The following is a 144,179-nucleotide window of genomic DNA, read 5'->3' on the forward strand; positions in this document are numbered from 1 at the left end:
CCCCTCCATCTCGTAAGAGTCCAATCTGCACCTCAGCCACCACAACCCCTGGACCTACAAGGACCATAGTACAGGGATATTGGAGTCCACCACCTTCAAGGGCAGCTACATCGGCCAGCAGTAAAGGGACAGCCAGCCCACCCCCTGGGAAAAAAAACAAGAAAGGCAAGGCCCGGCGCGAGAGGCCAGAGACGGCAGCCTCCAAAGGCACTACCCTGGCACCGTCAGGAAGTGGGGTGCCACCTGGCACATCTACAAAGGGAGGCAAGGGCCACAGAGAATCACGGAAGGATGGCAAGGGCAGCACAGCCGACAAGTCCGGCAGCAGGCGAGCTGCCCAGGAGGACCCCACCAGCCCCATTCCGGGTGTGAAGGAGGACACCCACGGGCCCGGGACTCCAGCACAGGAGGGCCCCGCAAGCGAGAAGTCGGATGGCGAGTGAACTCCATATATTGGCCGGATATGGTGCCCTGGAGACACATGTCAAGAACCGCTGAACAGGGCCCTTCAAGACAAGCACCGCTGAACAGGGCCCTCAAGACAAGCACCGCTGAACAGGGCACCGCCGTCTCAAGAACCGCTGAACAGGGCCCTTCAAGACAAGCACCGCTGAACAGGGCCCTTCAAGACAAGCACCGCTGAACAGGGCCCTTCAAGACAAGCACCGCTGAACAGGGCACCACCGTCTCAAGAACCGCTGAACAGGGCCCTTCAAGACAAGCACCGCTGAACAGGGCACCGCCGTCTCAAGAACCGCTGAACAGGGCACCGCCGTCTCAAGAACCGCTGAACAGGGCACCGCCGTCTCAAGAACCGCTCCGCTGGGCCCTTCATCTCAAGCACCGCTCCGCTGGGCCCTTCATCTCAAGCACCGCTCCGCTGGGCACCGCCGTCTCAAGCACTGCTCCGCTGGGCCCTTCATCTCAAGCACCGCTCCGCTGGGCACCGCCGTCTCAAGCACCGCTCCGCTGGGCACCGCCGTCTCAAGCACCGCTCCGCTGGGCCCTTCATCTCAAGCACCGCTCCGCTGGGCCCTTCATCTCAAGCACCGCTCCGCTGGGCACCGCCGTCTCAAGCACCGCTCCGCTGGGCACCGCCGTCTCAGGCACCGCTCCGCTGGGCCCTTCATCTCAAGCACCGCTCCGCTGGGCCCTTCATCTCAAGCACCGCTCGGCTGGGCCCTTCAAGTCAAGCACCGCTGGCCCATTGGCAGAAGGGGCAGGCCCGGATCTGTGTCGGGCAGGGCTGCACGATGCACTCTGGGCACCATGCCTCCTCCAGTACCAGTGGAGTCTGTAATCCACTTGAGAGACTGTGGCTATGCACTCCCCAGGATGGCACAGTGGGCAAGCCACCCACTGTAGAGACTTGTGAGACTGTGGCTTTGCACTCCCCAGGATGTAACAGTGGGCAAGCCACCCACTGTAGAGACTTGTGAGACTGTGGCTTTGCACTCCCCAGGATGGCACAGTGGGCAAGCCACCCACTGTAGAGACTTGTGAGACTGTGGCTTTGCACTCCCCAGGATGTAACAGTGGGCAAGCCACCCACTGTAGAGACTTGTGAGACTGTGGCTTTGCACTCCCCAGGATGGCACAGTGGGCAAGCCACCCACTGTAGAGACTTGTGAGACTGTGGCTTTGCACTCCCCAGGATGGGACAGTGGCCATGGAGGCCCCTCGTGGATCTGGCGTCGTGGACTCATGTGGCTGAGGTGCCTCCCCTTCCCTTCCCCCTGAGGTGCCTGTAGTTTTTCTCTCTGATGCCCCTGCAGTGTTCTCTCCAATGGATTCGGGTCTCCTGTGTGGGCTTTGCCCATGTGTTGAGGCCCATTGGCCCACGTACAATGACTGAAACCCAATTTGGACAGGACAATTTACATATGTGTATATAGTTATAGATGTGGGAAATGATTTTTTACTTAGCCTTACAATATATTTGAATTTCATGATCATTTTATTTTGTCTTGGCATTCTTCCGGGGGGTTTGGGGGGAGTCACTCTGAGTTGTTGCCCTGCATTGATGTGTAGGTAGTTGTGGGTGAGGGTGAGTGTGTCGCGTATGTGTGTGCCGTAATCTTTTCTCCTCCCCCCTCCCCTGTGTCGTAGGTGCAGTACTCACCGTTGTCTTCTGCGCCGGCGTTTGTGCTCCTGGTAGAGGAGCAGGTAGACAATAGCTGGTAGGATGTGTAGTTCTGGTTCCATGCTGTCCAGATTCCTCGTGGAGTGTGTAGAGGTGAGCGTTTTCCCGTTCGTAGTCTGTTTCTGCCGTGTTTTTATCGGCGGGGCTCCCGCCCCGGAAAAGGTGGCGGATTGGTGAGTTGTGATAGGGTGGGCGGTACATTGTCTCCCGCCTGTCTGTTGGCGGTGACCGCTGCGCTGTTTGTTTATCCCGCCGTGGCGGTCGGAGTGTTAAAGTGGCGGTCTGTGTTGGCGGTTTCAGCCAGGGTCAGAATTCCATTTTTTTGACCGCCTGCCTGATGGTGGGTTGGCCGCCGCTTTAACACCGACCGCCAGGGTTGGAATGACCCCCTATATTTTTTATTATCAAATAGGAGACTAAGCTTATCCTGTTAGACCTGGCATCCTTGGCAAGGTTTCCACTAGCTTGTTGTTTCTGCTTCCTGCATTTTTGTCTGTGTGCTGGATTTTGTTTTTTGCTGGTTTTGATACTCTGGGCACTTTCCCACTGCTGACCAGTGCTAAAATGCAAGTGCACCCTGTGTAAATTGCGATTATAATTGGAGATCCCTGATTGGCATATGTGATTTACTGGTAAGTCCCTCATAAAGTGCTCTAGAGGTGCTCAGGGCCTATAAATCAAATACTACCAGTGGGCATGCAGCACTGATTGCACCACCCACATGAGTAGCCCTGTAAATATGACTCAGGCCTGCCATAGCACTGCCAAATTGACCTGGCAAGTATACTCACTTGCCAGGCCCGAACCTTCCCTTTTACTACATGTGAGGCACCCATAAAGTAGGCCCTCCATAGCCCCATGGGCAGGGTGCAGTGTATTTTAAAGGAAGGGCATTTACACAATAATACTGCCAAATTTGGTTTTCACTAATGCAAGGCCTATCTCTCCCATAGGTTAACATGGGAATTGCCTTTAAATGCCTTGTAAGTGCAGTTTCCCATTGGGGGCGGATAGAAATGGGGAGTATGGGGTCTCTGAAATCACAATTTAAAAATACATCTTTTGGTAACATTGTTTTTTAGATTGTCTGTTTGAAAATGCCACTTTTAGAAAGTGAGCATTTTCTTGCTTAACCATTCAGTGCCACTGCTTGGCTGCTGAATCCTTGTCTGAGTGAGACTGACAGTTGGGCTGTTTGTGAATTCACTCTAGACAGTAACATGAAGGGAGCTGAGGTGTGTCCTGCATATCCTGATGAGTCTTCCTGGAGTAGAGTGTAAGGGAGGAGCTGTCACCTGCACTTGAAAGGGCTGTGTCTGTCCCCTCACAATAAAGACTCCAAACCCCTTCATTACTGGAACCAAGGGACCCCCAGTGAATCATTATTGTGATCCAGGCCCCCCACCCCCAACTGAGTCATTACTGAAAGCTGGGGACCTAATCGGTTGATATTATTTAATTTTCTAAGCTGTCGCGGACCCCCCTGAAGAGGCTACGTGGACCCCCAGAGGTCCCCGGACCACAGGTTGGGAACCACTGCCCTACAGTGTGGCTGGGGCAGGGCAAGGAAGAGGGAGGAAAAGAAAATCCTAAAAAAATAAAATTTAAAAAATATTTAAAAAACAAGAACCTGCAGCAAAAAACTTTTTTTTAAAAATCGATGCAGCACCAATGAAATCGACACAGCGCCAGCTCAGCGTGGATTCATCGCTGCTGTACATCTGAATTTTACACACATTGTCAGTGTGCGTCAACATCACCGGATGGACCAGAGGCTTCTTGCCCAGAAACCGACGCATCCCTTCCCTGGGAGGCAAAAATCAATGCATTGCTTACCCGGAGAAGAAACAATTGACACACGGCCTCACTTGCGAGTAAGGAATCAACGCATTGCTTGCTTTTCTGACGCACAGTTGCCTCTGCGGCTTTTATTTTTCATGCATACCAGGTACTTTGTGCTCAAACAACGCATCCATTGAGTCTTATGCATTAAGACTCTTTTTAATTTAAAAATGTATATCTTTTCTTGTGTATGTTGGATTTTTGTCATTTTGGTCTTGTTTGATTTAGACAAATATTGGCTATTTCTCTAAAGTGGCGTGGAGTCTTTTTGTGATGTTTTCACTGTGTTACTGTATGTGTTTGTGCAAATGGCTTGTGCCAACCTACAAAGGGGGTGAGCACGGGTTATCTGAGCTGTGTATCTCCCTTACCCTGACTACAAAGAGGGTCCCTACTTGGACAAGGTGTAAACTGACTGCCAACTAGAGACTCTATTTGTAACACTAACCAACCATGGTTGTTAGCACCGCTGGGGAATCCAACAACGCCAGGGGATGTCTGCTTCAATGAAGCATATAGAAGAACACGGAAGGACAGTGGAGCGGGCTTTTGGGCTCCTGAAGGCCAGATTCTGCTGTCTGGATAATACCGGTGAAGCCCTCCTCCACTGATCCGATAAGGTTTGCAAAATTACCATGGCCTGCTGCATGTTGCACAACATAGCCCTGTGGCAGAAAATCCTATACATTGTAGAGGATGGAGACTATGAAGAGCCACCGCGTAAGGATGCTGAAATGCAAAATTAAGATAATAGTGGCAAACAGGAAGGAATTGACGAACCTCAATATGTTATTGACAACTTCTTCACTGAGTGCGAGTTTACCTTTACATATTGTTAAATTGGGTGTAATTGTTTACTGAATTTTTTACAAACAATTCTTTCTTACAGATGTATGTAATCAATACATTAAGATTTGCATTTCTTTGCTTTTTTGGAAATGGGAGAAACATTACATAATTGTAACATCTTATATTGGAATACATTTTATTAATTCTTCGCTTTTTTAAAATAATGATGGAAGGAAGAAATAAAAAAAGGAAATACCATGAGAAATATAACACCAGTCTTTGACTTTCTGGTTTTTCAATTTATTTAACAAACAGAAATAAACTTAAACATGACAAAAACCAAAAAACAAATGAAAAACCCAAACAAAACAGTCAATCATGGTGGGCGAAACTATTTTTGTAGAGGCTTAGGGCTTGATTAAGAGTTTGGAATGCCGTGGAATGCCATGATGTATGCAGCGGACCAACCGCCATTGGATTGGCAGTTAGACCACTGTATTACGATGAATGCGGTTCCATAGATGAAAGATTGCCATGGTCCCGCCAGCACCGCCAGGTAGCTCAAACCGCTGCGGCCGTGAGATAGGCTGTTGGAGGACGGACCACTAGTGTTTCTGGCGGACATATTATGATGTTTGATTTCCACTGATGTCACTGTGGTGGTCCAAACACCCTGTGTCAGCTGGCAGAAATAGAGGCATATAAGGCAGGAGCCCATCTGTAGGCAGGTTCACACATCCTGTGCTGCCATGGAGCTGATCGTTCATGCCATGTCACTGCTGATTCAAGGAACCCAAAGTCAACACCGCTGTGGACACAACCAACAGTAAGACCACACACCTACCTATGTCTCCAAACTAAACAAAAAAACGACCTGCCGTTATTGACCTGGTATGGGGGTTGTGCTTCATGGACCAAGTATAATTTTGTGAGCCCCAGGTCGGAGTTGTACACAACGTTTGACACAATCACAGCCTCATGACCCCCCCTTTTGAACAGGTAACTGACACTGCACCACCACACTCCACAAAACCAAACATCTCTGCACATCCCAGTTTTATGGACAGTGAAGTATACATAACATTGTGTCACACAACAACAACAGTACATCAATATCACATCTACTATTTCAACTGACTCCCTCACATTGCTCACATTGCCATGGGCTGTTGTGACATTGAAAACACATATGTATGGATGTGTAATTTAACCCAAACACCATGCAGCATCCCTGTGATGGACCCACACAGCAAGAGATTATGAGGTAAATGCACAATATTTTGTGAGAAAAATATCAAACACTCACAATGTAAACAATACCTGCATAAGAGAGATGGCAGCATTAGGGGAACCCTAGGAAGGATGCTGTCCTCTGACACATTTCACTATGCATGTGCATCTGAAACACTATTTGCACAGGAACGGGTCTTCATGTATCTCAGGGACAACCAATAGCCTAACAAAGTGCCATGCCTATGCAATAAGTGCAAGTCAAGAAAGCAAATAGAACAGCAACAGCATGGGTCGCACATATAGATGAAGTAGCTGGAAGGTACACACATTAAAATGGACACATGTTCAGTCAAATGTATAGGAATGTAGCACAACTGAACACCCTCCATGTGTGGACAAACAAAACCCTAGTTTGCACACATGATATGAATGTCCAATCTACATCAGGGGGACAAATATAACCCAATAGATGTTGACATTGGCCAATCCAAGATTAAATACTTACCATATCAAACAATACACAATGCAATGATGCCCCAATTGGATTACCACCCTTATGTCCATCAATTGAACATCTCCTCTTGTCCTGGTTGACACCAGCACTGGTCCCAAAGTCAGATCTTGCCAACCACAGGAAATGGCTCAGCAATCAGGGCGAATCAAACACAGCTCTAGGCATACATCATAAATTACTCAGGAACAGCAAAAGGTAGAAAAGTAATGACAGAACAAATGTGTACCCCAAAAAAGCTATTAAAGAACTCCAAACATGAGTTAAGACCAATAGCCAGTCCAAAATTATTGTCAAAGCACACTGCTATGCACCAGAACTTGACTCTATGATTAGTGCGATAGGAACATCCACAGGAATGGGTATCAAGTGGGCATGCCAGGCACCTCAAGGATCCCCCTTGGGTGGAGTGGGGTCCAATTTTGCATGGGTGGATTTGGTTTTTGGGAGGGGTAGGCTTCTTCTTGGAGGGGGGGGAGGGGTATGGCTGGTTTCAGGGGTGAAAGGGGCAGGTATTACAGGGGAGGACTTGGATGTGGAAGGAATGAGTCAGGATGTTGGCAGGGTCCTTTTGGTTTTGGTGGGCAGTTTTCACAGGGGTAAGGGCAAGGTCAAACAGGAAATGTTCTTTGGGAAAACAGGTAGGGTCTACAGAATGGATTAGGGGTTGGAAGGTTGAGGAAGTACATGTGTCAGCTGAGGGTGTTGTTGGTGCTGGTGTGTGCGTGTGAGATATGCTTAAGTTTGGGTGGTGTCTGTTGCATGTGTGAGTGTGGGTGCTTGTGTCTCTTGGGGGCCTGTCAGGTGAAGGGGATGACTAAGGTGGAAATGGTGGCTGTGTCAGTGGGTGTTGCGGGGGTGTCTGGGGTATGGTATGTGTGCTTCCGTGGATGCTGGGGTGGTGTCTGGGGTATGGTGTGTGGGTCTGTGGGTAATGGGGTGTTTCTGGGGTATGTTGTGTGTGGATCTGTGGGGTGGGGCTGGTGTCAGGGGGTATGGTGTGTGTGATGGCTATGTCTGTGGGTGCTGGGGTGGTGTCTGGAGGTATGGTGTGTGTGTGTGTGTGGTGGATGTCTGTGGGTGTTGAGGTGGTGTCTAGGTTATGGTGTGTTCTATGTGGGTATGTGGGGTGGTGTCTGGGGGAGTGGTGTGTGTGAGTGACTGTTGAGTACTTGCGTGCCAGTGTGTCTTGTGGTACTTGTGCTTATGTGTGCTGCTTTTGAGTGTTGAGGTGGGTGTGCTCGGGACAGGTATGGGAAGAGGGAAATTGGATGGGGAAGAGGTAACTCGTTGGGGTGGGTAGGACTGTGGAGGGTAGAAGGCTGCAGTGAGTGAGGAGGCCGGAACATAAAGAGAAATCTGTAGGCCAGACATAGCACTATGAATGTCTTCCATGTTCGCAACCACTTGCTGAAGCTGGCTACCCTGCACCTGGATGGCATTCAGAATAGCAGTCTGACCCACAGATATACTCCTCAGGAGGTCAATAGCCTCTTCACACTCATGGCAGCAGAGGTAACAGGGGCTGGGGATGAGGTGTCTGGTGCAAGGAGACACCCTCTTGGGTGAGTGGGCACAACTAGGCGCGGGGGCAACAGGGAGGGTGGAGATGAAACTGGGGTGGTGGACAAGGATGGAACAGGTACAGGTCCTGATGGGTTCACCACCACTAGGGAGTGGCCGCTGGAGTAAGAATCCAAAGATGATCATGTTGATCCTGTGTCCTCCATGGCACTCCCCCCACCCTCCAGGCCACTGGGTCTCTCAGTGTCTGATGTCTCATGACTGGAAGTACTGTGGCCAGCTGCTTCCCCACTGATATCAGCCCTGTCTCTTCCGCTTGCCTGTGCTGATGCTGAAATTACAAACACGAAATAGGGTCACTACATGTGCCTGATCACACTTGAACAACAGCTCTGATTACCAAACATTACCATAATGTACAGTAGTCCCCAGCCACAAGCTTCAGCAAAGTGTATACAACATTTGCTACACCATATGCATGCATGCTACATGAACTGTGTACAGTTGCCCACAGGAAATTCCGAATCCCATACAACTCCAATTGCCTGGGTGAAGTTTTGCCATAGAGCAAGTAGGAGACCTTATCACCTTGACGGGTTTGGTTTATGTAGCATCCCTTAGTAACCTGTTGTCACAAAATATTATGGCAATGCCAAGTACAATCTCACAGATCCCACACAAGGTCATGCATCCAGCTAATCTTCATATACCCAATACTGTGGTTCTAAAAATTCTGGACCCATGTAATTTACTTTGCCACAGCAGTACGATTTTAGTATCAAAAGACCGATAATGACTAGTACACTAAGCATGAGCATTTTCGCTCAATTCCAGCAGCGTTTTCACCTCGAAATCGCCATTTTCGTCCTGCACTCGTGGCTCCCATTTTATACACGGCAGCCATTTTTAAAAGTTGCCCTCACATAGGCTTATAATACAGTCAGATTTGATTCCAAGGACACGTACACCTTGATTGACTTTTCTCTGACCTGGGCAAGCTGGAACCATTGCCTCAGGCCAAACCTGTTTGGTCAGTCCCTCTCCCAGTGGCCGAATCAGATAGCATCAAGGCACACCAGGCCATAAAACCCTTATTATCGCTCACACACCCTGCCTAACTTGCTCACACGTGCACCTGCTCTTTTCTTCTTCTTACTTTACGAGGGGGAGGTGCCCGTTTTTATTGGGGGTCCACACTTATCTGATGTGAAATTCTAGGCCTTGCCGGGTAATTTATTATGGGCTGGATGACATGAAATATGAGGTTTCATCATGACACTGGTTTTTCCTTTGTAGTGAAAACATGTGAATGACCAACCAAAATGTCAAGAATGTTTGCCTGAAGCTTAAAAAACTGTATATAAGGAAACCTGATTTTGCATTGACACACAGTCTCCTGAGAACATACAAATCGTGCTGTTGTACTTCTAGGACACTTGTCAATTGGTTGCAGCCAATAAATTCGATCTTTGACTTCACCTAGAAGACTCTGAGTTTCTGTAGTCTGAATCAGGAAAGTACCCGAGGTCTTTGGGTGTACCCTGGCACCGCTGGGTTACCGGATCAGTACCGGTTCTGAAAAACCCAGTACCTCAGTTGGCGCCCAAACGTGGGGCGATACCAGCGGTACCGGTCCAAGCCTGAGGTCCGTGGGGAGCTTCGTGTGAAAATTCTGGAGGAAGGCCGCCACTTCATCGACCCCTGCATGTCGACGTGGTCCGAAAGTCTTTGTTGCGAGGTTCCCCGCTTCCCGACGGCTATGAAGGACTGCTGCCCTGGCTGTCGCCCTGATTTGGACCCTTGATTTTTGGTAGAGCGAAACGATAAGACGAGTCTTCTGGTGACGTCATTGATATTTTCAGTTAAGTATAAGTGGAGCGTCTCCCAGTCCTTAGTTGGACACTTGGTTTGGTCCTTAGTTGGACACTTGGTTTGGTCCTTAGTTGGACACTTGGTTTGGTCCTTAGTTGGACATTTGGTTTGGTATCCCTTTGGGATCACTTTGATTTGGAACTTGCAAGTACCAAAGCCGAAGGACTCGTGTATTCACGAGACTATCGTAAACGATAATCCTTTGAAGTTTGAAGCTAGACTAGTGAGCGAAGATGCCTGGTCTTAGCAGACTTGGAAATTTGTTTTGTCTTGGTTGTAAAAGGGACTCCCGGTTGGAGGACTCATGTCCAGTTCCTCCGATTGGAACTCCAACCTATGAACTATATGTGAAGCACGGAGTGGGCCCCATCACGTTTAATAAAGTATGGGTCCGCTATTCTTGGAAATAATTGAGAAAAGTTTTCTTTTTTTTCTTGTAAATATGACTTACAACTAGGATCTGCAAACGGTTCTGTAAGTAAATTGCGACGGCGCTATTTATGAAAAATGGCTAAAGCGCGCGGTATTATGTGTACTGAATGTTTTCTATTTATATCTGAAATGAGCTCAATGTGTGTTTGTGGGTCTTCTTGATGTTTACAGTTTGTTAAGTAAAATGTTGGTTAATTAATATTAAGTAGAAACTTAGAAAAAATCCAGAAATGAACCATGTGATGTGCTAACATAGCTATATGTTGCTCTTTAATTTATAGAATGAGCAATTGTGCACATACACAAAACTGCCGTTAAATGCTTAATAAATTAGAAAACACATTCAATAGATATAAATAGGGCCCCCCCCCCCCAAAAAAAACGAAATTATCTATTTTCAATTCAGCCAGCACTTTCCCAGTTAAACATGGGTGGAATTTTGCATAACCTTCCTTTTAAATGAAAGTGGCGCAAAAATGTGACGCATTTCAAGTTAGGCTTATGCGCTTAGGCTTGTGAGTTAATGTATCCCAAATAATAGGCAAGGGATGCAGCTTGCTTTTATATGTGGAATTATCACCAAAAAAAAAAAATGGGTTTTTATTTTTTTTTAAAGAAAATTATTAATTATGGAAAAATTATTAAAAAAAATAAGTGCCTTTCAAAATCGTTTTTTAATATTTATAAAGCTTAATACCTATACTATGACCTCCTAACATTAAAATTTAATTCAAGTTATGTTGCACCACTAAAATGACATTTGTATGTGCAATTTTCCCTTGGCGCAGGAGCAAACAAGCTCATTTCTATAAAGTATAAGTTAATATTTTCAATGGCTGACTCATGGATTGTGTAATAGACATTCTGGTAATGCATATTATGCAAGAAAATTGTAGGATATTGATTTTTTAATGCCTAAAATATCAAAGTCGATTTTGGGCAAAAGCACTGTTTAAACTGCATTTTCTTTCATTCAGAGTACTTTTTAAAGTGTCTCAGGCTTCAGTAAATGCATACAGTTAGGTTTGATATATATTTGCAGGTTGTGCCTTCTTATGATTCAATGAGTCAATGTGCCAGTACAAAGGCTTGTTTTAATATCAAGGTTGAAGGTTCTAACTTCAGCTGGGCCTACTGAGACGTTCATTCATTCGAAGTTGATGAAATATGTACCATTGCATGGGATTGCAACAAGCATTTATTCTAACAACTGGTATGTGTGTTATTAAGGTGTGTGAATTATTCACAGTAAATGTAGTTTAATAATCTGGAAATAGAGATGATTTTTTTTTACAGTGGAAATTGTAGGTGCCAAATTAATATGGAGTGTCAGTGTAACAATTTTTACTTTTAGAAAGGTAAAACTAAGGTGGCTTGATGTTGCGAAGTAACTGACAAGAGGGTAACAGTTAAGTAATGGAAATTTATTTTCATGTATTTGGTCCTATCATGAATTGTTCTTGCTGGTCCTGCATGTTAGACGAGAAACAGTAAAGTTATATTTGACAGCAGATTTCCATTGCCTGGTGATCTACTGTCAAAAGGAGGGTAAGGATTTTAAACCTGACAAATTAAACAGGCCCAAATATTGGGTTTTGGGCTGCAGGTTTACAGTGCATAAAGTACATGACATGGTGTTGTGTGCCACCGCTTATTCACACATGCTATTGTTTTGTCTATGCTTTTTGTGCTTGATACACAGCAAGTATATCTGATGGCTTGACGTTTTGTGCGTTTTTATTATTTTTTATTTGTTTTTTTGCATGTTTGTTGCTGCTTTTGATACTATTACAAGCTCCCATGTGTTGTGAGGGGATGGTCATGACGATGCCCATCGCTACGCAACAGTTGGTTGAACTTGTTCTGGTTACTAAATTCCACAGATAATGATATTTCATGCTGTGAACATAAAAGACAACACTTCACCAGTGAATGTCTATTTGGCTATAATGGTATTGAAGGAAAACAAAAAGAGATATACAGGATCAAAGTGTGTCACCTGCAGTTAGTCACGTTACTGCCCCTTCCCTTAAAGGAACAGGCAGCCCTACATTTATGTATCCTTGATTGGACCTAAGGATGAAATTATAGATCTGTGACTCAAGGTGGCCTAATTTCTATATTACATTAGTGAACGATGTTGTGTTTCCTAAGTAGCATATGGCTTTCGTTCCTTAAAAGAAAACCAGGTTTTCATTTTTTCCTGAAGAAGGAACTGAAACATTAGCTAGGAGTACCGTATATGTTGTAGTCACCAACGGTAGAGTTAAAATGTGTGTAACTTTGGCCTTTGTGTATCACCCGTACTCTCGATGTTGTGTCACATGCCTGACTATCACCCAAATAATTTTTTTTGTTCTTCCTATAGATTTTTTTTCTTTTGTTACTTCCCCTGACCAATGTCGCATCATGCTTAGTTATTGAGATTTTAGCTATGTCCTAGTCCCATTTCTCTTTTTCGAATTCCTTTCACCAGTCAGCCCTTTTATTATTATTGATGTATTGTTCAGGTTCACATTTCCAGACTGCAGTGATGTACCAGGGACCCCCATGTTATGTATAATTCCCTTTGGTATGACCAGACTGGTTTTCAAGAATTTGCCTTAGGCCTGCTTCAATGTTTTCCAGCCTGACTGTCAGGGTAGCGATAGACTGGTTAACTGACTCAATATTATAGTAAGACAAGTTTTCCATCTCAATAGGAGATATCTTATGTTTACCTTTTTGAACATGACGAATTTTCAATGTCTATTTTAATTTGGTTTTCGGTTCCCTTCTGTTCCTGCTACTTTAATTTTTGGTGGGATCAGATGTGTCCTAATCATGCAAATATCAGGACCCTCTAGTTCTTGTCTTTTTGTTTGCACATTTGACTATTAGCCTGTGTATTGCATAGTGCACCTGATGCACAGTTTTTAAAGGAAGGTTTCTACATGTCCCTGATAATCGGTATCATGTGATTTCTCTATTGAGATGTTCTAAGGTAAGGAGGAACACCTAGACTTAATCATTGAGGCAAATATGTGTTTACCCCATTAGACAATGCCACTGTGTGAGGAAATCCATTCAGATAGAATTCTCATGTAGCTATAGATGGCAGAGAATAATGGAGAGAACCCAATTAAAGATGCTAGAGACCCTGTTTTGCCCTTCTGCCTTTGTCTTTGTATTTTATGCCCATGGTGTATGGCTACTCCTTTGAAGATTGCAGACCACCTGCTTGCAGTCCCCTTGTTAAAAACCATGAACTGTTTTTGTACTAAATTGAAGGAAACTAACAGCTGTGGCACACTTCCTACGTCACTAGATTCTGCAGGTATCAAGTCATAATAACCTGCAGGACATTGATTTAAGCCTAATTCCCATCAGTGACAGCTACAGATGAAAGACGGACGTCTTGGCCCTACAGTCTCAGCACCCAGAAAGTAGCAAAGCTGGACAGCGATCGCCAGCGCATGGTATCATACTTGCTCCATCAGACGGCGTTGGACATCACAAAACCAAAGTTTCAGTGTAAAAGAGAAGGATTCCTGTTGTTGATGGCAGAGCTGTTTTGAGGTTTCATTTCTCTACCTGTCATGTGCTGGTAACCTCTGACAGTGTGCAATCCCTTGAGCCCCTTGGCCTGAGTTTTGGCCACACACACCCTTTTCTTTGCTCCAACGGAAGAAGGGCAGTGCACCGGAGATTTCAAGTTTGGAAAAAGGCACTATATTTTGGTGCCCATGAAAGAGCAGCTTGAGCATCCTCTGACACTAAATAATGAGTGTTGGAGTCTGAAAGTGCTGCTGAGCTTGAGCTATTTCCCAATTAATGGTGCTTGGGTCTGCACGAGATGATTTGTGCCCTTGATCAATGAAGAGCACATTGTTTGTAGTATCTGCCACAGAGGAGAGACACTGGTGCATTGCTTTAAGACATTGAGACTTTCGAGTGAGCTGTGGGTGTTTGCCAGGAGGGCACTCCAACTAAGCAGTACTTTTCTCACGAAGAGGCCTGAATTGAGAGGCCCATACGAAAGAAAACAACAAAACAGAATTTGATGGACAATAGAAGCCTGCCAGAGAGGCTTTTTGAACGGACTCTGGGCATAGTTGGTTTCACAAGAGGTTTCCGTGTGATTGTATAGACTAGGTGTTAGGAGACTGATTGTTTTGCTGGCATTGTTTTAAAGTACTATTCTGTTTAGTAAAAGCAGAATAAAGTCCATTTTCTGTGGAAAGAGTACCCCCTTTTCACCTTAGAGCATTGATGAGAGTCACCACTGTTGCACCTGAACATACAAAAATTACTGAAATGCAGAGGAGCCCTAAAAATGTTACTAGATAATTTTAGGATTTGCTTTTTGGTTAGGGTTGTGAAAAATTATTATTTCATAGTGGTCACTACTTTCTCCCGTTGTCTATATGTTCTTAATAACGTGTTTTCTAGTGTCTTTTAAACATGACGTTGTCATTTATGGGTAGGATTGTTTTTCTCTACTCAATTGACTTCTGCACCCACTTCCCAACCTATGTCTTTTCCTACTATTGTTTCTTTGCACTCTTTTCACCCTTTTCCTGAACATGAGCAGGTTAGAAGATCAGAATTCGTAAGCAATTCTTTTGTACAGCTTCTGCATCAACACTAGTTAGTAGTGAACATCACTAATTGTTGGGTGTGTGATCTTATGCCACCTACTGCAGATAGAGGTATTCCTTATTTTGTCCTGCCATATGTGGCCTTTTGTGCTACTTCATGTTCAAGGAGACCTGTCCAGAGAGAGTTACCAAGTACTAGAATTTTGCTCCAGCAACATCTCCATGGCCTTATAAACATAGACCTGGACTCAGATTAGCATGAGAATAGGTTTATTGCCTATGTAAGGGCAAAAGGAGGGTTTGTGGTTCTAAAAATTCTGGACCCATGTAATTTACTTTGCCACAGCAGTACGATTTTAGTATCAAAAGACCGATAATGACTAGTACACTAAGCATGAGCATTTTCGCTCAATTCCAGCAGCGTTTTCACCTCAAAATCGCCATTTTCGTCCTGCACTCGTGGCTCCCATTTTATACACGGCAGCCATTTTTAAAAGTTGCCCTCACATAGGCTTATAATACAGTCAGATTTGATTCCAGGGACACGTACACCTTGATTGACTTTTCTCTGACCTGGGCAAGCTGGAACCATTGCCTCAGGCCAAACCTGTTTGGTCAGTCCCTCTCCCAGTGGCCGAATCAGATAGCATCAAGGCACACCAGGCCATAAAACCCTTATTATCGCTCACACACCCTGCCTAACTTGCTCACACCTGCACCTGCTCTTTTCTTCTTCTTACTTTACGAGGGGGAGGTGCCCGTTTTTATTGGGGGTCCACACTTATCTGATGTGAAATTCTAGGCCTTGCCGGGTAATTTATTATGGGCTGGATGACATGAAATATGAGGTTTCATCATGACACTGGTTTTTCCTTTGTAGTGAAAATATGTGAATGACCAACCAAAATGTCAAGAATGTTTGCCTGAAGCTTAAAAAACTGTATATAAGGAAACCTGATTTTGCATTGACACACAGTCTCCTGAGAACATACAAATCGTGCTGTTGTACTTCTAGGACACTTGTCAATTGGTTGCAGCCAATAAATTCGATCTTTGACTTCACCTAGAAGACTCTGAGTTTCTGTAGTCTGAATCAGGAAAGTACCTGAGGTCTTTGGGTGTACCCTGGCACCGCTGGGTTACCGGATCAGTACCGGTTCTGAAAAACCCAGTACCTCACTTCATATACCCAATACCACATCATGATGACATGATGGCCAAATAACACAGTCATGTTGCAGCAAGACGTACAGTAGCCGGAAGAAGGTGACATGGAAACAACCATGTCACACTGTAAAAAATCCCCAATGGAAACTTCACAATGTATCCATTGTCTAAATTGACTCATGGAAGTTGTACTAATGTTACTCCGATAAATAGCACATCTTGTGCAGAAAAGTCTTGGACATTTGGCTACAAATATTCACACCACAATGAATGAGCTAGCCCCAGGGAAATCACCGGTTTTGATTGTTACTGCTGTGAATACCCTACTCAGATTGCTTAGGTAAAAACCAAAAGTCATTGAATGTTGTTGTGGCTCAGGGAATTACAAGTACCTGTAGAAGGCCCTTAACATGTTGCTCAATGGGAAGGCACATCACTGTCCCTTTTTGTCATGTGGACATAGATTCCCTTGGTTGAATAAGTTTACACAACCATATATGATTCCCACATTCCTGCAAGTCACTCTTTGATGCATGTCAACAGTTAGGTGATGAACCTTCACCATTTAACATGTGTTAAGCATTTCACTAAATGACTTCATCTCAATGGCATGGAAATGCACATTGTGAGTGAAACTGTATTCCCACCTCTAATGTCCTTCATTGCTTTTGCAATCGTACATGCTGAATTACATGGAGTGACGGGAGAGGGTATGTGTGTGCCACCAATCAATGGTGACACACCCCTATCTGTGGCACCACAAGAACTGTAGCCCCATCACATATGTCCAATTCCAAACACATGTTGGCATGCACATACATGCGAGGTAATCAGACATCATCCCTTGAAGGCAGGTAGAGGATGCATGAAACTGCAGTGAAACTGATCGGGCAAAAGTGAAAGGTACACATGCTAACATGTAGGCATAAGGAATGGTGGCAACAGTAATGTTACCAAAATCATGTCCCTGGACATTGACTACTTACAAAGAGAAAGTGTTACTCTTTGACTGCACCCAAAGGTCAATGTATGCTCTGTCACATGTATGATGGCCACCTTCACATGAGAGACAGTAGTGTGGCACCAGTACACGTGACACACTGAAGACAAGTGGCCTGTGTGGGACAGATGCCAATATGCTCACTTGAGCAGACATGGCTGAGTATAGTGATCTATTACCTCATGTAGTTTGTTGTTGGGGCTGACACACTGAGGATGAGTGGACTGTTGGGTACAAATGACACCCACAACAACTAACAACAGGACCTGATTAATCACTGTACTCAGCCATGTGTTGGCTCTGGAGAGAATATTGGTAGTGGACTGTACTCGGTTGTGTCATAGGTTACTGGGTCAATGGGCAAGACATGTCAGCTTGCACCAACTTTCATACCTACACAAAAAATAACTCATCTTGTGTGTCACATATGACACATCTCCAATCTTTAGGAGGAGATGGCAGACTCTAACACATCATCTTGGGAATGTAACAGGCCGTAATATGGCCAGGACCAACCCCTTTGTAACTACCATGCTCCCCTCAAACGCCCATTAAGCTCGGGGTAGGCCACCATCAGAATGCGGGCCATCAGGGGGGTCAGGCTCTTGGTTGGGAGGACAGCCCCTGCTGGACCTCTGTGATCTTCTGAGCCCAGCTTCTCAGGTCAGTGGGACCACCTCTTGCGACAGTGGGCCCTCCACTGGCTAAGGACCCCCAGGGAACTCACCTTCTGGGTGATGGCTCGCCATATCCCTGTCTTCTGATGGGTGCTGCCCTGTATGGATACAATAGACAAATGAAGAAGTTACAATTCCGTGTTTCTGGCCAACTGGGTGTGCCACACATATTTCAGTAACACAAAGCACAACAATTATGTAATTGTCAATACACCACAAGTAAAGCACACATGCTGATAAGTACATGGACATAAATACACACTTTTGGAGTTGTCTGCAGACTAACCCACTACTCTACTCTTAGCCTCTACTGACTATGCAAGCCCACTGACATCAAGTAGCCCAGGCTCAAACAACACATACTGTGATGTGAGCCACAATGAAACACAACACACTATTGTGACCTTCTGAAGGATAAACTCCTTGGGCCTGACTAGACAGACACATTACATCCATTCACATTGACTTAATGGATACAGTCCCTACAAGCAACTACTGTAGTACAGACTACACCCTACGACTTAAGTGACAATGAAAGAGATGTCACGGATGGCATAGGAAATCTCGTCACGTTTGTCACGTGTGCAATATACTTGTACTGTACAAATATGACTTATGTAAAGGTGACAACAGAGCTGTGGAAGTAAGGGACCTGTCATAAGTCAATGACATACATTGCCAATGAGGGTCAACAAAAACATGTCCTAGGACAAGGGGTTACCGCAGTACCCATTCCTAATGTAGCCAATGTACAAAGGCCTTCTGGCCAAGTCTTGCAACTGAAGACTCATTTTCGTCACATCCAAGCATCTGCAGGTCTACATGGAGCGGTCTTGGTGCCACAGTTACACAGCCACAATGACTCTACCACAGCCTGGTCTATGTCCTATACTTGGAGAATCATTTGACAGGCCTTGGTCTCTGCAGGCTGAGCATATAGAACCTACATGACTCTCACATTTCCATCACTTCCATGCATGACAGTACATCATGTGCCCATCCTCTATGTGGGTTCTGGCTTAAGTGGCACTCTAGAGGGCATAGTGAGTTTTACATGGTTCTCATATGACAGTTTGGCAAGGCCAGCCATTGGCTGAGTGATCTGTGAGACTCCACACATTGCTAACGAGGTCCTCACATTACTCAAACAGTATACATAAACAGCTTGTGCTGTAATGCACATATATGCTGTTTTACATTTACAAACAACATATCCAAAGATACATCATTTCTATGGCCATAAAGGCTTCTTACATAGATACATGAATGCAATAGTAGGAGGATCTAGGGCTCATCACACAACACATTTGTAAAGTGAAATACATAGAGTACTTGTCTCCACTACCAGTATCATGTACATCCTATGTACGGAACACAAAATGTGACAAAAGGTACCTGAAAAGTCTCTCTGGCACTCAGAGACACATTGTAGCATATAAGGAAGGAAAGGATGGTGTCAAACAGAGTCAAATATGCCTATGAGTTTTTAACTGCTCCTCTGGTGAGCCATAGAGCTGACCACACAGGGGAAGGACCTCCTCAACAAGCCTCTCCAGCTCTACAGGAAAGAAGGCTCAGTATTTTTGGCTATCAGAACAGACTTTTACATTTCGAGGGGCACACGAGGAGCAGATAATTGGATAATGCCCAAGTCCATGTTACAGAAACATGTGTGGACAACCATGGGGCTCACTTTTGGCTCTTGAGAAGTAGACAGCTTTGATGTGTAATCGGCACAATATGTTCCTAGTAAGTAATGTGTTATCACATGATGTTGGCCCTATTCATCATGTATGTTGGTGTGAACACAGTGACTAATGCTTAACTAATTTACTTCACAGTGTACCATCTATTGCCAGACCTTCATACAATGGAAGAATATCACATCATCAAACAGTTCTGTCTGCATAGGCAAATTATTGTGAATTTATGTCGTCTGTTGTAGCCAGATCTGATGCCTGAAAACACAAATCCAACATGCATACCACCCATTGTTAAACTCATGACAGTATTACACTTCCTGGCCATAGGGTCCTTCCAATATACAGTGGCCATATCTGGTGGTATGTCCTAAACCATTTTCAGTGGTGTGTTAAGAGATGTGTTATCAGCAATGGTGAAACACATTGGCAGCTATTTCATGCTCCCCATATGTAAGGATTTAGCCAATGCAAAATCTGACTTCTATGGTTTTGGCCACCTCCCATATGTGGTGGGAGCCACTGATGGCACACAAATTGCCTTGGTGCCACAGCAGGCCAGAGAACAAGGCTATCGCAACAGGAAGCACTTCCATTCTATCAACGTGCAAGTTGCTTGTCAAACCTCTACATCTCAAACATCGGTGCACGGTTTCCGGGTTCAGCCCATGATTCCTTTGTAACGCGGAACAGCACCATACCCCAGCTGAGTATAGCCTGTCTGGTTCATAAGTCACATCTGTCCAGATTTTTTGTGTGCAATGTCAGGTACTACAATCATGAAATGACTGACTCATTGTGGCACTTATGTATCATTCCAAAACAGGAGACTAAGCATATCCAAACCGTCCTTGGTTGTTGACACCGCTGAGGAATCCAACTACGCCAGGGGAAGCCCACTTCAATGAGGCCCATGGAAGAACAGAATGGGCAGTGGAGCGGAATTGTGGGCCCCTGAAGGCCAGATTTTGCTGTCTAGACAAGACAGGGGGAGCCCTTCTCTACTCACCCGGGAAGATGTGTCAGATCACCGTGGCATGCTGCATGCTCCATAACATTGCCCTGCAGAGGAATATACATTTCATCCCAGAAGAGGGAGAGCCTGCAGTGCCACCGGGTGAGAATTCTGAAATGCCAAATGAAGATGATAGTGAGGAACTAGAAGGAGCTGACTTGCGACAAGATCTCATTGACAGCATCTTCTCAAGAGTGTTGGTAATGAGATGTCATGACTTTGGCTGTACAATGAACTGTAGTTCAGTTAATGAGTGGAGTATATATTTAGACATCGTTTGGGAGCTGATGCTCAGGCACAATCTTCCAAAGGGTGTTTGATGAGGAAGCTTTTGACACATTCACATTCTGATGATGTTGCTTTGTTTGTGTCAGCTTTTTATAATGGACTTTATTGTCCAGACAGTTGGTACATGGCTTATATCATAAATATGGTTTCATAACTATACTCCTTGTTTTGTTCTTTGTTCAGATGTCTTCACCATGAGATCTTCATTTGGGCATTTCAGAGTTGTGACATTGGCAGGTATATTGTGCTGTTGGGACATACAAAGTAGACAGACTGTTCTTGGGAATATATTTCACAGACTTTGGGTATAGAAGGCCTGTGTCAAGACAGTTTGTACAGTGATACGATGGAAGTAAAAAAGACTCAGTTGGACTTATTCGTTGCTGTGTGGTGGCCATGATGCACCAAGCGTGTTATTATGCGGTCAGTAAAAATGCTGTAGGCCAAATTCATGTCAGTTCCCCTTCAAATTTGCTAAATACTCTTTTTGTCTGAACTGTTTGTAGCTGTTAATGTGTTTCATCATTGTAGGCCAAAGTGCCTGTGGCAAATCACTGGCATTTGTATGTGTCATTCCACCAGAAGCAGTAGCACTGGATTATAATCACCCTGTCAGCAGGGAATGTTGTACTGCCATCTGTCTAGGTGTTGCATTATATGAGATGGGCTTCCTTTTGAGAGCTAGGGGATTTGACTCCAGCTGATGACATTAACCATATCCATGTTTACCTGTTTAACAGGACAATGTCTGATATATCCATTCCTACAATGTTCAGAAGGTCTGTACCAGTGCATTTAGTGGCCTACACAGTCTGTATGGTCATCTTTGAATGTCCATGTTTATGATATCTTGACAGCCTATGTGCTGAACAATGTAATCAAATCTCTTCTGAAACAAGACACTTGTATGTATGTGTTGGTGTGTAATGGTTGTAATCCTGAGCTTGACACTATGTACATGCAACATATCCCTGCTTGCACAAGTAGATTTTATCTTCATTGTATGGTTCACATGGGCTTGCAAACCTATATCGCTAAATGTGAATTTTAAGACAGCAGACAATGAGGTTGTGACAGGTGAACTTATTACAATGCTAATACAGATAATTCAATTTGGAACAGAAAGAAACAAAAATGTTAAGGGAATGGGCAGTCATGGTGAATAAAATCTTTGAAGTTGATGCCACACCATTGGAAGGCTAAAGTCCAGAGTACTCCGCTCATTGGAAATGGAATACGGTTCAGGATTAGTCCACAGAGTATATGTGTAACACACAAAGGAGGACATTAGGGAAGAGGTCTCTTGCTGGCAGTGGTGGGTGTCTTGCCATCTGTACCTCCTGGAGTCTTGGGCAGTCATGGTGAATAAAATCTTTGAAGTTGATGCCACAGCATTGGAAGGCTAAAGTCCAGAGTACTCCGCCCATTGGAAATGGAATACGGTTCAGGATTAGTCCACAGAGTATATGTGTAACACACAAAGGAGGACATTAGGGAAGAGGTCTCTTGCTGGCAGTGGTGGGTGTCTTGCCATCTGTACCTCCTGGAGTCTTGCATGGATGTCCCAGCTTGTGAGGGGAGACAGATCAGCCACAGCAGAGGCAGGGGTGTCTGAGGGTGGTTGTGGCTCTGGCAGGGCCTCCCTTCCTGTAGCTGCTGCAGATGTACTTGGGCTTGAGTTAGTTGGCTCACAGGAAGGGGTGTATGGTGGTGGAAAAGCACTGCTCAGGGTTCTGTGGATATCCCTCAGCACCCCCGTTAGGGGCCCATGTTGGAATTGTGGTCATCCAATTTTTGGATCAAGTACCGCGGCAGCTGCTTCATTATCCCAGAGTTCAGATAAGACTTGGCCCATCATGCCTTGGGACTCCTGATAGAACCCCACCCCAAGACGTGACTGATGGTATTGTGGTCGACAGCAGCCTGAGGGGTCTCACTCCGTTGGCCCACAGCATCCTTCCCACACACCCTACCCCCACGAGCCTGTGCCCTTGGCACAGTGTGCCCTGTCCAACTGGGCCTGGACCCTCAGTGTCAGGAGTGTTGGGTTGCACCTTAGGATCCAGGACTGGGGGTACAAGATGGTTGAAACTATGGTGGGTACACAGGTTGGGGGGCGTCTTGTTGCCTGTGATGTTGACGCAACAGGGCTGGGAGGTGTTGTTGTGGGCACAGTGAGAATCACAGTTGCCATCTGACCAGGTTGCCCAGATGTGCCAGAACAATCCTCCACGTCCACAAATCCAGGAGCGTCATCATCACTAAGGGCTTCATCGGGGTGGAGTGTGAGTCTGGTCAGTGGACAAGGTCTGCCCAGGGGCTGTTCCAGCTCAACCTGTTGAGAAAGAGAGTACATTGTTATTGGTTGAAGTGTGACATCTATCTCCAAAGGTTTTGTGTTACAGTAAGTAGAGACATAGGACATACTTAAGTGGTTGGTTAACCAACTATGCCATGTTGCCATGGTATTGCAGTATTTGACATGACATAAACTATTAGACTCAAGCAGCTCATCAGATGTGCTGATCAGTTGTACTTTGGATGAGTGTAGAAATGGGGTCTTTGGTTGGCAGTCAGATTACCCCCTGTCTAAGCAAGGACTCTCACTCTAGTAAGGGTAAAGGAGAATCATCCTCATTTAGCCCTCGCTCACCCCTTTGGTAGCTTGGCATGAGCAAGCAGGCTTAACTTCAGAAACAATGTGTAAAGTATTTGTACCAACACACACAGTAACGCAGTGAACCACTACAAAATGACAACACAGGTTTAGAAAAATAGGTAATATTTATCTAAACAAAACATGACCAAAATGACAAAAATCCAACATACACAAGTCAAGATATGAATTTTTAAAAAGATAAGAGTCTTAGGCCCCCAATATGACATTGGTGGTAAGTCCCACTTACTGCCATGCGGACTGCCGCCAACATACCGCCGCCACAGAGGTTTACTGCTACCCATATTATGACCCACACATAGAAATCTGTCACTATAGAGACACACACACAAGTCCGCCAGACCAAAGGTCAGTGATAAACTGGTGGTAGCAAAACCCACACCGTTATGCCAAAAGAACTACGCCCACAGCATTATGACCCACGAATCACCGCAGTGGACAACAAAACAACACTACATTGGACAATTCAAACTACACACACCTGACACACATACACACACCACACCCACACCACTATAAAGCACACACCCATACTACCCACAACCCTTTATGACTCAAAAATATTGCCAACTGAGAGACAGACCAACAGCACCCACAGAACAAGAGCCACAATACACCATCACAAACACACCATTCACGTACCTTACAGCACACACCCCAACATATCACCCCACACACCCTCACACACACCACACACACTACACCAATGGCACCACAAAGACACCCCAGGTTCTCAGATAAGGAGCTAAGGGTCATGGTGGAGGAAATCATCATAGTAGAGCCACAGCTATTCAGATCACAGGTGCAGCAGACATCCATTGCCAGGAAGAGGGAGCTATGGCTGAGGACCGTGGACAGGGTCAACGCCTCGGGACAGCACCCAAGAATAAGGGACGACATCAGGAAGAGGTGGAACGACCTACGGGGGAAGGTACGCACTGTGGTAGCAAGACACCAGATAGCAGTACAGAGGACTGGCGATGGATCCCTACCTCCTCCCCCACAACTAGCAACATGGAAGGAGCAAGTCTTGGCAATACTGCATCCTCAGGGCCTGGCAGGAGGAGCAGGAGGACTGGACTCTGGTACGTCAAATCTTTGCTACTTTCACCCCCCCTACCTGCATGCCATCACATACCCTCACCCTCACTCCCATCACTCCACCACCTCCCACACACCCCATCACAACCAAGCCCTGCATGCAACACCAATGCATGAACATCTATCACAGACCTGCATGGACACCCATCACCACAGCATGCACATGTGAGACAATCACCTATCCCACCAAATCACCACTCAGACAAGCCTAAGCTGCCAGGGCAATAACAACCATATAGGGCAACACACCCATGCACAAGATGGCACACGCAGAAACAATAACACTGCATTTATATCCCACAGGTCCTCCACACAACGTCACCGGAGAGGAGGTGCCAGCAGCATCCAATCCCCCCCCAGAAGAGGCCCACAGTGATGACAGCAGCTCTGCACGCCTGGATCAGGATTACCAACCTGGCACCAGGGACCTCCAGATAGTCGGTTACCCAGGCACAGTCCCATACCACCACAGAGCCTCCCCACTCAGGAAACGCCAGCACAGCACCCACCCAGAGGGCCCATACCACTGTCCCCAGGACACGTCAATCAGCAGTGTGTCCACATCTGCAGGGACCCCAGGCCACACCACAAACTCAGGACGATCAGAGACCTGGGGTTAGTGGCAGTGGGCACACGGTCCAGGGGACAGAGGCACAGAACAACAGGGAAGCTGGGAGGACTGCTGTGCGACAGGGGGAGGACAGGCCCAGGGAACCACAAGGTACTCACCAACATCCTGGGAGCATACCACCATTCCCAGGAGACAATGGGCCAGATCCCCAAGCGGCTGCAGGAGGGACAGTACCTGGGGAACAGGGAGGACCTGAGGGACATCCATACCACCCTGATCACCATTGCAGGGGTGCTGGCAGACATGGCCAACACCATGAGGGAGGCAGTGGCACACCAACGGGCCCCTGACACTAGCCAAAATGATGGACAGCCTTCCACCTCCGCTGACGCTAGTGGACGGGGGGCACCGCCACAGGAACAACAGGCCATCAACACCCCCCCCTACAGAAGGAGAACCACCCCGCAAACGGTCCCTGTGATCCAGGCAGAAGCCAGAGAATATTGCCAAGACTCCCACCAGGAAATAAGACTCTCCTGAATGTCACCCTTGTGTCCCACTCTGTCACCCTGTCCACCTTGAACTGCAATTGCTTCCCTTCCTATGCCCCCTTGGACAGTGCACCTGTGATACAAATAGACTGGAACTTTACCCTGGACTCTCCTCCACTACCACCCCAGCCCATTGCAATACCCCTTCCACTTATTAGCACATAAATAAAGACTCTTGTAAAAAATACAAGTATGGAGTCTGTCAATTGATTGAACTATGTATGTGTTTAACAAGCTGTAAACATTGCAATTCAACTGCACAGTAATGTATACATAGATATGACCTGTAGTTGGCTGCAGTCAACACACCAGGAGCCAGAGTGGGGCACAAATATCTGAAAATAGACATGCCAAAGGGTACAGTAAGTGGCCATAGTAGTGAGAAAATCAGCCTGCCAGTGACAATATCCAACACATAACTGTCAATGGAAGGTGAAGTTACAGTGTCTTACCTGTGTGTCACTGGAAGTACTGTCGTATGATTGATGTTCTGTTGTCCTCATCCTCATCCTCATCCTCTGCCTCCTCTTCGTTACTGTCCACAAGGTCCACTGCTGCCACACGCCCATCTCCAGCCTCATCCTCCTGCAGAAAAGGCACCTGCCGACATAAGGCAAGGTTGTGCAACATACAACATGCCACTATGATCTGGCAGACCTTCTTACACAGGGAACCACCAGTTAGATGGAGGCACCGAAACCTGGCCTTCAGGAGGCCGAATGTCCTCTCTATAATCCTTCCTGTTCACCCATATGCCTCATTTTAACGTTCCTCTGCCCTTTTCCTGGGATTCCTCACTGGGGTCAGTAGCCATGAGAGGTTGGGGTAACCAGAGTCACCTGCAAATATTGAGTGATGCCTGTTAGACACACACTAACCCTTAGGGCCAACCCCATACCCATACACCAACACATACTGGGTGGGAACCATGGGCTCAACTATAAGCCACTCCTGGTGCCTCTGGAGTTGTGGAGTTCAGCCATCACATATGGGATGCTGCTATTCCTCAGGATATAGGCACCATGCACAGAGCCAGGATACTTTGCATTGACATGGGAGATGTACTGGTCCACCAGGCACACTATCTGAACATCAAAATTAGTAATACACTGTTCCAACCATGTAAACCATCAACACTTTAATCACCTTTGGGGTCACGGCACCACCACATAAAAAGATCTCCGGCAAAGAGCCCCCCCATCATGGGTGGTGCCCGTCAGACATTGCAGCGCCGGTCTGACGAGGAGCAGTGCCTATGATGAAGCATGACACCCTATGGGTGTGTGAGGCCACTTGCTCCTAGAAGTTAGCACCCCGGTCACTATTTTCTGGTTTACATGGTTGGAACAGTGTATTACTAATTTTTGATGTTTCTATTTGGAGGATATACACTGGACCATAACTCCTCCTGATCCCTCCCTTATTTTGAACACTATCTGAACATTCATAGAGTGAAAGCTCTTTCGATTTATGAACACCTGTTCCTTTTTTCTGATGGGGGGAGGACAAAGGCAATATGTGTACCATCAATTGCCCCAATCATGTTGGTGATAAGTCCCATTGCATAGAAGTCAGCTTTCACTTCGGCCAAATCCTCCACCTGGGGGAAAACAATGTAGCTGCGCATGCGTTTCATCAGGGCAGACAACACTCTTGTTATCACTATTGAGAACATTGGCTGTGACATTCCTGCAGCCAAGCCCACTGTCACTTGGAAAGAACCAGTTGCCAAGAAATGGAGCACAGATAGCACCTGCACAAGAGGGGGGATCCCAGTGGGGTGACGGATACCAGATATCAGGTCTGGCTCCAATTGGGCACACAGCTCTTGGATCGTGGCCCTGTGAAGTCTGTAGGTGAGGATAATGTGCCTGTCCTCCATTGTTGCCAAGTCCACCAGGGGTCCGTACACGGGGGGATGTCTCCATCTCATATTCATCCGCAGCGGTTGCAGTCTAGGGGGCAAAACGATGAGCATCTGGTCAGTATTCCACATTTCCACACTGTACACTGCATTGCATGTTGTGACTGAAATAGTATGTTGTTGGATAGGCCCAAATGGTGCCTCTGTGTACTGTGATGCAGTTATGTGCTATGGCCTGCCCCCCCCCCCCAAATGGCGTCCACCTGTCCTGTGTGGTTGGACAGGTGGAAATGAGGTAATGCCGCTGATGTTGTGTGCCGTTGCGGGAGGCAGTCGAGTACCGCCGTGCAACTCCTCATTGGTTGCCTATGGCCCCTATGGGTTACAGTGGCCAATGGATATGTACACAGGCGATGACGGTACGCACCGCCGCGGACGTGACCACTATTTTCTATGTGTTCTCTCACTTGCAACCTGACCTTCAACAGGAGAGGACCTACACTGCAAGTACTGCTGTGACCTGTGTCTGGAACCAACCATGGCTGGTGCCACCGGGGAAAGGACCCCTGCCTTCACCGCTGCAGAGTTGGAGAGACTGGTGGGTGGGGTCCTACCCCAGTACCGAATGCTGTATGGGCCACCAGACCAACAGGTGAGTACACTGTGAGCATGATACATGGGGCATGAATGCATGGAGTGCTGTGTGCAAGGGCCTCTTGTAAGGGGGGTGAAAGGGTCCGGGGCAGCGTGCTCCATGTATGGTGGGCAATGTCTGTGCGTAAGGGGATGTGAGGGATATGGTGGGTCATGAGTGTAAGAGGCCGGACGGTATAGCTGATACCTTTTTCTATGTTTATTTGTCTGCAGGTCAGCACCCATCAGAAAAAGGGTATATGGCGTGCCATCGCCAAGGACGTGCGGACCCTGGGGGTCTACGGCAGGCGGAGCACCCACTGTAGGAAATGGTGGGAGGACCTGAAACGCTGGGCAGGAAAGACAGTGGAGGCCCAGCTGGGGATGGCCTCCCAACGAGGAAGGGGTGCCCTTCGAACCCTAACCCCCCCTGATGTTCCGCATACTGGCGGTGGCCTATCCGTAGCTAAATGGGCGCTTGGGGCCATCACAGCAGCCACAAGGGGGTGAGTACAGTTTCCAAATCTGCAAATTGCACGTGGTGGGGTGGTCTCTGGGTGGGGAATGTGGGCCTGTGGGTGCCCCTAGGCCAGGCAGGACATTGCATGGTAGGTCCCATGTTGGGCAGGGTTCTGATGTGAGTGTCCTCCAACCAAGCTAGTAGGCCTCCACTACTGAGCAGGGGTCTGTGGGTTTCAGGTATGCTGTTATTGGCCTTAGGTATGCCTGTCCTAGGGCTGGTGACTAGCATTGTGACTTGTAGTGCAGTGCATAGTGCGTAAGTCTGTTCCCTGTATGAGTGTGCTGTGTACGCCAACTGTGGTGTTGGGGCAGCCATTGACCAAGTGTATCCTTTGTTGCACCCCCCTTTTTGTTTTGTCTCCCTGTCCTTGTGTGCATTAGCATCATCTGGCGGAAGAGCAGAGGCACCAGTGACTGAGGGAGCTGCATCCCACATGGCCCAGGAGGCCGAATCCACCGACGGTGAGGGCACCAATGGGAAGGAGGGTGAAGGGAGCACCACGGCAGAGACAAGTGGGGACAGTTCTGACAGTGATACCTCTTTCGATGGAAGCTCCCTGATGGTGGCCGACACCTCTGTGTCCACCTCAACTACAGGTACAGCCGCCACCCCCTGTACCAGCACCGTCCTCCCAGCAGCCCCTCAGCGAGTTTCCCGTGCCCGCTCACCCAGGAGGGTGGGCATCTCCTTCACCCCAGGCACCTCAGGCCCTGCCCCAGTTAGCCCTGCTGCCCTGAATGAGGAAGATATTGACCTCCTGCGATCCATCTCTGTTGGGCAGTCAACCATAGTGAGTGCCATTCAGGGGCTGGCAGGCCATTTGCAACAAACAAATGCATTCCTGGAGGACATTCACTCTGGTATGGCGGCCCAACAGACATCAATCCAGGCTCTGGCCTCCTCCCTGATGGCAGCCATTGTCCCTGTCTTTAGCCTCCCCCCTCCAACTTCCTCTACCCAGTCCCATTCCCCTGACCCCCAACCTATCCCAAGCACACATTCAGACCAGCATGCACCCAAGGCAACACGCAGGAGTGGCTCAGGCAAACACAAGCACCACACATCATCCCACAGGCACTCACACAAACACCATCCAGAGACACCAACATCCACTGCCTCCACATTGTACCTCTCCTCCTCGTCGTCCACCACCCTCCCAGTAGTGTCTCCACTCACACCTGCATGTACTACATCCTCATCCACTACCTCCATCACCATCACGCCTATCACGACACCCCTCACTGGCAGTCACCACTCCCACATCCATGCACACGTCCCCTGTGTCCTCTCCCACTGTGTCTGTGCCCCCTCCTCAAAAAGTACATAAACGAAAGCACTCAGACACCCAACAGCCATCCACCTCACAACAGCATCCAGCCCATGCACCTGCACCCAAACACAGCAGACTGACACTTCCTCCAACCACTCCCTCTTCCTCCACTCCCAGACCTTCACCCTTTTCCCGCCCTAGTGTCCCTAAGAAGCTTTTTCTCTCCGTCGTTGACCTCTTCCCTACCATTCCCCCCCGTCCTTCACATTGGGCCAGGGTGGTCAGAACCCAGGCTAGCACCTCAGCCACCCAGTCCACAACCACAGTTGTGTTGGCAGCTACTGCAGGTGGGAGAGGCTCCAGGGAACCAGCCATAACCACTGACAGTGTGCCTGCACCAGCTGCCAAAGGGAAGGACAAGGAGGGACCACCAGCTATGAAGGGCAAGAGCAAGGAGGCACCACTGGCTGCTAAGGTGAAGGACAAAGAAGCACCACAAGCTGGGAAGGGCAAGGGCAAAGGGCCTGCCCCGGCAAGCAGGAAGGTCAGGAGGCCTGGTGCAGGGACTGAATCTGAGTCCTCACCACCAACCATGATGGATCAGCCATCCGAGGCTGCAGGGGAAGGGCTGGAGCCTCCCCCCACCACGGGCATTCCTGCCACCAGCCCCACCACCAGCATCACTGCCTGCAGCAGTGCCAACAGCAGCAGCCTGAGTGGGCAGCCGTCCGAGGCTGCAGAGGACAGGCTTGAGCCTTACCCTACCATGGGCATTCCCGACACCAGCACCAGCATCACTGCCTGCAGCAGTACCAGCAGCAGCAGCCCGAGTGGGCAGCCATCTGAGGCTGCAGGGGACGGGCTGGAGCCTCCCCTCACCACGGGCATTCCCGACACCAGCACCGCCACCAGCATCACTGCCTGCAGCAGTGCCAGCAGCAGCAGCCCGAGTGGGCAGCCGTCAGAGGCTGCAGGGGACAGGCTGGAGCCTCCCCTCACCACGGGCATTCCCGACACCAGCACTGCCACCAGCATCACTGCCTGCAGCAGTGCCAGCAGCAGCAACCCGAGTGGGCAGCCGTCAGAGGCTGCAGGGGATGGTCAGGAGCCTCTCCCCACCACTTGCATCCCCAATATCAGTCCCGCCACTGCCACCACTGAGCAGCCGTCACCGGTGGCGGGCAGTGTGTAGTCCTGCCTCCATGGACTGTAGTGCGTCCTGGCCCATGCAAATCCTGTGGGTGTGACACCCAGGTGAGAGACTGTGACTTTGCACTCCCCATGTGCTGCATCAGAGGGCACACAGCCCCCTCCAGAACCAGCGGAAGAAGGCATCCACTGACCCCCTCCATGCCAGGATGAAGCACAGTGGGCACAAAGCCCCCTCCTGAACCAGTGGAAGAAGGCATCCACTCACCCCCTCCTTGCCAGGATGAAGCACGCTAGGCACAAAGCCCCCTCCAGAACCAGTGGAGAAGCCATCCACTTGAGAGACTGTGGCTTTGCACTCCCCAGGACCAAGCAGTGGGCAAACCACCGACTTGAGAGACTACTGTGGCTTTGCACTCCCCAGGACCAAGCAGTAGGCAAACCACCCAATAGAGAGACTGTGGCTTTGCACTCCCCAGGACCAAGCAGTTGGCAGACCACCCACTTGAGAGACTGTGGCCTTGCACTCCCCAGGACCACCAGTGGGCAGACCACCCACTTGAGAGCCTGTGGCTTTGCACTCCCCAGGACCAATCAGTGGGCAGATCACTGACTTGAGAGGCTATGGCTTTGCACTCCCCAGGACCAAGCAGTGGCCAGACCACCCACTTGAGAGACTGTGGCTTTGCCCTCCCCAAGACAGTGTGATAGGCATGTAGCCCCATCCAGGACCAGTGGTGTTGCTCCATCTTCCGGTTGAGGTGCCCCCATTCCCCGTGATGTGCCTCTGTGTTTTCAACCTGATGCCCCTGCAGTGTTCTCTCCGTGTTGTTGCAGGAGTCAAGTGGGGCCTTGGCCTATGTGATGTGGCCCTGTGGCCTACGGACATTGTGGACTGGGCAGTGTCCCTCCCTTTGTATATATGTATGTACTGTTTTGATTTTGAATGACGTATTTCTGATATTTTATCCTATTACACTCACTTTAATCAATTCATTTTGTCCTTGCATTATTCCTGAGGGGTATGGGTTGGATATGTAATGGTACTGCATCTGTTTGTGTGTATGGTGTTGGGTGTGGGGGTGTTGCATGTTGCATGTGTGTGTGTCATTCTCTTTTTCCTCCCCCCTCGTGTGCTAGGCGGCAGTACTCACCATGGTCGTCTTCGTCCGCGTTGGTGTTAGAAATGGGGTCTTTGGTTGGCAGTCAGGTTACCCCCTGTTCAAGCAAGGACCCTCACTCTAGCACTGCTAGTGTGAAATTGTACCTGGTGTGCGTCAAAAATAACCCCGCACAGGCGGGTGTGAGTCGGAAATCTAGCCGCACGATGATCCGAAAACCCCGCAGCGCAGGTTGTGATCTCCCAGCCTCCGTCAGCGATGCTGCGCGTCGTTTCTCCTGCTCAGTGTGTCGATTCTTCGGTCGCATTTCCTCCGAGCGTCGCTTCTCAGCTGTGGAGCCGGTGGCGCGTCGTTTTTTTAGCCGCAGATCGGAGTTGTGTCAATCTTTTCCCCGCACGGCGCTCTGTGCGTGAATTTCCTTATCTTTAGGCTGCCAGCTTCTCCTTTCAGGGTCCCAGGAACTGGATGGGCACCACAGGGCAGAGTAGGAGTCTCTCCAGAGACTCCAGGTGCTGGCAGAGAGAAGTCTTTGCTGTCCCTGAGACTTCAAACAACAGGAGGCAAGCTCTAGATCAAGCCCTTGGAGCTTTCTTCTCAAGATGGAAGGCACACAAAGTCCAGTCTTTGCCCTCTTACTCTGACAGAAGCAGCAACTGCAGGATAGCTCTACAAAGCACAGTCACAGGCTGGACAGCTCTTCTTCCTCAGCTATTCAGCTCTTCTCCAGGCAGAGGTTCCTCTTGGTTCCAGAAGTGTTTGTAAAGTCTGTGGTTTTTGGCGCCCTTTTTATACCCAATTTCCCCTTTGAAGTAGGCCTACTTCAAAGTAAAGTCTCTTTTGAATGTGAAATCCTGCCTTGCCCAAGCCAGGCCCCAGACACTCACCAGGGGGTTGGAGACTGCATTGTGTGAGGGCAGGCACAGCCCTTTCAGGTGTAAGTGACCACTCCTCGCCTCCCTCCTAGCACAGATGTCTCATCAGGAAATGCAGACTACGCCCCAGCTCCTTTTGTGTCACTGTCAAGTGTAAGGTGCAACTAGCCGAACTGTCAAACTGGCCCAGACAGGGAATCCACAAACAGGCAGAGTCACAGAAATGGTATACGCAAGAAAATGCTCACTTTCTAAAAGTGGCATTTTCAAACACACAATCTTAAAATCAACTTTACTAAAAGATGTATTTTTAAATTGTGAGCTCAGAGACCCCAAACTCCACATGTCCATCCGCTCCCAAAGGGAATCTATACTTTAATCAGATTTAAAGGTAGCCCCATGTTAACCTATGAGAGGGACAGGCCTTGCAACAGTGAAAAACAAATTTAACAGTATTTCACTGTCAGGACATATAAACCACATTACTAGATGTCCTACCTTAACCATACACTGCACCCTGCCCTTGGGGCTACCTAGGGCCTACCTTAGGGGTGTCTGACATGTAAGAAAAGGGAAGGTTTAGGCCTGGCAAGTGGGTATACTTGCCAAGTCGAATTTACAGTTTAAAACTGCACACACAGACAGTGCAGTGGCAGGTCTGAGCCATGTTTACTTATGTGGGTGGCACAACCAGTGCTGCAGGCCCACTAATAGCATTTGATTTCCAGGCCCTGGCACCTCTAGTGCACTTTACTAGGGACTTACTAATAAATCAAATATGCCAATCATGGATAAACCAATCAACAATACAATTTACACAGAGAGCATATGCACTTTAGCACTGGTTAGCAGTGGTAAAGTGCTCAGAGTTCAAAAACCAACAGCAACAGATCAGAACAAATAGGAGGCAAGAGGCAAAAATATTGGGGATGACCCTGCATAAACTAAAAAGTCCAACAGTTGGTATTCATGGTGAAGAAGGAGATAGACGAGCATGGAGAACACCTGCAACTCGGGCTCCATGGCGAGTGGTTCTTCCTTAAGTCTCCAGGAGTGAGTCGTTTCCCTTCTGTGCACTGTTTCTGTCATGCTTTTGATGTTGTTGGTACCTCCCAGGAAAAGGTATCAGATAGGTCTGTTGTAATAGTGTGGGAGGTACATTGTCTTCTGCCTGGCTGATGGTGGTTACCGCCGTGGTGCTTGTTGCTACCGCCGTGCCGGTCAGTGTGTTAAAGTGGCTGTCTGTGTGAACGGTTTCCGCCGTGGTCATAATTAAAAATTTTTACAGCCGGCCTGTTGGTGGTATTACAGCCACTTTATCACCAACCACCAGGGTTGTAATGAGGGCCTCAGTCCTTAGGAAACAGTGAGAAAGCTGTTAGTGCACAAAAGTACCTATGTAGCGTCAAATTAAAGCCACACGGGCGAGTGAGCGTCAAAATAGGCCAGCAATGCATCAATTTCTCACCCGCAAGCGAGAACGTACATTGTTCCTCCTTCAATCGAGACGGCGTGCATTGTTTCTTCTCTCCCGCAAGAGAGCGGTGCGTCGATCGGATGAGCACCTCAGGTCCGGGCAGACTTTGCATTGATTTTCCCCAACCAGCAATGTTGCGTTGAACTCTGGTCGCAGTATGTCAAGAAACCGCGCTGCGTGGGGGATTGCGTTCTTAACAGCAGCCGCTGTTGGTGTTGCGTGTCATTTTTCCAGCCGTGTTGCGTTGATATTTGAGCCACGATGCAGGTGGAGCGTAGATTTTTACCGCAAGGCCGGCGGCGTGCCGTTTATCAGCCGCGAGGTGGGTGGTGGGTCAAAAGTTTCCACACACGCCGGTCTTTGCATGGATTTTCAGTTCTTAGCTGCCAACTTCACCTCTCATGGGCTCAGGGATTGGGCACCGCTTGGCAGGGCAGGAATCTCAGCAGAGAGTCCAGGTGCTGGCAGGGAAAGTCTTCATTGTCCAGGAGACTTCAACAACAGGAGGCAAGCTCAGTTCAAGCCCTTGGAGATTCTTCTCATGCACGAATGCACAACAAAGCCCAGTCTTTGTCCCCTTTCACAGGCCGAAGCAGCAACTGCAGGATAGCCCAACAAAGCACAGTCACAGGCAGTGGCAGTGGCAGCACTTCTACTCAGCTCTTCTCCTTGGCAGAGGTCCCTCTTGATTACATAAGTGATCTAATTTTCAGGGGTTTTGGCAGTATTTCACTGTCAGGACATGTAATACACATAAGTACATGTCCCACCTTTAACACACACTGTACTCTGCCCATGAGGCTACCCAGGGCTTACCTTAGGGGTGCCTTACATGTATAAAAAGGGAAGGTTTAGGCCTGGCAAGTGGGTACACTTGGCAAGTCGAATTGACATTTGAAAACTGCACACACAGACAGTGCAGTGGCAGGTCTGAGCCATGTTTACTTATGTAGGTGGCACAAACAGTGCTGCAGGCCCACTAATAGCATTTGATTTACAGACCCTAGGCACCTCTAGTGCACTTTACTAGGGACATAGTAGTAAATCAAATATGCCAATCATGGAAAAACCAATCAACAATACAATTTACACAGGGAGCATATGCACTTTAGCACTGGTTAGCAGTGATAAAGTGCCCAGAGCCCTAAAGCTAACAAAAACAGGCCACAAACATTAGTAGGAAGGTGGCAAAAAGATTGGGGATGTCCCTGCAAAAAGGGCCAAGTCCAAAAATGAGGGAATGAAAATGACATCTTACCAACAGGGAAACCTACACAGTGGAGAGGCGTCTAGTTGAGTGTGATACAGGGAAGCACAAAACTTTGTTGTATCTGCAGTCTTCATGTGTGCAGTGTTTTATCAATGTGTTTGCTGCTGCAACCACTCTGCTGATAAAGCTTAAGGCCTAAGTTAAGGAATAATTGTTGTACACACTTGGTAAAGTGGCATTCCTTTCCTCAATGGATGAATCTTGTGATACCAGGTCAAGATGGAGCAAGGCAGACAAACATGTCTCTGAGTTGAGCATGATTTGTACGTTGCTCACTCTCAGGTGAGTAAACTTCATTTGAGATAAAACAAACAGATGTATTTGGGAAAGTGAACACTGGGCTGGTGGTTGGAGTCACAGAAACAGGGCCTCGTGGGAGCTACAGTCAAGTCACTCCCTCTACTTCACAAGCTAGACCAGTGGTCTTCAAACTTTTTAATGCTGTGCCCACCACCCCCAAATGAAAAAAGAAAAACAAAATAATTGGAGCTCCTTTAAATTATTCATAATTATTCTATTAAATTGGCAATGTTTACATATGTCTAGACATATTTAAACAGCGCAGTTAAGTTGTGATAGTGTTTTAAAAATGCAATAAAATACATGATGTCAAGCATACCATTCTGGACAGGCAGGGCTCACTAACGTTTACAAATATTCACAGTGTGACTAATAGAGGTGGGGGTTTTGAAGAGTGCTTGGAGTCCCTTCCCTTTGGACACATACTCCCAGCTTGGATATAAATGATAGAACATGTCAGTGATGGCCATTTACATGGTGGTTTACTGCTGCTCATTTTTTCAGCTTAAAACAGAGCCTTGTTATCAGCGCTTCTTTTGGCCAGAGTCTGGCACCCCCCTTTTGGATCACTTGAGGCCTGCCGTAGGGGAGCCCACCCCCAGTTTGCAGACCCCTGCACAAGACAAATGGTATACTCCCAGATGAGTACACTTCATTTGAGAGATAACAAACAGAAGCATTTGGGCAAGTGAACACTGGGCTGGTGGTTGAAGTTACAGAAACAGGGCCACCTAAGAGTAGCAGTCAGGTTACTCCTACTTCCAACACTTGACAAATGGTATACTCCGAGGTGAGTGAAGAGCATTTGAGGGGACACAAACAGGTTTATGGATACAGGACCTCCTGGGAGTTGCAGTCAGGTCACTCACTTTACTTCCCACACTTGACAAATGTTGGGTATTACATATCTGTTGCAAGACTACATTTAGGTTGGGCCATAACTTTACATGTTGAGATATACCATGTGTCCTGGGGTGAATTTTTGATATTGAAACACTTATAGGCACCACTCCAACTTATGCATGTGATAGGCCTTGGTAACTGTGATATTAGGTCCAACAATACACATTGACAGTCTTCCATCTCAGATACTCTGGTTATTGAATGTTGGTAAAGTCAATGAACGGCTCAGTGGCAAAAGCTGAGCTGTGAGCATGCAGGACATTGCTGTTTTGCAAATATTTGTGTTTTAACTTACCAGACTCCACTCCCCCAGGTATTCCTGTCAAGGCATCCGGATGCAGAATGGCCAATACCTTCTCCTCCCAGGAAAAGTGTTGTAAGAGGGCACTGGGAAGACCACCACCACTAGTCTTGTTGACCTCCAGCCGTTGCCTGGAAGCCAGAGAATGCATCTTGCCTCTCGGGTCATTCCACCTCTTCTTAATGTCCTCCTTTGTGCGCAGGGTGGTGCCTTCAGCATTCACTCTGTCGACGATCCTTTGCCACAGTTCCATTTTCCTACTGAGAGGAGTGTGCTGGACTTGGGTTCCAAACAGTTGTAGTTCTACTCTTATGAATTCATCCACCAGGACTCTCAACTCACCCTCTGAGAAACGGAGATTTTTGAGACGTGATTTGGGGGGAATTAAAGTGGATGACAGGGACTTACTTACAAAAGAAAAGTGATGCGGGGAGTAAATGGAGAAAAGTCTGTGAAAGGGGTTTTAGGGATAGTGAAACAAATCTTGGTTGCAGTGGAGATGCAAAGGATCATGGGCTGTGAAGGGTTGTGTTTTATAGTTTGTTTTGCAGATGTATCCACTGAGCCCAAGATTGTCAGCTGTGTAGTTTTTTAATTAATCCGATGGACACTTGTTTGTTGCTTTGCTGAACATGTATCGTGGTGGTCGATTGCCATTAGCTATCCGCCGCAAGGGGTCTGCCACATTGACTGTTTGTTTGTAATTGGCTCGGTGGTTGGCTGAGGCACTGACAGCACCAGATGATGGACCACCAAGATAACAGACTGCTGCGCCACACTTTGGCTTGGAGGATGGCAGATTTCCCTGTCTACATCATAATACGACATTGTGGGGACCGCCACCGCAGCAGTCTTTTCGGAACCACCACCTTGGCAGTCTGGCAGTCCAAATGCCATACTCGTAATCGAGCCCTAACTTGTTCGAAATCCTCAAAAAAGGTAAATGTGTCCATACAATAGTCCACAGAGTGAGTGGTAGTCACACACAGGAGGAAATTAGGTTATGTGTCTCTTGCTTGTGGTGGAGGAGGTCTTGCCACCCTCTCCTGGTGTTCCAGATAAACATCCCCTCGGGGTGGGGCAGGTAGGGAATCCACATTTGCAGGAACTGGGTGGGTGGAGTTGTTTCCAGTTGTGGCAGGGCCTCACTGTCTGTGGCTGAGACTGATGTATTTTATCCAGAGGTTGAAGGACCACATAAGGAGATGGTAAAGGAAAGTCCTGCACATATGGTAATAAATGTCAAACATCACCCCAGTCAGGGAGCTCACATTTGAGATGAGATGAGATGAGATTCTGCATCTCTAAAATTTTCTCCCTCTGCACCTGCTCCATGTCCCAGAGGTCTGTTAGGACCCTGCCCATCACGTCTTGGGACTCATGTAGGGCTCCCAATACAAAAAGCTTTACGACTTATGGATAACGAAAACGTGCAGTGTGCAATGAATACATCTTTACAAGACAAGGATTTGATAACTTAAAGATGGCGTCCATGCTTCTTGTAAACTTTAGAGCATCAGAAAGTTTTTGCAATAAGAGTAGAGTATAGACAAAGAACTATACAAAAGAAATAACTAAGGGACTTCTTGTTTCTTACTGGCAAGCCGATATGCTGCCGGACGTTAACCTGTATGTCGAGCACTTTCCTATGGCAATAGAGGTAAGACAGTGCACATAAATGTACTCATGTGGCAATAAGAGATTATCTCTGTGTTTGGGATTATATTTCCCATTACGAAAACATTATGCTTTGGGGATTAAGGTTCTTAGTCAGTATTATGTGCCGACAGCCCCACACAATTGATTTCGGCATGTAAGATTTGTGAACACTAATATGACTTATGATAGTGGCAATCTCTAACTTTTGCTAATACTAGCGAAATGTGAAATATCAGATTTCTGGTTGCAATAGCTATTACAACAAGTGATGGACGGAATGCTGAACATTGTCAAACATTCACCCCCAGTACAGTGATCTGGGCCTAAATCCATCGTTTTTTTGCTGCCCATGCCATTCCAGTTTGGACCCAGCCATATGCAAATCAGTCTTGACCCTGTTACCCATGGGAACAGTCCAGCCCGAACTGCTAGGCCAGGTCTTCCCTGGACTGGAAACAAGCATCCTGGGACCGGTTTCGGGGTTTCACCCCTCATCAGCCAGGCTAGCTTGAATCCAGTGGCATGGGAACCACGGGACCCACGTCTGGGCATACCCTTCCCACTTAGGGCGACAAAGCAAAAACAACAAGTGATGGACGGAATGCTGAACATTGTCAAACATTCACCCCCAGTACAGTGATCTGGGCCTAAATCCATCGTTTTTTTGCTGCCCATGCCATTCCAGTTTGGACCCAGCCATATGCAAATCAGTCTTGACCCTGTTCCCCATTGGAACAGTCCAGCCCAAACTGCTAGGCCAGGTCTTCCCTGGACTGGAAACAAGCAGCTAAAGGTAAACTTACATTTAGCCTGTAAGGGAATGATGGCAGAGAAAGATTCCTAATACCCTGAAGAGTCGGTAAAATTGTTTACTGTGAGATGGTAAAATACCCTTAAAATATGTAGAATATTGAGTGTGTTTCATATGAGGATTACTATCTACCAAATGTAGGAAGCCGCCCTGATGTGTGGTGAGCACCTATGGTGTTATCACCTTATACTAGGTCAAAGGATCCCCTATTAGTGAAGTGTAGGCAGTGTCTTGGAAGCCAGCGCTCTATAGAGGTAGCTGTGGATGAGTAGCCAAGATTTATCTAGGAGGCATCTAAAGCGTATGGAATACCACTGTAGCCACACAGCAACTTAACACAAATTAAAGAACCCCACACAATGTTACAAAAATAAAGGTACTTTATTATAGTAACACAACACTAGAATACTTATAGGCAGTTCCCCCAACTGGAGGTAAGTGCACACTAATTATATACACAATAGCAAACAGTAAATAGCATAGAACCAACAAGCACTGGCAAAAAACAGCAAGGGCCCCAGGGGAGGGCCAAACCATATACTAAGAAAGTGGAATGTGAGATAAAGTCTCCCACCCAAGGTTGTGAAGTTGTTTGAGGGGAGCTGGAGGCACTAGGAACCCCAAAAGGTGAGTACCAGAGTGACCCCCAGCGACAAGGAGAGCAGAGGTAAGTACCTGGTTTTCCCAAAGAGTAACAGGAGGACTTAGAAAAAAGATTGTACGATAACAGGAACAGACAGGAAGAAGCCAAAGGTGGATTCCGGTAGAGGAGAACATGCAAAAGAAGGGGACTGAGTCCAGTCCACGATGGAGTGTCCAGTGGGGCAGGAGCCACTACTCGCCCTTCTGTGAATGCAGAACCAGGTCGACGAGGGGAGAAAAAGACCAGCTGTGGAGCCCAGGAGCTGAAGAGGAGACCCTGGAGTGGTGCAAATCGTGTCCCACATCGGTTGTCGGGCCGCAGATGGTCAGTGGTGCAGGGGAACCACCAACAACCATTGGCAAATGCAGGAGAAGCAAAAGAAGAGTTGCAAGGCTAAAGAAGACCAGCAAGGCCAGGGGGACTGAACCCAGGGAGGGGAGTCTGAATTGACCCTCAGCAGCCGGGAGAGCCAACAGAAGCCACCGCGGACCCCACAGGCAAACCACTGGCAGCAGGCACAGTAAGTCGCAGTGATGCCCAGTCAGCACACCTGAAAGGGAGTCCCACGTCGTTGAAGCTGCAGAGAGCAGACTGTGGTTGGCAGGAAGAAGTGCTGGGGGCCGGGGCTACTCAGAGCATGAAGATCCCTTGGAGCAGGAGCAAACAAACCTTGGTAGCTGCAAGAGTCGGGGTGCTTAGGGGTACCGTCTTGCAAGGAGAGGCAAGGGTTTACCGTCTCCAAGTTGGACAGCTGGCAGAGAGGACAAAGGGGACCACCACAGATCACCACCTGTGATGCAGGATCCACGCAGTTCCAGGTGGGAGTAGATCCACGCAGCTAGTCGTAATTGCAGTTGGTGCCTGCAGATGCAGGGCAGTGACTCCTTCACCCCAAAGGAGATTCCTTGTTGCTTCTTGGTACAGGCTAAAATATCACTGACCTAAGAGGACGCACTGCTGGGAAAATGTTGCAATTGCTGGAAGGAACCGGAGAACCCAATTGAAAAGCTGAGTCATTGCTGAAATTGCAGATTCTCGGTTCCTGAAGAGTCCAGTAGCAGTTCCAGTGGCCAGAAGATGAAGTAAACGATGCAGAGGAGTCTTGGTGGAATCTTGCATATTGCATCTGGGGACCCACACTCCAGAGAGTCCTGAAATAGTCCTGCCTGACCTGACCACTCAGATGCTCCCAGGGACCTCTGCACATCTTGGTATTAGGATGGCAGAATGAAGTGGCCACCTGGAGGAGCTCTGGGCACTCCCCTGGGAGTGGTGATGGACAAGGGAGGGGTCATTCCCCTTTGTCCAGTTTCACACCTGAGCAGGGACTGGAGGTCCCTGGACTGGTGCAAACCAGCTTATGCAAAGAGGGCACCAAATGTGCCCTTCAAAGCAAACCGGTGGCTTGGGGAGGCTATCCCTCCCAAGTCCTGTAAAACCTATTTCCTAGGGAGAGGGTGTTACCTCCCTCTCCCACAGGAAAGCCTTTGTTCTGCCTTCCCCTGCCTGAGCTGGGCAAGCAGCAGGAGGTCAGAAACCTGTCTGAGGGGTGGCAAAAGCTCGGGCTGCCCAGAAAACCCCAGAAGACTCACAGGAGCAATACTGAGTGTCCTCTGAAGAGACCCCAAAGTGCAGGGAATCATACAACCAATACCGGCATTAGTATTTGGGTATGATTCTGACATGTTTGATACCAAACATGCCCAGGTGCGAAGTTACCAGCTGGACATAGGTAGTGACCTGTGTCCAGTACACAGGTAAAATGGCTTACCCGCAGTTACGAAGTCTAGTGCAATGGAACTGGAGTTCGTAGGAGTACCTCTGCTCATGCAGGGGTGCCCTCACACACAGGGACCTGCACCCTGCCCTCTGGGCTAGGAGGGCTTACCATGGAGGTGACATACAGTGACCTGGTGCAGTGAACTGTGGTGAAAGGGTGCATGCAATTTTTCACGCAGGCTTCAATGATAGGCCTGCAGACACCTTTTGCATGGGCTCCGATTGGTGGCACAATACATGCTGCAGCCCATGGGGACCTCCTGGTGCCCCAATGCCCTCGGTACCTAAGTATCATTTACTAGGGACTTACATGGGGCACCAGTATGCCAACTGTGGGGTGTGTAAAGTCCTCAACAACCAAATGTAGATGGAAAGAGCACTATAACTGGGGTTGTGGTTAGCAGGATCCTAGTGAAAACAGTCTAAGCATACTGATAGCCGGCAAAAAGTGGGGGTAACCATGCCAAAAGGAGGGTACTTCTCTATACCAACCATAGTTCAAAACATGGGTTCTGCTTTTATGGATAAGTTCAATTCTTTTAAAGCATCGGTAACATAAGAGCCCTACGTAAGCCCTTAACTTACTTAGTACTAAATGTCACCAATGCCATGCTCTGGGGATAAAGTTTTTGTCTATTACTATGTTTTGAGAACAGCAGGTAGTTGTTCTCTGTGCATTAGATTTGTGAACTCCATTTTGACTCAGAAATCTGAGTTGTTGGCTTAATTTATTTTTGAAATACTTACGTTTTATATGCCATAGGCTGTGGAACAAATGAGTCTGAATTTGGCAGGACATGTGAATTTATCCAATGATATGAGAGATGTCAACTATCAGTACTGATGCAATATTTTTGAAAGAATATTAATGCACCTTTAGCACGATAGTGTTACTTCAAAAGTTAAATACATATTGCCTGTTATTTGATTTGTGTTTTGAAACAGAACAGGGTATCTGAATTATGTTTCTGTTTGACTGGTACTATATATAAGATTAGTGAATTTGCACCTTTTTGAATATGAAAGAACACAGTATAACGTACGTTATTTGAAAATGCTTCTACATCAAAATTTTAGGAGCTACTATACTAAGGAATTGAATAGATTTTATATCAACATGAAGGAGCTCATAGAAAAGCTACATGAATTGTAATTTTGTTTGGTACATATTATGGCATAAGGACGCATGGTAGAACGAGTGGAGTTGTGAATTTCAATTACTATTGCTCAACAAGTCGTGGTTAGTGTTGATTACAATATATATCTTTCTTTTTATTCTTTCTTTGTCATTTTTTTTATACTTTTTATGTTGGTTTTGTTGACTTTTTTATGTATTTTATAGGCCCTGATGAAGTTCATTGGTAGGAACGAAACACGTTGGATGGGTCTGCTTCAAATGAAATTTCAATAAAGGAGAATATTAAGACAATTACAGAAGTTTGGATTGAAAATTATTTCCAATGAATCAGCATCCTTAAATGCAGTGATGATACACCATTTCTACAGAGTGTGGAATTTGATTAATAAGTGATTTATGATAAGTGACGTGCTCTCCTTCTTTGATTGGTTCTTTGAGTGCATGGTTGGTAGACGTCACAACCAAAGGACTGGGCATGCTTGTGAATTTGGAAATGGGATACTGAACTGACCGGTGTGGCCCATTTTTACTCACAACTGCTTCTTTGGAGTTGTTTATAATTACTATTTATATTCAGCATACAACAGAACATGATTGAAAACCTACTATGATTTGTGAAACTAATTAGATCATTTCAATCAAATGACAAGGGGACAATATACTAGATTAGCTCAAAAAATGACATTTTCATAGATAGCATAAAATGGTGACTATCAGATGCATCCACTCTTAGCAGATGGAATACTCAATCACAAACATGGCAGATTTTCCGTTCACTGTATTACGGTCTCCAACTCATCGGATATAATGGGATCGTAGTACAGCAGATGGGATAACCGTCACATTGTGACACAGTAACACCGTCTACTATGATTGTAATCAGGTCCTTTGACATATGTGCATATATGGAAGAAAAGAGAGAATGACCAACATCACTTTGCAAAATCCTTTTCCAGAGACAAGAACAGGGCATTGTGGTAGTTGTAGTCATTTCTATTCACCATTAACAACAAAATATGAGTTAAACATACGTAGTCAAATATATGCAGTGAAAATGGACACACATTTACAATATGTACACCCACGTATGTGAATGATTTAAATAGGTGAAAAGATCAGTTAGAAGCACCATTCCTTCATGTTCAATAGAGCGCATTTGGAACCTGTTTGCTTGAGTACAACAACATACATTGAAACAAACCAACACACTAAGCAAATGCAAGGGATGATCCATGGAGAAGAACATATATTATGACAACATATATTAATCATTGTTAAAAACAGAGATACAATCATAATGCTACAAATTCGATGATAACCATATATTTTTACGTCTGGTATCAGTCATGATTTATCTGTAGAGTAGCACAAAAAACATAACAAGCAGTGCATTTCGGCAATTCTATAAGGGAACAATCTCAGAGACGTGAGCACGAGCAAGGGCAATACATAGAATCTTGATCACATTTCCACCGGAGCTGGGCCGCCTGCATGTCATGGCACATTGATGCCAAGGTGACCCATTGAACACACACAGGAGAACCACCTAGCAACATTATGAGTTATCAAACGTCAAACACTTCAACAGTGTCCACACATCACTCCCCCTCACTAGAGCTATCCATAGAGTCATGCTCATTCTCCTCTGTAAAGTTGTGCAGTAGGGACCATCACAGCGTGACGGCCTCCGAGGCCCCCCTGTCCATGCGGGTATTACACATATGCACCTCCACCTCTACTCCCGAGTCAAGGAGATCCCTCTGCCACAATGCTTCCCGGGGAACTCGAGCACTAATCCAGCACATGGCCACTCGTCTCTTGGCTAGCACCAATGCCAGTTGGGCCATTTTATGATGTATCTGTCGTCCCTTGGGTCTAGGTACCACTCCCAGAAGGGAGGCCTTCGGGGACAAGGGTATCGCTATACCAGTCCCCTCTGTTATCTTAGGAACTACCTTCTCCCCGTATCCCGAACTTCCCCAATGTCCAGACTGGATGCAAAAAACTGGTGCTTAGCTCCACACATCTTGTGCACCTCGTATCCCTGTCAGGAGTTATTCTATTAAGGCGCCCTGAGGTCCATATGTATGGTGCAGAAAGTTAAAATGGAGCAATTTAAATCTGTGATTGCAGGGCACTTTCTTCAACAGCATACATGCTTGTGCCCAATCAGCATCTGTTACCGGCTCCTCCAACTCCCTCGTCCACGCAGCATGCGCCACACACTGAGGTAACACCTGATCACTTCTAACAGCTTTATAGAATAATGAGATGTGGTGTCCCCCCACTGCCCAACACTCGGGATGGCTGCGGGGCAGCCGGGAATCCAATTCAAACCTCCAGCGCCACACTTTCCAGCTTGGCGTACTGCAGAAACTGTCCCAGCCCCATCTCAAACGTTTCCTGAGCCACTGCAAACTCAATGAATACATCCCGGGGTAAAGATCTCCATCAGTCTGGCAGCCCCCAGCCCTCCAACAATCCATAGACATATCAGCGTAGATGGCCCTGAATGGGGCAAGATCCCAAATGCACAGCTCCCTGTTGAATGGCGCCTTACCCAGCACTTTACACACAAATGCCTCCCAGATTGCCACGGTCTGCCTCACCAGATAGGGAATTCCCTCCGTCAATCTCCCTCCCCTCATCAATAATTGCACTAAGGTATCACCACCCAACATACCCAGGAACAACCTCTTCTCCCAGTTGTCTGATACTGTCAGCCATCACGCAGCATGTTGTAAATGGGCCACATAATAGTAATGATGAATATCAGGCAGGGCGAGACCACCATCCTCCATATCCCATTTAAGAACCGACAATGCCACCCTACTACGACGTCCGGCCCAGTCCAGCCCAGTCCAAAGAGATAAGCAAACTGTCTAACCTCCGGAAAAAGGAGGAACAGATCGGGAATACAACATTCTGCATCAGGTAAAAGCAATGCAGGAGGAAAACCATCTTCACCACAGCCACCCTACCCGTCACAGACAGGGGCAGTCAACTCCAAAATGCTACTGACCCCTCTAGATTAGACGCCTTGTTGAGGTGTCGATATGTTTCCTCAGTATGTGTCACCCTTATACCCTTGTATCTAAAGCCTTCTAATTCCCAGCGGAGGCCCAGCTCAGGCAATCAATCAGCAGGAACCCCCACTAAGCTGCCCATTGGAAACAAGAGCGACTTTCCAACATTAACTCGGAGGCCCGAGACCATGTGAAAGGTCTCAAGGAGCCACATCAAGACCGCTACTGCCCAGGCGGATGTATGTACATAAATCAATGCATCATTCGCTTATAAGGAGAGAACATGGGTAGAGTCACCAATCTTAATTCCCCATCACTCCATCTCCCCACACAGCAGAATCACCAACGGTTCAATGGCAAGGACGAATAGTAGTGGCGAGAGGGGGCAGCCCTGCCTTGTACCCCTTCCCACCTCCCACTCCCCCATAAGTCTCTCCCGATTCGATCACAAACCGAAGGGCTGGTATGCAAAAGGCGCATCCAACTACAAAAGGCAGGACCAAATTCCATTCCCCGCAGCACAGCCATAAGTTATGGCCACTCCACAGTATCAAATGCCTTTTCCACGTCAAGTGATACTAAGGCCAAGTTGGAAGCACAGTCCATCTATTCGTGCAATACATGAATGAGCCTACGAATGTTAAGAGTGGTACTACGTGCAGGCATAAAGCCACACTGATCTTCAGGGACTAGTGTGTAGACCACCTTAGACAGCCATGCTGCCAATTCTTTGCACAATATTTTAACATCAGTAATAAGCATCGTGATGGGCCTGTATGAAGATGGGTCAGCCGCATCCCTCCCAGGCTTGGGCAACAGACATATAACACCCTCCCTCATCATACGTGGTAGTATCCCACTGTCATGAGCCTCACAAAAAACCTCTAACAACTTTCCTTTCAGAGTGGCAGAATAAGCTTGGTAAAAGGCAGGAAATTCATCCCTGCCTGGGGCTCTGGATCTGCTGTGGGCCTGACTAGCCACTCCCAGCTCCTCCACATCTATCTTACTCTCCAATTCCTGCACAAGCTCAGGGGCCAGCTGGGGCAACTCCACTCCATCAAGATAATCCCCAATCAATCCAGGCGGACCTGCCACCCCAGCAATGTACACTTCACGAAGGTGCTCCACAAATACCTTCAGGACATCATGACGATTAGTTACAAGGTCCCCATTTGGTGTGCGGACCTGCAGAATAGGGGGAGTTCCTGTTCCTGTCTCAATATCCATGCAAGGAGCTTCCCTGATTTGTCCCCCTTTCTATGGAGTCGCAGATGATACACCCTAAGCGTGCACCTGTCCAATGAGTCCCATGCCAACTGCACTTCCTGCTGCACCTGTAGCATCTCCTTTCGCACCTCCTGTGATGTCTCTCCAGAGCCCTGCAGAACTGCCAGTCTGCGTTCCCACGCCCCCAAGGTCACCTCTAGCTGGTGCCGCACTCCATATGTCACACCTATAGAGGGCCCATGTTTGACAGCCTTAAAGGCCTCCCAGCCCAATGTTTTGTTCGTCGCAGGATGCCAACTCCAGATTGTCTGCCAGCGCACCCGCACCTAAGCGTGCTGGGTCCACTAAAAGATCCGGAGGCATGCGCTCGCCGCGCACATGCTGCCTAGGCGGACCCCACTGCAACACCAGTAACACCGGCGCATGGTCAGTTAGGAACCAACCCAAATGTGTCACCTCCACCAAGAACTGCAGATCTATGTCAATCATTAATATATGATCCAAACGACTATAAGTGTTATGCATCAATAAATGAAATGTAAATTCGTGACCCTCTGGATTTAGATCCCGCCAGCTATCCCTAAACCCCAAATCGCTCATAACTGTTGTGAGCGAGGTCGACATCAGTGGTTTAGTGTCCAGTCTGGCCCATTTGGCCATCCAGGAAATAATTGTAGTCCCCTGCCCATACCATCGATGTCCCTATACAGCCCTCCAATAACTCATATAACCATGAAGAATAATTTATCATCAATATTGGGTGCATAAGTGTTGAGCAGTATGACCTCTCTAGCATCTAGAATCCCCTGGACCAACACGTAGCATCCCTCCACATCTGCTTCGCTATACGTGTGTCTTAAGGATACCCCAGGTGCTATCCAGTTGGAAACCCCTCTTGCATATGAGGAGTAAGTAGCGGAGTACAGCTGCCGTCTCTATTTCTTCCCCAACCACTGAACCTCCTCTCCCACTAAGTGGGTCTCCTGTAGATAAGCTATTTGTATCTTATTACTGCGGAGGAACGAATGTACCCTAAAATGTTTAGAATAGTCCTTTAAGCCCCGGACGTTCCAGGTTAAGATGTTTATAAGTTCCACCATAATGATTTGTGATCTTCACTCAGCCCTGATAAACTGTCCTACCTCCCTGACCAACCACCCTCCCATGCCTCTCCAGATATTTGATATGTGCATGAATTCATGCATGCACTATATAAACACAGCCCCTTCTTAAACCTAGGAGCAGTATTAAACAAGTCAAAACACTCAACACCTCCCTCCCCGGACAGGCAGTATCACAATTGAAACAACAACCACTGCACATCCATAAGGTACCATGCTGTCAGGACCCACAGCCTAATCCCACCCCTCTAAACATGGCCTACCACTTATAGTGGAGAGAGACATTTCCTCCCCCAAATCATATAACGTCCCAACTGGTGACCAATTATTTCAATTCAAAGCATCCATGTCACCACCAGCCCCCCCTCCGATGGAATCTGCGCCCCCCCCCATAACGCCTGAGCAGGCCACAGAGAATGGACAGAAGAAAAGATAAAAGGGGAGAACAAATCAGAAACATGGTGTGCACAGTACATCTAACAGTTATACAATCAAGTGCCAATGACAACAACTTCCCCTCCTCTGCATCAACCATCTCCATAGATTCAGTTGTCACATCCTGATGTGTCAGTGCCATCTTCCTGAATTTTGACCCTGGTCTGACCTGCCCCCTCTCCTGGCAACAACGCCAACTGTCCGACTGCCTCGCGAGACCTCCATTTCGATCTACCGGCCTCCGTGCAGGTCCGTCTTCCTTCCTCCGGGGTCTTGCTCCCCCACGAGGTACCTTGCCCCATGTCTACAGCCATTGCCACACATCTTCTGGCATTTCAAAGAAGTGTTAAATGCCGCCATGAAGGACCTTTAGCCGGGCAGGAAACAGCAGCATATAGCGTGTGTTCAGTGAGCATAGCTTGGCCTTGAGCTCCAAGGATTCCTTCCTGGATCCCTGTACTTTGTTGGTGTAATCCAGATATATTGAAATCTTGTGATTGTCAAAGTGAACTGACTCCATTTCGCAACTGGCCTGAAGGATGCAATCTCTGTCCTTATAGTTGAGTATGCGGGCTATAATGGCCCTCGGGAGTGCCCCAGGCAGAGGGGGAGCAACTAATGCATGGTGTGCCCTTTCAATCGCAAATAATGGGGACAGTCTAACATGCTTGAGTACCTCTCTAATCCAACGCTCCACAAAGGCCTCCGCAGCCAACCCCTCAGCCCACTCAGGGAAGGGCTGTAAGGCCTGCTAGAGGGGTGACTTATCTATACTGCATAGGCAGTGTGAGGTTGGCATGGCACCCTGAGGGGAGTGCCATGTCGACTTACTCGTTTTGTCCTCACCAGCACACACCAGCTGGCAAGCAGTGTGTCTGTGCTGAGTGAGGGGTCCCCAGGGTGGCACAAGATATGCTGCAGCCCTTAGAGACCTTCCCTGGCATCAGGGCCCTTGGTACCAGGGGTACCAGTTACAAGGGACTTACCTGGATGCCAGGGTGTGCCAATTGTGAAACAAAAGTACAGGTTAGGGAAAGAACACTGCTGCTGGGGCCTGTATAGCAGGCCTCAGCACACTTTCAATTCAAAACATAGCATCAGCAAAGGCAAAAAGTCAGGGGGTAACCATGCCAAGGAGGCATTTCCTTACACCTTTCAATCGCAAATAATGGGTACAGTCTAACATGCTTGAGTACCTCTCGAATCCAACGCTCCACAAAGGCCTCCGCAGCCAACCCCTCAGCCCACTCTGGGAACCCAATAGGCTGGATATTATTGCGGCGGACCTGCCCTCCGCTTCCTCCACCCTGTCCTCGAGGGTCCCAGCTCTGGATGTAACCTCCACCATTTGTTTCCGTAGTAAGTCAACCTCTTTCCTGAGCTCGGAGATCAAGCCCTCCATGATTTGCACTCTGTCGGATACCTTCCAGAGGTCCGTCCGGAGGAGATTGACCTTGAATGCCACTGATTCGATCTTCCCCTCCAGGGCCTCCCTAGATCCCTGAATCACTGCAAAGAGTTCAGGCGCATCTCCTGCTGCCAAACAGGGGAGGGGTGGTGTATAACTTCATAGTATTGCCCTTCAGTGGGGCCGGTCACTTGCTTCTACCCACCAGCGGGGCTCCAATGGGAAGAATTCATATTTTGATACTTTACGTTTTGATTTATATGTTTTAAGGGTCTAAAAACACTATCAACAGATAACTTAAAGGCAAATACAATATTTCTGATTAGTGAGACACTGATAAGCACAACTTACCAGTCTCGGCTCTACCAGGGATCCCTGTCAAGCATTCAGGATGTAGGATCTGCAAGGCCTTCTCCTCCCAGGAAAAGGGTTGTAATGGGGTGCTGGGAGAACCACCACCAATCCTCTGGGCCTCCAGGTGACGCTTGTAGGCCAGGGAACGCACTGTCCCCCACAAGTCATTCCACCTCTTCCTAATTTCCTCCTGTGTGCACAGGTTGTTTGCTACAGCATTCACTCTGTCAATTATTTCATGTCTGGCTCCCACCTGGATTTTTTCACAGGAGCGAAATGGACCACGAAGTAAGTTCCAAACTTCCAGTAGGCAAAAAGACCCAACAAAGTCAAGATTGCCCCCCAGGGAAGAGAGGATGAAAGACCCTGTATTAGTCACTGGGTTGTTGTTTTGGTCATCTGGTCTTCCTTGCACCTTCTCTTTCTGAAAATCTTAGTCAAACAAAAAAAGTAAACAGCTGGAATTAAATAAAGACCCTGCAAATTATTGTATGTATCGATTGTTATTTTAAGGTAAATTATGTCCCCTGCTCCATGTGCCTAGAGTGTGCCAGTATTCAAATAGTGCGGTAACTGAACCCTGTAACTTCTGAAAGTAACATAGAAGATAAAAACACTCTTGGGGAAGAAATTGTAGTGATCTCAGAGACAACAATGTAATCACATCATATACGTATTACATGAAAGGTTTTTTCTTACAGTCATTTAACATCAATACTTAATTTCCCCACAAAATTATATAACGTAAGCAGAATACATAAGTAATGCAAATTTTTCAATTGCTTGTCAGCACTGTTTGCTATTTGCCTTAAATCAGACAGCATAAATTAACCCAGGGAATGTATTTTGCTTTTTAGATACCCAGCAATATGCCTTAAAAATCAAGAAACTAAGAAAAATCAGATAAGAAACAACATTTTTTCAGCGTTCGCACGTTTCCTAACATACTCAGTTGCGATCTAAGGGCCAGCTGTATCATCAAGGCCATTTGCGATTCGGAAATAGCGATTTTTAAGAAATCGCTATTTCCGACTCGCAAAGTGCCATGTATCACATTTGCGAATCAGTAATAGCGATTTCTTAAAAATTGCAAATGCTATTACCGAATCGCAAATTGCGATACCGGCCCCATTCGCAGCTATGGGCCTGTTGGCCCATATCTGCAAATTTTTAGCATTTCCAAAATTGCGATTTCTGAACCAGAAATCGCACTTTTGGAAATGCAAAACCCCAGGGTGCTGGGGGCCTAAGGCCCCCTCTGCTGCACGCCAAAAACTTTTTGGGGGACATGTAAGGTGCACACATGCCAAAAGGGCATATGTGGTTTACATGTACAATTTAAAAATGCATTTTAAATGCATTTTTGAATTTTGCACATGGTTACCACCAAGTTCAACTTGGTGGTAATTAGCGATTCCTAAATGCCAAAATCACATTTATGAATTGCTTCATACATGTGCTAAGGAATCGCAAATAAGGAATCCTTATTTGCGATTTCTAATTTATAGAGTTGCAATTTGCGACTCTCTAAACAGGGTCGCAATTTTTAAGGAATCGCTATTTTAGCGATTCCTTAAAATTGCGTTCAGAATGTATTTCATACATTCTGAAATGGCATTTTGCATTCGCAAACGGGCATTCGCATCGTTTGCGAATGCAAAATGCTTTCATACATCTGTCTAATCTCCAGTCTTAGAATGAGGAACCTGAAAATATCAGTTCAGAAAAGGACAGAGTTGTTTAGCGCGTTACTAGTCAGATCATTGTTGCTGTTACAAGCGAGTTGTTCTTTTCTTTTCATTGCAGGGCACTAGGGAATAATCATCTCAAAAGATGCCGGAGAGAATCCAAAGCCTGACGTGACCCAATGCCAACAGCAGATGAGTGCGACAGCAGGAGTTCAGGAATCCAAAGACGCAATGCCAGAAGTCAGGTAAGTGTCAAGCAGAAAGGCTAACAACGAGCAATTTCCCATGGTGCAGCATGTAATCTTTAAGGCTACACGCTTCACCGTTTAAAGGGGCCCAAGTTTGCGGTCAAAATCCGACAGACCTGACATTCTGGCCCACGCTTGCCTATTCAGAGATACGGTTGTATTTTGCACTTGTAGTCCAAACAACTGTGGCTAAACTCTAATTAATTAATCTACAATAACTGACAATTCTCCCTCTGTTAAATGTGGATTCCTTCTCCCTGCTATAGTAAGTACAAATAAATGAAATAGTGGCCCACAAGTTAATGAAAAAAAATAACAAGCATTTACAATGCAACAGGTCTCGCGTTTGCTCATGTTAGAGCTGATCGCGTTGTAAACTCCTAACCCGACTTTTCACGTATCGGGCAAAAGTGCATTTATGTACATAACGCGAAAAAGTGAAATCAAGTATGTAAAGCGCTTGACTTCTGCCACGCGAGATCGGGCTCGTAAATTAGAAAAAAAAAAGTCCACGAGACCGATGGAAAACAGCGAGCCTCGCATGTTTTCTGTACTTGGTCGCTGCGCTCGAGGAGGGCTAGCCACCGGAAAAGGCATGACATATGCGTGCCTTTGACTAATGAAAGAAGCAGATTTAATTAGGGAAGCCCACGAACCAAGAAAAAACACTGACTTGAAGTTGACAGGGCTCCGAGCCCTTTTCTAAATACAAAAGAGTCTCGCTGCGATAGGCATGCGCGAGCGCATGCAACCCAGGCTCGACCCTAAAAAGTAGACAAGTAAATAATGAACAGAGGGAGTTAAAAACAATACCTTGACTTCTAAGTGTCAAAATCAGCAGCAAAGTGGTGTTTTGCAGCGAGATGGCAAAAGATAATGGACTGAAATGAAGTGTGTTTTATAGCGTGGCATGCAGGTTTTCACAATTAGTGAATATACATCAGGGTGTGGTGCTGGCATCCATCCTATAGCCAAAACCATTGTACAGTGTTGAGGGGTTCCCGCAACAGACTCTCGCTGTCAGGAATCTGCCACCAAAACAATACCAGCAAAACTGTGAAACCTAAATATGCACTGGGCAATTCCACCACCCTAGCGGTGACGGAGTACTGTTAGCCAGCATTGGAGTCCACAGCGTCTGCAGCTGCCACCCCTTACATGGCAGACTCCACTCTGACAGACTGCACCCTGTAGATGCGGACAGAGGTTGAGCTGCCGTACATCTAAATAGGGTGGTCGGAACTCTGTCAGCTTGACGGAGTACTTGAAACCGCTGTCACGGTGGGATGACAGAACACCCGTCAAGATCTAAATCAGGCCCTCAGGCAAGAAAATGTCAACTTTCTACAATTTGCATTTTCAGAACTTCCGAACTGCACTTTAAAATCCAATTTCACCTCGAGTGAGGATTTCAAATTGTGATTCCAGACTCACCAAACTTGAAGGAGTTATCTGTTCCCATATGGAAATTACACTTATAAAATGTAATAAGGCAACTTCAATGTTATCCTATGGGAGAGATAGGCCTTGTAGTAGTGTAAAATTAATTTAAGAGTTTTTCAATACTAGGACATGTAAAACTTAAAAGTACATGTTCTACTTTTTACATACATTGCACCCTGACCTTGGGGCTGTCCAGGACCTACCCTAGGGGTGACTTATATGCATTAAAAAAGAAGGTTTGTTCCTGGCAAAAGGTTTTTTTTTCCAGGTCGGAATGGCAGTTTAAAACTGCACACACACGCTGCAATGGCAAGCCTGAGACATGTTTAAAGGGCTACTTAAGTGAGTGACACAATACGTGCTGCAGGTTCACACACAGCATTTAATAAAGCAGCCCTTGGCACACATAGCATCACTTTATTACAGACTTATAAATTAATGAAATATGCCCTTTTGGAATAAGCCAATGTAACCATGTTTTAAGGAGTGTCCACATGTACTTTAGCACTGGTCAGCCAGCCCAAACAAGATCAGCAAAAAATGGAGGATGAAGGCAAAATGCTTGGGGGAAGGCCACCTTAAGGCTGACTGGTCTAACAGTGCACAGTGAAAATCCAAGTTTTTATTCTTGTTAAATAAATGTACTTAGCATGATTAACAGGTTGTTTAAGATTGTGGTTTGGTTATTGGATTAGTTGAAAATCCAAGATTTTGAGATATGAACTTGTTGTTTAAACTCTTCTGCTAAATTAGAAGTATTATACCACTTTCCAGGATGAACAGGATCAATAGCCCAGTACCAATTTTTCACCTCATGCATCAAACCCCAATGATGCCTTCAAAAGTTCATAGAATCATACAGAAGGCCAGGCAGAAATCAGATTTGATATGAAATCAACAGTATACCATAATCACTTATAACAGTAATGTTAACATTTTGACTTCTGCGGACCCCCACTTAATCATTGCTGGAACCCAGGGACCTCTACTGAATAAATATTGGAATCTGAAGATGCCCACTGAGTCACAATTGGATGGTGACCCTGGTGGAGCATTTTTGATGACTTGAACTGCAAAACAATACACAAAAATACAGAAACAAGCATTTCGTTCATCAAATACACAATTAATTAAATATTTTATTTAATTCTCATACAAGGATGAACAGTTTAATTTTAAATGGGAAGGTTTCTAAATCCAACTGAGACCACTCATTATCCACAGTATGTTCTTTTTGATGCATTTGCACTGCTCCCACAAATCAATCTGTGGATACTAACTTCATTGTTCCCCTCTGATTTCAAATTCCTTCACATCTACAGAATGTTTTAAAAATGTTCATTTTGTTTCTTCATTTACATACTCATTATTAATCTGTTAATATTATCTAATTTTCTAACTAGTTGCAGATCCGCTAAGAATGTTCGCTGGACCCCCAAGGGTCTCCAGACCACAGGTTATGTACCACCGACTTATAGTGTTCTAAAAATGGCCTTTATTTAAAGTTTGGTTACATTCCTTCATTTCTTCAGCTGCTGAATTAAGAGAACAGAAACCTTGTCCTTCCGTTACGATCAGCTTCTGAATCTAAAAGGAAGAACAACGTTTCTATACTCCTGACAACATTTATATGTGGGAAAATTATATTTCTGGTTTTGATTTACCATTTTAAGATTGAGCCTCCATAATATATTGAAATTTAACGCACAATTAATTTAGTCTGCCTTGACAAAGAGGATGTGCCATGAAACACATGTTGGTTGGCTTTTTGTGTGCTGTTTCTTTGGATATTGTCTTTCATGATGGGAGCATACCACCACTCCCAAGAGACAATGGCGACGGTCCTGGCCAAGTTTCAGGAGACCCAGCACCTGCAGGACGAACAGTATTTGGGGTTCAGGGAGGAGCTTAGAACCATCAGCTCCGCCCTGGGCACCATCGTAGGGGTGCTGAAGGACATACAAAAGACCATGAGGGACACTGTGGCACTACAAGGGGCCCCTGACACTAGCATGGACGATGAACTGACCACCACCTCCGCCGGCACTAGTGGACAGGACGCCCCGCCACAGGACCACCACACCAGCACCCCACCCCCTGCAGACAGGGAACCACCCCGCAAGCGGTCCCTGAGATTCAGGAACAGGACAGAGCAAGATGGCAAGACACCCGCCAGGAAATGAGACCACCCTGATTGTCCTCCTACTGTCCCACTTTGTTACCCTGCCCAGATTTGAACTGCCCCAGCTCCACTTCCCATGCCCATGTGGGCAATGCACCTGTGTGACTAATAGACTGGACTCTGCCATGGACATTCCTCCACCATCACCCATCAACATTTTGCCACCCCCTCCAATAATTAGCACTTCAATAAACACCCTTGAACCACAAAACAATCTGGAGTCAGTCTGTGATTATGAAAATGTGTATTAACTATGACAATGGCAAAATCCGTTCGAAAATGTAATGTCAACATACCTATGTCACACATCACAAGTCCATGAAGGATGCAAGCAGATGACACACATTGGTAACCACACCTGTGAAACCGTAATGGAAATATACAACTCAGTTACCATATACTGCTACTAATTGACAGACAGGATAGAGGTAGAAGTGTGAAAGTGAATGTGATAGTTGAAAACTTGTTCTCACCTGTGTGTCACTGGAAATATTGCTGTATGACTGACTCCCTGTTGTCTATGTCTTCATCCTCAGCTTCATCCTCATCACTGTCCACAGGCTCCACAGCTGCCACAACACCGTCATCTGGACCATCCTCCTGCAGAAAAGGCACCTGGCGTCGCAAAGTAAGATTGTGGAGCATCGAGCAGGCGATGATGATCTGGCACACCTTCCTTGGTGAGTAGAATAGGGAACCACCTGTCATATGGAGGCACCTGAACCTGGCCTTCAGGAGGCTGAAGGTGTGTTCGATCACCCTCCTAGTCCGCCCATGGGCCTCATTGTAGCGTTCCTCTGCCCTGGTCCTGGGATTCCACACTGGGGTCAATAGCCAGGACAGGTTGGGGTAACCAGAGTCCCCTAATAGCCACACACGGTGCCTCTGGAGTTGACCCATCAAATACGGGATGCTGCTATTCCGCAGGATGTAGGCGTCATGCACTGAGCCAGGGAACATAGCATTCACCTGGGAGATGTACTGGTCTGCCAAACATACCATCTGTACATTCATCGAATGATAACTCTTCCAGTTCCTGTACACCTGTTCACTCCTGCGTGGGGGGACCATCAATAGCACCTATGATGGGGATATGTCCCAGGGCATAGAAGTCACCCTTCACTGTAGCCAAATCCTCCACCTGAGGGAAAACAATGTAGCTCCTTACGTGTTTCAGCAGGGCAGACAACACTCTGGACAGCACGTTGGAAAACATAGGCTGGGACATCCCTGATGCCATGGCCACTGTTGTTTGAAATGATCCACTTCCAAGGAAATGGAGCACTGATAGCACCTGCACGTCAGGGGGTATTCCTGTGGGATGGCGGATTGGTGAGATCCAACTGGGTACACAGTTCCTGGATTGTGGCACGGTCAAACCTGTAGGTGATGATGAAATGTCACTCCTCCATTGTTAAAAGGTCCACCAGCAGTCGGTACACCGGAGGATTCCGCCATCTCCTCAAATGTCCCAGCTGACGGTGCCTTAGAAGGACAACAGCGACCACAGAGTCAACAAAATCCCAGGTATGTACCCACAGCTACACAGAACACGACACCAAATACAAAACTCATCCTGTATGTGTGTTGAGTGTAGGCCTAGGTATGTGTGACGCAGTAGTAAATTAAACCATGTGGGCCCCTGAAATGGCGGCTGCCTGACCTCTAAAGTGGGACAATGGGGTGGAAGGTATCTGCGCTGGCGTTGTACACCATCGCAGCAGGCGTAGACCGCGGCGCAATGATGCATTGGTTAACATTGGACCCTATGGGTCCCAGGAGCCAATGACGAAGTGCGCCGGTGGTGATGATACGCACCGCCGCGGACGTCATCTCCGCGGACGTGACCGCCATTTTCTATCTGTTCAATCACTCGATACCTGATCTTCGACAGGAGAGGACCTATACTGCAAGTGCTGCTGTGACCTCGGTCTGGAAGAGACAATGGCTGCTGCGTCTGGGGAAAGGGCCCCTGCCTTCACTGCTCAGGAGTTGGAGAAGCTAGTCACCGGGGTCCTCCCCCAGTACACGCTACTCTACGGTCCTCCAGACCAACAGGTAAGTACACAGGGAGCACGTTGTATGGGCTATGCTGGGTGGAGAGGGCCTGATGTCAGTAGCAAGGGGGGAGAGTTAAGCGACCATGAAGGACTGTGTATGCATGTGCCACATGGCAAGGGTAGTGATGGGGGCCACTCACTTTGACGGTGCACTTGTTAATGACTTCTCTTCTTCCCCTGTACATGTCATGTAGATCAGCGCCCACCAGAAGAAGGACATTTGGCATGTCATCGCCAAGGACGTCCGGACCCTAGGGGTCCACCAGAGATGGGGCACCCACTGCCGTAAAAGATGGGAGGACAGTCGCCGCTGGAGCAAGAAGACGGCGGAGGCTCAGCTGGGGATGGCCTCCCAACGTGGGAGGGGTGCCCGTCGCACCATGCCCCCCCTGATGTTCTGGATCCTGGCGGTGGCCTACCCTGAGTTGGATGGGCGCTTGAGGGCATCACAGCAGACACAAGGGGGTGAGTACAACATCATTCTGCGGACTTTGCGCACAGTGGAGGGGTCTGGGTGGGGAGGAGGGCTGTGGGTTCCCCTAGGCCAGGGCGAGTTAGGTAGGCTAGGCCCCTCCGTAATGCATGCCATGTGGCACTCCACCCCACCTCTGTAGAGTGCCAAGTACAGGTATACATGCCCCTGTGTCATCTATGTGTGCAGAAGTCCACTATAGCCATGTAGGCCAGATCCCAGGAATTGCATCTATAGAGGCCAAGAGCACGGCGTAGTGCAGGGGGCTGCTGTGTCTGTATTGTCCGCCAACGGTAGCGGTAAGCCATGCACTCAACCTGTCTTTCTTCTGTCTTCCCCCCCCTTTTTGTGCTCTCCCTGTTCTTTTGTGCATCAGCATCATCAGGCGGAGGTACAGTGGCACAGGAGCACGAGGGAGCTGCATTCCACATGGCCATGGAGGGCCACACCACAGACTCTGAATACACCAGTGGGACGGAGGGCGAGGGGAGCTTCACGTCGGTCACCGGATCACCAAACAGCGACACGGACTCGTCCGCCGATGGGAGCTCCCTTGTGGTGGCGGCACCATCTGTGCCCCCCACTTCTACAGGTACAGCCGCCAACCCCCCACCAGCAACGCCCTCCCAGCAGCCCCTCAGCCTTCGCTCCGTGCCCGTTCACCCAGGAGGATGGGCATCACCTTCGCCCCAGGCACCTCAGGCCCTGCCCCAGTCACCCCTGTGCTGCCCTCAGTGAGGAGGCCATTGACCTCCTCAGGTCACTCACTGTTGGGCAGTCTACCATTGTGAATGCCATCCAGGGTGTAGAAAGGGAGTTGCAACACGGTAATGCATTCCTGGAGGGCATTCATTCTGGTCAGGCTGCCCTTCATCGAACCCTGCAATCTCTGGCCTCAGCACTGATGGCAGCCATTGTCCCTGTGTCTAGCCTCCCCCCTCCAACTTCCTCCACCCAGACCCAATCCCCTGTACCCTAGCCTATCCCAAGCACACCATCAGACAAGCATGCACACACCCCAACACACAAAAGTAGCTCAGGCAAACATAAGCACCACACATCCCACAGGCACTCACACAAGCATCACCCACATACAGACACAGCAACATCCACTGCCTCCACTGTGTCCCCCTCCTTGTCGTCTCCCTCCTCCCTCCAAGTCTCGTCTACACTCTCACCTGCATGCACTACATCTACAGGCACTAGGACTCGCACCAGAACACCCAGCACCACACCCCGCTCACCTGCACTCACCACCCCCACTACCATTTACACGTCCCCTGTGTCCACTCCCAGTGTGTCTGTGACGCCACCTCCCAAAGTACACAAACGCGGGCACCCACACACCCAACATCCATCCACCTCACAACAGCCTCCGGTACCTGCACCTGCACCCAAATCACCTAAAGTGACACCTCCTACAACCACCTCCTCTTCCTCCACTCCCAGACCCCCTCCAGCTACCCATCCCAGTGTTCGTCAGAAACTCTTCCTCAGCGACGTTGACCTCTTTCACCCACCCCCACCCCTCCAATTCATAGGTCCTGTAGTAGCACCTCAGCCAAGAAAAGTCTGGTACCAGTGGTGCGTGTTAAAGGTGTGTGGAGTGCACCGGCCACCAGGGCAGCCAGTGTGACATGGAGCCAAAGCACGGCCAGTCCACCCCCTGTAAAGCACCTTAAGTTGGAAAGTGGCCGACGGGAGAGGGTGAAGACTCCTGGCAGAAAAACAGCTCACAAGGGTCCCGGGGGAGTGCTGAGTCTGCTGTGACTCCTCCCAAGGTTTTGAAGGGGCAGAAGAAGTCTCCAAAGTCTGGGAAGAGCAGCACGGCGGAGAAGGCCGCCATCCTCCCCGCCAGCCGGGACGCCACCGCCAGCAGTATCGTCACAAGTCAGGAGACCACCGCCGGAGTCAGTGCTCTGGAGGGCACCAGTATCGTCACAGGTCAGGAGACCACCGCCGGAGTCAGTGCCCTGGAGGGCACCAGTATCGTCACAGGTCAGGAGACAACCGCCTGAGTCTGTGCTCTGGAGGGCACCAGTATCGTCACAGGTCAGGAGACCACCGCCGGAGTCAGTGACCTGGAGGGCACCAGTATCGTCACAGGTCAGGAGACCACCGCCGGAGTCAGTGCCCTGGAGGGCACCAGTATCGTCACAGGTCAGGAGACCACTGCCGGAGTCAGTGCCCTGGAGGCACCAGTACCGTCACACCGGAGTCAGTGCCCTGGAGGGCACCAGTACCGTCACAGGTCATGAGACCACCGCCGGAGTCAGTGCCCTGGAGGGCACCAGTATCGTCACAGGTCAGGAGACCACCGCCAAAGTCAGTGACCTGGAGGGCACCAGTATCGTCACAGGTCAGGAGACCACCGCCAGAGTCAGTGACCTGGAGGGCCCCGGCAGCCACAGCCCTGCTGGGCACTGAGGGACCGTAATGTCACACACTGCTGCACAGGTCAGAGACAGCAAAGGCAAGCACCGCTGAACAGGCCAAAGACGGACATGGTGAAGACCGCTGAACAGGGCAAAGACCGCCATGGTGAAGACCGCTGAACAGGGCAAAGCACCGCCATGGCAAAGCACCGCTGAACAGGCCAAAGACCGACATGGTGAAGACCGCTGAACAGGGCAAAGACCGCCATGGTGAAGACCGCTGAACAGGGCAAAGCAGCGCCATGGCAAAGCACCGCTGAACAGGCCAAAGACCGCCATGGTGAAGACTGCTGAACAGGGCAAAGACCGCAATGGTGAAGACCGCTGAACAGGGCAAAGACCGCCATGGTGAAGACCGCTGAACAGGGCAAAGACCACCATGGTGAAGACCGCTGAACAGGGCAAAGCCCTGCCATGGCAAAGCACCGCTGAACAGGCCAAAGACCGACATGGTGAAGACCGCTGAACAGGGCAAAGACCGCCATGGTGTAGACCGCTGAACAGGGCAAAGCACCGCCATGGCAAAGCACCGCTGAACAGGCCAAAGACCGACATGGTGAAGACCGCTGAACAGGGCAAAGACCGCCATGGTGAAGACCGCTGAACAGGGCAAAGCACCGCTGAACAGGCCAAAGACCGACATGGTGAAGACCGCTGAACAGGGCAAAGACCGCAATGGTGAAGACCGCTGAACAGGCCAAAGACCGACATGGTGAAGACCGCTGAACAGGGCAAAGACCGCCATGGTGAAGACCGCTGAACAGGGCAAAGCATCGCCATGGCAAAGCACCGCTGAACAGGCGAAACACCGAAATGGTGAAGACCGCTGAACAGGGCAAAGACCGCCATGGTGAAGACCGCTGAACAGGGCAAAGACCGCCATGGTGAAGACCGCTGAACAGGGCAAAGCACCGCCAAATCAAGCATCGTTAGCCCATGTGCAGGTGGGACAGTGACGGAACAGGGCCCGTCACGGGGAGCGTGATGCAGTCCGGGCACCAGTCCCCCTCCAGAACCAGTGGAGACCTGCATCCACTCTGTCTGTCCTTCACAGGATGAAGCACTCTGGGCACCAGTCCCCCTCCAGAACCAGTGGAGACTGTTATCCACTTGAGAGACTGCGGCTTTGCACTCCCCAGGATGGTACACTGGGCAACCAACCCACTGTTATCGAGTTGAGAGACTGTGGCTTTGCACTCCCCAGGATGGTACAGTGGGCAACCCACCCACTGTTATCGAGTTGAGAGACTGTGGCTTTGCACTCCCCAGGATGGTACAGTGGGCAAGCCACCCACTTGTGAGACTTGAGAGACTGTGGCTTTGCACTCCCCAGGATGGTACAGTGGGCAAGCCACCCACTGTAGAGACTTGAGAGACTGTGGCTTTGCACTCCCCAGGATACATGAATGGGCATGGAGCCCCGTTGTGGATCTGGAGTGGTGCTGTAATCCGGCTGAGGTGTCCCCCCTTCCGTTCCCCCTGAGGTGCCTGTTGTATTTCTATCTGATGCCCCTGCAGTGTTCTCTCCGTTTGTGGACAGGTATCTAGTGTGGGCCTCGCCCATGCATTTTGGTCCCAGTGGTCCACGGACATTGAAATGTGCATACCTGCACTACTAATTGTGATGTATATATTTGGAAAGTGTATATCTATCTGTATATAGTGGGTTACTGTATTTTGATACATTACAATGTTTGAACTGATTTTGTTTTGTCTTTGCATTCTTCCGGGGGGGTTGTGGGTTGTTACTGTGCTGTTTGGAACTGCATTGGTGTGTGTGTTGTAGTGTGCAAGGGTCGGGTTGGGGATGGGGGTGTTGCGTGTGTGTCCCCCTCACTTTTGCCTCCCCCCTACCCTATGTCGTAGGTGCAGTACTCACCGTTGTCTTCAGGCGCCTACGTTGCTGGTGATCGTACAGGAGCAGGAAGACAAGCGCAGGGAGTATTTGTAGTTCGGGCTCCATGGTAGCCTCCTTCCGTCGTGGAGAGTGTTCAGGTGAGCGTTTTCCCATTGCAAAAGCTGTTTCCGCCGTGTTTTTATCCACGGTAAATCCGCCCCGGAAAATGTGGCGGATTGGCGGGTTCTGATACTGTGGGCGGTACTTTGTCTTCCGCCTGTCTGTTGGAGGTGACCGCCGCGCTGCTTGTCTGTACCGCCGTGGCGGTCGGAGTGTTAAAGTGGCTGTCTATGTTGGCGGTTTCCGCCATGTTCATAATTCCCATTTTTTGTCCGCCGGCCTGTTTGCGGTATTACCGCAGCTTTAACACCGTCCGCCAGGGTTGTAATGACCCCCTCTGTTTGTAATTGGTTGGATACAGGATGAAATTCCAAACAGCAAGATTGGCGCAACAGTATGATTGAAAGTGTAGGTTTTTATCCTGCAGTCATGAGAGGGAGACAGAAGACATGAGAGTCAGATTAAAGATCAGCAGAGATAGAGATAAACAGGGGCGGATGAGGATGAAGAAGAGGGGTTCTTGAATGATTTCTGAAATTCAAGACTCGCTCCATATCATGTTGCACACCTCTGTAAGGCCAGCATCCTATGAGTCAGGGAAAAGTAAGAACTGGTTAACTGAGAATGCAAGTGTACTCATCGTACCGAGTGCAGCAGAAGTAGAAGTACTTCCTGTTACATCAGGAGCATTTACTGACACAACTGAGGCACCTCATGTTACCTTTGTTGCAGTCACAGAATTTCAGCCTCTCCACAGAGAAACAGTGGCCAAAGAGATTAACGTATTGCAATCAAAGACAGAAGTTGAAGAGATGCTGAGGAGTATGATTGGCATGGTGAAACCAAATACATATCATGAGGCTGAGTTGGGATATTTAAGCGGAGAAGCTGCTAGGAAGGGATGTGAGATGCATAAAAAATTACAAAGTCTGGCTAAAAAGTATGGGATTGATTTAAATAAAAATACAAACTTGTGACAGAATTTCAGAATGGTAATGAGTGATGAAGAGTTAAAAGAATTAGATAACAAAGTCTGATAGTGCATATAAAAGAATTAGTAAATTGCACAAAGAAATGGGGGAGAATTATAGTAGTTCAATTATCGATCAGCAGTAAAAGAAGGGGTAAGGTGAAAAAGAAAAGGTCAACAACAGAAGCTGGGAAGGAGAATAGGGCAGGTGAGTGATTATTGATTTGACTTTGACAGAAGTGCATGGAGGAGCACACTTGGATTTGCATTGATATTGGTCTGATCTTCTTTCATTCACAAAGAATTTACTAAAACTTAGGAAAGAGCCCGATAAGTGGTACATAGAAGGAGAAATACTTGTATCATTTCAAAGGTGTGGGAAGATTTGAATTAGTTTCTTAAGATTTTGGTTACCAAAGACCTGTGGATTGAATGTAAAGGGGTTGTGATTTGGTAAAAAGGAGAGCTAGTAAGGTTTGTCCCAAATATTAGTCCAACTCCGGAAGTAATGAACAAACACAGACCAGTATTTAAGCATTTGAAATTGTAGGTTCTTAAGAGAGATGTGAATTGGTCTAGAATTATTATTTAGTACATGCCCATTATGAGACTTTAATGCAGATCTATAGACAGTACACCGGAGTTGAAGGCCCGGCTTGCGAAAGCCTTAGTGGATTAGTTACAGTGTTTGTGCTTCATCTGCACCCGGAACTTAGATCTCAGATACAGCAGAATGTAATGTGCTGGCAGACAAAATCCCTTGACTAAATACTTAAGTATGGCAAATACTGTAGTGACACTAAAGACGCAAAGCAAGGAAGGCTTATGGAAATCTGTATGGAGGGACAATGTTGGCTCCAAGAAATAGGCAGAGATGTTCATCAGTGGCAGATTTGGGTTCTGATTCTGTTTCGGATATGAATATGGGTGTGCAAGGAGTTGGTGTTTAAGCTGCCGTTCAGTAAATGCAAACAAGAAATATTGTTTTTCAAGGAGGAAGAGGATTTATTGACAATTCTCATGTGAATGTGAGCATTAGCACCCTAAAAAAAGCACACAATCCTAATATTGTAACAAGATTGAACATTGGAAATTAGACTGTGGACTGAACCCTAACAGATTACTGAATGATGCTCAAGTGAATTCTCAGTTTAAGAATATCAATGAGATATCTCAGAAAGAGGCGATGCAGTCAGCAGCTCATCCTGACTGACCCCCTGGCCAGAACGTGCAGAATCACGGACTGTATAATGCACAAAAATGCTACAAGCCCAGAGGCAGCAAAACATGCAAAACAAAGGATTTAATTTTAGGCAAAATCCCAGAGTTCAGCTGAACCCTTTAATAACTCATGACAGCTTTCCCAAGTTTTTTTGCCGCTTCTGAAATTCCTATTGAACATGTCCTTACCATTCACAATGACACTATCAGAGTGGGGAAGAGTATTGCGTGCTTTGTGCAATCTCATATGTAGACCAATGCCGCTTATGTACAAAGTGAAGTGAATGGAAATCCAGTATTCTTTTTTAACCCAACAGTTACTACCTGCTCCACAGTTTGCACGATGGAGGTACCAAACCTTCCCCTCTTGGGGGAAGAACCTAAGTGTACAGTAAAGTAGAAGTTTGGAATTTTACAGGAATGATATTGGATTGATAAAATATGTTGAGCCAGTGCAAAGAAAGATGAAACCAGAGGCAATTTATGTTTGCATGCCCCACTATAATCTGGATAGACACCATGTCAGGATAGACACCGGTGATTGACCAATTAATAGACCAGGACATCCTAAACGAAGAATTAAATAGTCCCTGCCATTTCCTGATGATGGGACTTTAAGATTTAACAGGCAAATAAAAAATGGAGAATAGTACAGGACCTTAGAAACATTAGCCAAACTGTAATCCCATACTGACCTGTTGTACAAAATCCTGCCGCAATCCTTTTCCCAATTCCATCATACGTAGAACGGTTCACAGTCATAGACCAGTACAAAGACTTCTTTATTCCCCAACATGAGGACAATCAATTTCTTTTTGTATTTAAATTTTTGAACAATATTTAGCAGTTTGGTGGCGATTCCAGCATTTCTGTGATCCAGCCCGCTGGTGACAATCGCTTAGGTGATGATTTTCCTGGTGCTGACGGGGATCCTTCTGAAGATCTATTGGAGCATGCAGAGGGTGTGGAAGCAGATGGATTAGGCAGTGTTGATCTGGTGTTTCATGGTGAGTTTGCTGTCCAGGATGATGCCAAAGTTGCATGCATGGTCTGTCAGTGAGGTTGTGGGTCAGAGTTTGGCAGACCATTAGGTGTTGTCCAATGGGGAGGTGTTGTTTCCAAAAATGAGCATTTCTGTCTTATCCATGCTGAGCTTCAGGAAATTGGTCTTCATCCAGTCAGCGACATTCGTCATGACGTTGTGGAAGTTGGTTCTAGTGGTGGGGTTGTGTTCTGTGAGGAAGAGAATGAGCTGTGCGTCGTCTTTGTAGGATATGATGTTGAGGCCACGGGTTCTAAAAATATCAGCCAGGGGTGTCATGTAGGTGTTGAACAGGGTTGGGCTGAGACATGAACTTTTGGGACACCGCAGATGAGGCTCTTGGGCTCTGAGAGGAAGGATGTGATCCATTTGAGGGTGACTCCCTGGATCCCACTGTGGTGGAGCCTCTTGATGCAGGTGTGGAGGGATATGTTCCTGAACACTGCTGAGAGCTCAAGGAAGATCAAGGCTGCTGTTTTCCCTCAGTTGAGGAGGGTTCTGAGGTCGACAGAGGCAGCGATCAAGGCGGTCTTGGTGATGTGGTTGGAGCTGAAGCCAAACTGGGAGGCGTCCGGATGTTGAGTGAGCTGGTGTTTTGCTGCCTTCTTTAGGACTTTGGCAGGAAAAGGAAGCAGCGAGATGGGGTGGTAGTTCTTGAAATCAATAGGGCCGATGGAGGGTTTCTTGGTGAGGGGCATGACTTCTGCGTGTTTCCATCCATCGGGGAAAGCAGCTGTGGTGATGGATACATTGAAGAGGTAGGTGCCTGCCAAGCTGATTTCTTTGCTCCGGAAGTTGAAGAGGTAGTGTGGGGAGGGGTCAGTCAGTGCTCCAGAGTAGATGGAGGTCGGTGTGGTGAGCTGTTTCATGAGGTGAGCGGGTGAGGGGCGTTCAATGGTGTGAAGAGGTTATAAAGGTAAGTGGGTTGGGGTTTGAAGTTACTGTAGATGGTGGATGTCTTGTTGTGTAAATAGTTCACCAGTGTGTCACAGAGTTTCTGGGAAGGGGGTGGGTTTGTTCTTGATGGCTAGACAGGAGAACTCTGACGATGTTGAAAAATTCCTTGCTGCGGTTGGTGCTTGCCTCAAAGCAGTCTGCTATGGTGTGTCGTTTCGTATCATTGAGGCATTGGTGGTATTTGTTGAGGGCTGACTTGAAGGTGGCTCGGTCTGTGGGGTCTTTGCTGGTGCGCCAGTTGATGGCAGTCGCATTTAAGGGTCCTGAGGTCTGGTGTATACCAGCTTGCTTGCTTGGTGGTTCCACTGGCCTTGACTGGCTTAATCAGGGAGACTGTCAGTGCAGTTGGTGTTCAAGGCAGAAAAACTCTGGATGGCTTATTCCAGGTTGGTTGCAGCATTGGGCTCTGGGCGTTGAGGGCATCAGTCCATTGGGTCTCAGTCATTATGTTCCAGCTTTGGTGGGCGGAGCAGGAGGGCTTGGTGGTGGTGCCCGGTGATCCTGAGATGGTTAAGTGGACAATGGCGTGGTCGGTCCAGGTGAGTTCATTGACATTACTGTCCTTGACTCTTTAGCTGACAATGAAGGTTGGGTCCAGCATGTGTCCTTCGCTGTGTGTGGGGTTGGTGGCCAGCTGGGCAAAGCCGATGTTGCTGCTGCAGCATTGCGGCAACCGGGGTCCAGTGTCAGGAGCTCTGTAGTGAAGTATCAGTGGATGGCGGGAGGGCCATAGTTCCTGATGTCGGCATCGGTCCAGGCACCGATGGGCAAGGAAGGACTTGCCAGTGGCGCACCCGCTGTATGCATCCCCTGTACAGATGCTCTGGGGCCTCTGTTAACTAGGTCCTGGGGAGGGAGGGGTGCACGGTGGCAGGATGTGAGAGGCGGGAGGTTAGAAACGGTGGGAAAGTAGGTGGCGAGGATAGCGATGGAAAGCAGAAAAAACAAGTAACACAACAACAGTAATTCTCGGTATGGAGGCTAAATAAACAGGAAAGAAAGGACTAGTTCAGCAGAGGAACAAAGCAAAAGGTTATGCTGGCAACAGAGAAACAACGCAAAAGTTTGTGCTGGTAACAGTATAATAAAGCAGTTCACACAGAAATGAGGTGCAGGAGTGGCAGGCGGAAGCAAGCAGGAAGAGGGAAGTCAGAGACACACAGTGCCAGCGTTGGGAGACCTGATTGACTGTAGCAAAGTGGGAGCTGGCACGAGGACCTGCTTTCAGGTTACCTGAAATAGGTTGTACCAGTCTGTATGGGGATCCGGCAGTGTGAGGGAATTGTGATGGGTCTGACTGTGGTTGTGATGGTTCTTCACTCACTTGAAGTATTGCTGACTAGTAGTTGAACTTAGCATCTGACAAACAGCCATTTGACGAAATATGAACAAATAATCTTGCTGGTTGAAAAGGTTTTCAATTAGAAACTGTAACATTATAAATCCTACAACACGTTTGCCAATCCCAGATCACGATAATGAGGAGGGACATTTTGATCATGACTTGTGTGGAGGCCACAGGAGTATGCACTTAGACTACCTTACTGGATTTACCACTTGGACCAGCTGATTTGTCATGATTTGTCATGATTTGTTATGATTTGTAGATGGCTCTTGTTTGAAAGACTCATACAGCTTATGCAGTTTGCACTACATCTGGTATAATGGAAGCATCCTACTTAAGTAATGTAACCTCAACACAAGTAGCTGAACTGAACTTAACAAGAAGGCCCTCTGTGGCCAATGATTTCAGTGTTGCAATATACACTAACAGTCATTGTGGATTTGGTTGGGTCTGTGATTTTGGCTAGTTATGGTTGCAAAGGGATTTCAAGACTTGCTTTGGTTCTCCTACACCAATGGGAAATGCACTCTAAATCTTCTTGAAACACTGCAGTTATCTAGAGATATTTATGTTGTGAAGTGTGCGGCACACAGTAGAGGCAATGACTTGGTCACAGTGGGCAATCAATATGCTGATTAAGTGGCAAAATATTGCACTCAAGACTGGCTCTTTCAATGTAACCAGTATGTTGTTGGCAACAGTTCAGATATTCAATGAGCTCAGAGAACGCCAACATTAAGCACCGAGAATGAGAAAGAAAAGAGGGTAAGATCAGGATGCATCAAAGTCGCAAGTAATTCATGGGGTTTGAAAGATGATGGAACAGTGTTACCAGATTCGCTGTTGTCTGAAGTAGACTGACACCTCCATGGTCCTACACACATTAAAAGGGATGGAAGTTTCTCACATTTTAAATGTGCGAAACCCCCACTTTAGATCCATAGCTGAGAATTTGTTTCAAGGATGCATCACATGCCAGCAGTTAAATGTCGGCAAAAGAAATGTTGTGACCATGAGTAAACATTAGAAAGTCTGATGGCCCATTCAATCATATGCAGTTAGAATTTTTTGAGATGCCTGTCTATAATAGGTTAAAGTATACACAGTGTGTCTTTTCTCCAAATGGGTCAAGTCATTTCTGACTAGATGTGACAGTCTCACTGTAGATGAACTATTTTTGAGGGAATAGATATGTAGATTCGGTCTTTTCTTTAGAATCAGACTGCGGCACACAAACCAACAATGAAGTGACAAAACTACTATATATAGCCCTAGGAATTGACCAAGGATTCCATAATAGTTATAGACCAAATTACCAAAATCACCTCCATATACAGCAACTTTGACCCTCAACTGGACCCTACCATTGTCACACACCAACTTCCCATTACAGCCGACTAACATACTCTGACCTTCTGGCCTGTCATCACTACCAAAATTGCTGCTATCATGAAGACCACCCACTCAGTGGCCCCCATCTGGCCCTTGCACCCACCATGCCTTCCGCAAGTGCTTCTACAATCTGTGAAGCACTAACTCCCATCCTTCACACCTACATCGACTCAGTCACATTCCTAGACACCTGGAAATACGTTTTTGTCATGCCCCTGCTCAAGACACTATCCTCTGACCCAGCCACACTTTCCAACTAAAGACTCAACCCTTTCTTACCATACCCTGCAAAGGTTTTAAAGACACTAATCAACCGATGCCTCACCGACTACCGCATCAACCACCAGCTACTTGATGCTATGGAGTTGAGATTCAGGCCCAACCACAGTAAAGAATCAGCACTCATTGCTGCTATAGCCAGCATTCACATGATCCTTGACAGAAGAGGCATGGCAGCCCTCATGCTCCTGGAACTCTCTGCAGCATTTGTAGCTCACACCCCAACCTCAACAGGCACCTGCATGAGACTGACATGCAAGGAAATGCTTTCTGCTGGATCTGCTACTTCTCAACAGAGGGAACACAAGCTGTCAACCTGGTGCCTTACTCTTCAGAAGCCCGCAAACTCATCTGGGGAGTATCTCACGGTCCATTGTTCAGCCCCAACCTCTTCAGCACATACATGACCCCTCTGGCCAATGTCATCCACGCACATAACATCAACATCATCTCCTATGCTCACGACATGCAAGTCATACTATCCCTTTTGGATAAGACCCCCAACACAAGAAACAATTTCCCACTGTGCATGACCGTTGTCGCAAACTGAATGACAGTCAGCTGTCTAAAGCTTAACAATGACAGAACTAGTGATCTTCGGCAAGAATACCACACCATGTGACTCCATATGTCAAAGCTATCACAGCATCCTGATTCCACAGCCTGACGATACTGATGAAGATTTTCACATAGCTACCAATCAACACTAGAAAACCTTTCACTCACACCCTAGTCACCAGGAAGTTGGACAATGGGAACACCCTCTCTGCTGGTATCACCAAGCAACTTACTAGAAGACTACAAACCATCCAGAACTCTGCTGCTAGACTCATCTTCAACCTCCCACACGTCACACCACACCTCAGGCATCTCCACTGGCTCCCAATACACAAATGTGCTCAATTCAAGCTCCTCACACACATATTCAAGGCACTACACTACTCAGTCCCCACCCACTTGAACAACCACACCTCCTTTCGCTAACCACCAATACACTTCTGCTCCTTAGAACTCCTACTCACATACATCCCATCCATATACAGCCCCAGATCAGGAGGACTGGCATTCTCTTACGCCTCTCAATGCACGTAATGGCCTTCCACTCTATTTCATTGCCTCTATTCCTCACGGGTGACAGTGTGCTTTACAAATACACATTACATAACTAGATGCCTCAGGAATTGTTGAACAATTCAATAGTACATTAAAGTACTGGACTGGCAAGATGTGCACCCCCACCTTCCTCAACTGGTCTGATTCCTTCCCACTTTTCTTGATGAGCCTCAGAAGTACATCACATAGAAGAACAGGACTCTCCCCATAAAGTACTGATGATGAGGGTCATGAGAATTACTTCTCTCCCTGAAGCTGCACTTGTGAACATCATAGTTGGCATTGTTCTTGCAAATGACTGGCTGATTTGGTATGTTTTATCTTTCATCAGGTCGACTTGGCAACATCACCAACAGGGCAGAAGCAGTGCCATGATCTCAACCCTAAAGACTGGGTTCTGGTGAAAAAGCATTTTCGCAAGACCTGTTGTGAGCCTTGCTGTATGGGGCCACACCAGGTGGTTCTTGTGACAAACACTAATTTGAAATGTGCCAGATTGCCACAGTGGATTCAGCCATTGCACCAGAAAAGGCTGAGACAAGCTGATAAAGAGGTGGTGACAAAAGCCACTGATTCACCAAGACAGACTCCAGCCGGATATGTGGATTCGGAAGGAGAAGAAGTGCAAGCAAGTTGAGTCTCTGCCAGACGAGTGTCAGCAGGTCTTGTCTGTTCATGCTGTAGAACTATGGGGGCACGATCAAGGTGATAATACTCAAAAATTTCAAAATTCAGAGAAAGAAACAGGGAATGGGAATAAAGATACACATTTCCTGAACATCTGGTGAGTCTTTGTCTATTGCAGGGGTGAAGATGATCAAATCGAAAAGAGTCTATAACCTATGGCAAACGAACAGTTGTAGAAAACAGATCTGAAGACAAAAGCAATCACTGTGAATCAGAGCCAGTCATATATATATCAAATGGAAATGTACATTGTGAAAAAAGGTGGCCCAAAGGTGTTTGAAAAAGGAAAAGAATACAGGAGAAAGCAAAAAGGGCCAGATGCACTAACTAGAAAATAGGTATTCCTAGGGTATGAAACTCTTTTCAGTTTCATTAGTGAATCCTAGTGGGTCGCAAACAGACCTACCTCATGCATATTAATGAGGTAGGTTACAATTTGCGACCCATTAAAAATCACAGCCATCACAGGGGTGGTAGTATACTGGTGTCCGCTGACCACCATCTCCTTCAAGGAAAATGGGATGTGTTTAAAAAGAAAAAATGAAATGTTTCATTTTTATTTTTTAGGAGTGGGCAGCAGGCTATGGGTCCACTGCCTGCTCTTAAAAATGTTTTCTTAAAATTCTCAAAGGGGACCCCTTCTCATTTATGAATGGGTTACCACCATCTTTGTGTCGGTGGTAATGTGCAAATGTTTAGCGACCGTAGTATGGTCGCAAAACATTCAAAGATCCCACTCTGAATAAGTATTTGGAAGGGATGCCCTAAACACGCCCCTTCCAAATATCGAATTGGTATGTATTTGCAACTCCACAACCTGATTCGGTAACTTGTTACCGAATCGTAATCTGGTATTAATACATTCCAAAATGCATTTTTCTGGTTGCAAACAACCTTGTTGCAAAACAGGCAATTTGCAACCAAGAAAATGCTTGATACATCTGGCCCAAGGACCTGAAACAATTGATGGAAGAATATAGCAAGTAGAACAAAGTGTCAGTGATTTGTGAACAACCTGAATGGTCACATCTAGCACTCAGAATAGTCAGATGAAGATACCATCAATTTCAGACTGTCCACTCATTTTCAACCTCTATGAGTACAAACAATAATTTCTGAATAATTTCCTGATGAAATAATGAACTGAGATCTTAAGGCTGTTTTGCTTTTTAACTTAGGTAGCCAGTCTACGATAACAGGGTTCCATTTTTGGAAGACATTGAACATGTGACCTGTGATGTTTTATTGATTTTGCCTCATAAAAATTAGTTCGATTTTTTTTAAAACATTTCGTAGAAAAAACATGGCTAGTGGCAAGAAAAACGTCTGCAAAATTTTACAATTAATTTTAGTGGTTATGATAATAATGCTCATAATTGACTAACTAGTGGGATTTAGCACCTCAAATTCACATGCCTCATCTAAAGTGAATAGTAACCAGACCTTAACAGAGGAAAGACGAAAACTAGGTAACAAGTAGCTGCATTTGCAGATAATTCCATAGGTAGGTTTAGAGGAAAGGCATACTTTAGGTTGCCAGAACAACATTCAAAACTCATGGAAGTATGTACCTGTTACAGTTGCACCTTTTTGTCTGCATCTGCAGCTGAGGTGGTGACATACTATTACCTTCCCCTCACCTACTCCTTGTCATGCCGTATGTTTATAAATCTATTTGAGCTATAGGATTTTCGTTGATTATATCTTTCAAATTATGAAGTTCGTTTGGAGGAGGTGTCTATTGTTAGAGCCTTGCATTCCTATCACAGAAACAAAAGTATGGGGACTATGGTGGTCATTACAACCGTGGCGGACGGTGTTAAAGCGGCGGTAAAAAATTTGCAATCATGACCATGGCGAAAACCGCCAACAAAGACAGCCACTTTAACACTCCAACCGCCACGGCGGTACAGACAAACACTGTAGCGGTCACCGCCAACATACAGGCAGAGGACAATGTACCGCCCACATTATTACAACCCACCAATCTGCCACCTTTTCTGGGGCAGATTCACCGCGGATAAAACGAGGACACCATGGACCCAGAACTCCAAATTCTCCCTGCAATAGTCTTCCTGCTCCTCTACCAGGAGCCAAACGCCGGCGGCGAAGACCATGGTGAGTACTGCACCTACGACACAGGGGAGGGAGGAGGGAAAAAACAGGGACACACACACACAACACGCAACACCCCCACCCACTACAACACACACACTAATGCATATTGATACATCACAGTTACAACCCCCCAAACCCCCCAGAAGAATGCAAAGACAATAGAAAATAAGTGTAACCATTGTAATCTATTAAAATCAAGTAGGCAAATATATATATATATATACACCATGTACAAAATATATACCAAGCATAGTAGTCCAGGTAGTGCTCCAATTAAGTCCGTGGAACACTAGGCCCATACGGTATGGGCGAGGCCCACACAAGATCCCCGACCATGACGGAGAGAGAACACTGCAGGGGCATCAGAGAGCAACAAAACAGGCACCTCAGGGGGAGGGAAAGGGGGGATACCTTAGCCGCTTGAGCGCACAAAGCCAAATCCACGAGGGTGCCATATGCCCACTGTATAATCCTGGGGAGTACAAAGCCATAGTCTCTCAAGTCTATACAGTGGGTGGCTTGCCCACTGTTCCATCCTGGGGAGTGCAAAGCCACAGTCTCTCAAGTCTCTACAGTGGCTGTTTTGCCCACTGTTCAATCCTGGGGAGTGCAAAGCCACAGTCTCTCAAGTCTATACAGTGGGTGGTTTGCCCACTGTTCAATCCTGGGGAGTGCAAAGCCACAGTCTCTCAAGTCTATACAGTGGGTGGCTTGCCCACTGTTCCATCCTGGGGATGGCAAAAGCCACAGTCTCTCAAGTCTATACAGTGGGTGGTTTGCCCACTGTTCAATCCTGGGGAGTGCAAAGCCACAGTCTCTCAAGCCTATACAGTGGGTGGCTTGCCCACTGTTCCATCCTGGGGAGTGCAAAGCCACAGTCTCTCAAGTCTATACAGTGGGTGGCTTGCCCACTGTTCCATCCTGGGGAGTGCAAAGCCACAGTCTCTCAAGTGGATAACAGCCTCCACTGGTTCTGAAGGGGGCATTGTGCCCAGAGTGCTTCATCCTGCTAAGGACAGAGGTAGTAGATGGATCTCTCCACTGGTTCTGGAGGGGGCATGGTGCCCAGAGTGCTTCATCCTGCTAAGGACAGAGGTAGTGGATGATAGTCTCCACTGGTTCTGGAGGGGGCATGGTGCCCAGAGTGCTTCATCCTGCTAAGGACAGAGGTAGTGGATAGATCTCTCCACTGGTTCTGGAGGGGGCCTTGTGCCCAGAGTGCTTCATCCTGCTAAGGACAGAGGTAGTGGATGCATCTCTCCACTGGTTCTGGAAGGGGCATTGTGCCCAGAGTGCTTCATCCTGCTAAGGACAGAGGTAGTGGATGACAGTCTCCACTGGTTCTGGAGGGGGCATGGTGCCCAGAGTGCTTCATCCTGCTAAGGACAGAGGTAGTGGATAGATCTCTCCACTGGTTCTGGAGGGGGCATTGTGCCCAGAGTGCTTCATTCTGCCCGTGACGGACTCAGTAGCCTCAGTGCCCTTGGCGCTCATGGGCCAGCGGTGCCTGAGACGGCGGTGCCCTGTTCAGCCGTGCTTGAGACGGCGTTGCCCTGTTCAGCGGTGCCTGAGACGGCGGTGCCCTGTTCAGCGGTGCTTGAGACGGCGGTCTCCATTGCAGTGACTCAGCTGCTGGCGGACCTTCATGGCCCACCAGTTTCTCTCAGTCTCATATACTATAATGATCCCTCAGTTCCTTTAACAGAGACGTCCGTGGCACTGAGGACTTCCACCACCGCGGTATAGGTAACCCTAATTATAGCGGATGGTTGTTCAAGCTTGAACCTTAAAAGGAAAGACCCCGCCTTGGTGTGCCTTCTCTGAACTCTCGCTGTTTTTCTAATGGCGAATCTCCAGGTAATACAAGTAGCTCTTAATATGAGACAACCACTCACAGCACATTTGCTTGCACATGGTCTTACGATCCAGGGTGGTCCAGTCACATTTGAGGTGGCCGCCCACGTAGCCTGTAGAACAGAACTTTTTGGCTCCTGGGTCACATTTCCAGCAGTTGATGGGAATACAAATACATTTCACACATATACGGTTGCAAACGCGCCTGGCCAGTACAGGGCGTACGCATACCTAGAGATACCTCTATCTTATCAAGAACATAATAATTGGCTTGATGGCGCCCTACCCCATACAATATTACCAGTAAGGTTAGGTCCACTGAGTAATGATGGTCCGACCTGGCCTTTATTGGCCACATATACACCACATCCTGCGGTTGCAAATATGCCGGTGGTTGAAGTTCTTCGTTTATATACAGACTTAACGGCTACATATAGACGTTTAGTACAATTTGTGATGCAGACACTAAATACAAACCCAGCGCGTGCTGCTCCAGCACAACCACATGCAGTAACACCAGGTATAAACCCGGTAACTGTACACTCTATCATGGGTAAAGTTCCAGCAAAACGGGAGGAGACTCCATTTTGGCTGGCACAGAAAATCAATACGCTGGAGGCGGTATATCCCCATACGGGACCTCAGGACAAACATAGAATATTAACTATGTGTTTACCATTTGGCATGGTTCCCACAGTGGAACATTGTAATATATGGGGCACGGTGTTTGCCGCGCTCTATACAACGGCACACGGTACACCGACCTTGGCCAACCTACCGGAACAAACAAATTCAGGATGAATACGGGGCTGCCCCGGCCTTAGATTTAGGAATGCAACTGATGGGCAACTTTGCCACGGTTTCTTCAATAATACTAAGTAATATTAAAGGAGAGGCAGTTGCACTTGCGGTGCGTATGAGTCTTCATGACGTCCCGCAACTAGATCAGGAGCGGGAACTGCCAAAAATAATAGTGGAAACATATTCCAGTATCGGTCGAGATAGCCTAAGGGCTAGACCACAAAAACCTCAGTTTCAAGGAAAAATTAGTAAAGAAAATGCTAAACAGCAACCTGAGGGTAATAAGAAGCGCTGGGAGAAAATACAACAGACACCTAAAAAAGAAAGGGGAGAATCTCCACCTACAGAGACCCCGCAGAATAGGTATAATCTCAGAAATAGGGATAATCTGAAAACGCCTGATAGATATCAATTCACTGATACACGCCAATCTCGTCCCTTTCAGGACTCATCGGAAAAGACAAATGAGAGAGGTGTGCGGTCAGAGCGGAGAACAGAGTACGTGAAACAAAGACAGGAATCACAACGCTCTTCAGAGGTTTCTGTCAAGAAGGAAGAGAAACCGATACAACAAAAACAACAGTTTAAAAAGAAAAAGGTGGCGGCAGTCTCAGTTAGACATGCCACTCAAGAAGAGAGTTCTCTTGAAGAACAAGACATGGGCACTAGCACTGCAAGACAGCGCGGCAGAGGTCACAATAGTTCGCCGGAATCTTCTAGAGCATCTGGAGGTGAAAGCAACTGATGACTTCATACAAGTTGAAACAGCAGATATGCGTGTCTCTGAACCCGATAGGGTGTATACAGTGACTTTACAATTGGAAGGAGACATTGAACGCACTATACACGCAATCTTTTGGGATCGTGTAGTCAAAATATATGACATTTTGCTGGCCGAACAGGATTGGCCGCCTGATGTTGTCCGCACCTGCCCAGCTGGGGAGGAGGTTATTAAACCTTCATTCTCACCACTTGTTCCGGGGGAACTCGCAGAGTCCTATTGCATCAAATGGGCTCTAGTACAAGCACCTGCCTTATATAGAAATCACATAGGGTGGGATAGGGATTCTCCATATCATGTAATTCCGATCAAAGGTGAACCTCAGCCACAACCGCAGTATCCCATAATACATGAAGCAAGGGCACCGGTGAGAGAAATACTTACGCAGTTAGAATATCAGGGGGTGATTGAACCCTGTGTCTCACCGATGAATAATCCCTTATTCCCTGTAGCTAAACCGGACCATTCATATAGAATAGTCTTAGACTACAGACATTTGAACGGACATACACGTACATACGCTATACAAAATTCACATAGCGCTGCACTGATGAATAACATTGTGCGGAAAAAATATAAAACGACTTTAGACATCTCAAATGAATTCTTCTGCCAGAATATAGCACCTGAAAGCAGGGATTTAACAAGCTTTAGCGCATTAGGCTCCCAGAAAAAAATCTGTTGTTTGCCTCAGGGGTATTAGAATAGCCCGGGACTGTTTGCGGCTCTTGTGACTGCAATTTTACACGAGTTGGACCCTGAAGCATTGTCATATGTAGATGATATATATCTTACGGATGACGAGTTACTACAACATTTGAGACGGGTAGCCCACATTGTTGTAGGGTTTGCCAAAATTGGCTACAAATTTAACTTAAAAAAATCTAAAATTGCCTTCCTCAGCATCATATTCCTGGTATATGAGCTGTTGAATGAAGGTAAGAGCCTAGCGCCACAATTTTTAGAAAAGTGTGCACAATTGCAACCACTTAATACGATTAAGAAACTGCAATCATTGTTGGGCTTTCAAAATGTTGGCAGAACATACATTCCTGATTATGCTACACGCATAAAACCTTTATACGAATTAATACGTCCTGATTTTTCAAGCAAATTCTGGACAATTGAACATACACATACTCTTCGGGAGTTACAAGCAGATCTCCTAGCTGCAAAACATTTACATACATGGGACAATAAGACGCATTTGGTCATCAGGGTGATAGCTGGGACCATTGGGTTTACGTATGTCACATTTAATGAAGGTGAGACAGTCTCGATTGGATACAAGTCCCACTTGTATTCGGCTGCTGAACAACGATTTGCACCCCAGAGAAAATTCTCACTGCTATACAGATGGCTGTTATCAAAGAACGACCTCTAGCCCAGGGTAAACGCATTATTGTCGTTTCCCCTATTCCGGCCCTAGAGGCTGTTACGAAAGCTAGCGTTCCTAGCGCAAAAGCACTGCACCCGCGATGGAAACAATGGGCTACGCCTTTAACAGCAACTGATGCAGATTACATTTTTGACCCAAAATTACAAACTCAAGAATTTCTGCAATATGAAGTTGAATACCCTGTTCCCTCTGACACGTTGCCTATTGATCAATATCAAGTAGTCATGTACACTGATGGCTCTGCGCAACCGGCGGTAGGAACAAAACACCAATATTCTGCTGCATGTGCGGTGGTGAGCGGCCGTATGGAGGGGGAGAAATTCTGCCCCCAACATACTTATACACAAACCTTAGGGGATTGTACGGCACAATTGGCAGAGCTGAAAGCTCTATTGATGGCATTAGAACATACAGATCTGACACAGTTCACACTGATTGTTTGTGATTGGTATTATTGTGTCCAGTCTTTTAATGAATACCTACATTACTGGCGCTTGAATGGGTTCAGAGATTCAAAAGGCAACACCATAAAACACAGACTACTGTGGGGGAAGGTAGCAGACCTGAAAGAGATGCTACCCAAAGTCCATGTTGTACATACTCTTGGACACCAGCGCATTGGAATACACGTTGCTGGGAATACTTTGGCTGATGAAGCCGCAAAGTCGTCAGTGGCAGTTGCCACTGTGGCTGCAGTGACTCGTTCGAGTTCCAAACCAGACACAGAGATTCTGGCTGCCATAAAAGCTACGGTTGATGGCACGCCCTATCCTAAAGGATTTCCTAATAAATATCATTACTTCATGGGAAGTATGCTCAACACTGAGGTTAAAATACCTAGTGTAGGCATACGCGAGATCCCCAATAAAGTTGTAAGACCACAATTAATTAATGCAGCGCATGAGGGAATGGCATCTGCACATGCTGGCGTGGCTGCCACAATTTCGCTATTACAGGCCCGTTACTGGTGGCCTGGTCTCTATAAAGAAACTAAGCAGTATTTCCTTTGTTGTGACATCTGTCAGCAGATTAAAGTTTCAACAGCTAAGCGCCCGCCGCAGACACCCCTCTTAATATCCAGCAGACCATTACAATGTGTGTACTTGGATCATTGCAGTCCACTAACACCAGATAGTGCATACAATTATATATTAGTCACTGTTGATTCTTGCTCCAGATTTGTGTGGGTGTGGCCAAACTGTTATTAAAGATTTGCGTGTCTTTGTCGGTACATATGCAGTTGCGGCATTCCATTCGGACCAGGGCCCTGCTTTTGCCTCAAGGGCATTCAGGGACACCATGGCTTCATTGGGGGTTCAGCTCCAGTACTCGTCTCCATTTCATCCCGAGGGAAATTCTGTTGTGGAGCGATTAAACAACGATTTAAAGCAATCCTTAACAGCCAATGTCTTAGATACGGGTCGTAGTTGGCTAACCCACCTGTATGGAGTTCAGAGAGCACTAAATAACCTGCCTAGAAGGTCCCTGGGGGGGTCGTACTTCATATGAGTGCCTGTTCGGAACACGAATGTTTGTTCCGGATCTTGATGGTCCTGGTGTGGAGGCGGCGGAAACGCCTTTTGACATAAATGATCGTGTCACTGTTTTGCAGGAATTACAACAGTTCCGTGAAGATAACTCTTCTAAAAGTGCTGCCTCCACAGAAATAAAGGATGTGCCAGTGACACCTACTGGTTGGATTCCCAGAGTTGGGGATCTTGTGCGTGAAAAGGTCGCAGTGAAAAAATAATTTGGCCCTTCTTATCGAGCACCTGTCCCTGTGTTGGGGATACACGGAACGAGAACTGTTATTTTACCACGGTTGCCAGGTGCCAAAGAAAATCGCTTTGTTTCTATTGACAATGTTAAGTTACAACATGTGGCCGATTCTGCACAGCAGACCAAGAGGAGAGTCCAGTAGTTCCCGAATCCCTCTCACTACTGGGGAAGATGTACCGCTTCAAGTTATCTATACCAACACTGTTGCCTCTCCGAGCTTGGGGAGGGTGGATGATGACCTTGCATTAGTTCCACTGACAACAAATAACTTAGAAACATTTGATCGAGTCACCATGACCACTGACATGACGGGAGGTGCTTTCTACAGTGTACCACCGCGAGAAACACCAACTCCTCCATTGAATACGGCAACACCTTTTGCACGAACTGCCTCTGGGTACTTTGCCAACAACAACGATGGTCTATCGGACTCGTTTGCCTCTTCAACTACTGACCTGTCAGGTACACGTAAGCTGATGTGTTGGATTAAAGATACGTATTTTGTTTTTCCTTGGAGCTATCTGTGGCTCTTATTGACTATGTCAGCATTTTTTCTCTGGATAGGGTTTGTCATTACGTTTTTTCTGTTAATACATGGTCATTTTCTTCCTGAGAGATCAGCGGTTGAACAGGTGGAGGAGGTATTGAAGCCACATTTTTCATCACATAAGTTTCGAAGAGACTTGTCCTTTGTGAACATTTCTGCAGTACCAATTCCGGATGGGATTGTGTGGGATAAAATTATGTTTGATATATACGGTCCCACTGAGATAATTCAAATACCATATGTCCTAAAGTTATCTATGAATGATATAGTAATACAAGGCATTGTATCTGATGATTGGGATGTAAAGACAGTTGATTCCATTATGACTGAATTACAATATTATACTGTCTATGAAAATGAAGATGTTTACCAGTTTAAAGACAATTATGGTGACATGTTTTGCTATAATTATTATGGGCACCATTTTATACACAAAGCAAGTAGTCCAAAAATGATATTTGACTATACGCAATGGGAGCATTGCCCAACTCCCCCACAAGGGAGTTCCAAAACGTATTCTGACAAATGTACGTATTTTTCTGGGCATCATCAAATGAATGCTAAGTCATATTATTTTTAGTCAACTCCGTCTAAAGATAAGTAAATGTTGTTGACTAATACGAAATTCATATACACAGATTCCTTTGTTTCCCGACTGTCGATTGAAGGTTATGAATATTGGTCAAATAATGTTGATTTGAAAAGTGTTTGGGGAACAAAACATTGGCAGACACAGGGTAGAGAAACATTGTTTAGAGCATGTCTCATTCCTGTCCAAATGATTTTTTTAAATGAAACAGTACAACAGACTAGCTGTTTGGGCTTAGCAACGATTAGAGAATTGAACATGCCTAGTGTAAGGAAATGCCTCCTTGGCATGGTTACCTCCTGACTTTTTGCCTTTGCTGATGCTATGTTTTGAATTGAAAGTGTGCTGAGGCCTGCTAACCAGGCCCCAGCACCAGTGTTCTTTCCCTAACCTGTACTTTTGATTCCACAATTGGCACACCCTGGCACCCAGATAAGTCCCTTGTAACTGGTACCTCTGGTACCAAGGGCCCTGATGCCAGGGAAGGTCTCTAAGGGCTGCAGCATGTATTATGCCACCCTAGAGACCCCTCACCCAGCACAGACACACTGCTTACCAGCTTGTGTGTGCTAGTGAGAACAAAATGAGTAAGTCGACATGGCACTCCCCTCAGGGTGCCATGCCAGCCTCTCACTGCCTATGCAGTATAGGTAAGACACCCCTCTAGCAGGCCTTACAGCCCTAAGGCAGGGTGCACTATACCATGGGTGAGGGTACCAGTGCATGAGCACTGTGCCCCTACAGTGTCTAAGCAAAACCTTAGACATTGTAAGTGCAGGGTAGCCATAAGAGTATATGGTCTGGGAGTCTGTTTTACACGAACTCCACAGCACCATAATGGCTACACTGAAAACTGGGAAGTTTGGTATCAAACTTCTCAGCACAATAAATGCACACTGATGCCAGTGTACATTTTATTGTAAAGTACACCACAGAGGGCACCTTAGAGGTGCCCCCTGAAACTTAACCGACTATCTGTGTAGGCTGACTGGTTCCAGCAGCCTGCCACACTAGAGACATGTTGCTGGCCTCATGGGGAGAGTGCCTTTGTCACTCTGAGGCCAGTAACAAAGCCTGCACTGGGTGGAGATGCTAACACCTCCCCCAGGCAGGAGCTGTAACACCTGGCGGTGAGCCTCAAAGGCTCACCCCTTTGTCACAGCACCGCAGGACACTCCAGCTAGTGGAGTTGCCCGCCCCCTCCGGCCCCGGTCCCCACTTTTGGCGGCAAGGCCGGAGAAAATAATGAGAATAACAAGGAGGAGTCACTGGCCAGTCAGGACAGCCCCTAAGGTGTCCTGAGCTGAGGTGACTCTAACTTTTAGAAATCCTCCATCTTGCAGATGGAGGATTCCCCCAATAGGATTAGGGATGTGACCCCCTCCCCTTGGGAGGAGGCACAAAGAGGGTGTACTCACCCTCAGGGCTAGTAGCCATTGGCTACTAACCCTCCAGACCTAAACACGCCCTTAAATTTAGTATTTAAGGGCTTCCCTGAACCTAAGATTTTAGATTCCTGCAACAACAACAAGAAGGACTGCCTAGCTGAAAACCCCTGCAGAGGAAGACCAGAAGACAACAACTGCCTTGGCTCCAGAAACTCACCGGCCTGTCTCCTGCCTTCCAAAGAACTCTGCTCCAGCGACGCCTTCCAAAGGGACCAGCGACCTCTGAATCCTCTGAGGACTGCCCTGCTTCGACGACGACAAGAAACTCCAGAGGACAGCGGACCTGCTCCAAAAAGACTGCAACTTTATCCAAAGGAGCAGCTTTAAAGAACCCTGCAATCTCCCCGCAAGAAGCGTGAGACTTGCAACACTGCACCCGGCGACCCCGACTCGGCTGGTGGAGAACCAATACCTCAGGGAGGACCCCCGGACTACTCTACGACTGTGAGTACCAAAACCTGTCCCCCCTGAGCCACCACAGCGCCGCCTGCAGAGGGAATCCCGAGGCTTCCCCTGACCGCGACTCTCTGAAACCTAAGTCCCGACGCCTGGAAAGGACCCTGCACCCGCAGCCCCCAGGACCTGAAGGACCGGACTTTCACTGCAGAAGTGACCCCCAGGAGTCCCTTTCCCTTGCCCAAGTGGAGGTTTCCCAGAGGAAGCCCCCCCTTGCCTGCCTGCAGCGCTGAAGAGATCCCTTGATCTCTCATTGACTTCCATTGCGAACCCGACGCTTGTTCTAACACTGCACCCGGCCGCCCCCGCGCCACTGAGGGTGAAATTTCTGTGTGGGCTTGTGTCCCCCCCGGTGCCCTACGAAACCCCCCTGGTCTGCCCTCCGAAGACGCGGGTACTTACCTGCTGGCAGACTGGAACCGGGGCACCCCCTTCTCTCCATTGAAGCCTATGCGTTTTGGGCACCACTTTGAACTCTGCACCTGACCGGCCCTGAGCTGCTGGTGTGGTAACTTTGGGGTTGATCTGAACCCCCAAAGGTGGGCTACCTTGGACCAAGAACTGAACCCTGTAAGTGTCGTACTTACCTGGTAAAACTAACAAAAACTTACCTCCCCCAGGAACTGTGAAAATTGCACTGTGTCCACTTTTAAAATAGCTATTTGTGAATAACTTGAAAAGTATACATGCAATTGAACTGATTCAAAGTTCCTAATGTACTTACCTGCAATACCTTTCAAACAAGATATTACATGTTAAATTTGAACCTGTGGTTCTTAAAATAAACTAAGAAAATATATTTTTCTATACAAAACCTATTGGCTGGATTTGTCTCTGAGTGTGTGTACCTCATTTATTGTCTATGTGTATGTACAACAAATGCTTAACACTACTCCTTGGATAAGCCTACTGCTCGACCACACTACCACAAAATAGAGCATTAGTATTATCTCTTTTTACCACTATTTTACCTCTAATGGGAACCCTTGGACTCTGTGCATGCTATTCCTTACTTTGAAATAGCACATACAGAGCCAACTTCCTACACCTAGTATACCTGTCCCTGCAAAAATTAATAACTGGCAGAAATACATAAATGCCACTTTTAGTGAGTTTACAGACTGGGTCCAGAATGGTACATTTAACACTTCATTGACACGTCTGGGTGGGTGGTTATTGTGGCCTATAGACACCAACGGGTGTCATAGATGTTTTGTCACCTCCTCGGGGGGTTTCAGGACGAGTCGGGCCGACCCTTGCTATATATCTCCAGAACATGCTGCAATAATTACTACATATAGTGTGGGAAAATTGTGCCAACACTGGTTAAAATCATCCTCACTAGATGCAGTCAAGACACATCTCACTCTCCTGTCTAATAACACTGACTTGCAAGATTTTTTGTCAGGCCCGAAGACACCACGTAGGAAGCGTTTCTTGTACGAAGTGTACAATGAAATATGGAAACTTTTCCAACATGAGGCTGCAGCCCGGTTAAGGCAGATAGATCAGTAAAATTTGAAAAAGGCATTAGCTGTTGTGGATAATGGAATTCACACCTTGTCCGACCGAATATATACGATTAACAACATTGTTTCTTCTGCTATAGACATTATACGATCTGATATGTCTTCTTTATATCATGGACAAAGTCAGACCCGGTCTATTATGCAGTTGGGTTGGACACTTCAGACATTGAAGTCGGGTCGCGTTCCTTGGCAGCACATCAGTGCCAGGGAGATATTTTTTTCCTTTAATTTAACGCGACAACAACAACTAATGGCTAAAAAGGAGGCGACTTATGTCATGCTCAACATTGAAAAATTAGAAAGATTGCCTTTTATCGTGGCCGAAATCCCATCTGCAGAGTGGTTGATACACAGGGTTATTAATCTGCCTATTTCTACGTTACAATTCACTTCTTGTTTGAAACATGTTCCGGTAGGCAGATATGAGAAGTTGGGGGATAGTTATATCCATGAGGTGTGGGAGCTTCCCTTCTTGTACAGATGTCTCAATGGCATGAAAGAGGTCTTTCTTAGTGGTAGTGAATGCAAGACTTCAGTCAGCCATTCGATGATTTGTAAGCAGTTGTCCTTGCATGGGGCATGTAATGCCTAGGTTGCGAACTTGGCTTGTTATCTGAAGGGAGTTCCGGTCCCCTTGATTAAACACACATTCCAGGTGCTTTCAAACGGCAGCTACGTCCTCCTCAATAGTGAAGACTGTTGAGGCATGCGGGCCGGAATAGTTTACGTTGTTTCGGTCACTAAGGTCGTTACTTGCTAAGGGAGTGTGTTGTTTACCCCCACTAAATTAAGGGAGGTAGCAGATATCTGGCCTCACATTGCTACTTCCAAGGTGAATTTCGACAAGTTAAGTAGACTAAAGGCTTTATTGTTTCAGAAGCATGTGGCCCTTACATCTGCATGCGAGACCTACGCACTTCAGGTGGCAAGGTCATCAGCAGAAATACAGTCCCTGTTAAATACCAACTTTCCGAGCCACTTTGGTGAACTCATGGGACGTATATTTAATGCGTCCAGCACAGATGGATTAGCACATTTTTTCAAAGCCGTTGGTGTTGGTTTCGTTCACACCTTCTCTTCCATATTCGGTTTAATAACTTCGGCTATTCATTCAATTTTAGGAAGCATTTTTGGGGGATTTCCGATAACTTTGGCTTTATTAGCCGGCATTTTGCTGTTGCTGTTATTTTTCCGCAATGGCTGTCCCGCCGCAACAAGGACGAATGTGGGCGCTCCCATCAGCGCACCTGTGTCGTGAACACATGATGCAGCACTTTGGAGCAACACTCCTGGAACATTTGGGGTGTGACTGGTCTCTGTCATTCAGACCAGTTTTGGATTGTGTGCAGCCCGTGTTTCGGTGCCGTTGGTGCGATTTGGAATATGCACTGGACTGGACGTCTATCTCTCACAGCAACGCCCCCCCAGTGGTTGATGCTGAGCTGTTGATGTTCCCGATAAGGGATCATTACCAGACATGCGCACTGCGGCTGCATTTGCTTCGTGAGGCTGATTACGAGATACCCTTCCTCGAGGAAGTTGATATTAACTCGTTCACAGGCTCTGTACGGGATGCCGCCTTGGTTGACACTGGGGCTTTGGAACACACCTGCTCCTTGATAGTCTTTGGTGTGGATTTTCCGGTTTTGTCATCTGCCGAAGTGGAGAACCTCCTGCTTTCCATGACCACTGTTTAAATTGGATCTGGTCTCAATTAACACTATTACATGAATTTAGCTCTTAGCCGCATGCTTATTTTTAAATTGAGGATTAATGTGCTTTGGTGTCCTCTTGACTTGTTCAAATTCTGTAGGGTTTTAATTATATTTTAGCTTAGGGCATTTTTAGCTTCGGCGTAAACCACTTTCTACCGAGAAGGGGAGGGTGTAGTGTAGCCATTTTTAATGTAGTTTTCTGGGCGTTTGCTTAATGTATTAGGCCTCTGTGCACTTTGCCCTAGATGCATTTTATTTAGCCTGGCACTGCTATTTTACAATAACCAGTTTCACGGTCTTGTTTTATTTTCTTCTATCACACTGTTTAGCTTACTTCAGCACTGAAGTTCTCAAACAATACATTCTTGCCCGCTCTGTGCTTCAGTCAAGGATACAGGGGGTCATTCTGACCCTGGCGGTCATGGACCGCCAGGGCCAACGACCGCGGAAGCACCGCCAACAGGCTGATTCTGACCGCGGTGGTAAAGCCGCGGTCAGAAAAGGGAAACCGGCGGTTTCCCGCCGGTTTTCCCCTGGCCATAGGAATCCTCCATGGCGGCGCTGCAAGCAGCGGTGCCATGGGGATTCCGACCCCCTTCCCGCCATCCTGTTCCTGGCGGTTCTTACCGCCAGGAACAGGATGGCGGGAAAGGGTGTTGTGGGGCCCCTCAGGGCCCCATAATGATTTTCAGTGTCTGCTTAGCAGACACTGAAAATCGCGACGGGTGCCACTGCACCCGTCGCACCCCAGCAACTCCGCCGGCTCCATTCGGAGCCGGCTTCATCGTTGCTGGGTCTTTCCCGCTGGGCGGGCGGGCGGCCTTTTGGCGGTCGCCCGCCCAGCGGGAAAGTCAGAATGACCACCGCAGTCATTTGACCGCGGTGTGGTCTTCTGGCGGCGGAACTTTGCCGGGCGGCCTCCGCCGCCCGCCGAAGTTGGAATGACCCCCACAGTCTGGTACATTGCCGATAGACGTGGTAGAAGTTTAGTCTTTAGGGTTCGTAGAAAGTACACATTCTTATGGAGGGACGTTTCTTAGAACATCGGCGTGTTAGTTATAAAAACACTTCCTAGTCCTGGTACACGTAAGAGGGAGATTCCGACCAGGAACCCACAACTAGATTCTGACTGCCCTGTTGCAGATGCTGATCCCGATCACAGGCCTTTGCTCAGGTCGATGTCCTCCCGGGGGAACCTGAAAGGCAGGCTTAGAGCTTAACATGCTGTGCTCAAAATATAACTTAGAGGAGAGAACGTAATCTAGTTGCACTATGATAGCATTATTCTTATGTTTCACTCTCCTCATTACTATTTCAATCCTACTGTGTTGTATGGTTCTGGTTATTGCGGCTCATGCCTTGTTATCTAAAATGCAGTCGTTTTATTAAACCAATCTTTAAAACTCAAACTGCCTTTGTCATTTATATATGAGACCACACTGTGTATGAGAGAACTGGTTGGGACCTGAGTGTCCACGACTTCCCTGGGAAGCGCTAAGATGTCATGCGCTCGGCTGCCCAGTTGTCTCTTCCCTTTGGGAGAGATAAGGCACTGCTAGTTAGCCAGAGCTCAACCCGGATTTGGGGTGACAAGGGTCCTTCGCTGTGGGTCAGAATTAGTCCCCCACACTGTGAACGATCTTGCCACCCCAAAATCCAGTAGTCTCATTAGGATAATGAGAGCCTATGCGACAGCCTCCTGGGCAGCTGGGCTGGTGCTGGCGGTGGCCTCCTGGGCAGCTGGGCCTGTGCTGGTGGTGACCTCCTGGGCAGCTGGGCTTGTGCTGGCGGTGGCATCCTGGGCAGCTAGGATGATGGCGGTCTTCTCCGCTGTGCTGCTCTTCCCAGACTTGCTGACATTCTTGTGGCCCTTGCCCACCTTGGTAGGTGTCGCAGCTGACTCCACACTCCCACCTGTACCCCTGGGAGCGGCTTTGGTGGCTGAATTCTTCCCCCTCTCCCGCCGGGCACTGGCCAACTTCTGATGCTTCACAGGTGGGGGACTGTGTGTGCTGTTGCTCCGTGCCACACTGGCTGCCCTGGTGGCCGGTGCACTCCAGATTCCGGTGTCTACAGGCACCACTGGTCCCGGGGATGTTGTGGCTGAGGTGCTAGTTCGGGACCTATGAGACGGACGGGGTGGGGGAGGTGTGGGAAAGAGGTCAAGGTTGGACAGGAAAAGTTTTTGGGACACACTGGGACGGGTAGCTGGAGGGGGATTGGGAGTGGAGGAAGAGGTTGTGGTTTTAGGAGGTGTTCGTTTGCTGACTTTGGGTGAAGGTGCATGAGCTGGAGGCTGTCGTGAGGTGAATGGCTGTTGGGTGGGTGTGTGCCTGTGTTTGTGTATCTTGGGAGGGGGCGTCACAGACACACTGGGAGAGGACACAGGGGACGTGTGAATGGTAGTGGGGGGGTGACTGCACGTGAGCGGGGTGTGGTAGTGGGTGTGCTGGTGATGGTAGTGGTGGCTGTAGAGGTAGTGCATGCAGGTGTGAGTGTAGACGAGACAGGGAGGGAGGAGAGAGACGAGGAGGAGGGGGACACAGTGGAGGCAGTGGATGTTGCTATGTCTGCATGTGTGTGATGCTTGCGTGAGTGCCTGTGGGATGTGTGGTGCTTATGTTTGCCTGAGCTTCCCTTGTGTGTTGACGTGTGTGCATGCTGGTCTGTAGGTGTGCTTGGGATAGGCTGAGGTACAGGGGATTGGGTCGGGGTGGAGGAAGTTGGAAGGGAGAGGCTAGACACAGGGACAATGGCTGCCATCAGTGCTGAGGCCAGAGTCTGAAAAGCTCGCTGAAGGGCCGCCTGACCAGAATAAATGCCCTCCAGGAATGCATTGGTTTGTTGCAACTGCCTTTATACACCCTGGATGGAATTCAAAATAGTAGACTGCCCAACAGTGAGGGACCTGAGGAGGTCAATGACCTCCTCACTGAGGGCAGCAGGGGCTACAGGGGCAGGGCCTGAGGTGCCTGGGGCGAAGGTGATGCCCACCCTCCCTGGTGAGCGGGCACGGGGCGAAGGCTGAGGGGCTGCTGGGAGGGTGGTCCTGGAATGAGGGGTGGCGGCTGTACCTGTAGATTCGGGGGCACAGATGTTGCCGCCACCACAAGGGAGCTCCCATCAGAGGACGAGTCTGTGTCACTGGTTTCAGCTCCTGTCCCCACAGTGGAACTCCCCTCGCCCTCCGTCCCACTGGTGAAGTCCGATTCCATAGTGTGGCCATCCATGGCCATGTGAGATGCAGCCCCCTCGTGCTCCAGTGCCACTGCTCCTCCACCTGATGATGCTAATGCACACAAGAACAGGGAGACCACAAAAAGAGGGGTGGGACGACAGAAGAAAGACATGTTGAGTGCATGCATTACCGCTACTGTTGGCGGACACGACAGACACAGAAGCCCCCTGCACTACGCCGCGCTCTTGGGCTCCACAGTTCAATTCCTGGGAAATGGCCTACACGGCTATGGACGACATCTGCACACATGGATGACACAGGGGCATGACTAGGTGTACTTGCCACTCTACAGAGGTGGGGTGCTACGCGGCCTGCCTTACGGAGGGACCTTGCCTACTAAACTCGCCATGGCCTAGGGAAACCCACAGCCCACCTCCCACACCCAGACACCTCTACTGCACGCAAAATCAGCAGAATGCGAGTGTACTCACACTCTTGTGGCTGCTGTGATGCCCTCAAGCGCCCATCCAACTCCGGGTACGCCACCACCAGGATCCTGAACATCAGGGGGGGTCATGGTGCGACGGGCACCCCTCCCACGTTGGGATGCCATTCCCAGCTGAGCCTCCGCCGTCTTCTTGCTCCAGCGGCGAATGTCCTCCCATCTTTTCCGGCAGTGGGTGCTCCGTCTGTGGTAGATCCCCAGGGCCCGGACGTCCTTGGCGATGGCACACCAAATATGTTTTTTCTGGTGGGCGCTGACCTGCATGATTTGTACAGGGGGAAGAGAAACTTATTACCAACTGCACCGTCAAAGTGATTGGCCCCCATCCCTACACTTGCCATGTGGCACATGCACTCACCGTTGTTTCATGCACGCCGCACTCTCCCCCCTTCCTTCTTACATCCACCCCTCTCCACACAGGCATAGCCCATACAGCATGCTCCCAGTGTACTTACCTGTTTGCCTGGAGGACTCTAGAGTAGCGTGTACTGAGGGAGGACCCCGTCCACGAGTTCCTCCAACTCCTCCGATGAGAAGGCAGGGGCCCTTTCCCCAAACACTTGAATCATTGTCTCTTCCAGACCGAGGTCACAGCAGCACTTGCAGTGTAGTTCCTCTCCTGTCGAAGATCAGGTATCGAGTGATTGTACAGATAGAAAATGACGGTCACGTCCACGGCGGTGCGTACCGTCATCGCCGGCGTACATCGTCATTGGCTCCTGGTACCCATAGGGTCCAATGTTCAACAATGCAGCATTGCGCCACGGTCTTCGACCGCGGCGGTGTACAACGACAGCGCAGTTACCTCACATCCCATTGTCCCACTTTAGAGGTCAGGCAGCCACCATTTCAGGGGCCCACATGGCTTCATTTTCAACTGCGTCACACATACCTAGGCCTAGACTCAACACACATACAGGCCACTTTTTGATTATGAATGGTGTTCTGTGTAAGCTGTGGGTACGTACCTCTGAGTTGTTTGACTCTGTGCTCGCTGTTGTCCTTCATAGGCACCGTCCGCTGGGACATGTGAGGAGATGGCAGCATCCTCCGGTGTACCGACCATTGGTGGACCTGTCGACAATGGAGGAAAGACATGTGATCATCACATACAGGCTTGACCGTGCCACAATCCAGGAACTGTGTACCCAGTTGGAGCCAGACCTGATGTCAGCTATCCGCCATCCCACAGGAATCCGCCCTCAAGTGCAGGTGCTGTCAGTGCTCCATTTCCTTGCAAGTGGGTCATTTCAAACAACAGTGGCCATAGCATCAGGGATGTCCCAGCCTATGTTCTCCAACGTGTTGTCCAGAGTATTGTCTGCCCTGCTGAAACACATGCGGAGCTACATCGTTTTCCCTCAGGTGGAGGATTTGCCTACAGTGAAAGGTGATTTCTATGCCCTGGGACATATCCCCAACATCATAGGTGCCATTGATGGGACGCATGTGGCTTTGGTACCCCCCCACAGGAGTGAACAGGTGTACAGAAACTGGAAGAGTTATCATTCCATGAATGTACAGATGGTATGTTTGGCAGACCAGTACATCTCCCATGTGAATGCCGTGTTCCCTGGCTCAGTGCATGACGCCTACATCCTGCGGAATAGCAGCATCCCTTATGTGATGGGTCAACTCCAGAGGCACCGTGTGTGGCTATTAGGTGAGCACTTGGAAGCTAGTCAGTGGGAATGGTTGTCTGGGTCTGGGGATATCCCTCCAGGTTAGTGTGTGTCTAACAGTTGTCCCTCGCCATTTGCAGGTGACTCTGGTTACCCCAACCTGTCATGGCTACTGACCCCAGTGAGGAATCCCAGGACAAGGGCAGAGGAACGCTACAATGAGGCCCATGGGCGAACTAGGAGGGTGATTGAGCGGACCTTCGGCCTCCTGAAGGCCAGGTTCAGGTGCCTCCATATGACAGGTGGATCCCTATTCTACTCACCAAAGTAGGTGTGCCAGATCATCGTGGCCTGCTGTATGCTTCACAACTTGGCTTTGGGACGACAGGTGCCTTTTCTGCAGGAGGATGGTCCAGATGGCGGTGTTGTTGCAGCTGTGGAGCCTGTGGACAGTGAAGACGGGGAAGCAGAGGACAAAGACATGGACAACAGGGACTCAGTGATCCAGCAATATTTCCAGTGAGACACAGGTAAGAATACAAACCTGCCTACTACAAGTACTTAAACGCTACTACCTCTCTACTGTCTGTTGTTTTCACCCAGTGTATGGTCACTGAGTTGTCACTTTCCCTTACGATTTCACAGATGTGGGTGCCACTGTGTGACATCTGCTTTGATTCCTCATGGACTAGAGATGTGTGACATAGGTATGTTGACATTACCAATGAAAATGCTTTTTGCCACAGTTATTGCTAATACAGTATTCCAAAATCACAGACAGACTCCAGATTGTTTTGTGCTTTAAGGGTGTTTATTTCAGTGCTCAATATTGGAGGGGGTTGTAAAATGGTGAGGGGTGATGGCGGAGGAATGTCAATGGCAGAGTCCAGTCTATTAGTCTCACAGGTGCATTGCCCATATGGGCATAGGAAGTGGAGCTGGGGCAGTTTAAGGATGGACAGGGTGACAAAGTGGGACAGTAGGATGACAATCAGGGTGGTCTCATTTCTTGGCGGGGGTCTTGGCATCGTTCTCTGTCTTTGTCCTGGATTTCAGGGACCGTTTGCGAGCTGGTTCTCCCTCTGCAGGGGGTGAGGTGCTGGTGTGGTGGTCCTGTGGTGGTGCCTCCTGTCCACTAGCGCCGGCAGAGGTGGTGGGCAGTTCATCGTCCATGCTAGTGTCAGGGGCCCCTTGTAGTGCCACAGTGTCCCTCCTGGTGTTGAGTACCTACGTTGGTGCGTAGGGTGGAATTGATGGTTCTGAGTTCCTCCCTGAAGCCCATATACTGTTCCTCCTGCAGGCGCTGGGTCTCCTAAACCTTCGCCAGTACCGTTGCCATCATCTCCTGGGAGTGGTGGTAGGCTCCCATGATAGAGGAGAGGGCCTCGTGGAGAGTGGGTTCCCTGGGCCTGTCCACCCCCTGTCACACAGCAGCCCTCCCAGTTCCCCTGTGTTCCTGGGCCTCCGTCCCCTGGACCCTGTGCCCACTACCACTGCCCCCAGGTCCTTGTTGTTGTTGGGGTGGTGGGTTAGCCTGGGTTCCCTGTAGTGGTGGACACACAGCTGATTGACGTGTCCTAGGGACGGAGGTATGGGCCCGCTGGGTGGGTGCTGTGCTGGTGTTTCCAGAGGGGGGAAGCTCTGTAGTGGCCTGTGACTCGGTGAGGGGAACCGACTGTCCCGAGGTCCCCGATGGGCCGGGCTGGTCATCTAGATCCAGTTGGACAGAGGTGCTGTCATCACTGTGGGCCTCTTCTGTTGGTGGTGTGGACATGTATGGTCCCTCCTGTCCGGTGACGTTGGGTAGGGGTCCTGCAGGGGTATAAAATCATGATTATTGCATCTGTGTGTGTCATGGTGTGCAATGGGTGGGTGACCGTGTACCCCAGTGCCAGCATTCCTGTGTGGGACCTTGTGTGATGATGGTTTAGGGGGTGTATGCGTATGTGCAGTGGGCATGCTTTAGTGATGGGTGTCCATGCTTTGTTGTTGCATGCAGGGCTTGGTGTTAGGATGTGTGGTTTGTGATGTTGGGACATTTGTGAGGAGTTGGAGTGATGTGGGTGAGGGTGGGGGTATGTGGTGGCATGCAGGTAGGGTGGGGGATGTAATAGTTAGGATTTGACTTACCAGAGTCCATTCCTCCACCTACTCCTGCGAGGCCCTCAGGTTGCAGAATCGCCAAGACCTGCTCCTCCCATGTTGTTAGTTGTGGGGGAGGAGGTGGGGGTCCGCCGCCAGCCCGCTGAACCGCCAGGTGGTGTCTTGAGACCACGGAACGCACCTTCCCCCGTAGGTTGTTCCACCTCTTCCTGATGTCCTCCTGATTTCTTGGGTGCTGTCCCACTGCGTTGACCCTGTCCACCATTCCTCGCCATAGCTCCATCTTCCTTGCAATGGAGGTGTGCTGCACCTGTGATCCGAAGAGCTGTGGCTCTACCCAGACGATTTCCTCCACCATGACACTGAGCTCCTCCTCCGAGAACCTGGGGTGTTTTTTGCCGTGCCATGGGGTGGTGTAAGTGATGTGTGGGTTGGGGTGATAAGTGTGCTGATATGTAGTGGGGTGTAGTGTGAGGTGCGTGGAAGTTATGTTGTTGATGGTGGTGTCTCTCTCTGGCTTTCGTTCGTGATTTGTGGTCTTAAGGGTTTGTGGGTGATGTGGGTGTGTGTTTTATATTGTATTGGGTGTGTGGGAGTGGTGTGTGTATGTGCATCAGGTGTGTGTATTTGGAATTGTCCAATGTGGTTGTGTTTTGTATGTGTGTGTGTATTTTGAGCGCGGCGGTGTGTACCGCCAATAGAATAACGCAGTTGCAAGACCGCCGTATGGATTCATGGGTCGTGATAGTGTGGGCGTATTTCTGTTTGGGTGACGGTGGAGGATTTGTTATCGCCAGTTTATCACTGACCTTTGGTGTGGCGGACTTGTGTGGGTGTCTGAATTTTGGCGGATTTCGAGCTGTGGGTCATAATAGCTGTGGCGGAATTCCGCGGCCGCGGCGGTGTGTTGGTGGTCTTCTGCACGACAGTAAGCAGCTTTTACCACCAATGTTGTAATGACCGCCTATGTCCAAATAAATCACACACATTTAACAAATTAACTGAACTAACCATCTTGTTGACCAAGTTATGTGCAGATCAAATAGAGATGGGAAGGAGTTTATGGAAGAAGGCAAGATTCAGTGGAAAGTTGGAGGAGGTTGAGTTAGAAATGGAAGAAGAGAAGGTCAGAAATGCAAAGGTACACTGAAGACTGAGGGCCTGATTTAGAGTTTGGCAGATGGTATTACTTCATCACAAACATGACAGATATCCTGTCCGCCATATTATGATCCCATTATATCCTATGGGAATCGTAATGCCGCGGACAGGATATACATCACGTTTGTGACGGAGTAACCTGTCCACCAAAATCCAAACCAGGCCCTCAGTCTTGACCTGTGAAAAAAGGGTCACATGTGTATGGTACGTGAAAAGAAACAGAATGAAAAAGCTGAACTGGTGAGCTGGAGTGAGTGTGGGGAAAGTTATGTGGCAGATATATAATTTTGACTAGACTTCATTCCATTTTTAAGGGGATTCATTATGGCCCTCATTCCGCTCCGCCGGCGGTGGTGGTAGAAACCGCCAACAGAGGAGAGGTCCGGACTGCCAAATAATGATCCAAACGAAACACAGGCATTCCGCGAACCACCCACTGCCAGGAGAGGAGTGCCGACGACGACGGCAGAGTTGGCCCACAGGCCGTCGAAAAGGCCCAACCCGCCCATCAAATTATGAACCACCATTCTGCCACCAGTTCCGGGACGGGAACCCCTGCCACACAAAGCCAGGTGGAAGTTAACCAAATATAAGGAACCACGCACCGGAGTCCCACAGAACGCGCTGCGGCAGCCATGGATAGAGAGCTGAAGATCATGCCAGCCCTGCTCCTTGCCATATACCTCCACGACCAAGACCGCCGACGAAGACAACACTGGTAAGTACCGCAACCTATGACACAAGGGAGGAAGGGGCACAGTTACATACCCACCCACTCCACCCGTCCTGCAGCGCCCCACAACCCTTCACAGCAGCACAAGTCATGCACGCCACAGTAAGAGGTACTTACCTGACACAAGGCACATCTAACTTGACCATAGTACATACAAAAGACCCACACCCATAAAAAAGTGAAACAAATGAGCAGGGTTCAACGGCGTGCAGCCCAAACACAGGCCACACAGAAACTTTATTCACAAGCTCACAGAGCCAAAAAGTGCAAACAGGGCCAATGGCCAGTCCGTATTTTCTCAATTGTCATGGGCCACAACGGGCCCAACCTGACTCCCACAAGTGCTTGGTACTCCACATAATGGGGCACCATATGGGCATCCAGGCACCTCACGGAAGGGGGGCACGGGGTGGTGGGGGTGGGGATTTTCAACGGGGGTGGGCCTTTGACTTTCTTTTGGAAGGTGGAGGGGGTTGGCTTCTCCTTTGAAGGGGGTTGAGGCTGTTTGCCTCGGGTGGAGCTGGATGTCCTAGGCTCTGTCTGGGCCTTCTTATCTGGGGAAGGGGCACGGGAATGTGAAGGGCGGACAGGGGTGGGCTGTGATGTGGAATGAGCGGAAAGGGCAAGGAGGTGGGCACGTTTGGGGACAAGACAGGGTGGGGCCAGTGGGTAGGAAGAGGTCAGCACGGGAGAGGAAAAGTTTTGGGGGAGCCATTGGGGTAGGCGTGGATGAGGGTGTGGGAGTGGAGGCAGAAGGAGTGGATAAATGGGGTGTAGGGGTGCGTGTAGTGGGTGCAAGTGACTGCTCAGTATGCTGTAGTGTGGTGGATGTCTGATGGGTGGGTGTCTTGGTGCGATTGTGTGTTTTGGGAGGTGTTTTTTTTGGACACAGTGGGAGAAGACAGACAGCTAGTGTGGATGTATGTTGCATGGGTGTCTGCAAGTCTGGTGAGTGTGCTGCACGTGTCAACTACAGTAGAGGTGGTGAGTGCAGGTGTGGTGTATGGGGTGCATGTATGGCTGCCTGCTATTGTGGTGAGTGCAGGAAGAGGAGCAATAACATTGAGTGAAAGTGCAGTGCATGAGGGTTTGGATGTAGAGGGGACAGACAGGGAGGCGGAAGAGGTGGGCACACTGGGGGAGGTGGACGTTGTTGTGTGTGCAGGTGCCTGTTGGCTGTGTGAATGCTTGGGGTGGGGGGTGTGGTGCTTGTGTTTGGAAGTGTGCTTCTTGTGTGTTGATATGCTTGTCAGCATGTCTGAATGTGTTCTTTGGACGGGTGAAGGGAGTGGGGTGCTGGAAGGGGTAGAGGAGGTTGGAGGGGGGAGAAATGGCCAGGGAATCTGTCTGCCATCTGAGAGGAGGCCAGAGCCTGAAAAGATCTCTGAAGGGCAGACACGGCATCGTGAATGCCATCCAGATAGGCATTTGTCTGCTGCATCTCTGATGCTAGCCCCTGGATGGCATTGACAATAGTTACCTGCCCTACAGAGATGGTTCTCAGGCGGTCAATAGCCTCCTCTGTTAGGGCAGCAGGGCTGACTGGGGCAGAGGAGGAGGTGCCTGGGGTGAAGGAGACGCCCACCTTTCTGGGTGGGCGGGCACGAGCAACTCGGTGAGGGGCAGAAGGGAGGGCGGTGATGGAATGGGGGGTGGCAGAAGATGTAACGGTAGAGGTGTGTGCACTAGTGTCCGCCACCACCGGTTGGCCCCATCGGAGTAGGTTTCAAAGTCACTACCTCCTGTGGCAGTAGCCTCCCCAGTGGAAGTCCCCTCGCCCTCCTACCCACTGGTCCCCTGGGCGTCGGTTGCCTCTGCCGTCTCTGAGGATCCGTGGGCCGCTGCCTCCCCATGTGCCGGTGCCTTCAGCTCCCTCACCTGATGTTGATGCTGTACCAAACAAACACAAGAGAACAGGGATGGGGAGACAAAACAGGAGAGATACTTGTAAATAGCTGAATATAGGTACATAATGGTCAGACATGCACCCACCCAGAAAACACCCAACAGGCAGCACTGTTCACTATACCCATGGCCATGTCCCTGACTACTGACCAGAATACTGCTCTACACCCATTCCCTGAAATACCTTAGGAGCAGAAGTAGGTAAAACCTGAAAGGGACACCCCTACATCCTTTGGGGAACATACAGTAGATGGACACCAGTCAATTTCCCTGCCTCTAAGCAGCATGAGCTCTATTGCACACCCAGACATCCTTCCAAACTGGTCAATGAGTACTCACCCCTTTGTGACTGCTGTGAAGCCTTCAAGCGCCCATTCAGGTCTGGGTACGCCACCGCCAGGATCCGTCACATGAGGGGGGTTCAGTGCCCGATGGGCACCCCTTCCACGTTGGGAGGACTTCCCCAGCTGGGCTTCACTGATCTTTCACTCCCAGCACCGCAGGTCCTCCCACTTCTTTCGACAGTGGGTGCTCCGCCGGTTGTAGACCCCAGGCTCCGCACCTCCTTGGCGATGGCATGCCAATGTGCCCTTTTCTGGTGGGCGCTGACCTAAAAGGGCGACACAGAAATGGAACACCGAGGTCAGGCACTTGCACAATATGAACAGCTGGCTAATCGTCCACTATAGGACGGACAGTACTCTCAGACGTACAGGACAGTCGCACGGAGCATGCCATGCACCATGGCCCGTGCAGACTCAGAGGTGCACACATATGTCCAATCAACACCATCCATGACACACTCACAGTGCCCTCCAAACCCAGACTCACCTGTACCTCTGGCCGTCCGTACAGTTTTGCGTACAGGGGCAGGACCCCGTCCACTAGCTTCTCCAGTTCTTCCTGGGTGAAGGCCGGGGCCCTTTCCCCTGCAACACGTGGCACATCCATAGCCAGAGGCAGTCCACAGCAGTACACAGAGTGGAGTACCTGTCCGCACGAGATCAGGGAGTCAAGTGATAAAACGATGATGAACATGCATACGTTCCGCGGTGGTGTGCACCGTCACCGCCGGCAGCGATCATGATACACCAGGATTCTCCATTGGTATCCATGTTAACCAATGAGGGTGCGAACAGCGGTAAACAACGCCTTAGGCTGTGACGTCAACCGCTAGCAGTATGAGGTCACTTCCACAACGAATGGTCAGAACAACAGTGGGCAGACATTTTACCTTTACCTACACATCTACAATTAATTAATACTCACAATGCAGGCCCTACTAGCCACATGAAGCATCTAAGCCTCTGTCCATTCAGTATTGTAGCCACCATGAAATACTCTGTTCCCTCATTGTGATGCACATGTATATCTGTCAGGTAGCAGCTATAGTAGAGACACCGCAATGAACAATGCCGTGCACATAGGATGACAAGTGTGCCAATGTATGTGTTTTCATCACTCCCTTTTGTAACCCCTCGTAGGTACCGACCCTTGTGGCGAGGAAGGGCACCATCGGTGTACAGACCACTTGTGGATATGGGGACCATGGTGGAGTGTCAGATCATAATCACTTACAGACTCACACGTGCAACTATTCAGGACCTTTGTGCATTACTGGATCCTGCACTCACTCCGGCAAATCGTAATCAGCATGCCATTCCGAGTGAAGTGCAGGTGCTCTCCGCACTCCATTTCCTGACCACAGGCAGATTTCAAGTGACAGTGGGCATGGGTGCTGGATTTTCACAGCCAATGTTCAGCCAGGTACTGACAAGATTTCTGAATGCATTTGTACAACATCTGCAATCCTATGTGAGGTTTCCCCAAAGTACTTACCTCCATGCCATCAAGTCTGACATCTATGCCTTTGCCAACATTCCCCATGTCATAGGTGCCATCAATGGCACACACATAGCTATCATCCCCCCAAGAGTGAGTGAACAGGTGTACAGAAACAGGAAGAACTCTCACTCCATGAACATCCAATTGGTATGTACTGCAGACCAGTACACTTCCCATGTGAATGCCATGTTTCCAGGTTCAGCCCATGATTAATTTGTGTTGAGGAACAGTAGTGTGCCACAGAAGATGGAACAACTACAAGAGGACAGAGGATGGATCATAGGTAAGTTTGCCTGTCACTAACTGACACATTGCAGAAAACCAGCCTGTCTGACTAAGGGACATTACAATGATGAGTCTGTATTGCACTATTTACTAGGTGATTCTGGCTATCCAAACTTGCGTTGGCTCCTTACACCAGTGAGGAATCCCAGGACGGATGCAGAGAGAAATTACAATGAGGCCCATGGACGTACTAGGAGGGTAATAGAGCGTACTATCGGTCTCCTGAAGGCTAGATTCCAGTGTCTGCATATCTCTGGGGGTTCCCTGGCCTATGAGCCTGATAAGGTGTGTAGAATAGTGGTGGCCTGCTGCATGCTGCACAACGTGGCAGTGAGACATTCTATCCCACTCTTGGAGGTGGAGGGTGCTATAGGTCCTGATCAGCTACCTCAGAGAGGTGAGGAGAGTGATGGTGATGATGAGGAAGGGGAAGATGTCAATTCCAGGAACCAACTGATACAACTCTACTTCCAATAACTGTGTGGGACTTAAGCCTCTCATTGGGGTTGGTGACTAATACTGTCAGTGTGCTCTGTCATGTAGGGGGGGATCGGTCATGATAGGCGATACATGGCCTACTTCTGCATGGTACTGACTGAAAATATATGCATTCCCTCTTTGCCACCATTTGGGCACACAGGACTACCATCATGCACAAAATTGAAAATAAAGTTTTTCTCTGCCAGTTGCATCCATACTCCACTTTGTTCACAATTTAAGACAGGGGACAGTGTAACAGGTGTGAAGTGTGTTTTATTGGTAGAAGTAAGTGAGTTGTGCTATTTACAGTGATGGGAGTCGTAAGGGTGGGGGTCCTCAAAACCAACTTGGAGGCAGCCTTGTTGGATAGTATTGATGGGTTCATTTTGTTGAACAGTACTTCAAATTGCCCTCAGCTAACTGTTGTTGGTGAATGGGTGGGATGATTGCTTTGCATTTGTAGCAGAGTCAATTGTTGGAGGGGGCCTTGTTCTTAGCTGGGTTTCCAGTGCCATATATTGGCCTAATAGTACGTTTGGGCGCATGCTGTGGAGCTTCTTAGGATGACATGGTTGGCCCTTGGGTTTCCTGGGATGTTTCTGCTGCTTGGGTCATCTGATGCTGGTTGTCCATGGCTGTTGTGGGGGCCTCTTGTCCGGTGTGGGTGTCAGACTGGTTTTTGACCAACTGCAGCAGTACTCCTGCTATGGTGGCCATTGTGGCATTGTGCTCTTTCCACTGCTCCATGGCCTGTTGGTGTTGTTCCTGCTGCATCCTTTGACTTTGCTCCAGGGTGGACACAATCTGTGCCAACCTGTCTCTGGTATGTTGGTAGGCCCCCAATGCCTCTGAAATAACATCCTGGAATGCTGCATCCATCCTGTGGCCTCACCCCTGGCCCACTGAGACCCTTGAAGTTGCCCTAGCTCCCTGTGCCTGTGTCCCCTGCACAGGTCTGGCAGTGCCACTTTTACTGGGGCTCTCGCCTTCCTGCATGTTGGGAGTGGGAGACTGTGGCCTCTATAGCTGTATTCCACCAGTCTGTGCCCTGGGCACAGTGGTGTGGGTATGCCTGCCCTGGGATGCTGGCCTTGACTGGGTGGTAGGGTGACAGTGGTTTCCTGGGTGGGTCTGCTGCATGGTGAGAGTCCAGGACTGTGTGAAGGGCCTGCCTTCTCATCAGTGTCCAGGGATCCTTCGCCAGTGTCTTGTGAGGTGTCTATGTCTCCCTGGAGGGCAGTGGCACTCCTTGTCCCGTCCGTTAGGGTTATATGGGTGGTGGTGCCTGTTGGGGGACATAGACATGTCTGTTACATATGCATGTAGGTTTGAGGTGAACAGGATTGGGCTATTTTGTGCTGGTGTTACTTTCAGTGGCCTTCCATGGTGCCTTTGTGAGGTTGACATTGCATTTAGCGCCAGTGTGGGGTTGCATTGTGGTGGGGGGTATTGTTCCATTGTGGGTACGTGCAGGGGTGGGTGGCTGTGCACAGCGGGGGTGATGTGGCCCTGTTAGTGGGTATGAGGTCATGCAGGGGGGTGGATGTGGTGGGTAATGGCTGGGTGGGGTGTAGGTCCAGGGGGATTTGGGTGGGGTGGTGCATGCATTGCAGCTGTGGTGTGTATGGGGTAATTGTAGATTACTTACTCGAGTCCATTCATCCAGTGAGTCCAGTGAGTCCCTCTGGGTGTAGTACCTTTTCCTCCCAGTCGGTGTAGTCGGGTGGTGTTGGTGGTTGTCCTCCCCCAGTCTTCTGCACTGCGATGTGGTGCCTGGATGCCATGCCATGGACCTTCCCGTGCAGGTCATTCCATCTCTTCCGGATGTCGTTCCTGGTGCGTGGATGGTGTCCCACTGCATTCACCCTGTTCACAATGGTCTGCCACAGCTCCAATTTCCGGGCAATGGGTGTATGCTGCACCTCGGCCCGAAGATTTGTGGCTCCACCTTCAGGATCTCGTCCACCATGGTCCTTAACTCCCTTTCGGTGAAGCATGGATTTTTTGGGGGGGACATGGTGAGTGTGGTGGATGGTGTCGGGACTGGGAACGAAGTCAGGGTGCTATTCTGTTGCTGGGTGTGCGTCTCCTGTATGCTGGTGTTCGCTGTCTGGCTCTGGTGCTCTCCGTCTTCTTGTCCTGCTTTCGTTGCAAGGGATTGTGGGGTGTGTCTGGGGGTGTTTTATGGGGTTATGGATGTGTGTCAGGTGTGTGGGTGATACGCCTATTTAATGTGTGCACTTCTTGCTGTTGAGTCCACTTGCCGCCCATGGCGGTCCCAGCCGCCAATGGTCATCCGGCCTTCACTGTCCGCTGAGGTGATTTGTGCATCATTATGTGGGTGTGCTTGGTGGTGGCGAGGTGGGGTGGGCCGGGATTCCTGCCGACAGAGTCATGGCGGGAGTGGAGGTCTGGGCATTTTTGGCGGGGTTGGGTTTTTCGTTCATTATATGGCGGGTTTCCATTAACCGCAACAACGGGATTCTGTTCACCGACGACACGGCGGTCGGCGGTCTTTCCCACCATGTTCATATTGACCATCTATGTGTGTAATAGGACAGCCTATTTAGACTCCCTTGTAATAGGGTAGAACGTTTTTATTTAGGTTTAGTTTGCCCTCATTTTTGTGACTTGAATTAATTTAGTAAAAGGGATGATGTAATTGAAAGGGAAACAAGAGTAACCCTGATCAAGTGTCAGTAGTCATATTTAGTGCCATGATTCCTTCAGTTGGTATAGCTTTGAACGATGTGAAGATTAAAAAGCTATCTAACTTAGTGGATCTGTTAGCCACTAATACTGCTGGAGCTTTAACAGCCATTAATAAGGAAGGAGCTAATGGCTATGTGAGGTTTGGCTATTCAAAATAAGTTAGTGTTGGACATATTATTAGAAAAGAAAGGAGGAATCTGTCACATCTAATGTGTATAGCAATGCTGCACAAATGTGCATAATAACAGTAACCAAATTAACAGTCATGTTTCAAACATCACTAACATGCCACATGAGGTAAATGTTCTTGAAAAACCAGGTGCATGGGAGAGAGTCACAGGGTTCGTAAAATCTACTCATCCACTCACTATGAAGAGTCATTTTTTATCAGATCGAGCTATATTTAGGACCTACTCGCCCCGTCTGCCGAGCTGACAAAGAACTGATGGTCTGTTCAGTCAGAAAGTGAAAAAGATGCCTTTAAATCATGTTCTTGTTACATTTGCTCTGTGTTCAGAGACAGAGGTTGAATGTCACTTTTTTCCATTCTGACTACAGAGTTCCAGGATTGTCGAAGGTGACCTGTCTGACCTGCTGTAAAAACTGTGAAATGAAAGGCTAGGTGGGTTTTTCCTAACACACCACATTTAAATAACCAAGTCAACTGTACAAACATTTCAAAATCCATGGCAGTAGCTATGAAAGATAATTTTTTGTTTTTCAGTGTGATGAAATAAATATTTTAACCCCTTCTGTGCCGGGACTTAATGGTTAAGTTCACCAGCTCAGTGCTCCTGTGCCGAGGACATAACCATTACGTCCTCGGCCTGGAGCTCAGAGGGAGTGCTAGCGCTCCCTCCATGGGCTTCACTCCCACACACCAAGGCAGAGATAGAAGGATGAGCCCTTCCCCTTCAACTCCTGCTCCCCCCAAAGACGTCAGCACGCGATCGCGCAATTACATCATTACAGGGTGCCGGTCTCGCTGGAAGTCATTTGCTTCCAGCTTGCGATCGGAGAAACAGGTGAGTTTCTCCTCCAGCGGGTGGGGGGTTTGAAACAAAGAGGCATAGGGGGAAAGGAAAGGGTTTTTCTCTCCCTCGATGTCTCCTTAAGCATTCCTGCTGCCCGATCGCATTGCGATCGAGCAGCAGGAATGCCCACTAGACTCCAGCGATTTTCTTTTTTTTTGTTCTACTTTCTTATTTCTGTGTCCAGGAGCGGCCCCTTGGGCAAGGGTCGCGCCCCTTTGTGGGGCATGTGTTTTATGGCCATCAGTCTATTATTTTTAGGCTGATCTGCCCCCAAGGGGGGCAGAAACCACTGGAACGCCAGGGATGATTTTTTATTTATTTATGTGGGGGGGCATAGAACTGTTGGCTATTTCTGCCCCCCTTGGGGGCAGATCAGCCTATTATTTAGGCCCATCTGCCCCCAAGGGGGGAGACGCCACTTAGGCATCAGGGATAGTGTGTGTGTTTAGTGGATGGCTGGGGGAGGTCCCTTGGGCAAGGTATATTATTTATGGCCATTTCTTCCCCCCTTGGGGGCAGAGCGGCCTATTATTTTTAGGCTGATCTGTCCCAAAGGGAGGCAGAAACCACTGAAACGCCAGGAATGTTTTTTTATTTGTTTATTTATGTGTGGGGGGCACCCCCTTGGGCAAGGGGCACACCCCCAAGAGGGGCATAGAACTGTTGACCATTTCTGCCCCCTTTGGGGGCAGATCAGACTCTTTTGTTTAGGCCAATCCGCCCCCAAGGGGGGCAGAAGCCACTTAGGCACCAGGGATAAAGTATATGTGTGTGTGTGTTTTTTGTTTGGGGGTGGCCCCTTGGGCAAAGGTCGCTCCCCATGGGGACACACTACTAAAGGCCCATCTGTCCCTATGTGGGGCAGAATCCACTTAGGCACCAATTTCTAAATGCTTGATGGTGGGGTGTTTGTCAACTGGCGAAATATTTTCATTTGTGATTAAAAAAAAAATCTCCTTTTTGTTCTAGTTCAAAGCTTGTGCTTTCTTTGCTGTGGCTCCTTGCGGTTTTGGCTGTGGTTGACCTGTGGTTTGCATAGTTGCATGTTTTAGGTAAGTAAAAACAATTTACTCCAAAGGAGTATTGTTGCCATGCATGAATGACATGTTTGTAGGTGGTGTACTAAATGCAGGATTGTGTGTGAAATTGCCCTTAGATCTTTGCACAATGATATTTGTGTTGTTTTCTTTCTAATTTGCTTTTCTTTCTTTCTTTTTAATGGAATATCATTGGTGATTGTTTTGTGCAGAGTAGTTGCTGGTGAGTCAAGCTTTTTCAGGCAAGTGAGCGGTATAGTTTTTGAGTTTATAACTCTTAGTGATAAGGCTACACTTTATTACTTATCTTACACAGTGCTGGTTGTTGGTGGTGCATTTGTCCAGTTACTTTTCGTAGGAAAGATCATGGCTAGCCACAGGATGACTGCTCAGCAGGTTGTTGGTATGCTTTTTGAGTCATTGTCTGATCATGATTATGAGACGGACTCTGCATCTGAGGCAGAGGAGTAAGTGAGAGATTCTGGCAGTGAAGTTTCTGTTGGAGAGGAATCTTCTGATGAGGAAGCCACTCTCAGTGCAGATGAAGGGCCTGTTTTAGAGAAGGACACTGATGTGCCATTAGTGCAGCAACCTGGGGCTGAAAGGTTTCCCGTTAGAAGACCTGAACTCTGGGTTGCCCCAAACATGGAGCAGCCAGAGTTGCCTGCCTTTACTGGTCTCCGGGGTGTGGAGTCAATACAGAGAACTTTATGCCTGTCAATTTCTTTGAGTTATTTATGGATGCTGTGTTTTTGGAAGAGATTGTTGAGAAGACTAATTTGTATGCGGAGCAGTATTTGAGGGACGAAGCTGCTAGACTTAGGCCACACTCTAGAGCTACCCAGTGGATTCCCACAAATTTGGAGGAGATGAAAAGGTTTTTGGGTTTGACTCTTTTGATGGGGTTAATAAGGAAGCCATCACTGGCTTCTTATTGGTCAACTAGTCCCTTGATGGCAACAGCCATATTTCCTGCAACCATGAGTCGTAATCGGTATTTGCTTATTCTTAGGATGCTGCATTTTGCTGACAATGCTTTACCCTTGCCACAAGATTACCCTGATTCTGACCGTCTTTTTAAGATTAGGCCTGTCCTAGATTATTTTGTAGATCGGTTTTCAGAGGTCTATGTTCCAGGCAACAAAATAGGTGTGGACGAGTCTTTGGTCCTCTTCAAGGGTCATTTGGTTTTTAGTCAGTACATTCCTAGCAAGAGGGCACGATATGGAGTTAAATTGTATATGCTGTCTGAAAGTAGTACAGGATATGTGTATAGTTTCCATGTCTACACTGGTAGGGATTCCAGTATTGACCCTCCTGGTTGTCCTCCCACTTTTGGAGTTACTGAGAAAATTTTGTGGGACCTTGGCAGACGACTGTTCAACAAAGGTCACCATTACCTATCTCATCCAGGTGCCCCGCACTAAGAAGGTGAAGTGGGGGGATAAAGCCTTCACTATAGCGGCTGCGAGGACTTGGAATTCTCTTCCGCTGGGGCTGAGGAAAGAGCATAACTATCTGATCTTTAGGAAACGGGTCAAGACTTGGCTGTTTCCTCAATAATTGTCTGATTTCTTTCTCTGACATTGCCGCTCTCCCTTAGTCAGCGCTTCAATGCCCCCGGGCCGGAATGCGCTCTACAAATACCTCCATACATGCATACATACATTTGTATGTAGATAACTTCTACACTGGAGTGCAGTTGTTCAAGGAATTGTTTAGAGTGGACACTGTTGCTTGTGGCACAATTTGTTGTAACCGGAAAGGCTATCCAAGGGAGCTTGTTTGTAAAAAACTTGAGAGGGGACAGTGCAGTGCCTTGCGGAATGATGAGCTGCTAGCTTTGATATTTTCAGACAGGAGGGATGTCTACATGCTAAGTACCATCCATGATGAGAGTACTTCCCCGTGACTGTTTGGGGCCAGGTTGCCAAAGTGCGCAAACCTGTGTGCATTTTAGATTATAATAAGCACATGGGAGGTGTAGATAGAGTTGATCAGAGGTTGGAACCTTACACTGCTATTCGTAAGTCTTACGTTTGGTATAAGAAGTTAGCAATTCACCTCTTCCACCTGGCAACTTTTAATGCTTTTATTGTGTTTAAGGATAGGGCTCCAGAGTCAAAGATGACATTTGTGAAATTTCAGGAGTCAGTAATAGAGAGCCTTATTGTGGTGGAACAGGCAAGAGTTCCTAGAGAAGCAGTGGTGGAGGATGTGGCTAGATTGAAAGATCGCCACTTTGCTGAGCACATTCCTCCCACACCCAAAAAAGACTTTCCAACTGAAAACATTTAGAGTCTGTGCTCGAAGAGGTATTCGGAGGGAGACTCAAATGTACTGCCCAGATTGTCCTTCAAAGCCTGGGCTGTGTGTGGGTGGTTGTTTCAGGAATTACCACAACCAGAAGAATTACTGGGAAGTACCATGAGTGTAAACTGCCTGTTTTATATTTTCATGTGTTCAGTTTCATGGTTGGCATTTCTGTCATGTACTTAGTTAGAGCTTTTGTGTTTGTAGTTTTGTCATTATTTCTAATTAGTTAGTGGTTTCTTTCTTTTTAAAACAAAAAAAAATGTGATGACATTGTGTGTGGAGCGGCGCTTGGCTGACGGTGTAAATATTGATGAGCTGTTGGCTACTGCAACACACTGCCAGCCAAACGCCAGTCCACACACTCCCATCAGCTGGTGTGATTGCTGCCTCAGGCATGTGGGTGTATGTAAGTGATGGGCCCTTGAGTGGCACTGTCTGTAGATGCGAGTGTTGTAATGTGCTGGGCCCGTGGCTGGCGGCGTGAATGGTCTTGTGCATGTCATGTATGAAAGGCGTGTGAATGGACTGTAAAGTGGTTGGTGCCTTTTCGTGGCTTTACAGCTCACGAGCTGTGAGTCATTGGTTCAGTTTTTTGGCCTTTCAGTTTGAACAGTGCATTTCATTTTTGTGAAATCTCTTGTTAATAAAATTTGATACACTGAGCCAATACTCACCCTCATGCCAAATCCAACCAGTATGTGTGGTAAAAATGACAAAACCTGCTCTGCTGTAATCAGGCGTCGCAGCACACCTGTGACACGCTAGGTGTCTCGGGTGGGCCCCCGATGATGATGAAAGCCACCAACTTGGTTGGTGGGTGAGGGGTCTTTTTAACATAACCTAAGTACATTTCTTTCACATTTTCTGTACATGGATACATCAAAATGATCTATTGCAAAACTACCTGTGTTTGGGGGTAGGGGCACCTATGTTTTTGGTCCCGGGTGCGGCCTTCACCCAGGAAAACCTACCAAACCCAGACATGTTATAAAAATAGACACCCCAAGGAGTCCAAGTAGGCATGGCTTGCCTGGATCCCCCAACATTTTCTTACCCAGACTGCTCTGCAAATCTCAAAATGTGCTTAAAAAAGCATATTTTCCTCACTTTTCTTCATAGGATCACCGTTGCGGCACAAATTTCCTATCACCCAGCATTCCCCTCAGTCTCCCAAGTAAAATGATACCTCACTTGAGTGGGTCCCCAAAGCAGAGTCAGCCTAAAAGATGTATAAAAGAAAAATATGTGCTTATCAAGTCGCTGTGCTATCCACTCAATCTCTACAGGTTTTTGGCATTTTTCTGTTGCAGGCACCTGTGCCACCCACACAAGTGAGGTATCATTTTTATCGGGAGACTTGGGGAAATGCTGGGTGGATAGACACTTGAGGGTCCTCCCAGATTCCAGAACTTTCTGTCACTGAAATGAGAGGGAAAAGTGTTTTTTTGGCCACATTTTGAGGTTTGCAAAGGATTCTGGGTAACAGAACCTTGTCAGAGCTCCACAAGTCACCCCATCTTGGATTCCCCTAGGTGCATAGTTTTCAAACGTGCGCAGGTTTGGTAGGTTTCCCTAGGTGCCGGATGAGCTAGAGGCCAAAATCCACAGCTAAGCACTTTGTAAAAAACAGCTCTGGTTTTTTTTTTGGTGAAAATGTGATGTGTCCACTTTCTGTTTTGGGGCATTTCCTTTCGCGGGCGCTAGACCTACCCACGCAAGTGAGGTACTATTTTTATCGGGAGACTTGGGGGTACGCTGGGTGGAAGGAAATTTGTGGCTCCTCTCAGATTCCATAACTTCTCTCACCGAAATGAGAAGAAAAGGTATTTTTTTGGCCAAAGTTTGAGGTTTGCAAAGGATTCTGGGTAACAGAACCTGGTGAGAGCCCCACAAGTCACCCCATCTTGGATTCTCCTAGGTGTCTAGTTTTAAAAAATGTGCAGGTTTGCTATGTTTCCCCAGATGCCGGCTGAGCTAGTGGCCAAAATCCACAGCTAGGCACTTTGTAAAAAACAGCTCTGTTTTCTTTGGGAAAATGTGATGTGTCCAAGTTGTGTTTTGGGGCATATCCTTTCGGTGCCCTAGGCCTACACACACAAGTGAGGTAGCATTTTTATCGGGAGACTTGGGGGAACACTGAGTGGAAGTAAATTTGTGGCTCCTCTCAGATTCCAGAACTTTCTGTCACCGAAATGAGAGTAAAAGGTTTTTTGGGCCAAATTTTGAGGTTTGCAAAGGATTCTGGATAACAGAACCTGGTCAGAGCCCCACAAGTCACCCATCTTGGATTCCCCTAGGTGTCTAGTTTTCAGAAATGTGCAGGTTTGCTAGGTTTCCCCAGGTGCCGCCTGAGCTAGAGGCCAAAATCCACAGCTAGGCACTTTGTAAAAAACAGCTCTGTTTTCTGTGGGAAAATGTGATGTGTCCACGTTGTGTTTTGGGGCATTTCCTTTCGCGGGAACTAGATCTACCCACACAAGTGAGGTACCATTTTTATCAGGAGACTTGTGGGAACACTGAGTGAAAGGAAATTTGTGGCTCCTCTCAGATTCCAGAACTTTCTGTCACCGAAATGAGAGTAAAAGTTTTTTTTGGCCAAATTTTGAGGTTTGCAAAGGATTCTGGGTAACAGAACCTGGTCAGAGCCACACAAGTCACCCCATCTTGGATTCCCCTAGGTGTCTAGTTTTCACAAATGTGCAGGTTTGCTAGGTTTCCCCAGGTGCCAGCTGAGCTAGAGGCCACAATCCACAGCTAGGCACTTTGTAAAAAAACAGCTTTGTTTTCTTTGTGAAAATGTGATGTGTCCACGTTGTGTTTTGGGGCATTTCCTTTCGCGGGCACTAGATCTACCCACACAAGTGAGGTACCATTTTTATCGGGAGACTTGGGGGTACGCTGGGTGGAAGGAAATTTGTGGCTCCTCTCAGATTCCATAACTTCTCTCACCGAAATGAGAAGAAAAGGTATTTTTTTGGCCAAAGTTTGAGGTTTGCAAAGGATTCTGGGTAACAGAACCTGGTGAGAGCCCCACAAGTCACCCCATCTTGGATTCTCCTAGGTGTCTAGTTTTAAAAAATGTGCAGGTTTGCTATGTTTCCCCAGATGCCGGCTGAGCTAGTGGCCAAAATCCACAGCTAGGCACTTTGTAAAAAACAGCTCTGTTTTCTTTGGGAAAATGTGATGTGTCCAAGTTGTGTTTTGGGGCATATCCTTTCGGTGCCCTAGGCCTACACACACAAGTGAGGTAGCATTTTTATCGGGAGACTTGGGGGAACACTGAGTGGAAGTAAATTTGTGGCTCCTCTCAGATTCCAGAACTTTCTGTCACCGAAATGAGAGTAAAAGGTTTTTTGGGCCAAATTTTGAGGTTTGCAAAGGATTCTGGATAACAGAACCTGGTCAGAGCCCCACAAGTCACCCATCTTGGATTCCCCTAGGTGTCTAGTTTTCAGAAATGTGCAGGTTTGCTAGGTTTCCCCAGGTGCCGCCTGAGCTAGAGGCCAAAATCCACAGCTAGGCACTTTGTAAAAAACAGCTCTGTTTTCTGTGGGAAAATGTGATGTGTCCACGTTGTGTTTTGGGGCATTTCCTTTCGCGGGAACTAGATCTACCCACACAAGTGAGGTACCATTTTTATCAGGAGACTTGTGGGAACACTGAGTGAAAGGAAATTTGTGGCTCCTCTCAGATTCCAGAACTTTCTGTCACCGAAATGAGAGTAAAAGTTTTTTTTGGCCAAATTTTGAGGTTTGCAAAGGATTCTGGGTAACAGAACCTGGTCAGAGCCACACAAGTCACCCCATCTTGGATTCCCCTAGGTGTCTAGTTTTCACAAATGTGCAGGTTTGCTAGGTTTCCCCAGGTGCCAGCTGAGCTAGAGGCCACAATCCACAGCTAGGCACTTTGTAAAAAAACCGCTTTGTTTTCTTTGTGAAAATGTGATGTGTCCACGTTGTGTTTTGGGGCATTTCCTTTCGCGGGCACTAGATCTACCCACACAAGTGAGGTACCATTTTTATCGGGAGACTTGGGGGAACACTGAGTGAAAGGAAATTTGTGGCTCCTCTCAGATTCCAGAACTTTCTGTCACCGAAATGAGAGGAAAAGGTGTTTTTGGGCCAAATTTTGAGGTTTGCAAAGGATTCTGGATACTAGAACCTGGTCAAAGCCCCACAAGTCACACCATCTTGGACTCCCAAAGGTGTCTAGTTTTCAAAAATGCGCCGGTTTGGTAGGTTTCCCTAGGTAACGGCTGAGCTAGAGGCCAAAATCTACAGCTAGGCACTTTGTAAAAAACATGTCAGATTTCAATGTAAAAATGTGATGTGTCCATGTTGTGTTTCCTGTCGCGACCATTAGGCCTACCCACACAAGTGAGGTACCATTTGTATCAAGAGACTTGGGGGAACACAGAATGGCACAACAAGTGTTATTGCCCCATGTCTTTCTCTACATTTTTGACTTCCAAATGTAAGACAGTGTGTAAAAAAGACGTCTACTTGAGAAATGCCCTGTAATTCACATGCTAGTCTGGGTACCCCGGAATTCAGAGATGTGCAAATAACCTTTGCTTCTCATCACCTTATCTTGTTCCCATTTTGGAAAAACAAAGGTTTTCTTGATACCTATTTTTCACCTTTTATATTTCAGCAAATGAATTGCTGTATACCCGGTATAGAATGAAAACCCATTGCAAGGTGCAGCTCATTTATTGGCTCTGGGTAGCTAGGGTTCTTGATGAACCTACAAGCCCTATACATCCACACAGGCAAAAGAGTCCAGCAGATGTAACAGTATATTGCTTTAAAAAATCTGACATCGCCGGAAAAAGTTACAGAGTAAAACGTGGAGAAAAATGGCTGTTTTTTTCACCTCAATTTCAATATTTGTTTATTTCAGCTGTTATTTTCTGTAGGAAACACTTATAGGATCTACAAAAATTACCCCTTGCTGAATTCAGACTTTTGTCTACATTTCAGAAATGTTTAGCTTTCTAGGATCCGGCATTGGTTTCACACCCATCTCTGTCACTAAGTGGAAGGAGGCTGAAAGCACAAAAAATAGTAAAAACGGGGTATGTCCCAGTAAAATGCCAAAATTGTGTTGTAAAATTGGGTTTTCTGATTCAACTCTGCCTGTCCCGAAAGCTGGGAAGATGGTGATTTTAGCACCGAAAACCCTTTGTTGATGCCATTTTCAGGGAAAAAAACTACAAGTCTACTTCTGCAGCCCTTTTTCCCATTTTTTTGAAAAACCTAAATTTTCGCTATATTTTGGCTAATTTCTTAGACTCCTTCAGGGGAACCTGCAAAGTCTGGAAACCTTTAAAATGCCTAGGATGTTGGAAAAAAAGGATGCAAATTTGGCGTGGATAGCTTATGTGGACAGAAAGTTGTGAGGGCCTAAGTGCGAACTGCTCCAAATAGCCAAAAAAAGGCTTGGCACCTGAGGGGGAAAGGGCCTGGCAGCAAAGGGGTTAATTATTAAGGGCTGACAGGTTGTGTAGATAAGCAACTGTATTTCTAATACAGACATACATACAGAAAAACCTAACAGTGCTTCATAGGTCCACGGATGCGAGGCAAGCCTGTAGTCACACTCTGTATGTTCATAACGACATAGAGGAAAGCATTTTTGCAATAAAAACCTCCATCGCACTCGCAAAATCAGGGTCTGCATGGCTGTGCCGTACTTAAATCAAGGTCCCTGTCTGGCACATTAACCTACACTTACCGTCGTTATCCATTCCTCCATCTTGCCACATTTTCTCAATCCCAGAGCTTTAAGCAGTTGTTCTGAGGTCCTGCACGGTTTGCAAGATCGCTTAACTCACACAACGCTGGGTACCGGACTGCTAGACCGCGTACCAAGTATGATGGCGGATCTTTATGGAACCGCTTCCTGTACAGTGTTCCAAACTAAAATGGTGCTATTTACAGTTTAAGGTGTAAAGTACCTCCAAGTATGTTGTCATTAAGGTCCACTACATAAGCATTTAATTTGAAGACCCAACGTTTTTCCTTTTCCAGGAGTCTTCTTTCACAGTTCATAGTATCCGCTATGTCTTCTAGGACCACCAAACGGTAGTCCATCACTTTATGTCTCATCTCCATGAAGTGAGTGGACATCTTGGTCATCGTTCTCCCTCATTACTCTGGTGATCTCTGATATGTACCTTGACTTTCCGGGTAGTCAGGCCAATATATCAGAGTTGACAAGAGCATGTCATTATGTATACTACCCTTGGGAATTACAGGTGGTAAATTGTCTCAACTCTAATTTGGTGTTGCTACTCCAAATCAATAATTTTTGTGGTCTTTGACACAGGGCAGACATTGCATCTATCACATAGATGGTGCCCTACTACACGTGGGAGTGGCCCTGGTGTCTGTCTACTTTTGGGTATTGGCTTCAATGCTGCTGAAGCAGATATGTTAATTAAAATTAGGAATGAGTGTTTATGCATTTTGAATAATAATAAAATAATAATAAAATGTAGAGAAAATTAATGTAGAAAAATAATGTGCAAGTTTGAAAATGTGCCCACGGAGAGTGGATACAAAGATTCACGAATTATACTAAAACTGACAAAAAATATGTGAAAATGTTGAAAATGTGTAATAATAATGTAGTAGTATGTCATATTGAGATATATAGGGGGTCATTCCGAAACCGCCCAAAGACCGCACCACGGTCAAATGACCGCGGGGGTCATTTCAACTTTCCCGCTGGGCCGGCGGGCGATCTCCAAAAGATCGCCTGCCGGCCCAGCGGGAAAGCCCCTGCAAAGAGGAAGCCGGCTCCGAATGGAGCCGGCGGATTTGCAGGGGTGCGACGGGTGCAGTGGCACCCGTCGCGATTTTCACTGTCTGCTAGGCAGACAGTGAAAATCTTTGTGGGGCCCTGTTCCCGCCAGCCTCTTCCTGGCGTTGTAAACCGCAAGGAACAGGCTGGCGGGAAGGGGGTCAGAATCCCCATGGGGGCGCTGCAAGCAGCGCCGCCATGGAGGATTCCCTGGGCCAGGGGAAAACCGGCGGCAAACCGCCGGTTCCCCTTTTCTGACCGCGGCTTTACCGCCGCGGTCAGAATGGCCCGGGTAGCACCGCCAGCCTGTTGGCGGTGCTTCCTCTGCCCTCCACCCTGGCGGTTTGAAACCGCCAGGGTCGGAATGAGGGCCATAATGTATGTTTTGCATTATATTGTAGAGTTAACTTAGCCGAAGTTGGGGCCTAGTTTTGCCAGACCTCATGCAGAAGCTGAATAATCATGCAATGTAGAGAAGCTAATGTGCTGAACTGACCCTGAACCACTCGTGTCAATAAAGTCTGCTTAGCTAGAATTTTCTGCAATGAACCGACGGACAGGAGATGAGGAACTAGAGTATGTATCCAATTCAATGTAAAGCAGACAAGATGTACTTTCCTAGGACTCGAACAATAGAGACATTGACTGGAGAAGAAGATGCAACATTTTCAATACCTGATGCACCGGTTGATGAGGACATTGTACAGTGAACCAATCAACACCCTGAGAATGGCGTAATATTAGAATTTATAGGTTTGTAAAATAAAAATTATTGGGTAAGGAAATTATTGGTGATGAACTGACCAATTAGGAATTAGGGGATGGACTGGGCAACTTTAATATAATGTTGTGACAAAGGGGTAAAACTTCAGAACTGATGAGGACATGTTAGATGCAGGTGATTGGGAAGAGACCTTTCGCTGAAATTGATGCCCGATTCTGTCATTGGGCTCATGCTCTTGAGAGCCTGATATGTTGCTGATCCATACCATGGATAGGTAGCCATGACAATGTGACTGATTAACTATTGTGCCTTTTCTTTCTAGGTACCAACTGCACTGTTTTAGAGTTTCTCTTCTAGCTAGATGTTGTTCCAAATTCATGTTCCAAACTGTTTTCGCATGAAATCCCACATGCTAATGCTAATCAGGGTTAGGTAGGGATTCCTATAAGTGAAACGTTGACATATACAGTGACAAATGATTGCTGAACTCTGCTACTCATTTTAACATATTCATCATTATTGTCTTATGTTGAGGCATTCGAACGCATGTTTTCTCAAGTTCTGATTAGGTTATGTTATTGGTGGCCACTAATGAATTAATCTTGAGTGGATTGAATAAAGTTTGAATTAACCTCATGACTAAGTATTGTAACTAATAGGATAATAAAATTGTTAAAAATTATATTGAGTTGGCTAATGTTTTGCTTATTGGTTATTGGTTTGTGTATTGATTATTGATGAACATTTGTTACACCATAGCTAGGATACTCCATGCAAAGCAGAAGATTCATCGACCTATACGCATCCCCTTGTACGTTTACTTACTAAGGACCAGGCGCTCTAGCAATGGTCTGGACTAGCGAGTCCCTTAGGCTCCTACCCCTCTTATGCGAAAACATTGGTTTCAGCAAATTTAAGGAACCACTGTTCAAAATGCCTCTGTTCTTATGGATGATTTTGTTGACCCTGTCCAATACAATGTTGAAAGTTGTGACGCAGAACATATGTTTCTCCGTTTTTTTCTGTTTTTTGTGATCCAGGAGAACATTTGTCATTGTTGCATGCTCTCTGCATGGCTTTTGTACCACCTTATCCAGATATTTTCTGGCCCTGAATTGGGCTGCTAGGTTTGTTGCTTGTATTTTGTAGTCACGGATATCTTTGCAATTACACCTCAACCTTAAAAATTTTGGACACTCTCATACTGTAGCAGACAATTTTGCGCTGTTGGTTTTTCACATGTTGTTTTTAATTTGCCTTGTTCTGCTCTGATGTTTAGGTCTAGGAATACCATTTCTGTTGAACTTATGGTGTGGATGAACTTCAGGAACACATTCTGGGTATTAAGCCAGCCCTATTAATAGATTGGATGCCAGATTGAAACCAATATTCCAGAGGAGGAGTACAAGATCTTCAGCGTCCTTTAGGTATGTATTAGTTCCTTCTACTATTGGTCTTAGAAAGGCATGCGCAAATGATGACAATGGTTCTAAAATAGAGCTAGTGCCCAAAACTATAGGATGCCCTGGAGGATTAGTCAGGTTCTTCTGAACCTTAGGAATTGTGTAAAAATATGGAGTAACTGGTGTCTTATTTCTCAAAACGTTTGCCTCTTTTTTAGTTATCCAGTCATTGGACAGGGCTTTTTCTGTCATATGGTCAATCTTTCTCTTCATGTCTTTGGTGAGGTCTGCTTTCAAACATTCGTAGTTTCTTTCATCACTCATAAGATAGAGACATTCTTTCATTAGTGCCTTCTCGAAAACTTGTACTTCCACGAGGACAGTTGCCGACAGTGGACTAAAAGTAGATTTGAGTTTTAGACTTCTCGGTCAATCTCATTTTGTGGCTTCCTGCAAAAAAAACTTTGAGTTTGATTTTCCTCATAAATTCATTAAGCCCATAGTTGTAGGAGGCTGGCCTGGTTTGTAGTGGGTACCTTGGGTACTTACACCTTACACCAGGTCCAGTTATCCCTTATAGATTAAATGTACTAGTGTTCTAGCAGCTTAGGCTGAAAGAGGTGGAAAGTGCAAAGAACAATTCATGGAGGGATAGAACAAACAAACAAGACACAATTTCAACAATGAATGGTCCTGCTAACACACCAGACTGCAGTACAACATCAAGTAAGGGCACAGAGGCACCATCTGGGTCAGCAAAGGATACTAATATGTTACCCACACCTTCCCTCTGCACCAGGGAAAACAAACCCTCTTTGAGACTGCCCAATCACGACTTATCCAGGAATGCTGTAGTACATGAACCATCTGTTAACTCAGTCCTCCCATTCCTCCGGCAAACAACACCCTCTCCAGGATAGCAACAATGAAATTGAAGAAGCCGTCAAAGAAACAGTGCACCTTAAAAAGGAGATCCTATAGTTGTCTACTTCCACACTGGGCAGAGTCGACTACAAGGTACTTCAAACGTACCTTTATCCATCATTAAGGGCCAAAGGGCTCTTATGACACACTCAACAGAGGAAATCTCTTACATCTATTCCATCATATTCCCTTATTGAAATATCTCACCTTGGATGATTTAGCTTGGGAAAAGTTAATATGCTTGTCTACAAGGATAAACACAGAAGCCATGGTTGCAACCTGGAAGAAGGAGGACCAAACAGATGCCATATTGGGTGAAAAGAGAATATTCAAAGACTGTGAAATGGAGCTTCTAAAGCAGCAGCCACTGAAATACCCCCACATGCTGTTACTTCACGTGCAACCTAGATCAAACAAGAGCATTCTGAGGGGGACTACTGGGATAACCCATGACAGGACCTCAAGAATGCCCAGGAATGCAATGACCTTAATAGTATGCTGGCAAAACCAAAGGAAGTTGAGCTGCGATGGAACAAGCAATAAGCACAATGACTTGATTTGGTTGGTACACTCCATATCGGGGGGCTTGGAGCAGCAACCCTAGCACCACAAAAGCTCTCCAGCATTGATCTTTGAAGGTAAACATCATGCCCCACCTCATAATAACATCATGGAATGTGACTGGCCTTAAGATCATCAGGACAAGTAAGCAAGCGCTAATCTAACTGTGACCTCTTTTTACAAGAGACTTTTGTTCTTACACCATTAATCTCACAAGAATTCTTTGAAAGTTTAAAATGGGCCTCTAGCCCCCAACCTCTTTTTCTGCCCTTCTGGGGGCCTGACTATCTTTGTCAAACATACGTTCAAGTTAGAGGCCACCCCAACAAAACTTAGCTCTCCAGTTCTGCAAGCAGCTTCAAATACAGTAACAAATATCAAGCATAAAATGACACCTCTGGTGGTCTTAAACTGCTATTGTAATGCACAAAAAATCCTGAAAGCATTTACAGTGGAAGACCGTTGTGGCAGCTTGGAAGATCTTTTTACAGATTTCCCTACCTGCAAAATCTTGCTGGCAGGAGGCTTCAACATCCGTGGGCTAGAGAACTTAAGCAAACCTCTTGCATACTTTAAGAAATGAGAAAGGTTGAAGGACTTTTTAACCTCACTACAACAACAGTTTGAGGCACAAGTTTCCCACCATCAGTTCCCTCTGGCCTTCAAGGGAATTTCAGCAATTGATTATGTTTTCATTGCAGGGACCTTATCGAGTCGGATCGCCAACTTAGAGATTGTTATAAGACCAGAAAGCAACCATTGTGCTCTTAGCCTTAGTCTAGAGCTAAGGCACCTAAGGCAGCATATAGGCAACATATATGCAACAATGTGGGCTCCTGAACAGGCGTAGAAGCAGCTAAACTTGTAAGGCGAAACAAGTGTAGACCGGAAGATATTCCATAGGTCTACACCTGGTTTGAGAAGCAGAATACTGTGGAATACAATAAATGTCAAGTGAGTATACTGCAAGCATGGGAGTCCCTTATTGGAGACTTGTGAGCCTCCCTGCTTAACCATGATCACATGTAGATTCAATAACATCACAAAGCTTGCATTTTTAAGCAACATTGAAAAACCAACTTGTACTTTTCTGCTGCTTCACAGACTACAGTGCAGTGTTCAACAGGGTTGACTGGCCCACACTATGGAGAAAACTGGAAGCATGGGGTATTCATTCAAAATTACTATGGTCAATAATTTCATTATATACAGGGACTTGGGTCTGAGTGAAAACAGGACCTAATACAGTCACCCCCAAAATGTACGCCCGTTGAGGCCTAAAACAGGGATGCGTTCTTTCCCCTCTCCTATTCAACCTATACAGAGCAGACTTCAGAACAGCCATGGAGGGTAGCAGCCTTGTTCCACCAAAACTGGGCTCAATAAAACTCCATGTCATGCAATATGCAGATGACATTTTGTTAAGGGATTACTCTAAAGTAGGCATCCAATGGGCCATGAATGCTCTAAATGAGGGAAACCTTCCTAGGATAAATCAGGACAAGAAAAAAGTTCTTTTTTTGGGAGACAGAAATAAGAAACATCTTACCTGGCACACAGGCAGTAAGACCATCAAGACAGCCAGGAAATATAATTATTTGGAAGTTCGATTTTTAGAAAATTCTAAACATACCACACACTTGAACTCCTTGAGGAAGAAAGGCAGAGTGATATTCTACAGCATCAACCAATTAAATATGACAAAAAGTAGCACCTCAGCAGCCCTCACATTCAGGGTCATGAACGAAACCCTCCTCCCTGCTCTGCCTGTGCCTCAGCCTTAGAGCTCATTTATTGCACAGTGTACAGGGAAATAGTCCAAAAGTCATGCTACGTTTGACGGACGAGACTTGGATCCTCATTACGAGTGTGGCGGTCTCAAGACTGCCACACCCTCAATGGCGGTCGGACTGCCGCAGACAGGTCGGTCGGACTGCCCTATTATGACCGTGGCAGATTGGACACGGTCTGACCACCGGCACTGCCAGACTTCTGCCTGTCGACAGCCTGGCGGTCTCAGCAGTTGCAATCCGCCAGGGCAGCACTGCAAGCAACGCTGCCTTGGGGATTACAAATCCCCTTTCCGTCAGCCTTTGCACAGCGGTCTCACTGCCATGCAAAGGCTGGTGGAAAGGGGATGTCGGGGGCCCATAGAGCTCCCTGCACTGCCCATGCACTCGGCATAGGCAGTGCAGAGGCCCCCATGGACAGCCCATCATGCTTTTCACTGCCTGAATTACGGGAAAGTGAAATGCGCGACGGTTGCTGTCGCACCTGATGCACCACAACATTGCCGACAGATCGATTACAAGCCGGCGTCAATGTTGTGGTAAGTTTTCTGCTTTCACCCGCTGGCCCAGCAGAAAACTCCTAATAGGGCGGCCAGCATACCGCCAGCACTGGCAGTATGTGTCAAAGCCCAGCTCACCTAAGTCCTTGTTCAGTTCTGATGGAGGTTGAAGACAATCCGACCCCACCCTGAAACTGCTTGTTCCAACACACTAGTTTTTAAAACAGTGCACTAAGAACAGAAGCTCAAGGGAAGGGGGGAAGTGGATAAAATAAAATAAAGAGACAACACCGTTCTTGCGTTTCCACTGTTGAAGTGCTGCACAAATCTGCGGCCCTCTCTGACTTCTGTAGAAACTGGTGCCTAATGAAACATAAACAAAGAACAGATAAGTACATCCTATTCCTAACTGGGTTCCAGACTATCCCTTTATTTATTAGAAATTTTCTTCTAAAAGTACCTCTTGGATCCTGGTCTCTAGTTTCCAGGTTTGGAATGTGTTACTGCTCTGGGATGTGCTTTCTATTACTCTAAAGCTTCTAAAACATTAAACAAATACCGTTATCAGAATTACCAATATCAAACATTCATCTTAATATAACTAAAGCCTAAATTGCCAATAGCAGACTCACTTTTCCCATATTTCCAGAATCTTTTATAAAACAAATACTGTACTTTTACGTCAAAATACAGCATGTAATTTGTGCAAGTCCTTGATTTACTGTTTGCCTTGCTGTTAATGGTTTCCACGGTTCGATTATTAAAAGTTCCATAAAAAAATGTTTGCTTCACAAAGGTCCGCAAAGTATTCTTGTAACAAAGAGTTTGAATCACAATGTTCGTGGAAGGTATCTTGTTTCAAATTGTCTATACACGAATCCAGAAATTGTTGTCAAAGTTCTTTCAGGTAATAAAAGTTTTGCACTTACTTGTTGCTGGCAAGAGATACTGATCAGTCTAACCTTGTCTTCTTTCTCTTTTGCAGGTTGCTTGTAGGAGAGAGGCTGAGGCAAGGAGGAACCGGAGACCGGAAGAAGGAAGAGCCAGCAGCTGCGCCCATTGAAGCCAATGAAAGTCTGTAGAGAGCAGGAGTGCCAGCGCCGAGGGATCTGTCCTCAGGTAAGCGGGAGGTAGACGAGCACAAGCACTGGGTGAGGCTCGGGGGCCGCCTTTTATAGACAGGGCTGGGTGTGGTCCTCACATGCTGCACATGTTCTTGAAAGGTGTGCAGAGCTGGGTGTGGTTTGAAGAGCTGGGTGTGGTCCTCACATGCTGCACATGTTCTTGAAAGGTGTGCAGAGTTTCAGTTATTATGCAAATGAGTTAAATTAACACATGGCCTAGAGAGGAGTGTTTTAAAGAAGCCTTGGTAAAAGCAAGGCCCAATGTGTAAACAAAACAGCTCATTAAACAACATACACAGAAGCCTGGGGGGGGGAAGAAGGTGAGATAACAAGAAAGGCTTTCAATAGTAAGTTTAAAAGGGAGCTATTACAGAACCCACTAGTGCAGTGAGAGGGGACATGCTCTTTGCTGTGCACAAACCCTAACAGTATGCTGGCTGCAGCGGATTTGGCAGTTTTTAAAAAAGACCACTGAAGCGGTAATGAGGGCCGTAGATTGGAACTTAGCTAGGTGAAACAATCTTTAGCCTGCAAAGCCAACATATTAAATACTACACTAGGGTCCTGAAGGTGCCAGGCAACTCATTGAAGAATCACTTGAAAGGTATCTTTGAAACTCCAGGAACCCTTGGCACCAGTGTTTGCAGGATTCCATCATGTCCCTTCAAATTCAAGAAACTGCATTAAAGACAGGGGATGTCCATTACACAGCCTGAAAAAAGGCAATTAACAGGCACTTGAAGGTATCTTCAATGCCCCAGGACTTCACCTCTCAAAAGAACTCAGCTATCCTACTCCCCCGAACAACTTCTACCTGGTGGCAAAGTCTCAAAAATATTTACTGGAAACCATAAATAAAAAGACTCACATATGGATTGTTTTTATGTGATTATTAGATTTGCCATTGACAGAATTTAAAACGGCATGGGCCCACCAGGGAGGGAGAGAGGCTTCCCGGTAATGAAGCTGTCGTAGTTTGGACTTTTGCTCTGAGCAAGACTGCTGGTTTAAGGATGACAGTACTTTTGTTTGTAGGTGACTGAGGGGGTCATTACAACATTGGCGGTAAAAGCCGCTTACCGCCGTGCAGAAGACCGCCAATACACCGCCGCGGCAGCGGAATTCTGCCACAGCTATTATGACACACATCTCGGAATCCGCCGAAATTCAGACACCCACACAAGTCCGCCACAGCAAAGGTCAGTGGAAAACTGGCAAAAACAAAATCTCCACCTCCACGCCAACAGAAACACGCCCATGCTATTACGACCCACGAATCCACGCGGCGGTCTTTCAAACGCGGTATTCAATTGGAGGTATACACCGCCGCAGTCAAAATACACACACATCTCCAAAACACCACCATATTGGACAATTCAAAATTCACACACCTGATACACATACAAACACCACTCCCACACACCCAACACAAAATAAAACACACACCCACATCACCCACAAACCCCTACGACCAAAAATTTGAGACGAAGGCCAGAGAGACAGAGAGCACAGCAACTAAAGAACCCCACCACACAGAGGCACACAACACAATCACCCATACAACAATACACGCACAATACACCACACACCACTACACATTACCACACACATCAACACTGACACCACCCCACACATCACCCAAACCACACCATGTCACGCCAAAGACACCCCCGGTTTTCCGAGGAGGAGCTCAAGGTCATGGTGGAGGAAATCCTACGGGTAGAGCCACAGCTATTTGGCTCACAGGTGCAGCACACATCCATAGCCAGGAAGATGGAGCTATGGCGCAGAATAGTCGACAGGGTCAACGCAGTGGGAAAGCATCCAAGAAATCGGGAGGACATCAGGAAGAGGTGGAACGACTTACGGGGGAAGGTGCGTTCAGGGGTCTCCAGGCACAACATCGCGGTACAGCAGACTGGCGGCGGACCCCCACCTCCTCCCCCACAACTAACAACATGGGAGGAGCAAGTCTTGACCATCATGCATCCAGAGGGCCTCGGAGGAGTCGGTGGAGGAATGGACACTGGTAAGTCAAATCTTAACTATCATATCCCCCACCCTACCTGCATGCTATCACACCCCCCCACCCTCACACCCTCCCCTATCACTACAACTCCTCACATATGTACTAATAACACAAACCACACATCCCAACACCAAGCCCTGCATGACACAACTAAGCATGGTCACCCATCACCAAAGCATGCTCACTGCACATACCCAGAACGACCCCCTAACCATCATCACACAAACCCACACACAGGAATGCTTGCACTGGGGTACACAAACACCCACCCATAGCACACCATTACACACACACATGCAATAATCATGCTCTTATATCCCTGCAGGACCACTAAGGAACGTCACCACACAGGAGGGTCCAGACATCTCCACTCCACCCACAGAAGAGGCCCACAGTGACGACAGCAGCTCTGCCCTACAGGATCCTGATGACCAGCCCGGACCATCGTGGGCCTCGGGACAGTCGGTTCCCCTTGCACAGGCACAGCCCAACACTGACCTTCCACCCTCTGGTAACACCAGCACAGCACCCACCCAGCGGGCCCATACCTCCGTACCCAGGACACGTCAATCAGCGGTGTGTCCACCACTACAGGGAACCCAGGATAACCCACCACCCCAACAACAACAGGGACCTGGGGGCAGTGGTGGTGGGCACACTGTCCAAGGGACGGAGGCACAGGAACACAGGGGAACTGGGAGGGCTGCTGTGCGACAGGGGGCGGACAGGCCAATGGAACCCACTCTCCACGAGGCCCTCTCCTCCATCATGGGAGCATACCACCACTCCCAGGAGACGATGGCGACGGTCCTGGCCAAGTTTCAGGAGACCCAGCGCCTGCAGGAGGAGCAGTATTTGGGGTCAGGGAGGAGCTCAGGACCATCAGCTCCGCCCTGGGCACCATTGTGCCCAGGACATACAGCAGACCATGAGGGACACCGTGGCACTCCAAGGGGCCCCTGACACTAGCCTGGACGATGAACTGCCCACCACCTCCGCCGGTGCTAGTGGACAGGACGCCCCGCCACAGGACCACAACACCAGCATCCCACCCCCTACAGACGGACAACCACCACGCAAGCGGTCCCTGAGATCCAGGAACAGGACAGAGCAAGATGGCAAGACCCCCACCAGGAAATGAGACCACCCTGATTGTTCCCCCACTGTTCCACTTTGTTACCCTGTCCATACTTAAACTGCCCCAGCTCCACTTCCTATGCCCAGATGGGCAGTGCACCCGTGTGACCAATGGACAGGACTCTGCCATGGACATTCCTCCACCGTCCCCCATCACCATTTTCCAACCCCCCTCCATTTTTGAGCACTTAAATAAACACCCTTGAACCACAAAACAATCTGGAGTCAGTCTGTGATTTGGTAAATTTGTATTATCAATGACAGTGTCAAAATGCGTTCTCAATTGTTAAGCCAACATACCTATGTCACACATCACAAGTCCTTGAAGGATGCAAGCAGATGACACACGTTGGTAACCACACCTGTGAAACCGTAATGGAAAGGTACAACTCAGTGACCAAATACTGCTATTAAATGACAGACAGGATAGAGGTAGAAGTGTGAAAGTGAATGTCATGGTAAAAAGGAAATGACCTCACCTGTGTGTCACTGGAAATATTGCTGTATGACTGACTCCCTGTTGTCTATGTCTTCTTCCTCAGCTTCCTCCTCATCACTGTCCACAGCCTCCACAGGCTCCACAGCTGCCACAACACCGCCATCTGGACCATCCTCCTGCAGAAAAGGCACCTGGCGTCGCAAAGCAAGATTGTGAAGCATCAAGAGGCAATGATGATCTGGCACACCTTCCTCGGTGAGTAGAATAGGGAACCACCTGTCATATGGAGGCACCTGAACCTGGCCTTCAGGAGGCCGAAGGTGCGTTCGATCACCCTCCTAGTCTGCCCAAGGGCCTCATTGTAGCGTTCCTCTGCCCTGGTCCTGGGATTCCTCACTGGGGTCAATAGCCAGGACAGGTTGGGGTAACCAGAGTCCCCTAATAGCCACACACGGTGCCACCCATCATATAAGGGATGCTGCTATTCCGCAGGATGTAGGCGTCACACACAGAGCCAGGGAACATAGCATTTACCTGGGAGATGTACTGGTCTGCCAAACAGACCATCTGTACATTCATCGAATGATAACTCTTCCGGTTCCTGTACACCTGTTCACTCCTGTGGTGGGGGGGACCAGAGCTACATGGGTCCCATCAATAGCACCTATGATGTTGGGGATATGTCCAAGGGCATAGAAGTCACCTTTCACTGCGGCCAAATCTCCACCTCAGGGAAAACGATGTAGCTCCTTACGTGTTTCAGCAGGGCAGACAACACTCTGGACAACACGTTGGAAAACATAGGCTGGGACATCCCTGATGCCATGGCCACTGTTGTCTGAAAAGACCCACTAGCAAGGAAATGGAGCACTGACAGCACCTGCACGTCAGGGGGGATTCCTGTGGGATGGCGGATTGGTGACATCAGGCCTGGCTCCAACTGGGTATATAGTTCCTGGATAGTGGCACGGTCAAACCTGTAGGTGACGATTAAATGTCGCTCCTCCATTGTCAACAGGTCCACCAGCAGTCGGTACACCGGAGGATTCAGCCATCTTCTCAAATGTCCCAGCTGACGGTGCCTAGGAAGGACAACAGCGACCACAGAGTCAACAAATTCCCAGGTATGTACCCACAGATACACAGAACACGACACCAAACACAAAACCCTTCCTGTATGTGTGTTGAGTGTAGGCCTAGCTATGTGTGACGCAGTAGGAAATGAAGCCATGTGGGCCCCTAAAATGGCGGCTGCCTGACCTCTAAACTGGGACAATGGGAATGTGAAGTCACTGCGCTGGCGTTGTACCCCGTCGCGGTAGGCGGTGGTAGACCGCGGCGCAATGCTGCATTGGTTAACATTGGACCCTATGGGTCCCAGGAGCCAATGACGAAGTGCGCAGGCGGTGATGATATGCACCGCCACGGACGTCACCGCCACGGACGTGACCGCCATTTTCTATCTGTTCAATCACTCGATACCTGATATTCGACAGGAGAGGACCTACACTGCAAGTGCTGCTGTGACCTCGGTCTGGAAGAGACAATGGCTGCTGCATCTGGGGAAAGGGCCCCTGCCTTCACTGCTCAGGAGTTGGAGAAGCTAGTAGACGGGGTCCTCCCCCAGTACACGCTACTCTTCGGTCCTCCAGACCAACAGGTAAGTACACAGGGAGCACGTTGTATGGGCTATGCCTGGGTGGAGAGTTCTGGATGTCAGTAGGAAGGGGCAGAGTTCAGGGAAGATGAATGCATGTGCCACATGGCAAGGGTAGGGATGGGGGCCACTCACATCGGCGGTGCAGTTGGTAATGACTTCTCTTCTTCCCTTGTGCATGTCATGTAGGTCAGCACCCACCAGAAAAAGGACATTTGGCGTGCCATCGCCAAGGACGTCCGGACCCTGGGGGTACACCAGAGATGGGGCACCCACTGCCGGAAAAGATGGGAGGACATTCGCCGCTGGAGCAAGAAGACAGAGGAGGCTCAGCTGGGGATGGCCTCCCAACGTGGAGGGGTGCCCGTCGCACCATGACCCCCCTGATGTTCAGGATCCTGGCGGTGACCTACCCAGAGTTGGATGGGCGCTTGAGGGCATCACAGCAGACACAAGGGGGTGAGTACACTCTCATTCTGCGGACTTTGCGCACAGTGGAGGGGTCTGGGTGGGGGAGGAGGGCTGTGGGTTTCCCTAGGCCAGGGCGAGTTCCGTAGGCTATGCCCCTCCGTAATGCAGGCCATGTAGCACTCCACCCCACTTCAGTAGTGGGCCAGGTACAGGTATAGATGCCCCTGTGGCATCCATGTGTGCAGATGTCCACCATAGCCATGTAGGCCATATCCCAGCAATAGCATCTGTAGAGGCCAAGAGCACGGCGTGCAGGGGGCTGCTGTGTCTGTATTGTCTGCCAACGGTAGCGGTAAGCCATGCACTCAACCTGTCTTTCTTCTGTTTCCCCCCCCCCCCCTTTTTCTGCTCTCCCTGTTCTTTTGTGCATCAGCATCATCAGGCGGAGGTACAGTGGCACCGGAGCACGAGGGAGCTGCATCCCACATGGCCATGGAGGGCCACACCATGGACTCAGAATGCACCAGTGGGACGGAGGGCGAGGGGAGCTTCACGTCGGTCAGCGGATCACCAAACAGCGACACGGACTCATCCGCCGATGGGAGCTCCCTTGTGGTGGTGGTACCATCTGTGCCCCACACTTCTACAGGTACAGCCGCCACCTCCCCTACCAGCACTGCCCTCCCAGCAGCCCCTCAGCGTTCGCCCCATGCCCGCTCACCCAGGAGGGTGGGCATCACCTTCGCCCCAGGCACCTCAGCCCCTGCCCCTGTCACCCCTGCTGCCCTCAGTGAGGAGGCCATTGACCTCCTCAGGTCACTCACTGTTGGGCAGTCTACTATTGTGAATGCCATCCAGGGTGTAGAAAGGGAGTTGCAACACAGTAATACATTCCTGGAGGGCATTCATTCTGGTCAGGCTGCCCTTCATCGAACCCTGCAATCTCTGGCCTCAGCACTGATGGCAGCCATTGTCCCTGTCTCTAGACTCCCCCTTCAAACTTCCTCCACCCAGACCCAATCCCCTGTACCCCAGCCTGTCCCAAGCACACCATCAGACAAGCATGGATACACCTAAACACCCAAAAGTAGCTCGGGCAAACATAGGCACCACACAACCCACAGGCACTCACACAAGCATCACCCACATGCAGACACAACAACATCCACTGCCTCCACTGTGTCCCCCTCCTCGTCGTCTCCCTCCTCCCTCCCAGTATCGTCTATACTCTCACCTGCATGCACTACATCTACAGGCACTAGGACTCGCACCAGAACACCCAGCACCACACCCCGCTCACCTGCACTCACCACCCCCACTCCCATTTACACGTCCCCTGTGTCCTCTCCCAGTGTGTCTGTGACGCCCCCTCCCAAAGTACACAAACGCGGGCACCCACACACCCAACATCCATCCACCTCACGACAGCCTCCAGTACCTGCACCTGAACCCAAAACACCTAAAGTGACATCTCCTACAACCACCTCCTCTTCCTCACTCCCAGACCCCCTCCAGCTACCCATCCCAGTGTTCGTCAGAAACTGTCCCTCTGCAACGTCGACCTCTTTGCCCCCACCCCCACCCCTCCAATTCATCAGTCCCATCGTAGCGCCTCAGCCAAAAAGACTCCAGTACCAGTGGTGCGTCTTACAGGTGTGTGGAGTGCACCGGCCACCAGGGCAGGCAGTGTGACATGGAGCCAAGGCACTGCCAGCCCACCCCCTGTAAAGCATCTCAAGTTGGAAAGTGGGCGACGGGACAGGGTGAAGACTCCTGGAGGCAAAACTACTCACAAGGGTCCCAGGGGATTGCAGAGTCAGCTATGACTCCTCCAAAGGTGGGGAAGTGCCAGAAGAAGTCTGCACAGGCTGGTGTGAGCAGCACGGCGGAGAAGGGCGGCATCCTTCCCGGTGGCCGGGACGCCACCGCCAGCACCGTCGTCACTGATCAGGAGACCACCGCCACCGACGGAGTCATTGCCAAGGAGGGCACAAGTATCATCACTGGTCAGGAGCCCACCGCCGGAGTCATTGCCCAGGAGGGCACAAGTATCGTCACTGGTCAGGAGACCACCGCCGGAGTCATTGCCCAGGAGGGCACAAGTATCGTCACTGGTCAGGAGACCACCGCCGGAGTCAGTGCCCAGGAGAGCACAAGTATCGTCACTGGTCAGGAGACCACCGCCAGAGTCAGTGCCCAGGAAGGCCCCGGCTGCCACAGCCCCGCTGGGCAATGAGGGACCGTCATGCCACACACCAATGCACAGCCCAGAGACCGCCATGACAAAGCACCGCTGAACAGGGCAGAGCACAGTTGAACAGGCCAGAGACCGCCATGGCAAAGCACAGCTGAACAGGGCAAGCACCGCTGAACAGGCCAGAGACCGCCATGGCAAAGCACCGCTGAACAGGGCAGAGCACCGCTGAACAGGCCAGAGACCGCCATGGCAAAGCACCGCTGAACAGGGCAAGCACCGCTGAACAGGCCAGAGACCGCCATGGCAAAGCACCGCTGAACAGGGCAGAGCACCGCTGCAGAAGGAAAAGACCGCCACATCAAGCATCGTTATCCCATGTACAGCTGGGACAGTGACGGGACAGGAACTGTCACGGAGAGCCTAATCCAGTCTAGGCACCATTCCCCCTCCAGAACCAGTGGAGAGATCCATCCACTACCTCTGTCCTGAAAACAGGATGAAGCACTCTGGGCACCAGTCCCCCTCCAGAACCAGTGGAGGCTGTTATCCACTTGAGAGACTGTGGCTTTGCACTCCCCAGGATGGAACAGTGGGCAACCCACCCACTGTAGAGACTTGAGAGACTGTGGCTTTGCACTCCCCAGGATACATCAATGGGCATGGAGCCCCGTCGTGGATGTGGCGTGGTGCTGTAATCTGGCTGAGGTGCCCCCCCTTCCCTTCCCTCTGAGGTGCCTGTTGTATTTCTCTCTGATGCCCCGGCAGTGTTCTCTCCGTTTGTGGACAGGTATCTTGTGTGGGCCTCGCCCATGCATTTTTGGACCAGTGGTGCACGGACATTGATATGTGCATATCTGCACTACTTCTCGTAATGTATATACTTTTGAATGTGTTTATATCTATCTGTATATATTTGGTACATGTATTTTGATACATTACAATGTTTGAACTAATTTCGTTTTGTCTTAGCATTCTTCCGGGGGGGTTGTGGGTTGTTACTGTGCTGTTTGGAAATGCTTTGGTGTGTGTGTTGTAATGTGCGAGGGTGGGGGTGGGGGTGTTGCGTGTGTGTCCCCCTGACTTTTGCCTCCCCTATGTCGTAGGTGCAGTACTCACCGTTGTCTTCGCCGCCGCAGGCGCTGGTGTTTGTAGATGAGTAGGAAGACAAGGGCAGGTAGGATTTGTAATTCCGACTCCATGGTGTCCTCCTTCCTCGTGGGATGTGTTAAGGTGAGCGTTTTCCCATTGCAAAAGCAGTTTCCGCCGTGTTTTTATCCACGGTGAATCCGCCCCGGAAAAGGTGGCGGATTGGCGGGTTGTAATACTGTGGGCAGTACATTGTCTTCCACCTGTCTGTTGGCGGTGACCGCCACGCTGCTTGTCTGTACCGCCGTGGCGGGCGGTGTGTTAAAGTGGCTGTCTTTGTTGGCGTTTTCCGCCACGGTCATAATTCCCTTTTTTTGTCCGCCGGCCTGTTTGCGGTATTACCGCAGCTTTAACACCGACCGCCAGGGTTGTAACGACCACCTGAGTGTTTCCTACAACAAGTCGCAACTGTTGTCCCAACCTTACCGGCTCACTAGCAGCAACTCACCAGAAACACAATAGTAAAAGGTGATTTATGGCAGCTGTTTTACGCATGGACTCGAAAATAAGATATCTCAGGGAATGTCGTGGTTAAACGGAGATTACCCTTTTCTCACAGATATATTGGGGGTTATTACAACTTTGGAGGAGGTGTTAATCCGTCCCAAAAGTGACGGTAAAGTGACGGATATACCACCAGACGTATTACGAGTCCATTATATCCTATGGAACTAGTAATACGGCTGGTGGTATATCCGTCACTTTACCGTCACTTTTGGGACGGATTAACACCTCCTCCAAAGTTGTAATAACCCCCATTATGTCTCATACAAACACAGGCAATGACGCAGATGCAGTAAAGTTATAATAGCTTTTTATTTAACATAACTGCAATTTGCGATAAGTTGCATGGACTGCAATGATTAGGATAATGAATATAGCAAGTAACAGTATTGTGAAGAAGAAAGTCATTGTTATGAAGACCCCCACCATTTTGCAATACATGAAAAAGATATATAAGATGGAATATGCCCTAATACCCTAATGTGAATAGGGCTAACCTCCTACCTAAAGGAGAGCTGGGTTTGTTAAACCTAATCTGCCAAAGCCGTGTCCATGAGAGGAGCCCCCAACCCTTGTTACCTTGGAATGAGGTCTCTATCTCAGACTCCGCAGGGACACGAAGACTGGGTCAGAGTCAAGATGACTGCAGCATCGGTATCAGCGATGGTGGCGATGCCCTCTGGTTGGAATCCCTCTGATTATCTGTCTAAAGTGTGATGTATTTATACAGATCTACAAGGTCCTCTGACGTAGGTGTATTCCTAAACAATAGATAACAGGCATTCTTGGGACGGCAATTAATATCAACAATCCCTCGAAAGTATAGAGAGGGAAAATCCGTAAGTGTGAACACCTACTGTTTGTTTGTCTTTGGTGCTTGATCTTGAAGCCTTGGCGCGGTGACACTGATAATGTAACTCATAACAAGTGGCCTAACTATAAACAAGGCAGCCATCTTAGAAGAAATAAATAATTAAATGGGCTAAGACAGAGCAAGCTAAGTAGGTTAAAAGTCACTAGGTGATGGGGGCACGAGTCTACAAGCCAGAGGCTAAGCTAACTCCTGTTATCCCATTAAAACGAACTAGGATTCACTACACCCTCCCCATTGCCGTAACAGGTATGATGAAGGTAAAGGAACCCCAGTGCTAAAAAGTTGCTTCTGGACTAAAAGCTAAAAGCAAAAACAAGCTAAAAAAGCATTTGCATGTGTAAAAAATATGTTAAAACAAATCTGTTAAAATACATATGGAGATGTTAATGTCAACTAGTACAGCGTGCAACAGCAATCTTCAATTTAAATGCATAATTTGGAATCAGGAATGGCAAGTCAATTCATCAAATTATTTGTTATACGCATGATCTTGAAGAATGTCATCGAAGTCACCAGTTAAGGATCTCAAAAATGAGTCAACATCGTCCAAAGTTAAGTTGAGTGCTGGGCGGACAAACGGATCCACAGAGCAGAAGTGAGCTGTGTTTCCTGGTGTATCGTTATCTGCTGCAGAGTCTTCATCCATGGTGGATCTCACAATGGAAGGCTCATAGGTGACCTCGCGGAGCAACCTCAGTCTCAAGGGGCATGACCGTGTATGAACCCTCATCGGGGACATCAGCAGTTCGTGGTCCACAGGAGATGTTGGTGCAACAGCAAGACAGACCATAGGCAGATGTTCAAAGAGACACTATATGCAGCGGAAGATTGGTTGTACACACCAGAGAAGTGGCCGAAATGACAACGACCAGTCAAACTCCAGTTTCACCAGCAAAGGTGCACCAAAGATCCGAACCATGCGCTCACGGCACAGCGGAGTTGGCGGGAGCGGCTCCATTGCGCTGCTTTCCTGGAAAGAAACAACCACCGCGAATCAGAAGAAATAGCAGCAGTAGTCCGCCAACCAAAGCCAAAATAATTGGAAAGCCACCATACACACTTGAAAAGAGAGAATGGATGGCTGATGGGATGACTCCTAAGCCAGAAATGAACAATCCCAGTGGTGCTCAAAGCATTGAATATTCTGGATACCAGTTCTCCAAAGTGTTTGGGGAAATTGGTATTTAAAAGGGATTGTATCTCGGCTGATGATCTCGCAATCTGGAGAGCATACGTCTCTTTTGCGGATGTCAAGGCGACCTGTTTCTGAAACAGTAGTGCCTTTAGCCTACTCAGCTTGTCATAGTTCATATTAATAGTATCTATGTGGGGCCACATGTCAGATACTTTTATCTCTCGTGTGGGGGGAAACAAAACATGTCCACAACACATAACGACCTTCGTGACCGAGATTGCGTAGGCAATTCCAGGTCGCATGCCGCAACAGCTTTGATCGTTCAGTACCACATAACTTCCATTGGAAAGTACATGAAACACTGGACGAATCAAGGGGACGGGAGTACCAGCCTTAACCATTGCATCTAGCCTGTCCTCTGTAACATTGAGAAAGTGTTGCCAATCTTTAAATTTTGCCGGAGTAGGGATATTGGGCGTGTTCAGATCTTTAATCTTTGCTAACCCCAGACAGGATGTCTGCTCAATAGTGTCGTTTAAGAAAATCATTTGCACAGGAATCAGGCATGCTCGAAACAAAGCCTCCCTACCCTGTATCTGCAAATCTTGTGTTCCCCATACACTTTTCAAGTCAATAGTGCTCTTCCAATATTCATAACCTTCAATCAAGAGCCGGGAAACAAAGGGATCTGAATAAATCAATTTTGTATCCGTTAGCAAAATCTTCCTAATTTGTGCCGGAGGTATTTTAAAATAATACGTCTCTGCTTTTCTTGTATCATGCCCAGAAAAGTATGTAAATATATCACTATAATGCTTTGGACTCCCCGTCCGTGGTGTAGAACAGTGTTCCCACTGTGTGTAGTTCAAGAGAGGCCTATACCTAGTGGCACGGTGTAGGTAGTGATGTCCCCAATTGTTATAGCAGGACATTTCCCGATAATTCATTGTATAATCATATACATCATCACTTTCAAAAGCGGAATAGTCCTTCATTTCAGTTAGCATGGAATCAACTGTTTGGACATCCCAATCATCAGAAACAACATTAGGTGTAATAACATCAGACATTGAAATTTTGAACACGTATGGTATTTGAATAATCTCTGTAGGCCCGTATATATCGAATGGAACTTTGTCCCACACAATCCCATCAGTAATGGGTATTGCTGTAATATTTACAGGGGACAAATCTCTTCAGACCTTATGTGAAGAATGATGTGGTGTTAAAATTTCATCAACAGGCTCCACTGACGAGCGATCAGGAATATAGTGACCATTTATGAGCAAAAAGAAAACAGTCACAAAACCAATCCATAAAAATAATGCAATAAATGTCAAACAGAACCACAGGTAGTTCCATGGATATATCAAATAGTTCTTTTTAAGCCATCGATACAGCTTACTACTTTTTTTAATATTGTCTATCACTGTAGAGGATGAATCCGAAGAAAAATCATCAATGTCAATGAAATAGCCAGAGGTAGTCTCTGCAAACACAGGAGCCGCTGTATTCTGATCCACCGCACGTGGAGGCTCTTGATAGACGACGTCATTAGTCGTGGAAGTGTTCGTGTAAAACACAGCGAAATCCTGAAGCGGGGGGTCACTGAAGATGTGACTGGAACCAACAAAAGTTCATTTTCCGCCCTCCCCATGGTCGAGGAAGTGTCTGGAACAGCAGTTGACATAGTTACATAGTCAGTAGTAGTGATGTTCATACTACTATGTAGATGGATGTCCTGTTGGGTAGTGAGAGGGGATCGGGAACCACCCAAGGGACCTCCTGGTCTACTGTGAAGGATCGGCCACATGGTGTAATTTGATGTCATCAATGGAGATGAATCTGTTCGACTTAGAACCAGACAGTGGTGGTAAGATTAGAGTCCTGGTGCCTTGTATACCCAAGACTGGTACAGGTGCTCTGTATGATGGACCGAACTCCTTCTTCACAGCGATCTTCTCACGAACCAGATCCCCAACTCTAGGAATCTAGCCAGTTGAAGTTTTCGCCAATTCCCTTATTCCTAAGGTGGCAGCACTTGTAGAAGATTTATCATCACAAAATTGTTGAAGCTCCTGTAAAACAGTGAGGCGTTCTTTTATGTCAAATGGTGTTTCTGCTGCTACCATACCAGGGGCATCAAGATCTGGGACATACATAGGTATCCCAAAGAGAACCTCATATGGAGAGCGTCCCCCCAAGGACCGTCTTGGCAGATTATTCAGTGCTCTCTGGACCCCATATAGGTGGTGTAACCAACTGCGGCCTGAACCTAATACTCGAGCTGTTAAGGACTGCTTTAGATCACGATTCTGCCTCTCCACGACCGAATTTCCCTTGGGATGGTATGGTGAGGAGTAATGGAGTTCAACACCCATCGTCCCCATTGTGTCCCTGAATGCCTTAGAGGCAAATGCAGGGCCCTGGTCCGAACGGAATGCTGCAACCGCATATGTACCGGTAAAGATCAGCAAATCTTTTATAACAGTCCGGGCGTCAGCCGACCGCTGTGGCCAAACCCACAGGAATTTAGAACAGGAATCCACAGCCACTAAAATGTATTTGTATGCACCATCAGGCTGTAACGGGCCACAATGGTCCAGGTACACACACTGAAGCGGATTAGTACGTCTGCATAGACCAGGCCACCAGTAGCGTTGCTGCAGAATTGTTATTGTGGCCTGTATACAAGCATGTGCAGAAGCGACACCCTCATGTGCTGCTGTAATCAGCTCTAACCTTTGGTCTTCATTGGGGATCACTCGATCTCCAACCCCAGGAATCTTTGTATAAGCAACATTCTGTGCACTGATATGGTAAGTATCATTTGTAGGATATCCTTTCGGAAGGGGCTTGCCAGCAGCCGAAGCTTTAACTGCAATCAGTATTTCATTATCCAATCTCGTCCGAGAACGAGTCACTGCAGCCACAGAAGCCGTAGCTACTGATGCTTTGGCCGCTTCATCAGCCAACGTATTACCGGCAACGTGTACTCCTACACGTTGGTGTCCTAATGTATGTACTACATGGAAACACAGTAGCTTATCCTTAAGATCAGCCACCCTCCCCCACAACGTTTTGTGTTTAATGGTGTTCCCCTTTGAATCTCTAAACCCGTTCAGTATCCAATGATTGAGATATTCATTGTATGACTGGACACAGTAATATGAGTCACAGACTATCAAAGTCTGGCTTCCTGTCTCAGTGTGTTGAAGCGCTAGAATAAGAGCTTGAAGCTCAGCCAACTGTGCTGTGCAGTCCCCTAAGGTCTGCTTGTAGGTATTGCAAGGGTGGAAAACTTCATCTTCCATCACTCCGCACACGGCTGCACAAGCTGCAGAGTATTGATGTTTAGTACCTACAGCCGGTTGTGCTGATCCGTCAGTATATATGATAGTATTGTAACTGTCTAGTGGCAAAATATTTAGAGGAGCTAGGTACTCTTGCTCATACTGGAGAAATTCTTGTGTTTGAAGTCTTGGATCGAATATATAATCAACATCAGTGGCGGTCAGAGACGTTGCCCATTGAATCCAACGTGGCTGTAATGCCTTAGCGCTCAGAACGCTTGCTTTAGTGACAGCCTCTAAGGCCGGCACCGGGGAGATAACAATAATGCGTTTCCTCTGGGCAAGTGGCCTCTCTTTTATGACGGCCATCTGGACTGCTGTCAGAATCTTTTCTGTAGGTGCAAAACGTTGTTCAGCATTTGAATATAAATGTGATTTATATGCTATCGGTATCGTGCCGTCCTCATTAAAGGTGACATAAGTAAATCCAAGGGCATCAGCGATGGTGGCGATGCCCTCTGGTCGGAATCCCTCTGATTATCTGTCTAAAGTGTGATGTATTTATACAGATCTACAAGGTCCCCTGACGTAGGTGTATTCCTAAACAATAGATAACAGGCATGCTTGGGACGGCAATTAATATCAACAATCCCTCGAAAGTATAGAGAGGGAAAATCCCTAAGTGTGAACACCTACTGTTTGTTTGTCTTTGGTGCTTGATCTTGACGCCTTGGCGCGGTGACACTGATAATGTAACTCATAACAAGTGGCCTAACTATAAACAAGGCAGCCATCTTAGAAGAAATAAATAATTAAATGGGCTAAGACAGAGCAAGCTAAGTAGGTTAAAAGTCACTAGGTGACGGGGGCATGAGTCTACAAGCCAGAGGCTAAGCTAACTCCTGTTATCCCATTAAAACGAACTAGGATTCACTAGGTAATGAAGCTATAGACATGAATCATGGCTGCACCTCATGTGCTGTTGCCCTAAGTTAGACACTTCTAGAAGGAGACTTTTGAGGCCAACGTTCCTGCCTCAAGACATTCGCACCTGCTTGGAAGCTTCCGCACTCTGCTTCACTTATTCTGGTCCATGTGTTCTATTGAGGTGCAGGAAATTTGTTGATGAACTTAGGGCCTTGCTGCACCCACAATTCACCAATACACATAACTCCAAGACAGCTTAAAAGCTGGTAATTGATGATTTCATCCAAAAGGACTGAAATGAGCCATTAGGGAGTAAATGAGTACTTAGCCTGATAAGGGGTGCCAGTGGAAGGACACATGGATAGCTAACTATCACAATCATTTACTGGTGTGGCTACTAGTGGGGGCATGTCTAGTAAGAGAACCAGCTCCCACCACATCACTTCTGCCTCACAGCACCACCCTTATAACTGCAGCTGCTACTCTAACATTTATTTAATAACACACTTCGCTAAAACTTACTCAAAGGGTTATAGGGAACAAGCGGGATGTTGGCTCATATTCTTTATTCCAGGTACGCTTTCAAGTATCTCTATGTACTTCACAAAGCACTTTGATATTGCACTTTATGCTGCTCTCACCTTGTAATTATTGAAGTTTACCCTTGCACAAACATGGCGCTGGGAGAATGCACTCTGAGAACCCCTATCCTGAGTGGCTGGTGCAAGAAACACTGGGAGTTAAAAAAAACAGGAATTTTACTAACGTAGCTGAGTCTACATAAGACCAATACCTTTTCACTAATTAATTTACTTCCAGATAATAAACTTTCTCATTATTCTTTTAGCTTGTTATTTTATACAGTAATGATTGTTTTATCTTATTGTACTGTAATTTATATTGTAATGGTTTTTAATGACTGAAACAATAAGATTTAACAATAGACAATGACAATAGACACTTCATGATACTTCGCAATTTAAATAACTAATATACTGATTCTAACCATTTAATATCCCTTTCTGTAATGATCTGAACCCATAAGTAAACTTGTGTGTTTTTCAAGTGCCCTAGCAGTCAAAATGAATTTTGTATTCTTTCAGTGTTACACCTTGTTTTCAGCAGGGGTAACAGTTCCAAGCGTCTCAGTTGCGAGCAAGCCTTGATGCTGGCCCCCTGATATACCTATGTAATTAAATTATTGTCCAGAGATTTTCATTTTTGATTTGTGTTTTTGCATCATTAGAAAAATAATTTAGCTTGAGTAGACATTGCTAATCCGGGCTGATTTTTTTCTGGACAACATGTTTAAAAATGGTGGCTGTGTTGTAGTGATGATGTAATATTTCAGGAACCATGAGACCTATTTACTTCATTTTGGTGGCAAAACATAGGTTTTCAGGGTCAAGTAGTCTTAACGGGACAGAAAATAACTCCTCAGAGCAACCCTCCTGCCATTTTCCAAAATGGCAGCTCTATAATGATGTGTTTTAGCCATCATGTTGGCAATTTATTATAATATTGCTTTTGATTCAGGTTTCCTTTTGATTCAAATTCATAAAAATAAGTGAAGCAGGTGATAGCAAAGGATCTTTAATTGCTGACAGAGTGTTGCTAATTACAAAATCTGAGAACTCCTTCAACAAGGTTGTGTCATATGCCAAATTAATCCGAAAGAAAAGCTTACATCAGCTGCGGCTGAACAGAAGAAAGCTTGAGATGCTGCAGAAATATGGAAAGACGAAGTTCACAAAAGATTGAAACTGATGGGGGAAGAGGATCAAATATTTTATTATTGCAACAACAAGTGCTACAAGTCATATACAATGGAAAAAAGCCTGGAAAAAAATCATCAACAAAAATAGCAGAAACCAGTGAATCACAACAAGGATCCAAGTCTACTGAGAAAGCAAAAACAACCAAACCCAATGCCCATCCACTTAAAGGATCGATTGCTACCCATTGTCCACCTCCAACAACTGATCAAAGAGTAGAGGATCTGCAATGTATTATCCGTGATTTAGCCAGAAAAAAGGCCAAGGAGATTATTGAAAGAACAAAGTACAGAGTATCTGAGTCTTAAAGAGGAAACGTTTTTATCTGCAGCTAGTTTCTTCCAAGATGACGTTTTCAGCCGAGTAGCTAATCTAAACAGCGAGGTGAATGTATTTGCTGTGGATTGGCATGCCCATTCGATCTGCATGCTGTAGGACAGTACCATCTTGCCTGGCATGTTACCCCCATATTTCACTGTATATATGTGGTTTTTGTCAGAGTCACCAGATCCTCGGGGTCTGTGCACGTTCTCAACACTTCCACCACAAGACAGCTCCAATACTCTGATTAGATTTATCACAGAGTCTAAGAGAGTCCAAGTGGAGAAAAGGGGATTAGGATGGGAACAGCTGGGAAGGAGACCTGTAGGAAGCAAAAGGTTAAAACACAACATCAAAATTACATCTCATGAAATCAGTACCATGCTACAACTCTAAGCTTCCTCTTTTCCAAAAAAACATGAACAACCCTAGAATAGTCCTAAAACTGACTAGGCTTTAGATGACCGAATACCTGAGGAGGAAACAGGAAAAGTTAAATAGGACTTTCAGATTCAAGTACTTTCTTTAGCATGAGAATCAGGAAACACTCTGAGCAATTTCTAAACAACCATATGAATCTCCTTTTAACCCCTTAGCTGCTGGGCCTTTTCCCCCCCAGTGCTGAGCCCTTTTTTGGCTATTTGGGGTAGTTCGCGCTTAGGGCTTCATAACTTTTTGTCCACATAAGCTAACCACGCCAAATTTGCGTCCTTTTTTTCCAACATCCTAGGGATTCTAATGGTACCCAGAGTTTGTGGTTTACCCTGGAGGAGACCAAGAAAATAGCCAAAATACAATGAAATTTTAGTTTTTTCCAAAAAAATGGGAAAAAAGGGTGGCCGAAGAAGGCTTGTGGTTTTTTCCCTGAAAATGCCATCAACAAAGGGTTTCTGGTGCTGAAATCACTATCTCCCCACCTTTCAGGAACGGGCAGACTTGAATCAGAAAACCACATTTTCCAACACAAATTTGGCATTTTACTGGGACATACCCCATTTTTACTATTTTTGGTGCTTTCAACCTCCTTCCAGTTAGTGACAGGAATGGGTGTGAAACCAATGCTGGATCCCGGAAAGCTAAACATTTCTGAAAACTAGACAAAATTCTGAATTCAGCAAGGGGTCATTTGTGTAGATCCTACAAGGTTTTCCTACAGAAAATAACAGCTGAAATAAAAAAATATTGAAATTGAGCTGAAAACAACAGCCATTTTTCTTTATGTTTTACTCTGTAACTTTTTCCTGCGATGTCAGATTTCTGAAAGCAATATACCGTTTTGTCTGCTGGACTCTTCTGGTTGCGGGGATATAAAGGGCTTATAGGTTCATCAAGAACCCTAGGTACCCAGAGCCAATCAATGAGGTGCACCCTGCAGTTGGTTTTCATTCTATACTGGGTATACAGCAATTCATTTGCTGAAATATGAGGAGTGAAAAAGAGGTATCAAGAAAACCTTTGCATTTCCAAAATGGGATCAAGATAAGGTTTTGAGGAGCAGTGGTTATTTGCACATCTTTGAATTCCGAGGTGCCCATACTAGCATGTGAATTGCAGGGCATTTCTCAAATAGACGTCTTTTTTACACACTCTCTTATATTTGGAAGGAAAAAATGTAGAGAAAGATAAGGGGCAATAACACTTGTTTTGCTATTCTATGTTCCCCCAAGTCTCCCGAAAAAAATGATACCTCACTTGTGTGGGTAGGCCTAGCGCCCGCGACAGGAAATGCCCCAAAACACAACGTGGACACATCCCATTTTTTCACAAAATACAGAGCTGTTTTTTTGCAAAGTGCCTACCTGTGGATTATGGCCTCTAGCTCAGCCGGCACATAGGGAAACCTACCAAACCTGTACATTTTTGAAAACTAGAGACCTAGGGGAATCCAAGATGGGGTGACTCGCGGGGCTCTGACCAGGTTCTGTTACCCAGAATCCTTTGCAAACCTCAAAAAGTGGCTAAAAAAACAAGTTTTCCTCACATTTCGGTGACAGAAAGTTCTGGAATCTGAGAGGAGCCTCAAATTTCCTTCCACCCAGCGTCCCCCCAAGTCTCCCGATAAAAATGATACCTCACTTGTGTGGGTAGGCCTAGCGCCCGCGACAGGAAATGCCCCAAAACACAACGTGGACACATCACAGAAAACAGAGCTGTTTTTTGCAAAGTGCCTACCTGTAGATTTTGGCCTCTAGCTCAGCCGGCACCTAGGGAAACCTACCAAACCTGTACATTTTTGAAAACTAGAGACCTAGGGGAATCCAAGATGGGGTGACTCGCGGGGCTCTGACCAGGTTCTGTTACCCAGAATCCTTTGCAAACCTCAAAAAGTGGCTAAAAAAACAAGTTTTCCTCACATTTCGGTGACAGAAAGTTCTGGAATCGGAGGGGAGCCTCAAATTTCCTTCCACCCAGCGTCCCCCCAAGTCTCCCGATAAAAATGATACCTCACTTGTGTGGGTAGGCCTAGCGCCCGCGACAGGAAATGCCCCAAAACACAACGTGGACACATCACAGAAAACAGAGCTGTTTTTTGCAAAGTGCCTACCTGTAGATTTTGGCCTCTAGCTCAGCCGGCACCTAGGGAAACCTACCAAACCTGTACATTTTTGAAAACTAGAGACCTAGGGGAATCCAAGATGGGGTGACTCGCGGGGCTCTGACCAGGTTCTGTTACCCAGAATCCTTTGCAAACCTCAAAAACTGGCTAAAAAACAAGTTTTCCTCACATTTCGGTGACAGAAAGTTCTGGAATCGGAGAGGAGCCTCAAATTTCCTTCCACCCAGCGTCCCCCCAAGTCTCCCGATAAAAATGATACCTCACTTGTGTGGGTAGGCCTAGCGCCCGCGACAGGAAATGCCCCAAAACACAACGTGGACACATCACAGAAAACAGAGCTGTTTTTTGCAAAGTGCCTACCTGTAGATTTTGGCCTCTAGCTCAGCCGGCACCTAGGGAAACCTACCAAACCTGTACATTTTTGAAAACTAGAGACCTAGGGGAATCCAAGATGGGGTGACTCGCGGGGCTCTGACCAGGTTCTGTTACCCAGAATCCTTTGCAAACCTCAAAAAGTGGCTAAAAAAACAAGTTTTCCTCACATTTCGGTGACAGAAAGTTCTGGAATCGGAGAGGAGCCTCAAATTTCCTTCCACCCAGCGTCCCCCCAAGTCTCCCGATAAAAATGATACCTCACTTGTGTGGGTAGGCCTAGCGCCCGCGACAGGAAATGCCCCAAAACACAACGTGGACACATCACAGAAAACAGAGCTGTTTTTTGCAAAGTGCCTACCTGTAGATTTTGGCCTCTAGCTCAGCCGGCACCTAGGGAAACCTACCAAACCTGTACATTTTTGAAAACTAGAGACCTAGGGGAATCCAAGATGGGGTGACTCACGGGGCTCTGACCAGGTTCTGTTACCCAGAATCCTTTGCAAACCTCAAAAAGTGGCTAAAAAAACAAGTTTTCCTCACATTTCGGTGACAGAAAGTTCTGGAATCGGAGAGGAGCCTCAAATTTCCTTCCACCCAGCGCCCCCCCAAGTCTCCCGATAAAAATGATACCTCACTTGTGTGGGTAGGCCTAGCGCCCGCGACAGGAAATGCCCCAAAACACAACGTGGACACATCACAGAAAACAGAGCTGTTTTTTGCAAAGTGCCTACCTGTAGATTTTGGCCTCTAGCTCAGCCGGCACCTAGGGAAACCTACCAAACCTGTACATTTTTGAAAACTAGAGACCTAGGGGAATCCAAGATGGGGTGACTCGCGGGGCTCTGACCAGGTTCTGTTACCCAGAATCCTTTGCAAACCTCAAAAAGTGGCTAAAAAACAAGTTTTCCTCACATTTCGGTGACAGAAAGTTCTGGAATCGGAGAGGAGCCTCAAATTTCCTTCCACCCAGCGTCCCCCCAAGTCTCCCGATAAAAATGATACCTCACTTGTGTGGGTAGGCCTAGCGCCCGCGACAGGAAATGCCCCAAAACACAACGTGGACACATCCAGGAAAACAGAGCTGTTTTTTGCAAAGTGCCTACCTGTAGATTTTGGCCTCTAGCTCAGCCGGCACCTAGGGAAACCTACCAAACCTGTACATTTTTGAAAACTAGAGACCTAGGGG

The sequence above is a fragment of the Pleurodeles waltl genome, chromosome 6, assembly GCF_031143425.1.
Source record: "Pleurodeles waltl isolate 20211129_DDA chromosome 6, aPleWal1.hap1.20221129, whole genome shotgun sequence".
Classification (NCBI taxonomy): domain Eukaryota; kingdom Metazoa; phylum Chordata; class Amphibia; order Caudata; family Salamandridae; genus Pleurodeles; species Pleurodeles waltl.